Consider the following 139,125-nt stretch of genomic DNA (forward strand, 5'->3'; position numbering starts at 1 on the left):
AAGCGTCTGTAGGCTATATGACAGCACTGTGGAAGTAGGGGCTGAAATGTCTGTTATCATCTGCTCTTTAGTTTTAGTGTGATTGGTAGAAAGCTACCACCACATGTGCTCTTAAATGTTTTAATGTTGTCCTAAGAAGCGGGTAAAAACAGGCAGAGCCACTGTGACTGATACTGCATTAGGAAAAGAGCTGTTTGCACTGTAAACACCAGGATGTGCTAAACCACTGAAATATCAAACAGCTTGGAAGGTCGACAACATCGTGGCATTTCTGTTTCCTCCTCTTTCACAACTGTGATCCACATGATAAAGTGTCACTGGAAAAACATGTGTGTGTGTTCTTTGTATGTGAAATACACAGGAAAAAAGGGAACAAATCCAGACAATAAATCCCTTGCTTTGTTAGCTTTGTACAACCCTTAATTTAACATTTAAACACACTCTAAACACATAAAATGCTTATAACACTCTGGGTGCTGTAAGCACGTCTATGGACTTGTTTGATAATTAAATACATCTTTCATCATCTGAGGTGTTTAATGTTTTTTTTTAAAGGGCTAGGTCAAAGTGTAGCTTACACTCCCATCTCAGCCATTTTATTTTTTAATGACGAAAAATATGAATTATATGTAAAAAAATAAATTAACAACTCACAAGTTTCAAAAGACATACTTCTAATCTATAGTGATAAATAACATTAATTATTAATTAACTGCAAAAAAAATCAACCTGAAAGGTGTTTAATAAATAAATCACCACAATTTATTTAAAAAATATATTTAAAAAAAAACCTATAATAATAAAAACACAATAATATAATTTTTTAAAATCTCTATTGTTGTTAAAGGGAAGCCAAAGGTGCCACATCAGATTACTTCAGACATCGTTTCATGGAGTGAAACCAGTGTTGGTTTCACACTCAGCTTGGCCTCTCTCAACCTTTAGAAACGGTTGCTTTACAGCAATGGCTGCTTTACAGCATCAGTATCACGTTGCACCAGAGGCTTCTCTGCTGGAATCATAATTAACAGATGTTCCCTGTGAGACCAGTAATTAATGAAGCCACACAATCAGCCCTGAATATTTGATACTGCCCTCATAAAGGGAATGTGAGATAATGGGAGGAAGAATTAACTGGCTTCTCTGATGGCTGCACATGGCTCAATCCTTCTCCTTCAGCTGTTCATAAAACCTGCTTCTCTTCTTTTTAATTCTTTTCATTTAATACACTTGACTTGAAGTGAGCTTCTCTGCCATTCCTTGCTACGTTATGTTTTATTCTGTTGCTGGTGTCACAATTTCTGCTGTGTTACTCCTCAGTATATGTCAGACTCAGCACCATTTAACCAGGTCATATCCATTTTGTAGGCGTTGATGCACGGCCTGAAAATCTTAACTGCTAACGAGTTTTGCATATGTATCCTTTGCCTTATATGACTTTAGATGTACAAAAAATTTCAGTTGGCACTGTACTAGATGTACCAGATGCAAATCTTTAGTGTGCAGCTCAGAAACCAGAAACCACAAAGCGTTAATCATCAACCAACATGGCCAAGACCATTTCTTCCTGCTTTCCGTTGAGATTAACTGTGTGTGCAGGATGTAATCATGCTGAGGCAGCTCATTCTTAATGATCAAGACCTGCTTAACAACTTATTACAGCTCAGATGATGGGCCGTGCAGTGGGGCAGTCATTTCCTGATCTTTAGTGTGCACGCTCATTAATCATCATGGGTGGGTGGCTTGAAGTGGGGGGCGGATGTAAATTGCACAAATGCATTTAAAACACACTCAAAGAATACACAGACAAAAACATTTATTCAAAGAGATACACATGAAATACTATAAATATATGTTCAAGTATGGCTGTAACTGTCACCTCATACATGTCTGAGGCAGAAGGTGAAAGCTAGCAAACTGAGTTTAGATGACAAAGCCCTTTGTGTGTAACTGTAGAACAGTAAGATATGATTGTCGTCATGTTCCAGTTCTGCAAGCACAAAAAAAATCACAACAATGCTTTTATAAATATTGCATAGCTCGTAGTTTGCTCATGTATCTGTATGCCCTTGATATCTGTGCTGTGCTTTCATTCACTTACAAATACTGAATGTGTCACTGTAGGAAGACTTCACTAGGAATGATCTCATGTGCAGTATAGGTAGATAAGCTTTTTTATGCATTCTTAAATGTGCTCTTTTCAGATGTGTTTAATTTACACGTTAGCCTTTTTTCCCCTACACAGGTCAAGCCCTTTCATAGGTAGTGAAAGACAGTCATAACATTTTTTGGGAAATCATCTTCTCCCAGTGTGTAGCTGTTAAGCTTTGCATTGATGTTAGGACAGCTGAGGGAGGGACCATGTTTATAAATGTCAGACTGTGCTGTGGTCAGGATGTGGTTCAGATAAATGCCGAGATTCTGATCCTAGGAACTGTCCACGAGGCCCTCTCAGATCCGTATATGAAAGGTACTGGAATATAAAAAAAGGAAGAATATAAGGGAACAGCATTCAAACACACTGTATGCTGTAAACACACAAGAATCAGTAACATTTCAGTGTGTATATAAACTGTGGTGAGGCCCTTTAAATGGAAGTACAGCAACATACAGTTTAACCTTTGTCATCTTTTGTAACATGAAGTGCACCCACTTAAGCAAGTCAGATGTTTGAAGGTACAGTTCCTGAAAATAAATAAATAAATAAATACTGATATTTCGTGCACTTTGTCCATCTACCTGTAGATTGTATAAGTTGTATAAGTTATTGTATAAGTTTGGGGGATATCAATCATACAGATTTCTGCCTTCTCTTCAATGTCACTTGGCTTCTCAAGAAAATTTATATGAGCAAATACATGTAGGAGCTATTTTTGTCCATGTTTCACTGTGCAAAGGCAGCATGCTTCTACTAACAAGACAACAAGCTTGAGCTTGTAACTGGATGTAAACATGAATGGTGCCCTCCTCGGTTGAGACAGTGGATGAACACACAGTTAATTACCTTAAAAAATCTGGAGCTCTGGTTATCATGTTTTCAAAGTCTGCATACGACAGTTTGTTGTCTCCATCCAGGTCTGCCTCTTCAATGGTTTTCTCACACACCAACTCCACCTCCTCGGGAGTCAGCTCCTCCTTTGTCAGCTTATTTAGAGTCTTTTCCAGGTCCTCCTTGCACAGGTAATTATCCACATTATAATCTATGGGGAAAAAAAGGTTATAGCAAATAATGAATTAGAGTTTCCTTTTATTTAGATCAGGGTGGAGAAAAAAAACTCTTGCTTATAATTAGGGCCCGAGCACCGAATGGTGCAAGAGCCCTATTGAAACCCTTAGGATTATTATTTTTTTTCTTTCCCCCCCTTTGATCGCCTTTTTGGGGGCCTTAACATGCCCAAAAACTCACCAAACTGGGTAGAAAAATTCATTTGCCCGAAAAATTTTGAAATTTGCTGACTTTTGAAGCGCACATAGAAAAATGGCTCTATAGCGCCCCCAACGCGTAGCCCCTCTGGCCAGTTTGACACAGGATTATGAAAATTGGCACACATATGTATCACCTCAAGACGCACAAAAAAGTCTCTTGGACCCCCCCTCCAAACCCAACAGGAAGTCCGCCATTTGAGAGTTTGTGGCCATTTTTGGCGATGTGTGACCCTGCTGCAAAACTTTTCACGCCTCGCATACTTCATGGAATTGAGCTGAAACTCACTGTGTCCACTCAGGACACCATAGGGAATAGACGCATTCCAAAACTCTTACAAAAGTCTGACGGTGTGGCCGGGGCGTGGCCTCAAAGTTTGACCATTTCAGAGGAAACAGGAAGTCGCTATAACTTCTGTGTTTACTGTCCGATCTGTACCAAATGTCAGATGTATGATCATAGTCTGACCCTAAACACATCTATACAACAATATTGAGGCTTTGGCAGAGCGCCACCTACTGGCTACACAAAATGTTGTGTTTTCATAGGTTTTTCTGCCTGCCCCCCTGGCCTGTTTTGAGTAGGGTCATGAAAATTGGTACACATGTGTATCACCCCAAGACGCACAAAAAAGTCTCTTGGACCCCCCCTCCAAACCCAACAGGAAGTCCGCAATTTTGAAATTTCTGTTAATTTTTGGCGATTTGTGACCCTCCTACAAAACTTTTCACGCCTCGCATACTTCATCCAAATGAGCTAAAACTCACTGTGTCCACTTAGGACACCATAGGGAATAGACGCATTCCAAAACTCTTACAAAAGTCTGACGGTGTGGCGGGGGCGTGGCCTCGAAGTTGACCATTCGCCATTACAAAGGAACTCCCTGTATTTTTTGCCCTAACGCGTAGCCCCGCTGGCCAGTTTGACACAGGATCATGAAAATTAGCACACATGTGTATCACCCCAAGACGCACAAAAAAGTCTCTTGGACCCCCCCCCTCCAAACCCAACAGGAAGTCCGCCATTTTGACTTTTGTGGCCATTTTGTGCCTATTTGTGACCCTGCTTCAAAACTTTTCACGCCTCGCATACTTCATGCAATTGAGCTGAAATTCACTGTGTCCACTCAGGACACCATAGGGAATAGACGCATTCCAAAACTCTTTCAAAAGTATTACCGTGTGGTGGGGGAGTGGCCTCAAAGTTGACCATTCGCCATTACAAAGGAACTCGCTGTGTTTTATGCAGTACTACCCATATACTTTATGCAATGTGGACAAAATCTTACAGTACTGCCATGGAGCCGAGTCTAAACAGATATATATGCTAATAGGATGATACGGTCATAGCGCCACCTACTGGTAGCAGGAAAGTTTGGTTGTAAACATGTGTTTGTTGTATATCTGTGGAAATGAGAGGAGGAGAGCATAGCACAGGAGAGTATAGGAGACGAGAGCATAGGAGAGAAGACTGCGATGACCCCGCGGATCGCAAGGTGCGCGAGGGCCCGCAATGCTGCTTGCAGCTTTAATATGTTGTTGTTTTTACCATATATTTTAAAGGCATATATGGCCTTGAGTTCTCTGGGAGCCGTTTCACTGAGGACTGAAAACATGTCCACAAATTCATTGAAGCTGAGATTCCCCATCCCATCCTCTGAGAACGACTCCACAATCCGGCTCCGGAATGGGTTTTCCTGGAGGTGAAAAAAGCAGAAAAAGTGTGGTAATGCTGTTACGTAAAAAAATTCCTTTTCTAAAATGTCTTATTCAATTGGCAGAGGAAAAAAATAAAAATAGGGAGGAATAAATCTGTCAGGATAGAGAGGCAGAGCATTTCATGGCACATTAACCTTCATAAACTCCCAGAATGGGCTGTCATACAATCAGATCAGTGACGACGATGGTTAAAAATCCATTCTGTTCTCATAGGAGTGTGTATTGATTAGGTGTTGGTCAACATGAGCAGGCTGTGCTTTGTTTGTGTCCTTGCGGCACAAACTGAAGTAAGAAAACACAGACACAAGCGGTGATTCATTTGGAATAGAGGTGACTGAATGATATTTTACCTTTAATTCTGGCATGTTCACTATCAAGGCTAATGGCAGTTTACAGTCCGGATCGTTGGTGTAGTCCATCGGTACAAGATGTGGAGCCAACTCATGATACCTGCCATGCAATCTGGAATAAAAACAAAATAAAAACAAATTTACCTTAAAACCTTTAATTCATTGTTCAAAGAAAAGTGTCTATAACCTGTGAATAACACATAACACCTGGACAGAACATATCTACAGCTTCCATTTCTTCCTGTCTGCCAGAGCAGAGCCATTCATCAGCTGGGACACTGGCCTTAGAGGACAACTGCACTACAATTAAATTAGATAAACCGTACACGGCTGGAAATGAACAAATAAACCTGCAGACTCTGATCATTTGCATCGTTCGTGCAACTCATGAGGAAGAGATCTGAAACCAATGTTAATGAAGACACACACAAACAGTGAAATCAGGTAGTATTAGTGGATCTGACAGCTGCTGTGTGACCATGAGTGATAACCTCTTTCTCTAATGTTACATAACTGTTGCAGCTGCGGGCAGAAATGAGAGTGTTTTATGAAGGTCATAAAGTGAAGGACCCCATTACGCCCTCTGGCGATGGTCAAGCCACTGCCAGCCACAGAATCAAAGTCAATTCAATATCACAGAGGAGGAACAAGCAACATTCAGACGTCATTGAGAGAATGATGAGAGAACCATGATCCAATACTTCAAAGATGGTTAAAATGAGAAATATTAATAAGAAGTTTTTTAAAAAATAACATTTTTGCTGTTGTTTTCTTCTTTAAATTTTAGATAATTTCAGTAGAGGATACAAATTCCTGCATGTCCTGTCAGAGGGAAAAGAAATCAGACACTGCCGGCTGATGTTATAATGCAACATTTAATTTCTTTAAGTGGTTATTTATCTCATAACATTTAAAGCCACTGACAAAAGATACTGAAATGTGAGCATCACGGGTTCATGCAAATGCAAGTGTCATCAGCTTGTCAAGTGACAGGATAGGATAATGGGATTCCACGAGATGATGATGAATCCCATCCTTATAATGAACTATATTTTCTTCATTTCTTTTGTGTTGAATTTGCACATGTCAGTATAAAGAGAGAAATGTGACACATGTGGAAACAACACCTTGGTCTGAGGTTTCAAACCCTTCTGGATGTGCTGCATGCAGACGTTTCTTGGCTCTGCTCTTGATTGCATGTACATTTGACCCCTGGCATTGTTTTGTTGGTGCACATGTGATGGTTTTATATTTAATCCCAAGTAATATTGAAAATAAGATGTAATTAATACCAGAAAAACACATTTACATGACACACAGTACTGAAAGATATGTCTTACCGCAGAATTTCTTTGCGAGTGAAAAACGTACAGTCCTGCAGAGAGACAAAAAACAGCAACACAAACATGAGTAATATCATCTTGACAGGAGACTATGCTTTATGGAAAACTGTAAGGCACAATTAACAATAATTTGCATAAAATGGAAATGTCTGCAAGTGTGAGTCATATGAAAATATTACAGTTCCCCTGAAGTAACATGAGGAGCCATTACTGTAAAACAGCAGCTGAGGTGTCTGCTTTCTCCTAAATGATGGTGATGTGTGTGAGTACACGAGGGAACATGATCCGCTGTTGTCTGACATGCATGTGTTGGCACACGCATTATCCGACAGCCCCACCAGAGTCACCTCCATTTACTATTGTTGCTTTGTGTCCCAGTCCTGTCTGAGCTGTGCTCCTGGGTGTAAGAAGCAGAGCACAGTCAGCTGAGACGGTGTGTGATTAACCTTTTCTATAAACCAACCTCAGCTGATTGTACACCTTTAAATTTTTAATTCAAAAAATTCAATATGAACTCTATGGACACAGAACTACAAGACAAGCATTTTTGAGAGTACAGCTGGAGTAACCAGAGAGGCTCTTGAGAACCACACTGTTTCCTGAGAGTAGTGTTTCACAGCATATCACACTGGCTTAGCATTAATTATTAAGTCCACACCTCAATCACATGATAAACCTGTGCACACCAAGATGTCTGTCTTCATGGAGAAAACCTGGATTGTTGTTACAGGGAACAAAAGGTCACATCTTCTCAAATGATGAGAAGCCCCAGTTTGCAATGAAATCAAAACCCTGTGCTGCTCTCAGCTATCAAGACTGTGTCAATATTTAAACAGGGAAGTCATCAGTATATATCATAAAGGGATAAATGGATTAAGAAATAAAAAAATAACTAAGTTTGAACCTCTTCCAGCGGGTATAAACACAATAGAAAGCATGCAAGCTTACCTGATAAGCATCAAGTTGCTCGTCTGTAAAGATTGTTTGTTTATTACCCATCTCTATCAAGTAATTTGTTGCTTATACACATTTACAGCACTGAACGTCCGAAACCTTTCATCAGTGTTGAAAGGCATTTAGGGGCTCCGCGGGGTCCAAAGTGTCTCCGCACAAAGGATGAGCTGCTATGGATGCAAACTCCTAAAACATGTAGCTGATGTCCCTCCAGAAGGAGTCCGCCATGACTGGAAACCGTGCAGGATGCAATCGTAGAGGCAATCGTAGAGGAAAAAAAACACAGGAAAAAAAACAAATAAATATCCCAAACAGCAGGAGTTATATCGGAGCCAGCGGTTATTGTTGTTGTTGTCTGCACACTGCAAACTGATCTGCCGCTGCTCCTTAAGAGGCACCCAGGTGGTGTCCACAGGAGTCCAAGCAAACCAATGAGACTGCAGGGAAATAAATAAATAAATAAACACGGGCTACAACCTGCCTATGATGATGTAACTAGTCCAGAGTGTAATAAACCCAGATTATTCTTTTTAATGGCTCATTAGATCTGTAATGTAATGTAATGCACACAGATGTTTCCTTTAAATAATTTGTATTGCAGCTTATTCAAATTAAGGAGCTACAATATTTCACACAGAGAGTCTTCGCCTCCATAATGTGAAATTTAGTCACTATAATTTAGTCAATGGAATATCAATACAATAATGAATAGGTACAAATCAGTTTCAGTTCTTGTTTGAAAATAGACTTTTGCATAACAATGCAACCTTATAACATGTTTATAACAACACCCTTTTGATTCGCCCATCTCCTCTTTTTATTAAATCAGAAATACATAATAAATTATAATTGCATGAGCATGCTCATTGTCACTTTGAGTTTTAATTATCGAGTTGCACAAATTTACATAAATCCATTTCAAAATCACAGAAAAAATAAAAAACAAATGTTTTCCGGCGGTGCTGTAACGAGAATAAAACTTTTAATTGGGACAAAAAACCTGTTGCACCACAGATGCAACATCTAACGAAAACCGGAGCATTTTCCCCACAGTCACGTCCTCTTCTAACACCGTGCTGCCGCCTGTCTGCTTCGCCTCTGCTGCTGCTGCTGCTGCTGAGCTGCGGACATTGATGGTCCGTCTCATCCACCTGCGTGCTATTAACAGCACCGCAGCAGTACTGGGAGTGTGTCCTGTCTACACCCCAGGACAGAAGACAAATCCTCATTCTCTTTCTAAACAGCCCCCCACCTCGTCTTCACACTGCACTGGTAGAATTGGTGGCTCTGTGTTGTGGTAGGGAGCTTTGTGAGTAGCAAAGTTGCGCAGGATGGATTTAAAGCGAGAGAAAGACCAAGGTAAGTTGTGATGGGTAGCTTGTTGCTATGTCGCTATGCTAGCCACTAGCGGCTTATGCTAGCTAGCAGAACTAAAGATGCTGACAACCTATTGCCTGTTAAACAATAGTTATTTATATTTATATATATATCACAAGATAAAAACGAGGGGCAACTATTGTATCTTTAAATAACCCACCCACTTTCATCCAGATGAATCACTCTCATGAATACACGCAGCCTCTACGAAGGGCGCTTCTAGCTAGCATAAGGCAGCTGCCAACATTAGCTAACATTATTTATCGCCAGTACGAAGGAAACATCTTTATGTCAGCAGGTGCAGTGCAAGGTGCGTTTACTCATCCCACCCACTACAGTCATATGGAGCAGCGGTGTTATACACAGTGTCTGCTAGTCCCTGTGCGCTTAATTAAGTAGTGCAAATATATCAGAGGTAATGTAAAGGTTAAAAAGATAAAAGGATAAAATGGGAGTAAAATTAAAAAAAAGTCCAGCATCATTATCTCTGTTTAACCTCGTTTCCTCTCAGTGACGCTCTTCTCAGGGAGTGGGAAAGGTTTATTTGAGTCCTGATGCAGCCTTAGGAAATGAACCCAAATATAACTCCCTTAGTTTCAATGTGACTAGGGAAACAATACACACACAGAGCAGCACAGATGCCTCTGTGTGACCCTTTTCCTCCGTAACTGGCTCAACATGCTGCCAGATATTCAGTTCCTGCTCTGCTTGAGTTGGTTTTTCCATATTTAGAGGACTGCAGGAGTTATTTGCTTAGTGCACAGTAAACAGAACAGACATGAGGCTTCAGGCACTGTCTTCTGCAATGCTGACTCACAAATAAGGAGTTTGTTGGATTGTATTGCTTCTGTACACAATTGTTCTGCTGCAGTCTTGGGTCTCTTGTTTCTTTCAGATACAGATGTTGAGAAGATAACTGCTGTGCTGCTGAAGTCCCGTACAGGAGAATTTGATTTGGAGTCTATATTGTTTCTCAAATTGAGAGGTCTTGGTAAGGGGAACATAATATATTTGTATTTAATTGTGAGAATATTACAGTATTGTTTATTATTTTTTTTTACTGTGCATCAGGTATACACGATCTTGGATGCATTGGTGAATGTATGAATTTGGAGAGACTGGACCTTTCTGGAAATAATATTACTAATTTAGGTCCTCTAGCGTTTCTTCGGCTTCTTTCTGTGCTGAATTTGTCAGCCAACAGGATCTCTAATTTAGGTAAGGTTTCAGGGGCAGAAAAAAAGACTTTGTTTCTCTGCTGTATGATTTTAATCTCCCTTTGAAATATATTTCTGCTTTTGTATTCCCAGAGCCTTTGCGCAGTTGTGACAGTTTACAGAATTTAAACTTGGCTGGTAACGTCATATGCAGGTATATAAGCACAGACCTTTCTCTAATGTTGAGTCTATCAAAGACTGTGTGTGATGATATGCCCTGTGTTTTCTGCAGCACTGACAACCTGCACTGCATTGTTTCTTTGCGAAAGCTGGAAAATATACGACTTAAAGACAACACGTATAATTACTCTAATCCAGGTAATTCTCGTCGACTTTTATTTGATTCCAGTGGATAGAAAATGTTCATCAGTGAACTCACAATACGTGTCTTTATGTCAGTGTGCAGGAACTCATCATACAGAACTACAGTTCTTGAGATGTTCCCCCACATCAAGGTGCTGGATGGTAAGATGTATTACTTAACTGAACATTGTTTCTTGGGTAGTGGAGTTAGGATTTGGTGTGTTATGCATGTGTTTCTTTAATATGTTTGCATTTCAGGTGAAAGAGTTGTCGGACGTGGGAGTGACTTGTACCAGCTATGCAAAGACATAGATGATACCATCAAAGGTACATTTTTCAACAAATATTCCAGTCTAATATATTTAGCAGTATAACTGTCATCTGCCTGCAGTTGCATTTTTTTCCATTTGATTTATGTATTCTTCTTTTTTCTCTTTATACACGATTAGCTGGTTTATACAAGAATGGACAACTTACTGAACATCCGGATTGCAAGCCATGGGTGGAGGATAATTACTGGGAGATGAAGAGATCAAACAACGCCATTATTGAAGAAGCCTACAAACAGTTTAACGGTAACAGGTGTCTTGGATACATCCACCCGAACACATTTGTGTTTTGAATTAAAACCTAACCAACCCTGCTTTTTGGGACACGCCCACTTTTGAGGGTCACACACATTCACATAAAAGGATGCATCCTGGCTAAAACCAGGCCAGCATTTTCAGATGTCTCTTTGTAAAAGTTGTGAAGTTGTGTGGCAAAAAAAGAACAAATGTTGTGTAATTTAAACCAAAATGGATTTGTCTGAGTATTGCCTTCAAGAAAAGTGTTGCATGTGATGTAACCAGTTGTGCTGGATTTACTGTGATCTAACATTTATTTCTTCTTTTCTACAGACGTTCTTCATGAATGCAGACTCCTCAATAACCGGGCCACTCATGTCATTTCCCAAACTGAAAAATCTATGAGCCTGAAGAAGCAGCCAAAGCAATACGCCATCTGAATCGACATGTTTGTGGACACGCCTGTGCGCAATATTCAGCGACTTTTTTTGTTGTGACATACCATGAACTAATGTACTGTAGGTTTTTTCAAGTTACCATGCTATATATCCAAATGCTTGTTAACAGCTATTGCCAAACACATGCTCTGTGTTGCAGTGTGTGGCATTTGTTGAAACTGTATACATCCTATGCATTGGGTGCAGAAAGAAACATGTAGGTGGTTTGAAAATCTTTACCCATACTGATGCCTTTCAGTTAGGTTCAAAGATGTCTTTACTTGCACAATGTGCATTTTTTTTAAACCATGTAGCCTGCATTATGCTAAGAGCCATGCTGCTTAAAATTTCTATAACATTTCAGTGATTAAAAGCTTTTTCTCATTTTACATTGCTGGATGTCTGGGGAGGTAATATGTCCCATGCTGTATGCTTTTATTGTAAGTTAAATCTTTGCAAAAACAAGTGATTGAATGATTGTTGCAGCGGTTTTTACTTGTTTTATACCATAATGTTTACTATGTGTACAACCTACTTGCTGAAAACAAATGCTTACGAAAATAAATAATTTTGGACAACTGATAACATTGTTGTACATTGCACATACAAAGAGACTGTAAGTAGTCCACAAGCGCCACCTACTGGTATTAGTTTTCCTGCATTTGTCACGTTTCATATTTTAAAAAGTATTTTTCTTCCACGTCGTAAGGCTACTTCCGGAAGACTTCAGAGTAAGAGCTGAAAGAGTCCGGTCATTTATGTTGCATTTAATAGAAAATATCAAAAGACGAATACAATGTATGAGACGATAGTACGATGGGACTAAAACAATTAATTAAAGATGTTGTGAGCTCTTGTGTAATTGTATCGAATATAAATTTGTTTTGAAAAACAACGGAAATCCGCTTTGTAACGTTAGCTTGACAATTGCTGCGGCTCCGCTCCTGCTGAATCGACCTTGGCTAGCTCAGGATGGCAGGAAGTGCCTGGAGGTCAGCGGTATGTACGCCTAAAAACATGCAACATGTTTTTAACCAAATGCATGACATTTTGTTTCAATGCATCATCTAACGTATAAACATGAGACTGTGTCACACAGTCACACACTGTAGGCGTATAAGAGCCAGAGCACAATGCTACTACTTAGCTAGGTTCTAGCACATAAGCTACTTCCTGGTAGTTACTATAGTAACCTCACTATTAACTGCTATTTAGCTTGCGTAAAGTGCATGTTTTAACTCAGAAGATGCTGTATTTTAGAGTTGATTGCACAAGTAATACATTTTCTGTTAAAGCTAAGTCATGGCAACACATGTCTATCGTCTACAGATTCTTAATCTGCTAAGAAACTTGGGTTTTTCGATCAGTGGCAAGGATAAAATCAAAGTAAGTTATATATACGTAACTATTAAAATGTTGACTATCCTTGCTGCGCTGGCAAAAGAGCTAGTTGGCATCTCCCTCAGTAGTCATGTTATAGACTACAACCTTGGAACAGGGTCTTTTGCCACCCTTTTCAAGGCTCTCCTTGATGTTGCACATTGGCAGATGCTACCACCTGAGCCGAGACTACTTGTGTAGCCCATAGACCGTAGGTGTAGCCACGATGACAATGACACAGGCCCCGAAATCGTGATGATCAGCCAAAATTTGAATAATACTCTTATATTGTTCATGGTAAAAGTTAAAGCCTCCACACACTTTACTGTTTATCAAGGACTAGCAGTTCCTTTATTAACAACACCTACTACCTATCTTACTATCAAGGTTTACTGTCCATCCAGAGATTAACAACCCCTTGAGCTTTTCATGTGATTGCTATGCTTAACATACTGACAACTTCACTTGAGTGACCAGAGATTGGCATGGCAATACAATTGTGTGACATTCTGATCAAAGAAAACATTACAAAACAGTTGTAATTCACTGTGTTGTATTGCTATGAAGGACAGCCTGAAATTGTTTGGTCATTCTAGTAATGTTACATACTACAGTATGTTCTATTAATATCTATGTTTTTAATGTTTTTTTATTGTCAGAAATGCATATCAGAGGTCTATCTGGGGCTGTTTATTCTGTCAAAGTGAGAGATAATGTTAGGCAACAAGTGTGTGATGTGCATGGGCCCTTTTGATCGGCAGGTGTCACGAGCAGTTGGCGCTTTGAAGAATGATACTACACAAGCCAGGACTTTCGTCCGTGGGGTATGTATCCATTTTTTCCTCTTGAAAGATTTCTCCTGTAAGTACCTGCTAGAATTACATTTAAACTAACTGTTAGTGTGTCTTTCCTCATGCCTCACAGATGCAAACTGTAACTTTAATCCCTGGTGATGGAATTGGTCCAGAGATCTCCGCTGCCGTTATGAAGATATTTGAAGCAGCTAAGGTTAGTGCCTAAAATAATAAGTTTGTATTGATACTCCCAACACAAATCAGACCAAAATAGAGCTTCGATAAAATCTGCATAATAGTTAAGTTAATTTAATACTCTGGATCTAGGCACCTATTCAGTGGGAAGAGAGAAATGTTACAGCCATTCAAGGACCTGGTGGAAAGTGGATGATTCCTCCAGATGCCAAAGAGTCAATGGACAGAAACAAAATTGGCCTTAAAGGTAACATGCTCCTTGTACTTCTATTACATAAAAAATAGGCTGATATACTTGGATATGCCTAATGTTGATCATCATCATGACCAAATCTCTAACAAAGCTTCTCATTAATAACTTATTATGACATAACAATCTACAGGTCCTTTGAAGACACCAATAGCTGCGGGCCATCCCTCCATGAACCTGCTTCTGAGGAAAACCTTTGACCTGTATGCTAATGTGCGCCCCTGTGTGTCTATTGAGGGCTATAAAACCCCCTACACTGATGTAAACCTGGTTACCATCAGGGAAAACACTGAAGGAGAGTACAGTGGGATTGAGCATGTGGTAAGATCCTTCAACTACACAGTATTTTTCTTGTTGTCTAAGGTGTAACAATCAGATTTTTAGTCACATTTCCTGCTCTTACCTGTCATTGCAGATTGTTGATGGAGTTGTACAAAGTATTAAGCTTATTACAGAACAAGCAAGCCAGCGCATTGCAGAGTATGCTTTTGAATATGCAAGGAACAATCAAAGGGCCAGTGTTACTGCTGTTCATAAGGCAAATATCATGTAAGTTATATTCAGCAGAATCTGAAACCATTTTTTTTTTTTGAAAAACCATTTGAAACTATTTCCTGAAATTAACCACTGATCACATTTTTCAAAAGGCGTATGTCGGATGGGCTTTTTCTAAGAAAATGCAGAGAAGCTGCTGAAAAGCACAAAGATGTAAAGTTCACTGAGATGTACCTGGATACTGTGTGTCTTAACGTAAGTTCCAATAGCTTTAAATAGATAGAAAGCATTGTGTTTTTGCTTCTTTTACATCTCTCTGTCTATACACCCTTACAGATGGTACAGGATCCCACACAGTTTGACGTACTTGTAATGCCAAATTTGTATGGAGATATCTTGAGGTATGAAGGCATCACTAGTAAATCTTAAACGTAAATCTGGGCAAGACCTTTAACCCTAAGTTGCTATACGAAAGGATACATGTGAAGTAGTGTTAAGTACTTTAGGTAGGAAGAAAAGCACTATGGCAATGCAGACCATATATTTAAAAATGATGTGTAGTAACTATGAGAACTGTTCAAACTGTAATTAATCAAAGACAGATAAGCTGAAACATTAACAAAACACTGAAGATGATACATATCAGCAAATCATTTGCAAATCAATTTGATCACCAATGTCAATATATTCTCAAAAACATATCTGAAGCTAGCATGGTGTGTTTTTAATTACAGTGATCTTTGTGCTGGATTAATCGGAGGTCTTGGAGTGACTCCCAGTGGGAACATTGGCGCCAACGGTGTGGCCATATTTGAGTCGGTATGTCATCTGCCAGGCACACTTTTTTTCTATCAATCACGCTAATGAAAAAGTGAATAGATAAATTTGTACATCAGAATCACTATAGTTTGTGAAGGCTGGTGTGTAAATACTTTTCATTTTAGAACCTGAAATATTTTAGTATTCAATATTTTCAATTCATTTAGAATCAGCTTTTTGTAATCATGCATCACTAGTGTAGAGCAGTTAGTGATGGCATTTAAACCTGTGGTGTTTACAGAAGCATCCTCCACACTGATTGATTATTATTAATGTGTCCTGTCAGGTTCATGGGACTGCCCCAGATATAGCAGGAAAAGACATGGCAAACCCCACTGCCCTGCTGCTCAGTGCAGTCATGATGCTGCGGCACATGGGGCTGCATGCCCATGCCGAGAAGATCCAAACTGCCTGTTTTGACATCATTCGAGACAAAAAGGTAATCTATTTTTTTTAGAAATGCAATTGTAGGTATATAGCATGTTCTTGTTTTATACCAGATTTATAATGTTTTTTTTTAATCCATCTTCAAGGTTCTAACAAAAGACCTAGGAGGAAACTCCAAGTGCTCAGAGTTCACAGAAGCAATATGTCAAAGGGTTCGCGATATGGACTAAACAGATGCTACTGAGACCAGGAGTCAGGAAGTTAGGCTTTATCATATCTTGTTGTATCTGCAGATTTTAACCAAAACATGTATTTAAAGAAAAATGTTTTTTTTCTCTGCACACTCCAAAAGGTGGTCTTAACACATTGGACCAAGAGTTTCTGTGTACATATTCGATCTGTTGTGAAAATCATGTGTTTATTGCCGTTCATGTGTTGGACATTATTTATGAACATTCAGTCCCTGTGATCACTTGAGAAACAATTGTCTGTTACAAGTAAAATTCTTCAGTCATGTTCATGCATGTTTATGCTGTTACAAAACAGACAAATGAACATAATCAGCACATTTTGCACTAAACATGTTTTTCTTGCTGCAGATGAATGTATTACGGAAAACTGACAGAAATGCTACACTGTACTAAGGCCTCTCAGCTGCTGTGACTGATGCTGGAAAATGTTACATCCATGTTTTTATGGTACAGAACATATAATAGAATTCACTAGAAAATATACAATTGTCTGACACTGGTTTCATTTTAAAAAAAGTAAAGATAAAGTATTGGCTATGGAAAAGTCAAGAGTATTATAATACAACATATTATTCACTATTTAAAATATTATGAAATAAAAACATATTTAAACAAAAAGTATGGTCCTGCTATTAGTTTTGTATTTTGTAAACCAAATGAATTTAATTTCATTGCATATCCACAGGAGTGATCAGATGTGTGTAAGTGACATGTGATTTCATATACAGTAATAACTCATGACTTAACACTATTCCTGATAAAGGCTCTCTATGACTTTGTGGTACATCTCTAAGACGACAGGGCGACGAAGCTTCATTGTTGGACCTAGAATGAGAAAATGATGATGTACGTTACAGAACTGCTGTGCATTGAATCTACAAAGCATCTTTGTAGTATAAAATCTTCATTTGACCTAGCTCTCCTCCAGAAACAGAGAAATCCTTCTTCAGTATAGTCCACTTCTGTATGCACTGGGCATTGGAGGTGGCTGCAGAGTTGACCCTGTCGATTCCCTCTTGAATTGCCCGGTACACGTCTTTGTCACTTCCTCCCGTTATGTCAGACACTTTGGTTGCTTGGCTGCCTAGCTGTTTGCAAAACTCCACAGCCTCCGTACTCAGATCGTCTGTCAGCTCCATAGTTTCCATATTGCTGCAACACTGACACAAAGAATTAAATCTGAAACATCACATATTTTATTTATAAATCATGATAACAGGTTACAACAGGTTGTCTTGCTTGATTTATAGGTGAAGAAAAATACAGAAAAATACATAATTTAAGTGCTGTGGTCCCTGCTGCTGTGAAAATGATTACCTTTAATGTTAATAGAATGGACAAGAACTTCCTCTTGTCTCCAATCAGCATGGCATTGCTGATGATGGGTAGCTCCTTCTTTACAGCCTCCTCTATGGGAACAGGGGGAATATTCTCCCCTCCAGCTGTGATGATCAACTCTAAATGGAACAAAAGAGGGCACCCTGACATTTTAGCTGCCTCATATCAAGATAAAGGACCCATATCTCCTAACCAGAACAGCACGCTCTGTACTCAACACTTTATTTCCCTCAAATTATAAGACTTTTTTTTCTTTGTTAGCAATACCTTTGATTCGTCCTGTGATGTATAAGAAACCCTCTTCGTCAACCTTTCCCAAATCTCCAGAATGGAGCCATCCGTCTTCATCCAAAGCTTCTCTTGTTTTGTCCTCCATGTTCAGATAACCCATAAAAATGTTGCGTCCCCAAAAGCAAATTTCACCTGTCCCTTCAGAGTCTACATCAGCCATTTTGTAGCGACAGCCAGGCACCACCTTACCACAGCTACATGTCAGAAAAAGAATACTCAGAAGACTAAGAATTGCATTTGCACCACACCATGTATTTGAATTTGTACCTTGGTAGCTTGTAAGCTTTAGGACCTGACATGAAGTGAGGTCCCGAGCTCTCACTCATGCCATACGCCTCATACAAGCCGATGTTCAGGCTCAGGAAAAACTGCACCGTTTCACTACCGATTGGTGCAGCTCCAGAGAAGAACTTCTGACAGCAGGACAGGCCCAGCTCAGCCCGAAGCTTCTGCAGAACAAGGCTGTCTGCCACTGAGAAGAGGAACGGTTTCTCTCCATCCCTAAAAAATAAAACTGTATTATTTATCGAATCAAAACATACTGTTTAAAATCCATCATCCATGTTTTAGATTATGTTTTTTTATATAAACATACTTTTGCACACCCTTTTGATTGGTGTCTAGACTGACTGACATTGCCCACATCACCAGTTTCTTTTTCATGTATCCACACTGACTAATTGCCTGTTTTATCTTCTCCATCATTTTCTCCCACACCCGCGGGACACCCATGTGGGATGTAGGACAAACCTCTCTCAGTGTAGTTACCAGGCTTCCCTATAGAGAGAACAAGCTGGGACTTAAAACAAATTAAATAAATTTAAATGTAGATGGCAAAAGCATTTCAACTTTTCACCTTTAAGGCATCCGGCTGTGCAAAGTATACCAGCTCGCCCCACTGAATTCCTGCCCAAAGGTCATAAATCTGAGCAGCAATGTGGCTGAGAGGCAGGTAACTCACGAGGGACTCCTGTTTTGTGTCAGCCGGCTGCATGTCTCCAGCCCTGCTGGCATAATTGGCAGTCCACGTGATCTGTAGATTCAACACAAGAAAATAAAATCCTTGTTTTAACACGTGCCACCAAGCATAACGCTGTAAGTACGTATTAACAATAGTCCCATAGAAGCTTACATTGTCATGACTTAACATGACTCCTTTTGGCTTGCCAGTAGTGCCAGATGTGTAGATCAGGACGCAGCACTGGTTGGCTTTCTGACTGCTGATGATGTCTTCTAGTTGTTTATCAGGAACATCCAGACCTAGTTCCATGAACTCCTCCCACTAAACAGCAATACACACCTTAAAAACACAGCCTACAGATGTCGTGACCTGTACCATGTGAGGATGGACTTACAGAGTACAGATTTGAGATCTTCTGCTGGAGCTGACCACTGTACTGCACTACGGCTTTCAAATGGGGAAGTTTGTCCCATATCTATGGCAGCAAGTGGAGGAAACTAACCAGTGTGTTTTGACTGTGAATATAAATGTGCATATAACAATGAAAGCACCTGCAATATCTTATCCAGCTGCTTTTGGTTTTCTACCACCAGGATGTCAGCTTTGGAATCACTGGCCACATAGTGACAAGCCTCTGGTGAGTTGGTGGCATAAATCCCAGTCATTATCCCACTGTAAGAAACACAACAGGTTATTACAGCATTAGGACAAAGAGCACATTAGGAGCTACTGTGTTATTTGTTGCATGTAGGATGTGTATTTCTCACCCTGCCATGATAGCACCGACCGCAGAGAAGAACCACTCTGCTGAATTGAATCCTAGTATTGCCACTCCATGGAAACGCTGCAAACCAAGCTGCACACATCAACACAATTTTAGTCATTTCTTTTTTTAAACTATTATTGTATTACTTTTAATATACTAAAAAGGGCAGTTTTCTTCTTGGATAGTGCACCTTTATAAAGCTCTTAGCTGCTCTCCGGCAGAACTGATAATACTCTGAGAAAGTTATCTTTTCCCATTTGTTGTTCTTCTTGCTGCCAAGTGCGTACATGTTTCCATATTTTTCAACTGAAGCTTTGAACATCTGATGAACCGTGATCGCATCCTCTGCACATCCGTCTTCTATTCTCAGCCTGACTGCGCTTCTCACATCAGTGGTCCAAAGAGAATGAGCTGGAGCAAGAGAAGTGCCGGAAAACTCCTCCTCTGTACTTTTATTTCCTGGGATTAAAGAAAAACTAAAGTCAGGAAAAGTCTTACATCTGTGAAGCTCTTCTCATTCAGTGGTACCTTTGTGCTCTTTACTCACCTGCAGAACTAAGCCTGTCACTGTCTGTATGCACGCGTGCCATCGACTTCTGAGTTGACGACACCACACTGAATTACAAAGAGGAAACATGGGCTCATGTACGGTCCGCATGATGTTCTGGCACTGGTTTGTGTTGCTGTTTTCATTTCATCACATGGGTCTTATTTCCAGCTTCATTGTTGACCAAACACAAAGCTTTTGGCAGAGCTGAAGCCATTTTGTTTAGTTTGACAGTGTATATTCATTGAGAGCCAATACTGTGTTTGCTTTCACTCATTTAAATCCATACATACACAAACTGCACAATTAAGTGATTAGTTACATCAACTTTCTGTTTCCTTTCAATTTCATCCCACAGGCTCTCCCAAGTAAGGGTATCTGGGCAAATACTGATATATTGAACAGTACAGAAAAACAGAGAGGTACTTTTTAAATTGCTTACCCATCCTTAGGTTGACCAATGGCATTGCCTTCATCAGGAAACAGCATAGTTAGCTGTAGATCATGTACCAAAAGACACTTCAGACTGATAGGGAAAAGTCACCAGCTGAAGACATCCAGTCCAACGAATCTTATGAAGTCAAAACAGTAGTGAAAGAGATCGGAAAGACTCTGTGTACTGCAGTAGACCACTCCACAGGACCATGTGCTGAATTTAAAGTAGCTCAGTCTTTTCTTATGTTAAACAGTATTCTTACATAAAACTGTCACTGAGAGGCAGAAAGAAAGAAATTAAGTCATCACACTTTAAATGCTGATCATCACAAGACTGTTGCATAGTGCATTAGTAATTTTAAAGTGACTACACTGAAAGCAGGTAAACTAATCTTAGTCTTTTTGCAAGTAAAATCTCTGATTATTTTTGCACAACAGTGCCACCCAATGGGATTAAAGGGGGATGTTCTGCATAGACTTATCTATAAGAAATAACAAAAAAATACATTGAAATTGCAGGGTTACACCTTCATCTGTGCACGGTATGTCTTGCAACTGTTCATATTCAATGTTTCCTACAAAAGCAGGCGTGTGTTATTATTACAGCAAAAGTACCAAAGCGTACTGTATTACAGCACGGATTCTTCTTACAGATTCTTTGCCTCGCTGAAAGTAAATATGGATGCAGTAGAAGTTTCTGAGCACCAGAGAGTGCCAGACAATGAATGTCTAGGCAGCAAATGGACATGACAGCTCAGTATCAAACACAGCATGTTATCATGTTTGGTTATTATATGTTACATTAAACTTTGTGAGATACTGCACTGGGTCGAGGTCTCTGGAGGCCCACTCATGTTATTACAAAGACTCAAAATCAACTGTTTCAGTTTCAATATTTCGAAAGGTTTATCATAAATATGCTGCACAGTATTATGTTTAATGTTATTCTAAAAATGTGATGAATCATTGCATGATTGTATGACTCTACATTTAAAGCTCATAGCTAAATTACTTTAGCTAAGTAACCTACTCGACATTGAAACTACATCCGACTTGTTTTGTTGAGTTTCTAGTATATCACTCTTGTGTGTGATGATCAGTGTGTGTGGTGTCAATCAGAACAAGGCAGGACGAAGAAAGAGGGGATCGAACATTTATTTACCCTTATTAAAAGTCACAATAAAACCAACCATAACATCTTCAAACGATAGAAAAATAAAGAGAACCAAAAATATCGGCCAAAACATATTTACAGAGACAGTTTGCAGATAAAAAGCTCACATTTTGTACACAATTCCAACCCCTCATAAACTCTGAAATGTGAACACTGCAATACTTAGAAGCTAGAATGTGGTTTGAGCCAGAAAAGGAATCAAAATGCACGAAAAGAAAACATAGCTCTTTTGTCCACCTCCCCTCCTCGATTTGCACTTTTCTATACATGACAAAATACTTGAAATTTGGGGGTAAAACATATGTAGAATTCTAAAAATTAATAAGATCATTTGAAAGGTTTATGTGTCCATACAACAGTAACAGTCCTCCTCCACTGCCTTGGCTTCTCCCTCAGGTGCAGGAGCAGTGCAAGTAATATATTAAAATAAGGATTCAGAATTCAGAAATGTATAGATTAAAGCTTACTTCATTGTTCAGTGATCAAGAGATACTCTGATTTCTACTGGCAACAGTTTTCTAATTTAAGGCAAGGCAAGGCAAGCTTTATTTATATAGCACCATTCATACACAAGGCAATTCAGAGTGCTTTACATAAGATTAAATCACAGAATAAAAACATTTTAAAACATTAAATTAAGATGGAAATGAAAATCATAAAAAGAATGAAGTCATAAAAACATCAAACAAAATCAGGGTGATTAAATGAGAAGAGTGCAGTCAAGTAATTAGGAGAACGCTGCAGTAAACAAATGTGTTTTCAGGCCTGACTTAAATAGAGTGACTGTCTGAGCAGACCTCAGGTGTTCAGGAAAGCTGTTCCACAGGTGAGGGGCAGAATAACTGAATCCTGCTTCACTCTTTAAACACAATAAAAACAAAATAATACAGAAGATAGTGTGCTAACTGATTCAAGCTACTGAAACTTTACTAAAAATTAGGTTTGGAAATGATTTTCCGAATAAAACACATAATGTTTCATATACAATTTAAAAACAAACATGTTTATATTTGTTTTGGAATGTTGCCATGATGAAAAAGGATAGAGTGTTGTTCACCCCATTTCACCATAGAGAGACAGTATCTGCAAAGCTTCAGTCTTTTCAGACGCAACTCATCAACCTGAGTACTTAGCATCGTCTCTACATGTGAACAAGTTAGTTGCATTTTCCTGCAAGAGATTGATCACAAAGAATCAGCAAACACCTTTAAACAATCCTGGACATCCTGCTTCACTGCAGAAGTAAGTAACAAGCTCTTCTCATCTCTAACCCTCCTAATGTCCAAACTTCTTTTAAAGAAATAAATATGAATAATATACATTAAATCGCTAGATTAGGCAGATTATTTGAATTCTATATTTAACTCAAAAACAGCATATGAAATGTTGCATATGACGCAGAGAAGGACGATGTTTAAACGGATTTTATTCTTATTTCTGCCACCTCATGAACACGAACAGATTTCTCTGTCACGTCACTCCGCCTCCTCCATCTAGTCTGCGTTCACTCGAAGCCACGGGTGAAGCTGCGTATAACTTCTACCCCAGCCCCCCCCAAAAAAAAAAAAAATATTTGTAATTATTTTTAAAACAATAAAAATATTCGTTCTTTTCTTATTTTTCTCACATAAAACTGTCACTGAGAGGCAGAAAGAAAGAAATTAAGTCATCACACTTTAAATTCTGATCATCACAAGACTGTTGCATAGTGCATTAGTAATTTTAGAGTGACTTCACTGAAAGCAGGTAAACTAATCTTAGTCTTGTTGCAAGTAAAATCTCTGATTATTTTTGCACAACAGTGCCACCCAATGGGATTAAAGGGGGGTGTTCTGCATATCTATAAGAAATAACAAAAAAATGCATTGAAACTGGAGGGTTACACCTTCATCTGTGCACAGTATCGCAACTGTGCAAATATTATGTCAATGTTTTCTGCAAAAGCAGGCATGTGTTAATACAGCAATCTGCAGTGTGCCAAAGCCTAATGTACTGCACAGGAACCAATGTGGATTATTTGGGTTATTATCTTTTATATAGAGACATCTATAAGGCCGCTTGCTTTATTTGTTTCATAACACTCCATTTAATATTTATTCCGCTGTTTTATGTAACAAGCATTTAAACTTATGACCTACTTCCCTTTTATGAACTGAACTTCCCATCACGGTAATATAACCTTTGGAAAAAGTCAACATAAGAAGCTGAGCTTGTACCCTCCAGCCCCCCCCCCCCCCCCTCCTCCTCCTCCCCCCCCCCCCCTTCCCCTGCTCCTCCTCCTCCCTCCCTCCCCCCTCCTCCAGCTCGGGTCTTTTCTAGACTCTGCAGTCTCAGCCAACGACACATCCGGACTCCTCTGACAGAGCACTCCAGAAAGTTCTGCGCTGTGGAGCCGCTATAAGAGCCAGCCATCTTCGCTCTGATCCTCAGAATAAACTCGGACAAAGGCAGGAACAGCAAACACCCGGCGAGTAAGTTCCCAAAGACACACTTTCAATGAACATGTAGCTAGGTAGCTCGAAGGGGCTAACGACTTAATTTAGCCAAATATAAGCATCAAGGTAGCTGAATGTCGACCACATGCACGGCATGTGATAGCGTTTCGCAACGTTATCTGTGCGGAACATGCGTTAGCTTACTGTGTTTTAGCCGTGTTTAGCTACGCTTTACACTATATTGAATGTATTTAGGCTAAGCTAGGCGGACAGTCTTGCTAACTTTGTTAATAGCTAACGTTGTATTCTATATAACAGAAGGACGCTTAAGGACAAAGCGATGAGTCCTTAGCAATATACGTAATATGTGTGTGCTTGTTTCAGGTCCGTCACCATGGTTCATGAAACTGGCTACTATGATCTCCTGGGTGTCAGCCCCGATGCCTCAGCCGAGGAACTCAAGAAAGCATACAGAAAACTGGCATTAAAATACCACCCTGATAAGAACCCCAATGAAGGGGAGAAGGTGAGCGAAATGCTGGGATACATGTGGTGTCCCCTGCAGCTGGTTTACGGACCCCTGGAAATGCCACTTCTAATTTTAAACCGCACGCCGCTTCCACAGGAGAGGGAAGTTTCTGGAACGATCCAGGCGTCGCTTCGGTGTTTGGGTACAGGAAGATTAGATTAGCCCTGTGGCCACAACATCAGGAGGCAGTGGAATAAAATATTCTTTACACTTATCTTTACTCATAAAAACAACTCAGAGTTTATTAATAATGTAAATAATGACAAGACATATGAAACTAATGCCAGTTTCTACCACATACTGGACAGTATGTATGAAGAAGTGTAAAGAGTTTTTTTCAGTCTTTAAACTAAATGTGTTTTGTTTTTTTCTTACAGTTCAAGCATATATCTCAAGCCTATGAGGTGCTGTCAGATCCAAAGAAGAGAGATCTCTACGACCAAGGAGGAGAACAAGCTATCAAGGAGGGAGGCATGGGTGGAGGAAGTTCTCCAATGGATATTTTCAACATGTTCTTTGGAGGTGGAGGACGGATGCAGAGAGAGAGAAAGGGTAAGATACACTTTGATACCATTTATCATAACTGATGTTTTCCCATGTGTCTGTAACATGGATAATGATTTTTTTTTCTTTCTTGTAGGGAAGAATGTTGTCCACCAGCTTTCAGTTACGCTGGAGGAGATGTATAACGGCACAACTAGGAAGCTTGGACTCCAAAAGAATGTCATTTGTGAAAAATGTGAAGGTATGCACTATAAAGTAAAATCTCAGCAAGTCTGTGTAGCATGACCAAAAATAACATTTGATAACAATAACGCATCTTTTTTTTTTTTTTAAATCCATAGGTTATGGTGGCAAAAAAGGTGCTTTGGAGAAATGCTCAACTTGCAAAGGAAGAGGAGTTCAAGTTAAGGTGCAACAGATTGGGCCAGGCATGATTCAGCAGATCCAAAGCATGTGCTCAGACTGCCAGGGACAGGGGGAGAAATTTAGCTCCAAGGACCGCTGCAAGAACTGCAATGGACACAAAGTAGAACGCAAGAAGAAAATTCTTGAAGTTCACATTGACAAAGGTAATCTCCCTCACCCCCACAAAGTGAGACACCAATATTAAAAAGTGGTTAAATATGTTCTGTAACTGAAGTGATCCACTTTGTACAGGAATGAAAGATGGTCAGAAAATTACATTCAATGGAGAGGGTGACCAGGAACCTGGGCTAGAACCTGGGGATGTCGTCATTGTGCTGGATCAGAAGGATCACCCAGTTTTCCAGAGACAAAACAATGATTTAACAACAAAGATGAACATTAAGCTTGTTGAGGCCTTGTGTGGTTTCAGGAAGACTATTGAAACGTTAGACAACAGGACGCTTGTCATCAGCACACAGCCAGGTAATTACCTGACATTAACTGACCTATCTGGTGTTCTAGTTGTGAATGTCAGTAATATCAGATTTCTTTAACATCTATTTTTTTTCCAAACAGGTGAAGTCATCAAGAATGGCGACTATAAATGTGTTGAGAATGAGGGCATGCCACTTCACAGAGATCCTTATGACAAGGGGCAGCTTATTATTCACTTCCAGGTAAGACGCTGGGGAAAAAAAAACATTTCATCTCTTATGTATAGAGAAAACATGTTAACTTATCGTAATCTATTGTACAGGTGGAATTCCCAGAGAAACACTGGCTGCCAGAGCATCTCATGTACCAGCTGGAAAGACTACTTCCTCCCAGAGAGGATGTGATGGTTACAGATGACATGGAGGAGGTGGACCTCTGTGAGGTAGACTTGCAGTCACAACAGAAAAACTACAGCGGAGAAGCTTATGAGGAAGATGACGATAGTCCCAGAGGTGGAGTGCAATGTCAGACACAGTGATTGTAGTGTGTAGACGCATTGTAAAAGCATGTCAGGGTTTTTGTTGATGTTTTTTTGATGGACAAATGAAGACCCAGGCCTTTTAAGTCCCTGTTTCGTATAAAATACATTCTTAAATATGTGACATCAGGCTTACAACAGTTGCCAGTGCAAACTTTGTGTTATATTTTGGGGGACACAGATATGCAAGTGGAGCAATATGCACCCAAAGAGACTGTATTTTGGTGTTAGTGTCTTATGTTCTTTATTTAAGATCCATGTCTTTTATATGTATGTATTTCTCAAACATGTATGGCACAGAGAAGCTGAAAGGACTACTTGTGTGCTTTCTGTGAAGGTAATTCAATTCATTCACGACAAATTTAAGGTTATTTGTCAATAAAAGGTCCCAGAATGCTTCAACTTTAAAACAGCCTTCTTTATTGACTTTTAGAATTTTATTTTGAAATATTATCATTAGTAAATTTAAAATACATTTTAATCAATGAAAAATTAGGGGACTTTTGGAAAAACATGCCTTGATTACAGACATGATAAAAGTGTGGGATCCCCTTTTAATGTTGCTTTCTCCTGAAGGAACAGCCTGGGGAATAAAAAAAAGAGTTTCTGCTTTAGTCAGGTAAAAGTGGCAATGGCAAAAGTTTGTGGATGTCTTACCCTCTGTCAGTCTGGTCTTTCCTCCTTTTGGTTGGCACAACACTGTGGAACATCCCACACAGAGTACCACTGTCTGTGCATGACTGAACACAGTGGTGATCTTGTAGCAGCCTGAAAATGATTGTGTGTGTGTGTGTGTAAAAAGTCAGTATACTTGGGGTCAGTGTGACAATGTGGTCTACTGTGTGACTTTGACACACAATGCAAACTAACTGATAAAGGCAGCAGTACATCTGCCAGTCATGTGTTCTAAAAATGTGGCTGCTGACCCTCTTCAATGCAGTTCATTGCTTGATTTCAGTGTCAATACTCTTGGATATCTTAGTCATCTGATGTGGGTAATGCACCGATTATAGAACTACCATACAAGCATCCCAAACACCCTTATACAAACACAAGTAAATGGTATGATAGCCCGAACAGTTCACCAGTTTAAGTTTTAATGATTTTAATGTAATGATGGGTTAATGACTTTATGGGAGTCTAAATGCTAAGTATAAATTAACACACTTTAGTGGTTTAATGACATACCTGGGCACTTCACATCCATAAAGTAGGAATTGGGACTTTGAACAAGTCTCTTCTTTTTGTGTTGTCTTCTTTCATAGTCAATTGCAGGATGAAGGAGATCTTTGGCCAGCTAAAGAAAAAAAACAACAGAACTGAATCACAACCAGATTCCATCAGATAGGCCTGACCAATACTGTTTTCAGGAAGCCACTACACTACACCTAAGGTAAACGCACTGTAGTTTGTCTTGTGGTTAACAAAGATGGGCCCTATGAAGGCCGATGATGACTATTTGCTGGCCTGAGATCACTCCGCCACTGTTTTATATGGTACAGTCACTAGAAGTCCATTGCATACCAGCAAATAGTCGTCACCAGTAGCTACATTAGCTAACCTGGAGTGATGCTAACTTCACAACAACACAACTTCGAGTCTTTACACAGCGAGGACAACAGCTCATTATGACGGTAGGAAGTAGTCTGTATATAATATGGGTAAATGTAATGACACTACGCATCATATAAAATACAATAAAAGTGAAACTTACAGGCATTTTCGCCGTGCTGGACCCAACCTGCGCAAACGTGTGTTGAAACTGCAGACCGGAGGGGGGCTGGAAATTCTTGATTTCTTGGGAGAATTCAATGAAGCCGAATTTAAAAAAATTTAGACACTTAATTTTTCTTTTTAATTCCCCGTTAGCTGAAGACACTGCCTTTGTGGACGTGTGTCGTAGTTTAGAAAAACAAAAACAACTTATTTTCTTGAGCCTGTTTTACATGTTTTAGAGTTATCCATTTTTATGCACAAGAACAGCAACTTTATTACAAATAAGAACAAACTCAGTTTCAAACAGTTTCATTAAGTCGTAAGTGGAGGTATATGAGGCCATAACCAACAACTGTTTAGATGTTGTAGCGTAAAAATCCCCGTATCCCCTTTAAACTACCAATCCCATAATGCAAAGCGATACGTGACGCCACTCCTCCACCGGTCTACTGCTTGCCAGTCTGCCCGGCTCTGCAACAGACAGCTGAGGGTATCTAGACAGCGGTGGGGTCCCGGCTCAACACAACACAACACGGCCTTATTATATAGAGACGTCTGCATTGTGTTCAAATGGCCAAAACGTACGATTATCTATTTAAACTGCTGCTCATCGGAGACAGCGGCGTGGGCAAGACATGTCTGCTCTTCAGATTCAGCGAGGACTCCTTCAACACCACCTTCATATCCACAATAGGTGAGCACCCGGCAGACGCCCCTTCATAAATCTGAGTGTAATGAATGCCTACATCAGTATAATGCAGCCTTTTATGGCACTTCCAAGTGACAAACATGTAGCAGGCTTTATACCTTAAAAGCTGTTGATTTCTAATTCATATATGCAGAACTCTCTGTATCTAAATGGGCATAAGAGCAAGACAATAGAACAGAGAGATAAATAATATTGATGTTCTGTCCTTGAGGTGCCTCATTAAGGTTAAATCTAGAAGGAGACCAAAACTATAGTCAAGTATTCTGAAACCTTTAATCACTAGAAGCTTTTTGTTGATGTTGCTATAATATTCTCAATATTAATATTGATCATCTCCAGAAGCTGAACAGTGTTCTGTTGCAGCCAGTCTTGTCATTATATCAAATTATACTCTCCTTTTACCATGGTGTAGATGTTTTATTAAAAAAGTTTTTATTTTTTTTAATCTACAAAAACAATTTATTGCAGACATATTTGGTTCTCTGTGCATGTGAGGCAAATGTGATGATGTCATGTAGCAACTGAAGGCAGTAAGCCATGAGCTCATGCATGCTTTCTCTGTGCTTTTCAAAAATTGCAGGGATAGACTTCAAAATCAGGACAATAGAGCTGGAAGGAAAGAGAGTCAAGCTTCAGATTTGGTGAGGATTTGAACAGGTGTTTTTTTTAAAATCCCATTTTTAAATGTGAAAGTGAAATAATAAATTTTCACTTTGAAAGATTTATTTCACTTGTGTATAATTTACACAGGGACACTGCAGGCCAGGAGAGGTTTCGCACCATAACTACAGCTTACTACAGAGGGGCCATGGTAAGATTTTACTTTCTCACTTTGTCGCTATCAGTCTGCTTTACCCTTACATTTCAGAGTTTTCAGGTAAAATGTGTGTGTGTTTTTTCATCACAGGGCATTATGTTGGTTTATGACATCTGCAATGAGAAGTCCTTTGAAAACATAAAAAACTGGATTAGAAATATCGAAGAGGTGAGCTCTGAATTTATAGATATATTAATGCATTGTCTGTTTTCACCTACAGCTTTCCACCTCACTCAAAAAAAAATATTAACATTCAGTTGCACACTTGTATTTCACTTCCTAACACAAGTCAGCTTCAAAGTGAGGTGAAGTACTAACAGTGGATGAATGGGTCACCCAGTGGGCTGGGGTTCATTATTTTAATTGTTCAGTTGTCAGGCTCAGTAATACAGAAATAATTTGGTCATGACTCTTATAACATGTAACATGTCTGAAAGCTGTGTGCATAGTTATCTACTAACATGCTAATGTTATTCTTATTAACATGAATCTTTGCCATAGTATAAATTGATTGTAGAGCCCTTAGAGTATCATTCTTTAAATAACCTTGCTGTGTGTCTTGTTCCCCCCAGCATGCCTCATCTGATGTGGAGAAGATGATCCTCGGTAACAAATGTGACATGACTGACAGGAGACAGGTGTCTAAAGACAGAGGTGAAAAAGTAAGGCTCTGCAGCTTGTTGTGACAAAAATGTAGCTTTAAACAGACCGTGCAGTCCGTGACTGACATTTTATTATATGTTTTTTCCTACACAGCTGGCTATTGATTATGGAGTTAAGTTCTTGGAAACCAGTGCAAAATGTAGTGTAAACGTGGAAGAGGTAACCGTTTAAGCACGGAAACTACAACATCCATTATGACTTCTGTAAACTATGTGTGTATAACCTTTTGTTTTACTGTCACACAAGGCTTTTTACACCATGGGCAGAGACATATTACATAACCTGAGCTCAAAGACGGTAAGTCCCCTAGTGTATTTGTATTTCTTACTGATGACTTGTAACAAGCTTAATTTTGAGAATTTAAAACTAGCATTCATTTAATTTCAACTTTTAATTGTGAGTTTTGGGGTTCAGAGTGTTGAAAAAGATGCTACACTTTGTGTGATGCCTGACTTAGTTTAGTATTTAATACATCTTCACTGTTGTTTTTCCTAGACTGACAACAATGCGGGAGGATCCGGCAAACCAATCAAGATCACAGAGAAAAAGTCAAAGAGGATTAAATTCCTAAAGTGTTCACTTCTTTAGGCTGCTTGTCTCTACTGTTCACATTTCTAGTGTGACCTCGCTGTTTTTGGAAGGTTGTTGCCACCCGGGCTTCATCACGGGAGCAGCAGCGGCAGCACTGGTCTTAATCAGAGGGCCTTACTGCCAGCTGCCTTAATAGGTTTACTACCTTGAACTGTTGGCCTGAAGAGGCTCAATGAGGAGCACTGCCCGGGACTTTATATCTGCTCATGCATAAGACTTGAGCGTGACCATCAGCAGTGGTTTGTTGCTTGCCCTGCGCTGCCTGCACGCAGTGGGCACTTATAGCTCGTCAGTTGGATCTCATAAAAAATATCTCAGTAACACGCAGTTGTCTTATCAATGAAAAGATTCTTTCATATATTGTAGCATTTCTTTATACACTCTACCTATTGTCATATTTAAAATGATGATGCTGTGAGATATCAGCACCGATTGTATTTGTGTGAATCCATGTATAGTAATAAGCACATAGGCATCATTTCTGCCTAGAAGGAGCACAGTGTTGCAATCAAAAAAAGACAAAAGTATGTAAAAATACAACCTACTGTATTCTCTTATTTTTTTATTTATTCTTTTTTTTTAATGGAACCTTTATTTATACAGGTTTCTGTGTCAGAATGAAAATGTGAAAGGGTTGTTTGTTTCTTGAAAAGCTGTACTAACACATATTGTCAGTATTTGCATGAAAGCTGTAGGGAGACCTCTGGACATTATTAAGCACACAGTCATCTGGAAAGAAATGTTTACAGAGAGCATTTGAGAACCATATATGGGAAGTTTTTCAGCACAACAAACTGCCTCCATACTTCTGTTTTTATAAAAGCGACATCCAACAGATTCTCTTTACATTTCCAACATAACAACACAATGACTGGGGAAAGCTCTAATGTGAGTGATTGTCTGTGTAAGCTACTGTGTGTTAAACCATTTAAAAATAAAGAAAGTGGATCATATAAGAGTGTTAATCTGACTACTAACCATGACCGCTTGATTGAACATGTTGAGTTGTTGATTGTTTTTCATATATTTTTTTTTTTTTTACACCGGCTTTATATGCTCAGCCTCACTAATGAACTCTGATGGCAGTTCACAGTCTTGCTGGTATGTCTCACTGTTGTTCATCCTTCCACTTTCTGTTTTATTTGCCACTCTTGCCCCTCTCTAAGGATCTCAACTTTACTTCTGTCCATCATCTTCCGTCTTCCTGACCACCATCTTTCTCTTGTCGTCCTGTCCAGCAGCTGATGCTCTGGTAGCTTCAACGAGGTCTCTCTCACTGCTAGAGGCCCGCGGCTCCATGCTGACCACCAAGGGCTTTACTTTTCTATCACTTGCATTCCAGCTCTGTGACCTGTGAGATGGCAGATATTTTTCATCGACTACAGTCAGATACTCGGTTGTATCCGAGAGGTTTCTCTTCGCCTTTGTCTTTGTTTGGTCCTGCTCAGATGCTGCTTCTTGAGGGGCACCCTTACTTTCTGAAGGAATTGCATCAGTCCGGATTTGTTTTTTGAGCTCTGCTGGTGCAGCAGTTGTTTGAAACTGCTGGGCAAGTGCTCTCACTGTTGATACTTTTGGCATGTGACCCAAACCGCTGGAATGCACCTGATACTCCAGGTTTTCTGGCCATTGATTTGGGGCTTTGGTGACCTCATCTATCAATGACCTGTAGTCTGCAGTTTGCAGGCCTTCATCACCTGTCTCAGCCGGGTTGTAGATGATGCTGCTCATAGCCCTTTTCTTTGTGACAGGAGAAACCTGGGCTTGGCTTTCGAAAGGGACACATTTCAGAGATTTAGTCCGCTTGGGAGAAGAGGAGGTTCCTTGCAACAGCTCGGCCTTCACTGCAATATCAGCAGCTTCCTCTGGTTCGTCAGGGGGGTTGATAATAATGGTGCTCATGGCTCTTCTCTTTGTCAAAGGAGACGTGACCTGGTCTTCTACTGGGTAGTGCTTCAAGGACTTAGTCCTTTTTGGAGGGGACAAAGGTTTAAGTCTGTTTTTGTCTGTTAGTCTGTCTAGCACCAAGGTGCTGCCTTGTCTCATGTTGGATATGGTCTCTTGACTTGATGCTGCAGACGCTGGCTTTTGTTCACATGGAGATATTAGAATATTTACACATGAACTAGGTCGCGATCTGTCCAAACCACCAACCTCTAGGGTCTGACCTCCTTCCATTGTGTTGCAAATACCAGAGGCCTGCCGCAGACTCTGCTGCCTTTCTACGCCAGTTTTAGTCGGCTCCTCTATGTCCTTCTGCTTGGATGCAAACTCCTCCATGTCCATGTGGAAGCGGTAAAGACTGTAGCCATCAGCACTGTTAATACTGCCCTGGCGTAGGAGAGAGGAAGGATCACATACTGAGGAGTTTCGTGAATAAGTCCTGGTCAGCTCCAAACGGTCCACCCCTGCAAGCTTTTCCAGTGCGACTGCCATACGCCCATGGATTTCCTCCAGCTGCGCCAGACGTAGATCTACTGTCTGCAGGGAGGCCTTCATCGTGTTCTCCCTTTCATTTACCTCCTCCAGACGCATGAACATATTTTCAACTCTAAAAATATGAATGAGAATCAAGAAATGAAAACACAAACTGTAAATAATTTATCTACTACTGAAAAAGTGATTTACCTCTCTGATGTAACCTTAATGCGTTCATCACTAGAAGACTGCTGTGCATCCTCTTTTACTCTGAAGTATTCCTCCACACACTGCTCTTCGAACTCGTACAGATTTTTCAGTTCCTCTGGATTCAACCTGAGCTCTGAAAGAAATGGATGACATGTTAGATAGATAGATAGATAGATAGATAGATAGATAGATAGATAGATAGATAGATAGATAGATACTATCTAACCACGAAATCATTAGACTTTCAAAAAAAAATTCAATTCAATTCAGTTTTATTTATATAGCGCATATTACAATCAGACATTGTCTCAAAGCGCTTCACAGGAACCCCCCAAAGAGCACTGTGGCAAGGAAAAACTCCCTAAAAAAGGGGGGAGTTATATATTTTGTATTAATAGAACAAAAACTAACTGAGGCCCCGGTCCTTCTCATCCAGCTCTCCCTCCTGTCTCTTCCTGGCACACCTCCTAAACAGTCTGCTGAAGAGGATGTAGAGGTGGCTGAAGATGATGAGTGGTGGAGGCAGAATGGGACGGTCGTGGAATGTCATGATCAGCTGATATCTTTGAAATTTCCACACCTGGTTGGAAATGGACTTGACTTCAAAGAACGTGTTGCTGTGTGACAAGACGTGTAAACCAGTGAGTGAGTTAACTGTAATAATAGACTGTAATAATTTCCTTCAGAATAATAAGAACATATATTTACTTGAACACAGCAATGAGCAAGTTGACCAGGAGAATGTTTGCCACGAGAAGATAGCAGGCCATAATTGCAGGTGTGAGCCAAGCACCAGGAATACAAGGAGGAAGTTTCTTCCCATCCTCATCATATAAATGTTCACCACATGGAGCTGTGGGGAAGGAGGGTTATAGCTGTAGGTTTATTTTTAGAAATTAATTGGTAGAATTGTGTTTTTGTCTACTTACGGTTGATTTCCATTGCATAGACTTGTATAAATAATTCCAGAAAAGCGCAGTGCCACAGAAAGATGTAGAAAGTGTTAAAAACCAAAACATCTGGGATTTTTATGTCATATTTCTGTCAAGGTCAAGCTGATGTCCATGATATAATGGACTGATGTCATCCAAAAATTCTAGGATATTTTTTGTTTAAACACACAAGTGGGAATGAAATCAACTTATTCAAAATAAACAAATGTTGTAATGTAAATGTGTAATTGACTTTCCTAGAAAGTATTTTAATACTTAATACAATGTACAATACAATACTTCGAAATAGCTGCTTGTTGACTTCACCCTGACAGAAGAAATGATCACAGGAAAGAAAACTTGAAGGCAGATGATCACAACTGAGAAAATGACATGCAAATGTGCCAGCAGAGGGAGCCAAAGTGTTACAGTGTTACAGTGTAAGGTACTGTTAATAATCAACACACAATTTAAGACAGAGAAACCAATGTAACACTGATCATCTGCCCAGAATCAGGAAACAGAATCTTACTATGAATTCTAGTCTTACGGTCTATCGAGTCTGCAAAAACCTCTCCATAGATCATCCAGTATGGCATGTAGAAAATGTTTCTGGCCAGGCGCCATGTTGGCTCTTCGTCTGGGTGAAGTATGGCTTGCCGAGCCACCCCAAAGCTCATGAGCACCACCAGCATGATCACAACAAAGTACATCATGTCAATCATCTGCAAGAAGAGAAACATTTGGATTTGTCATTTTTGCATGTTGTCATGCCTGTCAGTTCACTTTCATGTTATTTATTTACCATCTTCCCTATCATCATCACATAGGGTCCCAGGTATTTGTTGACACCAAAGATGTCCAATACACGGATGTACCAGAAGATGATGTCTATACAGTAGATGACCCTGCCGTAGCCCATATACGGTTCATGCTGCAGCCGCAGCATGAGGCCCAGGAGGAATGTGGAAATGGCAGCCAGGTCTGTGATGTTCCAGTAGTCCTCCAGCCACACACTGATCTTCTGCTTCAGCTTTCCTGGCTCTGACATTAAAATCTGGACACCAGAATTTAAAAGGTCAAGCAGAATTCATTAGTATTTCTGACTCTGTCACTGTAGTTGTAGCTTTTACCTGTCTGACTTTTTCAGTGCCAAGCGTAAGGATGTAAGCTATGACAATCCACTCTTGTATAGATGGCCATCGCTCCATTTTCACTAGGATGATGTAGTTATACAGCATCAAATAGCCCAAATAGGAAATCTGTCAGGAGGGGAGACCCAGAAAATGATTGTATTGCAAGTATTCATTTTAAAATTTTTAAAAGTGCATAATTCTAAAAAAAGGAACTTACAGTGTTGAACCAGAATTTGGTGAAGGGTGCATCATAAAACCCAAAGACTCTTTTGCCTATAGGAGTCCGGCGAACTTTAGCGCTTCCTTCCTCTTCATCTCCCTTTCGTGAAGTGGCATCAGCGTTAGGCCCCTGAAACATCAGAGTAAAGTTTATAGCGTATCATCCTTTAAAGGAAATGAATCTGATGTGGTCAGCATGGATCAGGACCTTGCTCGATTTAGCATCATCTTCCTTCTCTTTTCCTTCTTCTTTGCCTCCAGATGTATGATAGGAAGCGTCATCTCCAAGACGGAATTCCATTAGAAGAATCAGAAGTGGAAACATGATTCCCAGTATAACCTAGGTGAGATATCACTGCAAATTAGTCAGTTGTTCATACTTGTTTTGAACCATTTGTTTAAAGGGATTTTTTTTTCATGTCAACCTTGATGCCTGGGTTTTTTCCAATCCTTAAGCAGCCCATCCACATGTCAGTGAGCAACATCTGGCTGCAGGTATGAGCGATGAAGTCACGTTGCTTAGCAGCCACAGCCAGCTTCAGACAGGTGGAATTACTCCAGTTAACCAGCTCATATGTTAAGAGTTTCATGGCCACCTGTTCGTCATGTTTGTAGGACTGGTCCAACAGCTCATAGGCCAACTGGCCAAATTCTCTGTGAAATGAAGAGTAGAAATACATTTTATTTCCATGTGGCACTTGACAAAAGAGTAATAAAAATACGCTGGAGCTCTTTATTAGTTTAACATGTACTCACTTGGAGTTGTTCTCCAGATCTTGGGAGATGTCGTCCACCAGCTCGCTCTCGGAGCACTCGTGGGCCATGGCCTTGTACAGTTTACAAGCCACTAAGGCCTTTGCCATAGCTTCTTCTCCGCGCTGCCAGAGGAACAGCGCCATCTTCTGGCGCTTCATCAGCACTGCCCACAGCATCAGCTCATGAAAGGGAAACTTGAATCGACAGACCTCTGGGTCATCCACATCTATCTCCACCTCTTCCTCTTTCTTCTTTTTTGGCTTTTTCTTGCCTTTTGTTCGGGGTTCATCATCCTAACAAAAACAAAAATGTATATATATATATTTCAAATGATTCTTGTGTATGTGTTCAGCTGATTGAAAGTGTTTTGTTGTAAAAATGACACCTCACCTCCATTCCTAGAAGCTTTAGTGCTTTTGGCTGTAAGAAGAAAACAAAACATTTGACTTCAGTTGCACCCTACATTGAACAAATTCATATTTGCTTCATTCCATACTTACCCTTTTTAGTCCATATAAATTATTGTAGAGATTGCGAAAAACCTTTCTGGTGTAATTGCTCCTGTATGCTCCTCCCATGAGGTACTCCAGCACCAGGCCAATATCAATCAGTGTGATCTGATAATCTGGAGGAAGGTTCCCCTGCAGAATCACCAGTCATGATTATTATAGCAAATCTATCTATTTAAATTATATTTAAAACTGAAATTGTCCACAATCATAAAAAGGTCATTTTACCTTTTTCACGTCTCTAACAACAGCATGCAGTGTATTTGCAGGCCCAAGTTTCTGATAAAAACCAAGTAAACGGAGAAGTAACAGAAAGAATTAGTGTTAAATCTTTTGTGCCATGCTTTATTTTCATTTGTAGTGGTGTCTCAGACTGACCGTGTTGTATAACTCTTCCAGCCTGGGAATGGTGAGAAAGTGGTGAATATTGACCCCATTCTCAAGGAGCAGTTTCACAAAGTCCACTCTGTCCAGAACCAGAGCATCCATCATAGCCTGCTCCAGGGAGTTCACCTGAGAGAAAGTAATACATGACAGAATGAATTGCTACTTTTTATTGTGCTCCTTGTTCACATAAACCACAGTGCTTACCCAGCGAATTAGCTCCAACTTTCTTGGATCAGTTTCTTCTGGAGGTTCTGGTTTTGCCTTTCCTTTCCCTTTCCCCTTTTTGGCCCGAGTCTTATTGCGAGGGGCACTAGCGGGACTCTGTTTCTCCTGGGTCGGGGCTACAGCGGTTGTAGTGTTGGCAATGGCACCAGCAGGCTGAGCAGGCAGGAATTAAAAAAAGAAAGCTGTAAATTCACCTTGGCAGATTATGTTTTGAGTTTTATTACTCTCATTTAATCACACTGTTATTGGTTTTTTTCTGTTTTAAAGAAAATCTGCTCTGTTCATAAAAGGATGTACTTTGAACTATTAGTACTATTGGCAGAGAACATGCTCTCTGCATTATCCTTACAGATATGCTTTAATATATATAAATATATATATATGTAATATATACTTTATATAGATTATTTTTCTAAGATTATAATCTGAATGGCATTTGTCTAATGTGTATCTCTTTCACTTCACATAAGTGCTAGATAATACAAAGTGTCTCCTAGTTTGTGCAGAAAAGTTCATTGTAAGCTGAGAAATCTGAAAATGGAATGATTAAAATTCGAACGTGAGCACCACTCACTGGTAAATTGTGTCCGTAAACAAAGATGTGATTACGAGCAATATCCACTCTGTTCCAGGCCAGAGCCAGACTGAGCTGATCTGCTGCTGAAGCATTGGTGCCTGATGCAGAAAAAGAAGCAGATGGGAGAAAATAAGTAAGTGTTGCTGTTTACGAGTGTGTGGAAGCTGTGATGCAGACTGATAATACCTTTTAACAATGCTGTGAGGATGGCCATTTCTATATCTTGTTGTCCCTCTGAGCCCATTCGAAAAACTGTGATCTACAAAGAAAAAACCACCAAAAAAACAGCAATTGCAGGAGTGACACCCTACTTAAATGAATGGATGAATGAATGAGTTCATTATTACAATGTATAGCTTTAACTGTAGCTGAAAACACGTGATATTAAGTGATTTTCAGTGGGTTTCTGACTGCAGCAGTCTGCAGCTGACCTTTCTGGCACTTACAGCTAATTTCCTCGTCAGGCAGAGTGATAGCACTTGCCTTGTTATAAACTCAACTATATCAAATTAAATTATGCTGACGGCCCTGTCACATGTGCAGCCATGGTGAATGGGATTAGATTGGCATGAAAATGTGGCGTGGCGCCAGGCTCAGTCTCGGGATGCGTTAATAATGAGCAGCCTGCATCAGTTTGAACACTGCAAAGTTGTGTTGCTCCGTCAGTTGCAAGGGGAACTGTGTGTTTCTTTTTTAACAAATGGGGAGCCTTTTTAATAGTATTCATAATTCAGTTAAATGTTTTATCCTATTGTTATGTATCGGTGAAATAAACCAGTATTTTAAATTTGTCTAACCCAGCTGTTCATGTTGAATGCACTTAGGATGAAAGGATTATGTGAGGACTAGACGGCCACACAGATTCACCTGTAGGTTAGTCATGGCACTTTAGTTTAAGAGCAGGCGATAGTGCAGTAGTCTGGCTGCTTTGTCACATTGTCTGGATTGGGAAACCTTGAAAACTAAATGGTATGAGACCAAGCTCAAAGTGGTATGATCTTTGAAAAAAAAGCAGTTTTAAGTTGCTTATCTGGGTTTGTTGGAGCATTAGGCAGTCTAATACGTGAGGGGATAGAGAATGCAGAGTCGCTGGTGAAGTGAGAGCACTCTGGGGACTGAAAGCCTGGGGAGTGGAGAGAGGAACCTGGTTGAGGATTAGGGAGATGGAGCCTCTTCTCCATCTGTGTGCTGCATGCTTACTGTGAATAGATGAAGCAAGAGCTAAGCAGGTGGTAGTGTGCACTGATCTTTCCCACCCAAATGTATGGAGTCCCCAGATTATATGGGCTGGGTATTACCAACTACTAATCACATCACTTATGCCTACGGAAATCTGCTATCACTGCTATTTATGCACCAAAGTCTCCACACTTTGGAGAAACAAGCTCTGCGATTAGACTCTTGCCAGGGTGAAGTGTACTGTTTACATGGAAGCAAGGAGTTGAACACTCTGGAATTAGATACCACCACCACTACACATATATGAGGGTTAATGATGGCCTGCAGTAAAGCCTCCAATCCCCTGGATTGCATGACATTACCACACATGACTACAAAAAGATGGAGAAATGACAAGTAGGTTGTGAGGATTATGTTTATTCAGTATGTTAATGGAAATAACACAGATGAGTGGTTGTGCAGGAATGACGATGGAGACCAGACGTTTCATGGATCAAATGTTTATTGATTGTCACAGACATGTTATGTCCAAGGTTGAGATGGTCTGATATATGAGGATTGTGACACATGTTTTACTTTATTTTTCTACTCACCAGTTCCCTTTTCTTCATGCACTCCATTACCATGAGCAGGATCTGCTGTGACTGGCTTTTGGTATAATTGAATGTCTTCTGAATAGTTACTAAAAGTTGGTCTCTGACGTCATCGTTAACCAGGCTGAAAATAGAAAAGGATGGTAAAATTTTCCTTCCAGCTTTTCATCCGAGAAATAAAATAAGAGGATTGTAAAGAACAAATCAAAAACCTCACCCTCCATCCTCTGAGAACTTGTGCGCGAAGGATATGATGTCAGAAGCACGTCCGCTGCCATCGCACACTACCACAGGGATGGGAGGCTCATCTCTCAGACTCTCCAGGGCAATGGAGATAACGTTGGGACCACCCTCCACTATCAGACACACCAGTGGCACCCCCTGACCTAAACCTGAAACATACAGGAACAAATACTCAGTCCCCCTATACATTAAAGTGTCATAACAGCAGACCGAAATAATGAAATGAGGGTGGAAATTATGTAGAGCATGTGAGCAGACAAACCAGAGGAAGGAGGGAGTGAAGTCAGTGGTGACAGCTGAGCATCCCTTTGCTGTCCCTGCCTTATCCGAGCTCCAGGCATAGGATGACAAAGGGAAGCCCACAGGTCACAGAGGAGCTCTCCATCCACTTGTCCAACACGATTCTCATTTACACACACCCACACACTATAGGATGGAGCATGATTATATGGCAGTCTTGAGAGGACTGTGTGACTTACGAGTGTTGATCTTCTGCAAGGAGATGTGTTTCTCCAGCATTCGACGGAGTTTGACCTCCGAGCCATACTTCCCACAGGTTCCATTGTCAGTGAGAATGAAGTGTGAATGGCTGTTGTTGAGCACTGCCAGCTTACTCAGTGGGTTTGCCATTGTCTGATAGGGCCTGGTTACCTAGAAAAGGGGGAAGAGATGGCAGTGAAATGCTTGAAGAAAAAATAGCATTACAAAGAGTTTTTTTTTTTAAACTAAATATAGTCATTCTTACATCTTTTCCAATCAGGTCCTCTTTGTTTTCCAAGATCCCCCATGGAGCAATTCCTATTGCACACACCTTTCCTCGTGACTTGGAGGAATGATCCTTTAAGGCATCTCCAACATGACGGATCACGCCTAAGTTGGAATTAAGAAAATAGAGCAATATAAATAATAACTCTGCCAGATGTGGAACATACTGTAGGAAACTGCACGCACAATCCACCCAGATTGCCATTTGTGATGAACTTTCCCACTAAAGCTCTAATTATAGAGCTTAAACCTGTGACAATGGGTTGGTCAAATCTCCCTTAGGAAATTGCAGAATAGGTATTATGTAATAACAATTTAGAGCAAAGGTAATCTTCTAATGTCACAAGCTGATATTTGTTAAGTGAACATTAAAAGCGTTTTCCTGATCTGTCAGTGTCCTACCCGTGTTGACTCCACCCGTGAAGATCCAAGCTCCAGTGGTAACGGCAGCTTTGATCAGACCTTTGCCGAACACTTGCTTGAGTTTAGGCTGAAGGTCAAAGTTCTGAAGACCTCCGTGTACAGAAATGAGCAAAGTGGGCAGCTCCAGTTGCCAGTCCTTCACCATCAAATGCAGGAGGTTGTCAGGCTTGGTGTCATATGAAACCCGGATGTACTAGAAGGAAAAATAATTGTGACGTATTACTGTGTTTGTTGTGAATTTTGCATGTCGTTACTATAGGCATAGTGTACAGTGGAAGAGCTGCATTGCATCGACTCACTCCTCTAATGTTGTAACACCTTATAGAGACTCACCATGGCTTTGTTGATGAATCCTCCTCCCTGGAACTCGATGATCCCAAAGGCGTCTGTTGGATACGTCCTTGTGTGCTTGATCACTGTCCATTTATCCCGTGGGGTGTCAATATGCACCAGCTGGTTCGCTTCCTCTATTGAGTTGGCACCAGGAGGGATGGCCACGTGCTGCGTTGTCAGCTGACCACAGGCACATCTAGACAGAACAGAAGGTATGAACCAAGGTGAATGAAATTAATTGAGACTGCCCATTAGGACACCGTCTTTTTTTTTTCCCTCAAAACATGCTGGCCTATTTTAATGGCTGGTTCCATTTCTGGGAAATGTGGACCTCAGAAAACAAAGGGATGCACTGCCTGGCTGGTCTCAGCCCATGACAATAATCATGTCCCACCAGACTCTAAAAAAAGATCTTAATCCTGATTAATGTCCTGTAACATGTCATCATACACTAGGTGTCACGATTTTGGGAAACGATTTGTATTCATATACTGAATATAGAGCTGAATGTCACCCCTAATCACTTGCATGAGTTACTTATTTTCTTAACAATGGGCCCAACTGACCAAAAATATTTGGCTATGTATGTGGCTATGTTGTCATGTTTCAGTTATACTTGTGTTTAAAATCAGTATGTGATATACAAGAATAATACAGCTAGAATTATATTGTCCTAACAAATAGGATTCAGTTAGAACATGATTACCTGGTCGGGTCCTTGCTTGGAAATATGTGAATACATTCTCTTTTATAAAAGGTCCTCTCAATCCAAGCCCTCTGTGCCTGTCAAGACAAAAAAAGACAGGAAAGTGTTAGTTCACATTATGTGCCGTCGTCCCTGTTGTCATGGAGAGATCATCCTTGCCGATATCTGAATCTAAGTATCACTACTGAAATCCTCTTAGTGGTAATCCTGGCTAAAAGATGAGGAGTGAATGCATCCTACAAAGAAAGCAAAAATTCGAAGAGAGGTGAAACTGTAGAAAAAAAATGTCTTGCAGTCTATATATAGCTTATAATGCAAAAATATTAATAATCAGACAGAAGAGTCAAGCTAAGTTATTATGCCAACAACCCAAAGGAATTGTCTGCTTTTATTATCTATTCAAGGTTGATAAGCAGCCAGCGAAAAGCATCACACAAAAGTACTATGCCCACACACTTGTCCTGATTGTCGTCTGATCTTTTTCCAGCGCTGAGCAAAAATAACCTGAGTTCAAAGCAGAGTTTCTCTGAGGCCTATTGTTGGCAGTGGAACCCCAATTAAAACTGAAGCCCTGGAAGCAAAGCTTTCCAAGAAAACACAGAACAGACCTGAATACTTTAATTGCACCATTATCTTAACACATTCAAAAAAATCTTTGTGTGAATTTAAACTATAATCCTAAAGTCATGTGAGTATAAATTAAAAAGATAAACTCTATTGGAGTCTTGTGACAGTCACAGGGGCTCTTAACACAGAGCAGTTACTGTGTGACTGCACTGCTAAACCACAAACTGTCTTCTTTAAGAAAATAGAGGTCAGTGATAAACCTCTGGATTCCTTTACTGTATAGGCAGCTTTTAGGTCCTTCCTTATAATAAGCACTAGTAATGAGCTTGTTTGATTTGAGATTTTATGCGTTCTTTGCATATTGGCTTTTCAACTACTTCTCACTCTTGCTTGTACTTTAAATCCAACACTACTTCTCTGTTGATTAAACACATATAGAAACTCACTTTACATAGAACTCCAATGACACGTTATTGAAGTCCTGAACAATGTCCGGTAAAGATTGAGCTGGTTAAAAATCAAAAAATTAGAAGCTTTTAAAATGTTTTTGCTGTTGCTGCTCTTTTCTATGTAACCTGTTGGTTTGTGCAGGAATATTTCTATCCTGTCATATATTGCTGTTCTTGTCTTGGCAATTTTCCGCCTCAGTGTAATCACGCATCATTAAGCACCCAGAACTCACGCAGTGCTGCCTGCTCACATTTAACACATCTGAGTTCACTCTCCATTCTCTAACATTCAGTAACATCAGGCAGATTCTCTGGTAAAAGCGATGAAGTTAAGTTTAAAAACAGTTGCAATAGACTCACACACAGTCCTCCTCGGAGTCCTGTCTCTCCCGCTGCTTAGAGGTAAAGGCTTGAGAGTGGAAGTCTAAACTCTGCTGCTCCATGACCAGAGCTTTCCTCTCCTGGTGCTGCACTCCCAGTCAAGTGGTCTCATTGAATCCCACAGGACATGAAACTTCTTCACTTTATGAGGGCTGGTTAATATGATGAGCATGTGAGCAGGGTCTTTGTTCACCCAAGTCTCATGACTCCAGTTCAAGGTAATCCTTTTGGGAGTCCCATGACCCCTTCTCCATGCCCACAGGGTATTTTCATCCTTCGCTTGAACAAGGCACAATAAATCTACTTTGATAACTGGCCCCTAATCTCCCAATTTGTTGAAACTCCTTTCTTTGTGTTCGCTTCACAGTGTGGAAGATCTTAGTTGGTGTGAGAAGACGGCACAACCTAACAGCACTGCAGTCTCGTTTCGGAGGCTCCCCAACTTATCACTTGAAAAAAAAAATTTCACCCCCTCCAACTACTTTGATTTCAGCCCAATTTGCATAATTGAGAGAATTGGATGCAGGCATTCTTTTGGAAGGCGCCTTGTTAAGACATGACTGGTCTCTAGTCGGGGGCAAGGTCAGTCAATGCTAATTGCAGTTAATCTCTATTTCCACCCACCATGTATTGTGTATGTGGAGCAAAGTAAAGCCCAGCAAATCAGCTATTCAATATTCTCCTAATCTTGCTTTTTAGTGTTGATAATGTTAGGGGGATTTGCATTTAAGAACATCATTGATTCTGTATAATAAATAGTCTCACACCAGGAAGCCTTTATATCGCACTGACTGGCGTCTGATAGGAGAAAATCTGTAGGGTTCTTTTTGTCAAATCAGACACATTTCAATATGGTTAATCTAAATAATGTTTAACATGAAAGGGGTTTCAGCTAAATTTCTAAATAACTAGAGGAAGACATTAGTTGAGCTAAGATGGATCACAAAGTAGTACACATACGTGCTTAAAACCTCCCTCATGTGAATAAGTACTCCTTTTATGGTCGAAGTGAGCAGTACGAGACTGACTGTAACTCTCAGTACAAAAGACAAGGGAGGTTAGCGGTTGATGACACAGAAAGACCAAGACACACACACACACACACACATAGTTTCCCAGTTTTGCGCTGGTAAAAAAAACGCACGTGGGTTGCTGTTAATTATAACTGAACAAAACAAAGCACATTTCCAGAAGGGTTTGGCCAGATATTTCAGCTTACTTAAACTCATTAACCACAGCAATTAAAACCGAAATCCAGTCAGCAACCAGCTGGCTCGTTAAGAGCTGCCTTTGAGCACTTAACAACAAAAACCTTGAAGAATTAGATACTGCAGGATCAGATTGTGTCACACCGAGCAAATTAACCAGACTTAAGACAAGCCTCGGAACAATAAACAACATTCATTCCAATGTGCAGATACTTTTTTTCTGAGGAAACGATCACTGAAAACAAAAGACATTTGTGTGAGATTGGAGTTATAATTGCTGAGTTACGAACCAAATAAACTGTTTTTCATTAGCTGCACCAATATAATAATGTTTTTGCCCTTAAAATTTAACAGTGCATTAGATCTCTGGTCTAAATCTCTCTAAGAATATGTTCCTTTGCTGGATCATAATGCAGTACAGGGCCACATCACACTGCCATACATTCATTCCTTTTTGTACTGGAATCACATGGTCCTGGTCTCCTGACCCACAGCTTAGCAACAACTAGATCACAGCTAATTTGTTCCAGTGAAGCTACAATTATACAGACTATTCAGGTCTAGCAGGCATACAGAGAAGGTTTAATACTAGCTGTATTTTTTCTTATGTTGACGTCTGACCAGGCTGATTTCAGTGTGTTTAGTTACTTACAATGGAAATGTGAAAAACTATATATGACAAAGAGACATGTATTTGTTCAGAATATTCTAGTAAAGATGGAATTCAGGCAACAAAAGCCTCATCAGCACAAGTGAAATGGATCAGAAAGGATTTGGGGGTCCTATAAGGAATGTGATGTCACCAAGTTTGAAAGCAACTAATTGCTCAGCTTTGGTGCTGAATGGCGATGAGGTTAGAGCTTGATGCACTGTGACAAGAAGGAAACCCACGTAGACTCCTTTTTACTGTCTAAAATGATTAAAAACAATATTTTGTACTCGTGGCTGATCCACATGCACTGCATATAAAGCTGCTTTTTAAGTGTTTTCACTTGAGGGGAAAAGATATTTCGACAAAGCGACATATTTTGGACTTCCAGGCTCTGGATAGGCAAATTTACATTTAACTGTGAAGCTAACTGTTTTCAGCCAGCCCTGTTTGTAAATGCACTCATTGTCCTCCTGAGGTTGGAAATCCAGTTAGCCATCACGAGTCCAACATGTCACTGATTATCCCTAAGAGTGGAGGGAGTCATAAGACATGTTTTAAAGCTGCTGTTTTCCTGTTTTTCCCCCCAGAGGAAAAGTCAGACAAAGATACCACATGAAATTTTATTTAAAGACAGCAACTAGCAACAGGTGTGTTTGTATTGAAAGTGAAATATTTGTTGGCAGAGAAATTAAAAAACTAAAACAAGAGTGCTTCTGGATTGGGTGTGATCTGGACTCATTTGTTTTAGGTTCACTATGCAGTGAAGGAAACAGCATTTCAATCTGTAATAAAATATCTATCTTACAAATCTAAAAACAGTGCAAGTAGTGTAAAATATATATATAAACTGTAAAGGTTAGGATATTTTCCTTTATGCACGAAAAGCATGCTAGAAACAGATTCTTTAGTTGTTAAGTTGAAAACATATGATCTTATCGTGAGTGAGAAACAAATAGTCATACCCTGTAGCAAAACTACATGATGAATGAGCCTTTCCTTTGGGGCCGTTGTTACCAAAAGTGTTGTGCTTCTTTAAGTAGTTGTGGTTACTGCGTGACATCTGTTGCAATGCAAAGCTCGATTTTATTTTTCCTAAATATACTTTTTCTGAACAAAAAGTTCCGTTCAGGTGTTATCTCCTAAAGATGAGGTTGTAGATGTTTTCCTTGGAGTCAGCTGATTAAACCCCAACTCCAGTACAGTCATATAGGATATTTGTTTCTTGCCTCTCTGATTTATTGATCTTTCATATCTGCCATTTTAAATGATAAAATTGCACACTTTGTCCACAGCGCGCTCCTATCTAAAGACTAATTTTTAATGTCTATTTTTGTGGATTGTAGACATATCGCTGAGATATTTGTCAGTAGCTGGATTTACCATGTGAGGATCTTTTATCTATTGTCTTCACACACAAAGGTATTTTCTCATGTACACAGACCCGAGCCATAAAGCTTTGAAAGTATTCTTTGCCCTCACCTGACCTGAGCCTGACACTTACATCACACAGTCATATGAGCCTGCAGACCCAGAATGAAAATGGGTTTGTTAATCACATTTGTACTGGTTTGGATGCCTGGGCTATTTTTATTGAAAGTGTCTAAGAACAAATTATTCTCACCCATCAGGTGACGAAACAGCAAAAGACAAACAGTAATGAATAATTTGCTATTTGATTTTTATTGGTGTTTTCTTTTTTCCTAAATGGCTGTAGTTCCTTTTCTATCCTGTATGTGGGCCTTAATCATTTAAAAAAAGAGATCCATGATTATAGACTATTAATGCAACATGGAAAATGTGAGTGACCAAGAAAAAATGGACAATGTTGTTCCTCTGATTGCATTTATATTCAGACACAGACATCAGAAATCCAGCACTATTCATAATCATTGCTGATTACTGGAGTAAAGCCTTATATAGAAAAGTAGTGGATTATAGCCGGCATGTATAAATTAAACAAAGGTTATAAATATCATCTAACAAAGTGTACACACTTATCACACTAGAGTCTTTTGATTATGTCAGGTAGCAGAAGGGCCACAGACCTAAGTATCCTTCTGTTCTTATATGTAACAATTATGATAATTATGCGTAGCAACTGCATACATTGTAATCTGTGTTTAAACACAAGAGGCTGTTAAATTTCTTAAAAGCTTACCCATTGATTGTAATTTACAAATATTTTCATTATTTGTCCACATTTCTGCACTTTTTGGCATCTAAGGCTCTACAGACACAAAGTTTCAGTCCATATTTCCAGGATCATTGGATTGTACACTTTTTTCTGCTTTCAAGGACAGGCTAACAGGAGTTTGTTAATCACGTGAAAGCAGACTGTAGGAAAATATAAAAGTCTTTAATCTGTCATGGCCGCGTTCGACCACATTGAGCCATTATGAGGGATTAAACTGCCATACTGGAGCGAGTGGTTGCTTAACTTTAAACCCCACTTAACAGTAACTTTCAAGAGTTGGGGGTGCAGACCATGTGCTCATATGAGAAGGAGTGCTGAATGGTATGTCTTTATGCCAAACAGAAAGGCTCTAAAATGATTGGTCAGTATGACTCTGGGCAGCTCATAGTATTGGTTCCATGTGATGCAGCACCAATTTGAAAAAAAAAAAACTGCTTCTGTATTTAAAACTCCACTAAAAAGAAACTAAGCATTTAATAGCAGTTGTTCTAACAGACATAGACATTAAATGTTAGTTTAGAAGAAATGTCATAAAAAGTAATTAAAAATTTAAACTTGTGAAAAAAAAACTTTTTGACAAAAAAAAATCAAAACACCAGGATGCAGACAAATCTAAAAAGTAGCACAAAGTCACCTGTTGAATGTAGCATTGCAGCCTGCAGGGTACAGCTTACCTTCTGTGATCCAGATGTGCTGCGTTTGAGTGAGGACCGTTTAGCGGGGCCACTCTGGCCCTTGGGGTCCATGTTGAACACTCAAGCTGAGACTGAGATCCTTACAGAGCGCCGGCAGGTCAGGGTTCAGCAGCAGTAGCAATGTCAACATTAGAAGCAGACAGAAACCCTCGAGAGCACCAAGGCATGACAGCACCCTCCGGATTTACACTTGAAAACGATTACTCTTCACCATCAATACAGGTTTCAGTGCCTCTCTCCTCTCTGCAGCTTACTTCCAACTGACAAGACAGAGATCCCAGCCAGGGGATATAAATCACTCGATGACACACTTGACACATAGACCGTTTTCCTCTACCGGGCATCCCATAATCAGGCTTAATGCAGCCGGCTCTTATGAAGCCTCAGAGTCTAATGGATAGAGATTTAATAAATGGTTATTGAAGGGAAATCTACTTTGGCACACCACAACCCCAAAAAAGGCTTAGAGAGAAACCATGCAAGCTGTGAGGCTAAAGTTAGCCAGCAGAAAGCCAAAGGTTGTCCCACCAGATGAGGCTCAGAGTTTATCAGACAGGGAAGTGCCCCATCAAGGTGCAGACAGACACAGCTGTGCACAGACAGTGAGAGGTACAGTGTTTTAAACTGCTCATTTTTTGCTTAAAGGTAATTTCACATATCTCATCTGGCTATTATACTTTGGTCATTGCGTCTAAAATAAACAGAATGTAATACATTTAATCTCTCATTCCCACTGACTGACACAATTTTACACTTTTTAAAGTAGTTGTGCAACACAGATGCAGAGCAGCTTGCAGCTAAGTGTGGTTAAGAGTTTGACCTCTTACATAACATATACAAAAATAATGGAAAATGACACTGTTACTTAGCCTACTTGTTAAGACAACGAATACCACAATGCATTTAGCAAAACCTAAAAAATGTCTTTATTCATTACCAGCAGAGATATGAAAGAAGACCTGAAAGCATTAGTACTAATGAAGTGTATTACCCTGATCCCAAATGTATCACCTCCTGACCAGTTTCACTGTTATACAATGTCATTAGGTTGATGGCATGTTCATCGTGTCTCTGTCTCTACAGAGACATCAGAGCATTATTACTGGTAGACATTGCAACAGCAGAGAAATCATCCACCAAACTACCAACATGATGAACTGTTGGCTGTGTGGTTTCCAGTCGCTCTGGGGACCAGGACTGGCCTCGGCTACACAACTGTGCTGTAGCTACAAAGCAGATTTGATGCAGAAGTCTCAGTTTCTGAGACTGGCAGCTTGGTGAGGGGACCTCGTGAGCAAGAGGTCTGCGCAGGCCAAAAAGTACCCAGTCATTCTCTTTTACATTTATTGACTTATTGATCTGTTCCACACGATTGACAGGAGGTTAGAATAAAAACACAAACTTATCTACAAATCAATTTAAAATCAATCAGACAGCTACACATGGGTTCAGAGCAGTGTGGATGGATCAAAAGGTGTACAGGAACTCCCTCTACTGGATAATAAATAGAATAATTTTAAGGGTGAAATGTTCGAAATCAACCGCTCGTCAACTGTGTCATTATGGCATTTTCTGTAGCAACAACTAAACTGGTCATGACAGCATGAAGCAGCATGACTCTACAGCGAAATGATCTGATCACATAACAAACCAAACTATCCCATGTTAATATTAATGCTTACAGTAACACACAAAACTCGTGCCACACAAAACCAACCAACTAATCAGCCGATCCAAATATTAAATCATTAATCTGTTGTACTATTATTATAATCTTTGGTGAACAAGTATACCTGGTCAGTGCAGAAACATGGATGATTCCATCAGGTCATGATCTCAAACAATAATCATGAATGGATGCTTTTTTTTCTCCTCCTCCACTCCAGCCATATGTGTAAGTGTCTTCCTCTAAGAATGGATAATGCTTAATTTCTCCTAGTAAGCAGACGCAAATGAGCTTTATCATGTGTGGGTGGCTTTGCATTGGTCAGAGGAGGAGATTATTGTCTCCATGAGAAGGTGCAGAGCATAGAGTCGAGCACAGGGAAGCGAGGATTACTGACTTAAAAAAAAAAAGCAAGAGGAAATAAAAACTATATAGATATTAATATGCATTCATTAAATCATATCAGCCAGATATACTTTAACTACATTTTGCAGCTAATACATGCACATCTTTTTATTTAAATGTGTGGTTGGCAGTTTGGATAGTTGTAGGATGCTCATATAATCTCTTTGCAGACACCGTGTGACATGTAAAAATATCCGATGTCATGATCAATACACCTTCCAGATATCATGTTAAATCAATTCAAGCTAGACTCTGCTAGAATGAATGTAACAGATGCACAGCAGCACCTTCAAGTACACAATGTACTACATAAAAAGATCTGTGGTGTCACAGGTATCGGTGCAGTAGTGAATCCACAGCCACAAGAGGGCGCTCTGATCTCTTTTTTTGTAGGGACTCCATGCATAGCTCAGACCTGTGGGTCACCGAGAGGTTAAAGGAAACTTTTTATAACTCTTTGTTCTTCTTCTAGTTGTTTCAGATGTTGTTTGTATATTAGGAAGCCAGACCAACACAGAGAAACTTAAAAAAAAAAAAACCTGATACTTGGCATTTTGCACAGAGCTGCTGCCTCCTGCTTTTCATCAAGCTCAGTTTACCCTCACTAGTTTTACTTGATAATTTGTAAATGTCTTGTGTGACTAATCTCATTACTTAAGCCAGGTGGCATAAAGCCAACAGCTGGAAAGCAGGTTAGGGTGAAACCACTTCCACATGTGATTTTCTGGAAGGGGACACCACTGTTGGATGAAGACATGTTTCACTTTGTGCAACAGCTCAAACTGTGCCATGTAAATCCTTCTTTGTTCCTGTGAAGTGATTGCAGTCATGCCCCCTGGCAAGGAAACCCAAACATTTAAATGTAGGGAACAAGCACACTGCAGGAACCTGAGGGTGAAAGACACCAAAACAAAAGGCGTTTGCGTGTTCTTTGAGTGTACACTGTTTTTTTATCAAGGTGATCTGCACTGACCTACAGTTGGAAATCATACACACAATAAAACTTGTGTGTTTTTGACTTGGTGATCAGCCAGTGTTTGTCCTGGTTGCTAAGGAAACAGACTACACCCACACCTGAGACCTGGGTGCTTCAGGTGTGTTCAGTCCCTCAGAGTACAGCTTATACTAACATGAACAAATAGGTAAAAGAGTATTGTGTGTATATGAGGAGATGGCTTAAAACATGGATGATGTATGTGTCTGTCATCTCTTTTGTCTCGACAGACCAAGCACCCCACCTGAACTGCAGGGCAGGAAATTGATCTTTATTGGTTTGTTACAAGCAGGTCATGTTATGACATGTTCCCTCCTTGCGTGCCCGTGGGTAGCACCGACAGCTCCCCACATAATAACCACTCATCAGGCATAACACAGTAAAAACACGATTTGTATGTCTTAACCTCAACATTATAAAAGGTGTGGAACAAGTCCTGAAACATATTTGTGAATTATAAGATTGTAACTTTTTATTAATACAATAAAAAATAATGTTACCATCCCACTTGTGTGCGGCGTGGTCAGTAGCTTATGGTGGCTAACTTTAAACAGATATTGCTTTATGACCCCATATGCTACTGTTACATGAGCATGTTCCCATAAGAATCCAGAGCTGCTTCAACCTGCAGTTGTAAAAATTGATACTGAAATGCAATGACAATAAAATCTAATCTGATCCCATTGTAAGTGGCCCCTCTGTACTCTGATGTCAGCACAAAATGGATTTTAGGGAAGTAGACAGGAAGGAGGCGTGGCAGACTGTAGGTCTGCTTGTGGCTACCAGCTTCACACATGAACACCAGGGCATGCTTGTGCATACACCCAGCTGTCTGCTTCTGCTCGCTCCTCATGCAGACTGCCTCACTGCATACCACTAGGGCAAAATAGTTCCTGGAAATCCTGTCCTCCAATTCGTTCCATGTATCCCCTATAGTATCGGCTACTCACTGAGCACATGCTGGCATAAGGAATTTCCAGGATTGACCTGGGGCCCACACAGAGGTTAACAGGGAATCCATATGCTGCAGTGGGGCTGTAAAACAGCAGCTCTCTCAACCTGTAGGAAGTTACTCCAACCGCTGACTTCATTTCACAATCTGTCACCTTGAAGCAAACAGTGGCTCCGTCCTTTGATCAAAGCAGATTCATAAACCTTCACTTTTGTGATTGTACTATTTGTGCTTTCTCAGGGAGCAGATCTTTCCCACTGGAACAGGGTGCGCTCAGCTGCATAAACTTCCAGAATCGGCTCGTCGGCCAACATCCAAACAACCAGATGTGGGATTCACACTGAAAATCCTTATTTCCCCCCACACACTCTCTCTGACCTTCTAAGGGAATGACATAGATGTGTTCAAATAAAGATCTGAACTGCAGTAACACTCTGGAGAGTCAGGATGGGAACAGACAGCCAGACTGCTGATCAACAAACTTTTTGCACCAGGAACTACAGCCACATGATACAACCGTCTTCGCGTCAGATCATGACCACAGTTACATAGATGTAAATGAATGTCAGAATTGGATTTAAACAACCAAAATCAATAATCATTGTTCTGCTTGTTTGATTACCCCCCAAAAAAGAGCTGGGATTACAGAGCATTACAAGCCAAAAAAGTCCATATTTTGAGTGCTACATCTGAGCTATGGAAATGTCACCTCTGTGGACTTATGTTGTGTTGTCCACAGTGCTAACCTAAAAGTTAGAGTCACTTTAAACACACTGGACTGGAAATGTTTGTAGCTTTTAGGTGTCACTTTAGGAAGAGGGCAACTTTAAAAGTACCTTTACTGAATATAATTTCTAACTAATCATCGTGTCTTTGTCTGACACAGAAAAAAACAAACACCTGTTTGTTAAAGGAAATTGCATTGTTTTTGTATCAGAGCCGGAGAAGGGTAAGTGTGGTTCTCATCTCCTCATTGATTGTCCAGGTTGTGTTACAGACCATAAAAAGCCTGAGTCAAAGCAAGTCGACAAGCACCTGTCTAATCCTGCTGATCATAGCAGCATTGTCATTATCTGTGGGCTCTTGCCTGTGACTGTAATTAGAACTGTCTTGGATGATCTGAAACACAGATGGTGGTGGGAGACTAAACAAATAGCAGTAAGGTAATCAGTCGGGCCTGTGGGAGCAGACAAATCTTTAAAGATCTGAGTTGAGAGGATAAACATTCATTGAACGGTCAGGACTAGCCAGACGTTACTGCACTACTACCACTTCTTCATTCAGAAAACCTTCTGCTACGTTAAAGCTTCTGAACCACCTGGATGTGTTTGTCCGATGGACCCAAATTAAATTCAGGGATGCACCTAATCGAATAAGACTACTGAATCACATGATGTTCTCATGGCATCCGTTAACCGTTTCAACTTCACCACACATACATGTTCTGTTTATTCCTGCAGAGGTTTCGTTGTCTGCGCAGATCAAACTATTTCCCATAAAAGATACGTTTCATCACACCCACTCTCAAGCATTGGTTAGCTTGAAACTATACGCTGATGCAACAGAGAAGCTCAATGCTGAAAAGTGTGCACCTTGATGTAGACCACAAAAACAAAAACAGGGATTTGTGATCTTCTCTTGAAGATGTGCAGCACTTGTTTTACGCTGGTGTATTCCTGACCTTGGAGTCTGCAGATGATAAATCAATGCTGGCTCTAGAACTGACTAGAGACTGATTCATTTTTGATTTTATCCAGAGAGTTAGCGATAATTCTTATGATCATGCAAAACTACCGACTTTTGAATTAAGCGATTAATTCAAAAGCTCCATAAGAAGCAACATTGTGATTTCAGATTGTTTATTTAAACTTGTCTTTGAGCTGAGCTTTTCCAATCCAACAGCTTCACTCCTCTGCATGGTTTTAAAGCTCCCTCTGGATGTTTTATTTGGCATCATCAAGAGGTGAAAGGCTCAACTGTTGCATTTGTGGATGCAGGTGTGTGCCTTGCAGGAAAGGATGAAATGGGGGAAAAAATGTTTAACTCAAGCACAACTGACATCAGAGTCTGTGAAGGTTTGAAGCAAAGATGTACAGTAGTGCACGAGCTGACATTTCTTCTTCTTCCAGTGAGCTTCTGGTCTGCTTAAGTTGTTTTACTGTTGCTGACCTACATACAACATGCCGTGTCAGCCCTCAAAGTCAGCCTGCCTCTCTGCCTGCTTGCTGCATAGATCCTCCAGACAGGAGGCTCCCAGTGAACATAGCAACAGAAACTCTCCTCCCACCTCCTCCCCCCTCTGCCTCCCTCCCTCCCTCCCTCTGGAGCGATGCGGGCCAGGCTCTGTAGCTCTCCAGCCTCATTTGGCTTTGCGATTGGGGGAAGGGACTAAGTTAACATATGGCTTATTGTGCATTGTAGGCTATGGCTTTCAATTCATCAACAGTGGCTCTCCTCCTGGCTGGATGTCATGTGCTGTTATCAGACTCCTTAGCTGTGTTGTTTATGTATAAACTCACAGTTAAACTCCCTGACTGCGCACTGATTTGAGTTGCTGTCATCCAGTCTCAGCTCTCACCACCTTAATAACAACGTGTGTAACACTTATAGGTGGTAATCACGCTGGCTGTTGCGCCCGCAGACAGCAGCTGGAGAGTGATGACTACCTGTTTTATAACCGTGTTTGCTTTGGAGCAGAATGTGTCGCTGGCACAATTTGTGGCTCCGTTGCGTGTCTAGCAAAGCGGTCGGTCACAGTTTGGTGACGCAAGGGGAACTATTAATATCGCAGGAACGGGATGTTCTCGCTTCAGCATCGGGGTCATTCGAGGATAAACTACGTGCGTCCCGTGTCGCTATGGCGAGCGCCACGAAACGACGCACGGTGAGAAGTTTTAAGGGAGACGCAGCAGCTTCTCACCACACTTCATTTCACCTCGACCACCCCTTCGCGGCTGGTTCATGCTCCTCCGAGCTGACTTGTGTGTGTGTGTTTGCGTGTGTGTGCGTGTGTGTGGAGCCTCGCCCACTCGTGAACCCGGTGACTTTAGAGCGCACTCTGGTCGAAGCGGTAAAAAACAACCATGTGATGTAACAGTACCTCTTTGGAAATGTTTTGAAATACAGCCTCGCTGTTTTCTTTTTGAACTCTCTCTACACCGCACAGAATTTTAAAGGAGGAGCAAAAACGCACAACTCCGTCCAAATTACAGGGCTGCGTGTGCATTATAACTGTGCACAGTTTCTCATTGAAATACAAATCAAAACCTAAAGAAGAGAGAGAGGAGGGGGAATGAATTTATAAAGGCACACTGCACATGAGACACTCAGTGCGAAAAGTTCAATCTGTGAGTGAATCAACACAAAAGTATCAGGCCATTATTTGATTTATTGTTTCAGTCCATTTTCATGCAAAACAGTGAAGCTGGTGCACGCTGCTCCCACGCTGCTGTAAAACTACATACTGACATGTTATTTACTAAATTACTACTGCAGAAACATATCTGCAGGTTTATTATTGTCTTTACTTCATTTGAGGGTCCACTACACAGAAACATAGATTAACAATAAAGGAGCCCGCATAATGTGAGAGAAAAAAACAATCCTCAAGAATTCATGGCAAACGTTCTTTTGCAATAAATAAATGGATCCTTTTTTATCAATACTTCTTACTACACATAGAGAGAAGGCACGTCTTAAAGTGTAAAGGAAAGTTCTTGTTTTGACTTTTGGAAGGCTGAACTTTGGAGTGTTTGACTTCAGTGGATACATCTACACTCAAATCAATATGATAATGTTTAGCTTGATGTTGTAACTATGATGAAGAGAGAAATCTTGATTCAACAGTGTTGTCATTTCAAGGTTAGTTTGTGGTAATGTTTAATGTACCATATTAGGGTGTTTCTTGTATTTTGTAAATGTAATTCATGATGGTAAACTGGAACAACACCTAAACACCATGCCCTTCCTCTTCTAGTGGACCACATGAGGACCTAAAGGTCAATGGCAGGAATCAAACATTCATTTTTGATCCCATCTTAATCGAGCTATGAATTATAAATATGATGTATAGTGTAATTTGTCATATGGCCACTTGAGCCTGGCTCCAAAAGTGAGTCAATCCCTGTAGACCTCTATGTTAAATTACAGCAGAAATAATCGTGTTTACAGTCTAACACACATGACTAAATGTATCTTTTAAATGTGTATGTGTTAGTGACTTTTGTAATGCCTTGTACAGTCTTACATAGACTCTGCAGGGTTAGGTCTATTCCTCGTGGATGCCATTTAAGTGCCTCTGTTGAATGGCCTTAGAAAAGAGTCAGTCATCTCTGTAGCATCAGCACAGCGAGTTAATGCAGTGCCTGCAGACTCACTACCTAGTTGAATGGTGTGTTTCAGAGTCGGGTCCCCCTCACCGGTGCCTGTGAGGCACATCCCTCTTCAGCCACTGCACCGATCAATGCATTTTGAATAGGTCCACCACTGACCAGTAAATGGATGCAAAAACAAAACTGTGTCCGCTTCACTTTGCCCTTTTGAGCTGTATTGTTTCCAGCGGACAAAGCTACCACGCTGTGATGTGTAGGAACAATGATGGCAGTACATAAGCATGGCTCAGCATCAGCCCGGAGGTCAAACGAGTGACGTAGACTCTAGCTCATGATTAGGAACCCAGCTCTACATACATGGCAGTCGTCACCCTCACATCATTGCTTAGAACTTGTTGTCTTCCAAATTATGCAGCATAATATCCAGCATGTTCTGTCAATGATGTTGGGCAGCACTCTGTTCTTTGTGGTGGTGTGCCGGGGAGGCAGCACAAAGGCGGGGGAGGCAAGCCGGATTAACATAGTGGTGAAGAAGGCTGCCTCTGTTGTGTGGCTGGACATTGACAGCCTGGAGGCAGAGGCAGAGGGAGGATGACAACCAAAGTGAACTCCATCTTAAACACCTCCCAGCCTTCTGTGGACTCATGTAGTGACCCCTTCCAGCCTCAGCTTCCAGTCCTGCAAAGGTGCCCCACATGAAACTTCAGCCCTCTTTTATGCCACCACAGTGCTTCATCATCTGCCTCAGCAAACTAGTTGTTGCTAGAAAAAGAGCACCTGAATGAAACCACCTACACAAGCTGCCCTGCGTTTGTAGGTCTATCTGCATGTCACTTTATCTGCACAGATCAATGCAGGTCATTGCATAGGGGCTTTTTGTCAGTTACAAACATTTAGTGTTCATTCGTGACAGTGGCGTCAATCCACACATGGTGGATGAACATCAGACAACTAGCACTGAAAACCAACTGTGGCATCTTCAAGTGCTGAGACAAGAAGACAAGGTGTGAATAAAACGCTTATCATCACCTGAGGCTGGCACCAAAAGTGAGTCAGTCTCCTCTACAATATCTGATTTCAGCCAAAGACAATCAAATCTTCTTGAAGTGAAACAAGAGAGTAGCAGGAAAATAGCAGAGAGGTCATCTGATTTGTACACGTGTCAACTTTATTCAGGTTTCCTTGTCTGTAGTCTTTGTTCCATTTCATGTTTGCACTGCCTGTGCCTAATGGTAATGTTATGACAGCGTATTCTTGATAAGGACCCATAAGGCTGTAACCAGTATATCCTGCTAGACAGCAAACTGGCTGCACTTTGTTACAATAACATGTAGTTTGGACTTGTTTACTCATTTCATCCCCGCCTGACTGACTCATTGGACCTTATGTATTCAGCATTCATGCATGCTGCACATAATCTGGTGTTCTTTTCCCTCCTGAGTTAAAGAGGGACGATATTTCACCTATTGAAACACGTGTAGTTCATTTGTTAACATGGACGCCTTGAGGGTGGGTGTGTCCTCCCTGTAGACTTACATGTGATACATTTAGTCTTTCACACCTGTGTGACTCATCCTCTTTTCTTTTATACAGGTGAAAATGTAGGCTGTTTTGTCAAAATTAGTCACAGGGTCCAACTGCTGGTGTGTAACTAAGGATGAGTAAGCTATGCTGAACAACAACACAAATGAGACACAGTATGGTACGGTACCCACACTATAGCACCTTATGCTGCAAAGCTGCCGTAGACACTCGAAAAAAACATTTGTGTCTGTCATTTACATAAAAGCGTATACTATTTTCCTATGAATCTGTAGCTGATAAGAAAACAGGACTTTACCAGAAACACTGAAATGATTTAGTCACTGCACTAAAACACCCTTAAGTGCTTTATTACTTCTGTTCTGATAAGAGTTCATTTTCATTTCAGGGAAGTTTAACAAGGAGTTGGAGTGTCCTTCCAACTGGAAGATATGCAACACAGAGAAAAGGTCTTAGTTAATAAATGATAAGGTTTATGAGGAAAGTTACGTGTTAAGGGAAAATAATGTGACAGTGGCTGGAGGTAATTCCTTAACTCTAGATCCATCAGTCGAAGTTTGATTTTGTCTGATTCTTTAGTTGTTTTACAATAATTGTGTACAGTTCTCAAAGACAAATGAGGTTTAGGATAATATTATCCTTAAGGATAAAGTCAAGAAAGTAGAATAGCCTTTATTGTCATTGTACACAGTACAGTGAAATTGGGTATATAAACAGAGGTAAAATTTCACAACAAACCTAACTGTTGACAGCAGCTATGTTAAAGGAGAAAGGATTATATTACTTTGCCGACCTGGCTAGTGTCAACAGACAACAGATACCACGATGTGCAGTTGTTAAAATTACTATCATGTCCACTGGGAGTTTGCTTTCCAGTGCCTGTACAGAATCATAAAATAAGCTACCATTTCTTCTCACAACCTCTTTTCAAAGCCAGCTGTAGTGGTCATGCAGACATTTGGAGGCAAAAAATATATATTGGGTTTAAAAACATTCTTGTAAAAACTCAAGTTCATCTGAAAAATGAAGGAAATGTGTTTTGCACAGACTCTGATCACGTATTTCATATTCTCATACTTTCCCGTTTTTCATTTCTTCTGTTGTTAGACTTCCTTGTTGGATAAATCTGTTGATACCTTCTGGCTAAAATCAGTATAGCAATTCATAGTGAAAAATACCAGTACCAGTGGTTACAGCTGTAGCCTCCCTGACCACCATTTTACATCTATCCATCCATCTATCCATCCTTTCATTTACTTAACCCGCTTGCCCTGTACAGGGTCATGGGGGGAGTGGATTTATCCCAGCTGTCAATGCACAAGACGCTGGGTACACCCTGGACAGGTTGCTAGTCAATCACAGGGACAACATTGACAAACAAACAAGCCAATATACAGTCCCCAATTAACCTAACATACACATCTTTGGAAGGTAGAAGCCGGAGTATCCAGAGAAAACCCCTGCAAGCACTTTACACTGAAAGGCCCCCGCAGGATTTGAACCAGAAACCTCCTTGCTATGATGCGTTAATCACTGCCACCCACCCCCATTTTCTAAGGATTAAAACGTGGTTGGTAATTCCTCCTCTTATAGCTACCTTGTTGTCAAGGGTGTAATTTGTAAAAATGAGACACAATGCAGAAGAACGCAATGTGGTATGAATGTAATTTTAGCATCTAAAGTCTGTTTTGCATAGCACATACAAGGGATTTGTTGTGAGCAGGAAAGGAGGTATGTGTATGTGTATTCATTGGAAGCTCTGCATACAGTTTAGGGCCGCTTGGTGTCCAGCAGTCAGACATTTGTGATCAAATTCAGAGAGCACCTTCTAAACATCACCACCTGCTGCAATAGACTAAAGTCACTTGTGTTTGATGCTTTTATAGCTTTTTCAGAGCCTCAACACAACAGCCCAGGCAGATTAGTGGCCAGGCCTGTCCAGTGCTTAAAGAGGATCTCTCCCATTACAAACAGAAGTGAAGAGGCCAATCAAAAGGCTTTTCCTGCCTGAGAACATTGTGTCACTACCAGACATGGACACAGTGCGCTGAGGGCTGGTGCTGGGATTTGGGAACGCACAAAAGGTCTCTTGAATCATCACATTGCTGCAGCCACACACAGATATTGCACCATTTCCCTGAGTTTTTTTTTTTTTTTAAAGACGCGATCACTTCTACAGCTGCACGTTACCTTTGGAGCACTTCAGCTGTAAAAAGCTGCAGCTGATTTCCTCACTGTCTCGTTTGGCACTCTTGTACTTGACGCCCAAAGGGAGTTGATAACACTTGCAGTTTCTACACAGCTCTGGGAAACAACCCTGTGAAAGAGGAACTATACCCTCTTGCTGTGCTCTCATTAGAAAAGATCACCAGAGCACCGCATGAAACACAAGAACACCACGTTTTTGTGGTGAAAGAATATGTAAAATAATACAGCCAGATGGCCTTCTGAATGCCACATCGCCTTGCTCGCACTGAACACTGGGAACCTTCTCGTGTGGGCTTTTGTGCACAATGCTGAAAGTGTGCATTCATTCTCACAGGAGAGCATCAGCTGCTGCAGGAAAGCACGTCCTAAAACTGTAGTGGCTGGAGTGCAAGTTACAACACTCTGCTGTCAATTAGTTTTTAATAAAAGTTCAAAAAAGAAGCTGATCACTTGGAACACTGTGTTCTAAACACAATTTTTCTTCTGTTCCAAATTTGAGCCGCACAGATCTTTAAAACTTATTTGATTTAACAGTCCGTTTCATTTGGGTGCACGGGAGGTTAACAGGGACATTCAAGTGTGTCCTTGCTGCTGTAATCAATAGCATCAGCTGGTGTGTTTTCTGCCAGGACTTTGTAACTAACTGACATGCAACACTCCAGTGTGTGTACATTTAAAAGGCTGGAAAATGATCTTTACATGCATTTAAATCTGTATGGATGAACCAAGCTGTAAAGCTGCTACTGTTTTGTATCTTGACTCCTTTCTCCCTGTAATGGTGTCACTTGTCTCTTGCCGGAGGATAAACTGAAGAAGACATTGCTTGTGGTCGCTGGCTAAATTTCAGCTGGCAGGGACAGCAGAACTGCTCAGAGTCAGGTTTTGAGGTAAATTGCTAGTTTGCTGAAAGAACGCCACCATCTTTCCAAAAAAACGTACAAGCTGTTCATTTAGATGAACAATTTCTGTCACCATACACTTTTAAATATTGTTAAATAACAAAACATAAAGACTACAAAATCAGATCATCGTATCTACACTGCTCATTCTCCTTTGATTAAAATGCAATTAAAAAGTGGAGATTAATTAATTTCTCTGCAAGGAGTCCCAGCAGGATACACCAATAATATGGCAGTTCCAGGTGGACAATGGTGTTTGCCAGGGCCACCAAAATGAGCAGATCGCTCCAAGAAGGTGACACAATAGAGTGTTGCTGTCCCCTCTTTTGCAGATGCGACAGATCAGCTGCTGTGGTTAAATTGACAAATAAGGAAAATAACGACTTTTTTTTTTTTAATATATTTGTTATTGAATAATATGAGGAAGTTACAGCTGTGGTGGTTTCACAGACACACCTCATCAAGTTACTTCATGAAAAATATGTTGCACTTTCAGTGAGTGTAAGGGGAAATAGCTCAAATGTAATACTTGAACAGTGATTTCTCATGAACTCATTTCAATAACAAGCAAACGATGACCCACCTAATGTGAGAGATGTCAGGGTATATTGAATATATATATATATATATATATATATGCCTTATGGCCTGTTAGGAAAGTGAAACACGTGACTTGAAACACTTGAGAGTTACACTGACAGAAAGGAACTTTTACATCTGTTACATTTAAGCTCCCATTTCAAACTAGCTCATCCGTGCCAAGTAAATCTCTGTTTCACTACATACTGGAGTCTTTGGCGATATTTCTGCTCTGGCATACTATTAGGGAAGCTGAGGAAGGAGGTAGCCACGGAGACGCTACAACATCTTGGAGTAAGCCAGAGCCAAAAACCTTATAGGAAGTGTCCAAGAAAAGATTCAGATGCACCAGATATAAATGAAATATCTGTGTTCAGATGAAGGAAAAAGAAAGCAGGGGACATACGTCGCTGCAAGGTACAAAAATACAGATTCAATTTATTTTTAAATAAATGAGTTAGCTACAAAGTGCCAGCCTGTCTGAAGGTCATCAATAAAATACATACTTCAAATTTTCCCAACACCAACACTAGGAGGACGGGTGCTCTTTCTCTTTTCGGTCAGAGCTTGCTTTGCTCACAGAACGAGGCACAGACAGTGTTAGTGTTCCACCATGTTCTGTGATCCATCAGAGGTGGAGTCCAGTGGCATGTCATAGAGTGAGTCATTACTATTACTGCCAGAAGGGGGCGATAAATGTTTCATACTGTATCTTTAATCACAAACATACAGCAAAAGCAGCAGTAATAGAGAGGAAGCATTAAAAACAATGTCAGGAACACATGCTATTTATGGAGCCCATAGAAATACAACTGATGTGAAGTAGATCGGATCAATACACATTGTTCTTGGCATACAAACACATACACAGGCTACCTCTGTGAGTTTTGGGGACTTTTACTATTTAATTTCTGTGATTTATGTTGTTATTGTGCATGTTGTGTCCCCTGTAGCAGAACTGTCTCTCTTTTTTTTACCTCCCTGACGCTGTGATGGATAAGTCTCCAAACACCTAAAGTGCATGGAGCTCATTTGTACAGTTCTGCGCACTGGTGTGTGTTTTTTTAAAAGGTCTCTGCGACACACTGTGAGATACATCATCTGAATGCGTGGAGGCAACCTGTGGTGAAACTTTCAAGTAACTCGTGCTGCCAGTGCATTCGGGGACAGACGGTGCCCAATGAATGAGCGGCTACTCTGACGATGCTGCCGAGCGCTGCCGGTCGACACGCCCCCAGCATGGATACAACGAGCAGGAACAGGCGCTCAGGAGACACACGCACTGTGCTGGAGATTGTCTGAAGCCGCGATGGGAGTTAACGCGTCCAAGTTTCTAGAGTTCCTGTTACCAGCGTCGTTGCACTAAACAAAGACTTTGGGTTCCTCTCTCTCTTTTCTCCCTCTCTCTCTCGGTCTCTCTCTCTCTGAGGGGGCTTGTCTGCATTTTTGTCCGAGGCGTTTCTCGCACAGGATGTTGATGATATTGGAAAGCCGGGTAAGATCATAAAGTCAGTTCTCTCTGATGAGAACGACCTCCTCCTCCTCCACCTCCTCTTCCTCACCACCACCACCTACTATCACACAAAGGGAACCACGGAAGTTTTTTTCACACGCCATCATTTTCTTTTTTTCTTTTTTATTTTGTGAATGTCATTATTAAGAAGCAGAGGGGGCTGTTTCAAAGACAAAATGGATCACTTTGCAGCAGAGTGCCTTGTTTCAATGTCCAGTCGTGCAGTTGTTCACGCTCCTAAAGGGAATAGGGAGATTAAACCAGAAATCCCGTCCTCCTCCAGGAACGGAGAGGAAATTAAAGAGCCTTTGGTGAAGGATAACTCCTCTCTTTTTGTGGTGGCGCGGATTCTGGCGGATTTTAACCAGCAGACTCCCAACAGTGTTGCCGAGCAGGCAAAATTAAAGGATGAGAGCATGCCGAACCTCATAGATGATGGAAACTCTGCCACACCTACCACCATCTCCGATCCTTCGCTCAAACAAAGAGGCAAAAGATCGAGAGGTCGAACTGAGCAGGAATCACCTCAGAAAAAGCACAAATGCCACTATTCAGGTTGTGAAAAAGTTTATGGCAAATCATCCCACCTCAAAGCCCATCTAAGGACACACACAGGTCAGTTTCCATGGATGCAAATGTTTGTTGCTGTGACTTTAACGTTGCTTATAATGATGGGATTATTAAAACAAAAACAAAGTGTGGATTCTTTTACATTATTTTTCACAGGAGGAGGCTGGCTGCTGTGTTTGGAGCAGTCAGCCTCCCAACACTGCTGTTTAGGTTCAACATTTACCAAAGGAATCAATGATAAGAGAAGATGAAGCACAACAAAACCTGTTTAGTTCAATAATTTAATGATTCCTTTAAGTTGTGTGAACTTTGCTAAATGTCCTTTTTTTAATGTCGGAGGGGGGAGGGAGTCGAAAACAGTGCCACTCCCACTCAAGTCTTCGAGCTTTGTCACGGCTTTCCTTTTGCGCCCCACCACCACCACCAACAAACACAAACCACCGCATAGGACAGCGTGAACCGAAACTGCAGTGAAAATGCAGAACAAAAGTACACAGATCCGATTCCTCTGTTCACATTAAAGTCACATTTGGCATTTGTTTCACATCATAGAATAATATACAGAGTGTGCAGCAACATGCAGAAAGTTTGCGAGATCAATTCAGTTAACTGCTGAGAGAGGAAAAAAGGCTACCAAACGCAGCAGCATTACGCATGACCTTCCTGAAGGACCATACCTCCATAATTGCGCTTTGCGTTCCGCAGCGTTGGCTACTGAGACGGGGGGTTAAAAAAAAAAATCAAGATGCAGATCGACTCAAATTGGGGGGTTTGATAAGAGCTGTGCAGTCGCCTGTCTGCCCAAAGCCCTTTGTTGTGATGTGCCACACCCCCGCTAGACAGACTGCCAGCTGATCTGGCCAGCAACAGACTCAGCTAGCTGAGCCTCGACTGTGCTTTGCACTCTGCAGCTCACACTTCCCACTGCTGTGCTCCTTTCCTCACACACACATACACGCACGCACGCGCACGCCCATACATACATCAACCTGACAGACCAGAAACAAAACAGAGCTGGAGAAAACGCCTAGTCTGAACTTGACCCATATTTAGCCATTTATAGTAAATATAAATATCATAAACATTAAAAAGCAAATCATCTCCATACAGTATATTAAATATTGTTCCCCCCCCCCCCTGCCCCCATCAGCTTTGTGGTGGTGTGTGTCCCTGTATCACTAGATTTATCATCCTTCTAATTAAATAACATGATTGTTATGTGATGTTTGCATTGTGCTGGGTGCTTAATCAGTTGTGTGTTCTTTAATGTGATTTATACAGCGTTACATTCATCAGCTGCATCTGCTGGCTGTTGAGCTGTGAGACCTTTGTTTGCAAAGATCAGATCTAACATACATTGAAAGGGATCTTTAATGTTCCAGTATTGGTTTGTTAACTGACTTCCTAAATGGATTAAACATTCCTGTACTTTGTGTTTCTGCCTGCCAGCCTTGGTCTCATTGTCTTTTGAGCCTACTAATGAGCCTTTTCCTTTCTTTTAAGGCACACTCCTCTCTCTGGTTTTGTGATTGGTTTGTAATTTTTCATAATGAGAACGGTTTCTGCCTGTTTGATTGGCTGGTAACAGAACGTGACTCATCTCAGTTCAGCTGCCTTGTCTGCAGCGCTTCAGCACTGAGCCAGCCTCCAGCACTCAGTGTGCTTCCCTTCAGCGCTGACCATGTGAGCTCAGTGCAGTTTTATTGCTCCGTATTAGACCTGCCCTTGTCTCTGAGCCTGTTAATCATTTCCTTTTGCCTGCCTCTATGTTTGGATACGCTCCGGTCGTCTGGCTTCACGATTGGTTTGTGTCCCATAAATTCAGATAATAATGACTCTCTCTGCCTACTTGATTGGATAGGCCCAGAATGTGGGTCGTCTGAGTTCAGCCGGGCTGCCTCAGCCAAACTTGCAGTGTTTTCACAGAGCTGGCAGTGAGCTTCCCTTCAGCAGCCCCTACTAGCTGAGGCAAGAGAGAATGGATCCTCATCACAGTCAGTTCCAGCCAAACGGCTTTGTCTAATTGAGGAGGGAAACACTGTTCTAAACACCAAACAAAGAGCCAGGGACAAGGCGTCCTTACTTGACTTCTGTGACGCCCAAGGCATCATCATCCTTGATTTTTTTAATCAGGTGAAACCTGAGCTATCATGTATTTCTGATGCAACATCTACAGCTCATTAAAATGAATCCCATTGCTGTCTGTAAATTAACCTCTCTAGTTGTAATGTTCTAGGCTTTTGCAGCTTGTTTTCACTAAAAGCCACAAAGAGACATTTTGAAAATGTGTTTTTTTAGAAAACAAAGTTACCGAGCCTCATTACAATCCTCTTACAATCCTCACAATGACTGGTTTTCATTAATGGCAGGAAAACTATGCACAATATGGCCATGGAGTCTGTTTAAATGAGTATAAAAGTTCCCGGTCAGATTTATTTTTCTTGTCAAACAGAGGCACCGGGATGTGGCAGACACAGGAGTACTCACTGAATTTAAATCACTCATTATACTGCATTGAGTTTGCTGGAATCCACCACAGTTTAGGGGTCTAAGGTTACCAGACAGCTTTTGTCTGACGACCAGGTGTGAGAGGTGGGGTTTTCTTTCTGCAACAGATATACTTAGCCTCCAGTATGAAAAATGCAGGCATGTAAACTCGTTAATTTGAAGGATGCATGATTTCAGATAGGTTCCATCTTTCTTGAGTCTTTGTCTTTGCCAAGTCCTACTTTTCCATCAGGTGTGTTATGTTCATGGAGTGCATGCCTCATTACTCAGATTCCCATCTTTAGAGAAGCGATGGGCCCTGACTCTTTTTTTCTTTAATAAGAAAAAGGAAAACCTTCCCCACCCCCTTCTCTCTCACACACACACACACACACACACACAGCCGGGATGTACAAAAGGCCGTCCTATCAGAAGACCTAAAAAACATAGGACTGAACAGGGTCAATATTCCTCAAAGACAAAGAGCCTAATGACATATTTTACAGCTGAGTTGTTGTTTTGTCTGATCCCCCCTTTGTGTTCCGCTGGGGCACCTCTAATGCTGTTAGGTTATGATAAAGCTCTTTACCGTCTCTACCACCTGGCACTAGTTCCACTGCCATGTAGACCCTGTTATGCATGCATGCCATATATTTTTGGCCAACTATCTGTGTTTAATACCTTTTTTATGAATGTGAAATTATAAATGCTGCATTTTTTGCCAGTGGTTTTATATTTGGCTGCACTGCAGCACAGAGGGCACAGTGTTCCTGTGTGGCTGGTGGCAGGGATGAGGTAGCTGGGTGGAGATGGGGTTTTCCTGCTTCTGCTTGGCGCATGAATGGGTATAAAAACTTCTTCTTGGGGTAGGAGCGGTCAAGCTCTGTACCTGCCACATGGCAGGATTTCCACCATCGCTCTCAGTGTTCTGATGTGTAAGAAAAAGATGCTGCCTCAGTTCAGATTAGGCTCCTTTTAGGTGACCTTACAAATGTTTTTAACCATGTGAGCAGAGTGGCTTGTCCACTTTTTTAAGACAGTCATGGTTCGTCGAAGATGTTTTCAAAAGATATCCAATCATTTTTCTTCTGTGGCAAAACTACCAGGGTGATATCTGTGGTTTTGCAACACTTTAGCACATCTAAAGTGCACAATTAAAAGATATGGTGGTGAGGTTCAAGTTTTCACGCTTGGTAAGGAGCACAGTGACAGCACTGGCTCAGTTTAGATATGATCTCTTTAATGTAACCTGAGCATTGTGAGCTGATATCATCCACCCCACTCCAGTGCTACAGTCACATTATAAATGTGCAGATGTACACATTCCCATTTTTTCCTGCTGTCAGATAAGATGTTTCCTTAATACCATCTCTTATGAATGAAATCTGATTGGCCCATGAATGCCACGTGTAGCTTTACAGTTTGTGTCCAATGGAAACAAGGCATTAGTTAAATCTACTTGATCCCTGAGTTGTAAATAAAACCAAAGTGGAGCCACCATCTTGCCTGTTAATCCTCTGGTACAGTGTTACTGCTCCATGGAAGACTCCTCCATGGCGTGTCTGGTGCACATGCTGTCCGTATGTTATCCTATCTCTGCACATGTAAAGCTGATAGCAGGATAGCTTCTTGAATGCATTGGAATAAAACCTGATTTTGATTGTGATTAAGCAGTGAAGCATGCATACTGGACAGTTATAGTACTCAAAGACTCCTGACAGGCAGTAGACCTGGCTGTGCTGCTTTCAATGGCCCACGGGGCTCATGTATTCTTTAGTTAGCTCTGGAGTAGCTCTATAAAAGCAGCTCTGTATATTCCCCCCACCAGCCCCTCCCACCCGTCTCCAGCCTGCAAAGCAAAATAGGTGCTGAAGTGTGTTGTGTTGCAAGGCCGAGCCCCGGCCACGTCTTGTGGTGTGGTGTTGATTACCAGCAGCAGGAAGAGATGGATACAGACCTGTGGAACACTGTTAATTTCTTTTCACCTCCACTGTTCAAAAAAACCACCAACTGCATATCGCATGTGAGGGAAGGACCTGCAGTACAACGACAGAATATACAGTGCAGCAGGGTGGGGGTAGGGTTAGAAACCAGGATATTCACTGTCAATGCCCTCCATTGATGTAGGTCATTTATTCAGCTGCATCTGCAGCTAATCTGATTAACGTTTGAAGGGCTGTGACCTCAGCGGTAGAACCCACTCCTGTCAGCCCAGCACTCACGGGGTCCCGTCTGAGACTCCACTGTGTTGTGCTGAGCTCAACTTGAATAAGGGGGGGATGACCAAAATTGCTGTGGAGTTAATGTCAGAGGGAGTGTTTTGTCTCCGGCTGTGGTGTTTGTGTTCTCTCCAGCGTGTAAGGTGTGTCCCCCTTTCTCTGCGTGATAAATCAGACTGTGGCAGACCACGACTCACTGGGGTGTGGCCCTCGGGACAAAATGAGGAGTATTTTGTGAAGTCTTGAAGGGCCAAAGTGAAAAAAAAGACTTAATCATTTTCTCTACATGACATGAAAATATTTCTCCCATAGTCACTGTCACAGCATCAGGCACAACACCGGGACACTATCTCCAGCCTGTATCTGTTCTTATCGCAGGGTTGTGAGGCCTCTCCAGGATCCAGCAGGGCTACAGCCCTTTGTTGGATGCTGGGTAAGGATGTGTATCTCATATCTATAGTCATAGTGTCAGACTCTCAGTGGAATGAACTAGCTTGTATGTGTGAGTGTCACAGATGATGGGGCTTCCACCTGCTTCTGTAGAATCAGCACCCTTTGATGACTGCAGCTGTTTGCATGCCATCAGTTAAACAAGACAAGTAGACAGTCTGTAACACATCAAGGCTGCAGGTTGTTTTAGCACTCAAGGCCAAAAGAGAGTGCCCATTCCAACTAATTGAAGCAAATGTGATGAGTGGGTCAATGCAGGGAAGCAAGCCTGGCTTTAAACAGTTAAGGGGATGATGTAATGTATGGCTAAGTGTGCGCAGGAATCAGATGGTCACACTCGACCCTGCTTCATGTCTCTGTTGTTTGAATGTCAATAGCCCTGCGCAGTGTAGACTAAGGGGAGTGAGTTACGGTTAGTACGCGCAGCCTGTCTGATTGAAATGCATTACAGGAGTGCCTCTCCTGCTGGGAGTGAGGCTGCTGCTTTTGTTCACAACGTGACAGCTATAGGCCCACAAGGGGCGGCAGGCTATTCAACCACAAGCAAGGTCCCTCTCTGTAGAAACAAAAGATGATAATACATTAAATACTCTCTGTTTTCTGTGCTTTCTTCTGAGCTTGGGCAGACTCTTATCATGAGCACTGACCCACCCAAGGGTCCTTTGTTAAGACTTACTCTTGTTTGCAGCCAGTTCTGAATGGAGCTCCTGTAAAGACATGTTTTGACTGGGTAATTTTCCCAGTATTTTGTCTCCCTCCCTCCTTTGCTGAGTTAATTTTACATCCACAAACAGCCACATAAACAGTTGTTCTGTTCTTAGAAGCAAAGTCTTTGTGCAGACCGCACAACTTTGGATTCCTTTTGTTGTTATTTTTCAATTCAGTGTTCAAAAACTATGTATTGTATGTGTTTGTTTTTTTTAGCTGATATGTTGTTCAAGTTAAATATACTAGCGCTACATAGAAGAACGACACAGGCAGTTGTTTGTCAGAGGGCCGGATGCCGTTCAGCATGCTGATCTGGATGGAGAGAGACCTGCAGAAAGATACAGAGAGAGATGGAGAGGGAGGGAGATAAAAAAAACTGAGGAAGATGGACACACAGTCAGTGACGTCAAATGATGGATCATAGGTCAGCCTGATGAGAGGAGAAGAGGGGAGAAGAAGAAGAGGAGAGGAGGTGGGGGAATAGCAATGGTGGTGGTGTTGAGGCGGTGGGAGAACTGCTCAGTGGATCATGGTGTGTGTTCCCCGGCAGCGTAGGCCTATTCTACCTGGGGCTATATGTCAAGAAGTGACTGTAACTATAGGCTACCTATCAGCCCTACACAGTTCGTTTGAGGCTAAACACACTTTGTTTGAGGATAAACAACCTTTGTTTATTTTTGCATAATCCAAACTTGTGTGTGAACCCTACAAGGAGAAGATGCAGCCTTAACGTATATTTGTTGTGTGTGTTCTGCACACATATGTTAGTGTTTATATCATCTTGGCATGTGATGGTGCGTGTAGCTGGAGAGGCGATTGGGTTAACCCTGTCTGCTCCAGTGGTTAATGCTGATGAAGGCCTTAGTCATTTAAGTATTACCAAAAATCCCATGAATGGTTGTCTGCTGGCAGTGAAGCTGGCTCCTGGCTGGTTACAGGTCATAGTCTGTTGTAAACAAGCAACTAAATTATAGGATTGTGCTCAGCCCTACTATTGAAGTTAGTGGTGTCCCTCTCATTTCATGAAGCCATGCTGACTGTGCCACTAAGCCAGAACTGAAGCGAGGTAGCTCCAACTCTAATGAGCTGTGATCTACAGTCTGTCTCCAGTTTTGCTTTCCCTTCACGAGTTGTTTGCTTCTAAAAGTCTGTGCACCTTGTTTTTCTGAAAAAAAATATATTTCCTGCTTTGGTTCTCACCGTGCAGACAGAGCAAAGTTAACTTCAAGGTGATCTCTGATGTGGCCACAGGAACTGTGTTTTTCCCCCTCTCGCCCTGCAGAGCTATTTACTCTATCTCAGGCTCACATGGAGGTTTCAGGTGTACAAATGTGTGCACATTTTGCCCGTGCCTAAGGACACACTAGGAATGTTATCTGCTCTTGGTTGATATGCTGGTAGCTGCTGTTGGAACGGGTCATGGAGTTGAGTTCCTGCACTGCTGCTCACGTCAAAAGTGGAGATTTGATCTTGCCTTTGCAGACAGCGTCTCTTACACCAGGGAGACAGATACCGTTCCTCTTAACCGTTTTTGCCAAAAATGAAGGGGAAAAACTTCTGAGATATGAATGAGACGAGGATGGAAGGGGAGGAGCAGAGATGAGCTGTTTATTTACTGACCCAGTGGTCTTGTAGAGAACAGTTATATAACAAGAGCACCTGTGACATAATCACATTGCCTTGGAGGGGGGACACTAGTGCTTAGCAGAGGTACAGTTTGCGTGCATGATGTAACTCACTTTATGGGTAACTGGGTCACTGTGTTCGTTAGGGAAAAGCTTCCCTCATTACCCCCCCTGCCCTCACACCCCTCCCCTCCCACCCGCCTTCGCCCTCTGCAACTGACACATTCTGAGAAAGACAAGCCACACCCTCAATGTGGCATTCTGCCAGAGATGGGATAACCAATCGGGGGGAGCTGACGTCACGGTCATCACGGTGTCCTACTGTGACAACTGTGGATCTAGAAGGGAAGAGAAGCTGTGTAAGGAGAGTAGCTCGTCTTTTTTTTTTTTGGCAGAGATGCTGAGTAATAGCTGCAGTATATTGAAATATCAGAGGGAGTGATGTCCTCCTACCACACAGGGTAATAGCCCCCTATCATCATTTCCGCTCAGGATCAAAGCATTTGTTCTCTAAGCCTCTTCAAAAAACTGTTTACTGCCTCCATAGAAATCCCAATCCTAATGTTATGAAACAAGGAAAAACAATTAATTGGGACATTGCATGCTTTTTGTTCATGCAAATAAATCTTTCAAAGCTGACATTTAAGCTGCGGTTTTAATGAATATTCATATTGTTGGCCTAAATGTCAGACGTTTGACGTGGGGTCAGAATGAGCAGTATATCTGTTAATTCTGCATTTTCTCAGAAGTCACGGAGCTCCAAATAATTTAACTGTTAGATACCTGATGCTTTCGCTATGGCTGTGTTACTGTATCAGGGCCGGTAAGCTGGATATCTCAGCCTAGCTCTCTTGTGTCTGGTTAAATATTAATGATGTTGGATCCGTTACACTGGTTACTGAGCCTTAAGCAGCCTGCAGAGCTTAGCTCCACTTTTTAGGCAATAACTCATCCTGCAGCGCCAGGTGGCTGCACGGGATCCTCCTGCTAATATAGTATGAATTCAGTTTATCATGAGTCACCTCAATGAGATGCTTCTAGAAAGGTGTAATCCAAGGTTTCTGGGCAGGGCCAACCAACCACAGCTGTCTGATCTTTATAAAGTGCAACTAGATATGTCTCTTATATAAATATTGGCTCAGTGAGAACAGAGATAGTTTGTATAAAAGAACACAATGCTGCGTGCAAAGTGCGTATATGCAAATTCACTGTCTGTCAGTTGCAGATTCTAAATACACTGATCCCCTCAGGAACTGTTTTGGGCAGGGCTGACTGAGTTTGTCTGGAGCTGAGGTGAGGCGTCAGAGGCAGAAACACAGACCGGACTGTCTAGACTTGCTCTGTCTGTCTAGATGTTTTGTAACCATGCAATATAGGGGAAGGGGGAGGGACAGTGGCTAGTACAAGTGCACAGAGTTCTTGTTTTTGAGACTCCCTGGCATCAGGTAGCATATTATGAGTGTTTGATAATGAACAGCACTGTTTTCATTGTGGCCAAGAGGAAAACCACACAACAGGGAAAGCAGGCTTTCTCTTGATATGCCACCTATAAACATTCACCTATCTCGCCATCTCTTTCCCTTTCATGTCACAAACCCTTGGCAAGGTCGTGCATGCGATGATGGATGATTCTAATTCACAAGAACCTACACATTATAAGAGTAACACTCCTGCTCTTTGCTATAGTTATGTGCAGTAATGTTGGTGTAATTAGGCTGCTATTATTAGTCAGAATCTCAATGAAATGGAACTAGTGATAGGAATATTGGCTGCAGACTGTTTCCACATTAGTATATAAGGTAATTCACAAGATGTATAGTGATATATGGTTCCATCTGGCTTTGAGTAGATGTGTGTCAGAGCCCACTTTTATTGCCCGATGGAGGGGAGGAGGAGGGTGTAATTTCCCATGTGCCGAGTCACAGATAGTTGCATGTTGGAAAACTGGGCTGGGTAACCATAGTGAGTGTGATTAGCATCTGGAGCTCAGATAATTAAAGTGTGTCTGCTGCTCCAGCACTGTGCCAATTTTTATGTGATTTACCCCACTTTTTTGTCCCATGTTTCTTATAAATTTTAAAGACTGCTGGTTTTTATGTCATTCTTCTTACTTACTTATAATACATAGGAATAAACCTGTGATCATTGTTGCAGGATGAGTCACATTTTTAAGAAGGGGAAGTCCTGTCTTACTATATAGCTGGTTTGTGGTCCACATGTTCACAATATATGTCTGGTGTGTGTCATTGAAGTGTTAAGATTGTTTTGCCCCATTTATCACACATACTTTCCACCCACCCACTTCTAACCCACCACTCTCTAAAGAATAGTTAAAAAAGTGCTGTTTATGTATTTAATTGCTTTTTTAATGTATTTTTTTAAACAATTCATGCAGCTTTAATTTCAATGTGTGGAAACTTGAAATGAGAGTCGTCTTTCTGCTGACAAGTCAAAGGGCTATAGGGATTGACTCATTGGTGGAAGCACTTCTTTGTCAGCACCAATGATTGGGCCTTGTAATAAAAGCCCATCTTTCTGTTGCAGATGATGTTGGATGAGTCAGGCATTGAGGTTTTCTTTAACCAAAATTATCCTGCAAGGCATCATAAAAGTACAGCACCGAAAGCTCTAGTAGGCGGCACCATGACTAATATTGACATTTTCAGGTTGGGACTCTTGACATGAATGAGAAAGAAATTTAATGCATCGTCATGGCAACATGGTTACACTTTTTAGGAACTTTAAATTGTAGATGATGAAATCTAAGCCCACTGTGGTTCAATCTGTGTGTGAACATTCAACAGCTAATGGCTAAAAATGGCACAGAAAATTCAAAAATCAACTGGGAAAACTAATGTCAGGACAAATGTTTGTATATAATAAAATCAAAACATGTTGTCCTTAATGACACGATATGTGTATGTACACTGACTTTATCTACTGACTCTGTTTGACTTACAGGAGAACGGCCTTTCCCATGTACCTGGCCCGACTGCAGTAAGAAGTTCGCCCGCTCTGATGAGCTGGCTCGCCACTATCGTACCCACACGGGGGAAAAGAAATTCGGCTGCCCCCTTTGCGACAAGCGCTTCATGCGCAGCGACCACCTGATGAAGCACGCCCGGCGCCACTCAGATTTCCAGCCCGGCATGCTGAAGAAACCCCACGGCGGCAGCACCACACGTCCCAGTTCTCTCAGCGACTACAGCCGCTCGGATGCCTCCAGCCCCACCCTCAGCCCCGCCCTCAGCCCAGCCAACTCGCCTTAAACTGAAACCCGGTCGCACTTTTTCTGCCTCCAGACTGCGAGGTTTTTCATCATAACACTTTTGTTGCACAGTTGTCAGCAACCTACCCCTTTTGCTATTCCTGCGCTTGCTGTGGTGTACCATACTGTACATAACTGCTTATTGTAGTGCAATTACTTGTGTGATCCTAAAAGAAGGTAATGCCTTTCCCAGATGGCAATATCTACATTCTTTACCACATGTCTGTATTTTTTAGCTTCTGATTATGGCTAGCTGTTTAATGTATGTCAGTCGAACAAGGGTTAGAAGAAGAAAAAAAAAACAGATGGACACCCTGACAAGTCTTATCAAAATGTTTTGTTTTATTTTGTTTAATGAACGGGTTAGGAGAAAGGGGTACACACACACACACACACACATATACACACACACACCTCAGGATTGAAGACAGTTGCTATTTCTGTAATACCACAGTACGTAACAGTACTCACATTGACTGCACAATATACTCATCACTTTATTCTGAAATTCAACAGGGGTTGAATTTACGCCCTGCTCAGGGATGGCCTTGTTAGCTTGAAAGAATGAACACGGTAAGGAGAAACATACAGTACATATATATATATATATATATATATATATATAGCAGCCTTACACTCACCACAGTTTGCACTCTGTTTTTTTTTCATTGTTGGTTTGGTGCAGTCATACACACATCTCCCTTGTGTTCGGGAAGGTGGGGTTTGTATGTAATTGCTGTGCATTAAGAAAACAATCAGCAACCCCCACCCCCCTTCTCCTCAGAAGACTAAATCCATCTGTTCCTTCACTGCTATATTAATACTCATTGACATTACACTGGGTTAAATATGTAGTTGTGTGCAGGGTAAACTGTGTGAATCTACACTGTGGGAGGATTATATTGGGTTTTTATAAATGTATAAAGAAACTTTCAAACCTTTAAATACAGACAGTTAAGTTTCAAAGCAGCTGTTGATGCGTAAGAAAGAACAACAATGCTTTCTTATCACACAAAAATGGACGCAAAGGGATGTAAGTTGAAACAAGGTTTATCCATCTCTCAAGCACACAGGAAAAAAAAGTACCAAAGACAAGAGTGAATGAAAGCTTTTTATTCAGTCCGGTAAGCCGCCCTTCTCTGAGGCCTGGGGGCCGGTGGTTGGCAGTATCGCAGGTAGAGCCAGACGCCGGCTCACTTCCCTCCTCCTAGCTCTGCCTTTTTGTGGCTTCCCTGGAGGAAACAGCTGCACCCAAAAGAAGCTATTCACAGCCTGCAGGAGGAGTGCTAACATGCTGTTCCCTCGAGGGGAGCCCTTTCCTCATCTGGCTCTACCTGTCCTGTCAGAAAGTGGTGAAGCGCAGAGCCTGCCAAATTGCAGAAGGTTGCCTAACTTTTTGTAGGAGGGGGGGCGGCGGCGGTCAAATGTAGGCCAGCATGTTAGGCAGATCTGGGAAGCAGGGCTGGGCTGCCACATCGTGGTGCGAACAAAAGCAGCTATCTGCAATAAACAGGCAGGAGAAGGCAGGTCCTGATAAAAGAAGGGAGGTTTATCATGAGCTGAACAGCACAAAGGAGGAGACATCCAGTCGCAGACACCCCCCATTTCCTCCTCCTCCTTCCCCAACTCCCCCTCCTCCCTCTTCCAACTGTTGAAACAGCCAGCAGAGAAATGGAAATGGCTGTAATTAGTGGGCTGATCCAAACTGTGGGATAAGAGCAAAAAAAAGAGAAGTTGTAAGAACAACAGTTACATCTACACGTCATCAGCGGTGTGGGTGGGAGGGGCCCAAATGCATCCTAAGCACAGACAGTCAGATTTCACAATGCCAAGGAAAAGCTGACTCCAAATTCTGATTGGAGCTCTCAAACAACTGCTTTCAAACTTCTCTCTCTCGCAACAAGGCGGGGGGGGGGGGGGGGGGGGGGGGGGGGGGCTTTTAAACTGTTGTAAAAACATTCAAACCAAAATCAACATATCAGCAAAGTGCAGCACTCACCAGCCTCACGTTGTCCTGCCTGTGAGCTCAGATGTCCCGTGAGAAAGCTGACTTGTGTTTCTAGACAGACATGCCTCAATAAGTCAGGCAAAAGGCACAGTAAACCTTCTGTGGAAACGGGCACCACTATCAAAACTGCTGCAGCCCCGCCAGTCTGTGTTATGCCTACATTTTCTTCTAATGCTTCAGCACTACAGTTGGAATATGGTGTCATCCATGTAGCTTGGTCCCTGTCAGAGTGTTCGGTCACCATGATTTGCATGTGCTGGCTTCATCCTATCAAAGTAGCCCACCAGCTCTCGCCCTGCAGTCAACACTATATGCATGTTAACTTCGCTCTGAAAGCGTGGATGGTTTTTGAGGCACTCTGGCAGGTGTACGTTCATGAATGGCAGGCCTTGTTCCCTCTGTTCTCTGCAGCAGCCATCTCTCTTTAAAGTTGTGATGAATCAGCTCTGTCACATTCTCCCCAAAAGACAACATCTCTTTAGATCCACTGCAGTACTTTCCACATTTGAAACAGTTTCCAGGCTACAACATGACGCTTTGATCAGTGGCTCTCGGCAACTCGACAACTGAGAGGGTTTAGATTTCTTAAAAACATTTTTTGTTATAGTCGATTTCTGACCTGGTTTTTAGTTTAACTTACTCTTGCAAAGAGAAAAAAAATCTGAGTAGCTCACCCTCAAGCAGGTTGCATTAATCAGTTCTTAATCCATAATCTGCACATTTTCCTCAGGGTCGACATCTGCCAGGCAGATATGGGACAGTTTGTGGATTTTTGTTGTAACATCAGTTGCTGAACACAGTCAGTCAACTTCTCCCCTTCCTCCTCCTCCTCCTCCTCCTCCTCCTCCTCTCCTTGGTGTTCCTGGGTGCTTAGTGCTCACTGCTGGTCAGTGTCCAGCCACACTGGAAACACAGGAACATACAGGTCCACACACATCACCAGAACTTCCTTACAGAGCTTCTTTTAGTGAAATGCCCCTTTAAACACCTTCCAGTGTCAGTGGAAGATCGTACCATCTGAAAATAAAGCGACTGTGTTAAACATCCCATCCATCCAGACTGCATTATGACATGTAGGTGTCCAACATGGCAGAGTGTCTCAAAATTATTTTTAATCTCACTGTACCAAATGTACTTGAATAATTCAATACAAAAGGCCATTGAACACAGTTTTGTAACTGTCCATTTTTATATTGTACTTGCTTTTGTTGTCAAATAATTACTAACGTCTCCACATGAAAGCTGTACAGTCTGCTCTTGTGTTTGGTTTGTTATTCTCCCTTTTGATTTTTCATTGTCTTCAGGTCATTTTTAGCAACTGTTTTGAATTTTTTATTTTTCAATTTTAGCTCCATAAATGGGGTTTGCCCCCTTTAATCAGGAACACTTACTACTCTGTTGATGTCAGGATGCAGGTTATTTCATTTAGCCTGTCATCCAAAAATTCTTAAGTCAGAAAATGTAAGGAAAGTTTGAGGTGATGATGATATATAAGGAAACTTTCTGACCTCTATGTCAATTTCAAACTGAGTGATTAATTTTCTTTGTTATTTAGATTATTTTCCACTAGTAGTAGTCATGATTTTTGTTACTGCTTTTTTGTCTCATATGAAATGTTTAAGGTTGTATATTTTTCAAAAACAAAAAAAATCATACCTCTTGAAATATTTGATTTTTTTTGTACCTTCATATCTGTTCAGAACATCCATCATGTAGCTTACTTTTGCTTGATAAGCAGCACAAATATTTGGTGTCCCTACTTGAATGAAGATGTAAAGAAAGAACGTTTTCTTTTCTGTAAAAAGCAAAAAAAACAACAAAAAAAACCTAAACAAAACACTGGGCTACATTTTGTATAATCATCCCATATTGCCAGGTCCTGCACGTCGCTGTAGATTCAAAAACTTTCCAGGATATATAAAAAAAAATTTATTTTCTATTGTTTTATGTTATGAGAATATTTTTTAAGAAAAAACATCCCTTCCCTGTTTAGCACCGCATTGTTTTCATGTTCTCTGAGGGAAGATGTCAGCTGTAAATTACTATGAAACTTCATTTTTAATGTCTGTGGATGCTCTCATTTTTAATCCAACTTTAATCCCATCAGATTACAGATTTCTTGTCAAAAGAGAGAGAAAAAAAGGACTTGGAAAAATGGCAAAATGGAAATGCAAATGTCTACATGATACTAACCAGTGTACCAGTTAATATTTTCTTCTTATTGTAAAAGAGAGTGAATTAATTCTTGCCTAGTGTGTAAACGACTAACGATTTTGAAGTTCATATTATCAATATATCACTGATCAGACTGTCTCAACAGAAATCTCAGCATGGTCGATGCAATTGTGTGCCAAATGGTAACTTCATACAGAGGGTAATAAATAAAATATAAACCTAGCTACTATCAGACATTGAACAGACTTGTACAGTTTTATAAAGTGTGACATGTCTCTATGTAATGTACAGGATTTAATGAAGCAACTCTGCATATTTGATATGCAAGTGTTCTAAGTTAAATATTTCATTTCTGATTCATGTAAACGTTTTGATTGTGTATCTTTGTTTTCATTTAGTTCTTATTTAATTTTTTCTTTTATTTTGCTGTTCAATATTCAAGCAGTGTATAATGGCTTATTGCAGGTATTATTATTATTATTATTTGTTGACAGTCTTAATGATAATAGACGCCAGACCATTCCAAAGGATTGAAAGTTGCATTTGCTGTAAATGTGCTGCTTACATGGACCCAATGCATTTTTTGTAGGTTAATGAATAGAAGTCTGTCTGTACTGTGAGGTTTTTTTACACATTGTGAGTTGTGCACAAGGTACGTTTCTCATCGTCACGGATACTTTAGGCTCTTTGTGTCAGCTAACACAATTTGAGTGAGTAAGTTACAGAGCATGTCTTCCCTCATGACAAAGGCCTGAGGCTTTTTTTAAGGGTAGGGGTATTTGTAAAGAGGCAGCCATAAAAGTATGGAGTGTATCTTGATAGTCGTTACCAAAGGCTTTGAAGGGAAAGATGAATGTTGCCATAACTTTGAATCCAGCACTGTTTGTACCGCTGGGTTCAATTTTATGTGCTGTTAGGTCGTCGATCAATGGATGTTGTGCTTGGTATGGACCTTTTTCTACATCTCAATTAAGCAACTTCTTTTATGACTTGAATGAACAAAATCCATGTAATCAGACTAAATCTGGTAAAAAGCAGCGTGGCAGAACTGTTGGTACCTGTCACTGCTCTGCCTGCTGTAGGAAAGCACACTAACATGAGTCTGGATATTTTTGCCCTTTAAAGGATTAGTGTGTTCCAGGTTATGCAGCATGCAGTGCTGTCAGTGACCTCACTTGCAATGAGAGAGAGAGAGAGAGAGAGAGAGAGAGAGCCTTTGGGTTCTGTTTCCTGTACCTGTTTGTCCTCAATGTACCTCCTCAGTGTAATGTTGCTCTCTTGATACCTCTGTGTGTGTGTTTCTCCGCTGCCCCTCACCATCAGTTGCCTGTTGTAGTGACTCCATGGTGCTGCTTCCCCTCTAAGCACCAGTATATATAAATATATATATATATAAATCTGTAAATAACTCTCAACTCAGCTATGGCCAGTACATTCTACAATGACCTCACTCTAACCTTCAGGTGTCATTTTAATTTTTGTTTTTTCTTTGTGTTTTCTTTCTTTTTTTTTTTTTCTTCAACTCAGCAAACCAAAATCACTACATTCAAGTATTACAGTTGTACAGTTCCTGGGAATTCACACACATTCAATGTGCTGGTCTTAGCTGCTCTGCTGTACCTTTTTATGGCATTATTTTTTACATGTTAGACAATATATTGTGACCATGTCCTATGCAAATATGAAAAATAACAGATTGTTGAATAATGTATGTTGTCATAACTTGTATGCATGAAATAGTGAAGTTTACATTTGGAAATAAATTCATAAAATAAGCAGCCATAATTTGTTGCGGCATACTTCTTTTTCTTTTTTTTTGTAACTGGATTTTGTTTAAACTAAAATTACAGAAAATTAACACCACATTAAAGTTACTATTACAGCAAAACCATAGCTTAGCATGAATTATAGTTTCTAAAATCACTAAGTACCTCAAGCATGCCCACCGTCTGTAATCTCACCAGAAGATGTTGATGAAGATTCTCAGTCATCCAGGTTATCACCATACATAGAGAAGATTGAAGCAAGGTGTCTGGACTTGTAGAGTTTTCTTGAAGATGTTTTGCTGCTCATCCAAGCAGCTTCATCAGTTCTAACTGTTTGGTTCAAACCAAAAAAAACATGGTTTATATGTGGTTGCAGACCACCAGTAGATGTCACAGTGAATTTTACACACTGGCCCTTTAATCTGTACAACAATAGCTCAGTTTCTGTCCCAGAAATAGTGTGGTGCATTATATAAAACCACAATTTATATAGCATGATAATCTTTGTCCATAACTGTAGATTTTGAAAATGCCATAAGCTTTAATCCCCTTTGTTTCCTAGCTTTATGGCAAGCTAAGCTAGTTGAGGCTAATACAGACTGTTAAGGCTGTTCCATACTCCGTGAGACAAAGAGCGGAGAATGTGCTCCACGGGTGGTAAGAGATTAAAAAAAAAGGTCTTTTCCGCACGGAGGTACCATACTCCGCGAGACGTGTGTGTGCAGAACTCCTCATACGGCCCACCCACTGCAGCGCACGTCAGACACCAAACAGGAACAACATCACACACAGCCCACCTCCAGTGTTTGCGAACAGAGGAAGGTACAGCAGCTGACGTTATGGATTTTGCAGCTTTGTTAAAGGAGATGGACGAGGAGACGAACATGAACAAAAAAGGGGGGGGGCATATACAGGGACACATGAATGATAACATTCTAAATTGCAGCATTGTCTTGTTCGACCTCTTGCTCAGTTTCGTACATGAGGTTCTGCAACTGCCTCTTGAATTTTCTGAGCGCATGTGGTGGTAGTGTCCTCATAAAATCGGCAACATGAAGCACATATCTGGCACAGGGATCCGTCAACTGCTGTGCAGCGTCCCTCCTCATCTGTCCCGCCTGCAGCATCACTTTCATCACGCCCACAATAAATTCCGACCAATCACAGCATGGTTGCCGCACTGCCTTGAAAGACAAAGTTCGGCCCGGACCCTGCGCACAAGAGTGCGGAACAGCGGGCGGTCCGAGACAAAAAATGACGTCATTTTGTGGGCGTAACGTCTGCACGGGGGAAAAAGTTCTTTGTCTCGCGGAGTATGGATCCAGCTTTATTGTACCACAAACCAGATATGAGAGCCCAAGAATCTTACAGTACATAATGCACAATATTACATTTAACTAAGCTCCTTTAATATTGTTTGTACATGTTTGTAAAAACAAAGACCTCCAAAACATTCTGAGGTCTCATCCTGTCAATCTGCCACTGCTGATGGTATATTTAGATTTATTGCATTCATCCACAGGTGAAGTCCCATACTATAATATAATAAACATTAAAGGTGGCGTTTAGATGTACTGCCCAGAACTGTAGAGATATTTTCTCAGCCTGCGCATGAGCTTCAGTATTATTCTCGCAACAGGAAGTACACCTTGTTCCCTCATTTCACACATGCAAATATTTACAGTAACTGCTGGGGTATCAACAATGGGTGGGGCACTGAATGCTGGGGACTCCTTCCTTCCTTATTGTATTTCAGCCCAAACAGGCTGATAAACTGTGTGAAGTTTCCTGTACATACACAGAAGCACTTGTTACTTCAGTTGAGTGGATGATTCACTTCAAACTGCCTCCCCCCTTGCACAGTGTGTTTTTTTTTTAATTCCACGTGACGCACAAAAAAGGAAAGTTCCTCACTCCATCTGCATTTTATGTTCTACAAATGTCTCTTGATCCCTCCTCTAAGCTGTGTTTGCCCACTGACACCAGCAGAGATCGCAGGCGTGGCCTTTTCCTGCTCACAGTGAATCATGAGATGTGGAGTGAGACAGGAAGGAAGAGAAAGAACACGGGCATCAAAATTCTTGATGAGGAGCCTGGTGTTCTCCCTGCTCAATCTGTACACCTCCTGTCTCTGGGCAGGTTGGAGCTACCAGCACACCACGCTACATGAACACAAGCTGCCACCCCTGGCACCAGCACACAATGGCGGGCCATCACAGCCTGCATGTTCTCAGAGCTTGTTTTTCTTGTGTGGCAGCAGGAGGGACTTCTGCATAATTTGATTTCACATGTTTATATTTATCTTATTTTATTTTTTTTGATTGCCTTAAATGTTGGCAGGAATCTACAGCTAATGAAAACTGAGCTCCTAGAAATACAAATCCTGCATCTTTTCTTGGCATAAATGTGTAACATCTGGTCATGCAACAGTTGAGTCTTAATGGAGTCCTTCTGCAAACCACTGACTGAGTTAATTCACACATATCTCTTAGTATCAGAGGAGAACTCTCAGGTTTGTTGCTCAGGTTGTGTGGGTGAGACATGTACACAAACCCTCACATGTCTTTCGGTCACATGCTTACTCCTAAGATGATGCAGTTTCTCCTTTATAGTGAGCGATATTGCTGCAGATGCAGGGCAAAGTACAGGCAGTTATATGAGCTGTGGTAGCACATCACTACTGGTATCACCCTGCAGACAGGATGTGGAGGTGGAGGAGGTGGTTTCGGTTTGACTGACTTATCTCTACAGTCGCACCTTTTTTTTCAGTCACACCAGCTCTCAGATTCCAGGTGAAATTCTGCGTGCAGGAAAAACTTGGTGTGGATACTTCAGTGCTTTATCTCAAAGTACAGTACAACGTGTGAGAGAACGAAGACAAGGATGAGGGGGTGGTTGGGAGGTGCTACCCAGCTCTGATTGGTGTACCCAATCCAGACACTCTCAAAGTCTGTATAGAGCGTAGGCGGGCTCTGCAGGCTGGAAAAGGGTCTATGCTCCTCTGAGGTGTGTGGGCATCCTGACTTTTGAAAATCACAGGGGGGAAAAAAGAGGAAGAGAAGTGGTCATCATCATCATCAGCAGCAGCAATGATCCTAATCACACACCTAAGTGTGTGCATGTGTGTGTGTGTGTGTGTGTGTGTAACTCCATGCCAACCCCCAGAAGGCAGACTGAAAGGCCATGTGATACCACCCACTCTCAAGTGCAGTGCATGGAAGGGCTGGCGCTAGATCTTGTGGAGCGGGTGGGATGAGCTCAGATATTGGAGGCTGGCACTGGCTGAGAACAAGGCTTAGCTATGGGAGGTGGGTGGGTGGGTGGGCTGGTGGTGGTGGTGGTGGTGGAGGAGGGGGTTGGCCTACTACTCAATGCAGCAGAGACATCAAAAGGCAGCAACCCTGCTTAACACAGAACTGTAAACAGCATCAGGTGGAGCTTGCCTCCAGTATTACTGAGGAGAATTGTGCTGAGAGGGTTTACATATTCAATTAATAAAACCATTTTAATTTCACCATCATCAAGAGACAACTGCTTACCATAAGAATCTATATTTATGAAGTATTGTGAGCCTCATAATGGCTTTTAATGTGAGGAAGGAAACATGCATGTACAAATAAAATGGTGTTTTCAGTATGAATGAATGACAACATGGAGGCTGTGTTTTGAGAGGAAAAAGGGGGCCCGTCAAACTGCAGCCTGATAAAGCTCTTTGTCGCTGTGAAAAGCACAGGGAGGTCCCTCATGCAAATTCAAAGGAAATTCTCAGAAGCTGAGATCCAAGAAAGAAGACAATGTGCTCTGTCTTATTCAGTGCTTGTTATGGAAGGCGTCTAATACAAGAGGCCGGAATACATCACAGTGAAGAAAGAGGCCCTAATGTGCCATTGTGTGACAAACACTGGACATCATGTGGCCATGTAATTCATCTTCAAAAACTTAACAAGTCATTCCATATTACTATCAGCCGCCGTCCAGAACTGTGAGGCGAGAGCTGGAGTCTAACCCACGTCGTCATCTCTGACGGCCCAGTCAGGAGACAGCATGCTCAGTAATGTGCGGTTCATCCCACACAGGTGCCCACAGAGCAGCCCTCTCCTCTCTCTCTTTCTCCTCTCACTCCACCAACACCAGCCTGCTGCCACTCTGCGGACTTTTAAAGGGAAATGCTGGTTTAACCTTGGACTCCTCTGCTTCAGCCTGTTTATTTCTAGTCAGACAGTGATTTGTTTACAGCATACACACCCGGGTCCATTATGGTGTCACCATGTAAGGTCGTACATGTTGCTTTAGACTCAAAGCTAAAACATCAGCCTGCTAATCTGCTCATATTTGAATGCTTTTGTTGACAAAAATGGCAGATTGATTGATGATCAATATGTTTTCATCATGACTGTGAAACCAGAGCATTTTTTCTCTCGCAATCAGCTCCTGTTCTCTGCATTTAAAGCTTAAATTAAGTTTAAATTAACTTCATCCCTGTTTGCTGTGATGATAAATAAAACTCAGAAAAGCCCTGATTGAACCATGAAGCAGGCAGGAGAGGACGCACATTTATGAATGCACTGTATGAAGCCTGGTTTGCTGCTTGCTGTCAGTCCTCCAGCCAATGTGGGAGTGTGTCTCTGAAGGAATAAGGCAGAGTTACAGCTTCCAGCCTGGAATGCTGCCCTACTTGGCAGTTCACTCACGAATCTCAACTCTGTAACCCCATTTTGATGCAATTTTCCCCTTTCATGCTAGTTTTGACTGGAGCAAGAAGCTGACTGAAGATTAATTTACCATTTTCCCTGCCAAAATGTCCTCATTTTAAGATTCTGTCAGGGGCTGTGTTGCATTGTGGGAAATGTAGGATATAAATATGTTTAGAGTTTGACTCATATTAGTGACTAAAAGCAGAATTTCAGATTTATGCATAGTAATCTATCTAATTTAAAGGTTTCATTTAAATACATATGTGTGAAGTCTCTATTGCCTAATGAGCATTTGACTCTATGGTGAAATTCTTCCAAAACCACAAGCTTTGGACAGTTAAGTGCATTTCACACTGGACAAGTAACCTAAGAACCACCAACTTCTGGTTTTTCTCTTGCATTTATCACTGGGTCAGATGACTCTGCAGTGATCATTGGTGTTTATCTGCTACAGCTCCTATCAGTAAGTGTATGATTGCTAATTGTTCAGCCCTCATCTGGCACGTCTGTCAGTAATTTTTTCCATTTTTATTTAGATTATTTCTAGTTGTTCGATGCATTCTTTTTGAACTCCAGGCCCCCTGTTGTAGCAGTGAAACAATTCAAAACAACCCTGATGAAACCACAAGGGATATTTTTCTCTGAAACTCCTCCAAAGCTACACTAAGCTACAGCATTACATGACTGTTTTAACAGGCGGATCTGGGCTCTCCATGTTTATGCATAAAATTGTGCTGATCTTCCCGTTTAAGGAAGTTATGTAACTCCCAGCACTGATCAACATTGCACGATGAACCAAGAAGGGTTCACACAGCAGTCATGGGTTTGAACCCTTCTCTGGTACATTAATAAAATAGTTTGAACCCAATATCATCAGCTGTAAGGCCTTGAATGTGGTGATCCATGGTGTTTTGTTGGACTTGCTCTTTTATTTTGAAAGTCTTGTTGTTAAGACCCTGTGTCCAGTGGTTATTAGTTCCTGGTTATCCTGAGTTGCCTGGTTGTTTCATGGTTGTTTTGATTCTTTCCTGTTTTATTTTGAAAGCCTTGTCCTTCTTGTGTATCTATGTCAGTTTTTCCTCCTTTGTGATTGCCTTGTTGTTTACACCTGTGTCTTGTTTCCCATTGTGTATTTGAGGCTCGTCCTCCCCTTGGTCTTTGTCTGTTTTACATCCGTCGTGTCCCTGTGTCTATGCTGTGTTAATTCCTGTGTTCACTTCTGTGTTGCCAGCCCATGTTGTTAGGTTAGTTTCTTTTATTTTTTTGTTAGTTGTATTTCTTTTGTGTATCCTGACAATGAAAAAAAATAAAGATTAACGCAAACGGATAGCAAAAAGTGTATTGTAGTGCATGTGGAGCAGATTTTTATAAAATAATGTATATAAATAACAGCTCCTGGTTAAAAATATACCATAAGCCTACAAATGTAATTTGTTATTTTACCTGATTACTCTTTGCAGAAAAACAAAAAATAACACACACACACACACACACCATGTTTGTAACAATAAACTATTTTTTTCATATTTACATCTGTACCTAATGTGCAAATCAATAATTTAAAGTTGTGTAAAACTCTTAAAGGAATACAAAATCATATCTTACAGTCCTAACATGGTGAGAGTCCATGAACTATAGTCACATAGAAACAAAGAGGAGCAACACTGCAGTGTGTACAGGAGAGAGACAGAAGCAAACTGAGGGAGCAGTGGACATCCTTGGCCAGGACACACTTAAGTTAAGGACAGCATGGTACATTATCCAAGCATCACCAGAACAAACAGCAACACAAACACTGCGTCTTTACAGTAGTCATGTCGAATGAGCAGAAAGCACTTGGAGGCCCGGGGTGTATATAAAAAAAAAACAAACAAACAACCCCACTGATTGGTTAAAGCACTGATGATCACAAAGGCTTGTGGTGCTCATAGCAGCAGGTGCTTCTTTTAACGGCCTCTAGATATGGAAGAAGAACAATCTCACACTGGACCGGTGACACGTCTATAACTGCAGGTCACCACATAGTGCTAATAGCATGATTGCACATTGTGTTCTGTGTCTGTGTGTGTGCAGGGGGGAATGAGACACGTAATAACACTTCAGACAAATACACATTGGCCTGCTCTCACTACCCACAGTTCTTCTCATCTAACACATTTACCAAGTAGCTAACAGGCAACTCAGAGAAACACACCATAAACACTGCATATTTGAGAAGCATTTTGTCTTATGCACATTGTTGTTTTTGGCACAAACAAAATTGTTAATTGTTAATTTCTCTTTTAACCAAGCCAGTCTGGCAGTGTTTGTGTACTTTAGGAGGTTAACTAACAGGCAAAAATGTGAAGTGATATCTTACACAATATTTTTGAGTCCCAATTCTGACACAGAAAACCTTTTGCACTGTGGAATAAACGTACACTTAACAAATGAGTTTTACATTGCAATCCTAATCCAACATTACAATCTATAATGCTTACACATTTTAATTTCTGTAATTCAAATTTGTTTACAAAAAGCACACTGTGACAATCTTTGACAATTTACAAGACACAGGTAACCTACAGTAACTATATTATTGGTGCATAGACAAAATTGGGAGAGAGTGTAGCAAAAAATCACCAATTTATTGCTTTAAAGTCTAATATTTTTACCCCCCTTTAAATTTCTTCTGATTGCAAAATAACTACAAATTTTCCACAGAGATTTTGAAGAACCAAGCAGAGGTATTGCATTCAAACTGATTAAAAGAGCTAAAATGTCCCTTCCTGATGAGATGCAAATCTTTTGTACTTGGAAAAATAAAGAACTTTCCTTCACATACAGAAAGTTACACCACAGAGAGATGACTTTTACTCTAAAACAAGTAAAAGACTAAATTCAATGAGACAGAAGTAAAACAAAAATAACATCTGGCCAAAGCTGCTCACTGTTTCAAGTTCTGCTTCCCCCATCATAAAGTAATAATCTTTACTAACAAGGGGAAGGGCGACAGGAATACACGAGCATTCTTCAAGAAAATAGGAAAATGTTTGCCATCATGTAAATTCTAAATGCAGAGTGCAGATGGTGTCATTCTATCAACTCTCCTGTGGCCATGTTGACAAGTGGCTGAAGTAGCGGTGATGGCTATACAGGCCTCTGCACTTTGCTCTCCCTCTCCCTGCGTTTCAGCTCCTCTCTGTAGCAGTAGGAGCAGTAGTTGTCCGTCTCTGGCCTGCCGTAGAAGGAGCAGTTCTCCCTCTTGCAGCGGCGCTGCTGAAAGCAGTACAAAGGGCTTCCAGAGCTCCGCCCTTTGGTTTTGTCTTGGTTGAGCCAGGTGTGAGACGAGTTGTCCTCATCAGCAAACTCAAGGCAGTCCTGAATGTCTCCCGCATCGAATCCATTGGTGTAGGTATGGGACTTGTGTTCGCCGGGCATGTTGTAGGATAGGGTCTCTATGGTGTTAACAGTGCGGACCCCTGACAGGCGTGCAGGGCTGTAACTCTGGGATGAGAGTGTGCGGTTCTGTTGGGGGTAGGTGGCGCATGTCTTTAGAGTGCCTACCACAGGCTTATAGGGGTCGTCGTGAAAGATGGAAGATTGCATGTTGACATCTTGTAAGTGAATCACACTGTGCCTCTGGATGGGTGGCGTATGGCTGTAGTGGGCAGACACAGGAACGGGCCCAGGTCTCTTAGCACCAATACTGGGGGAGGAGTAAGGCGCAGGGGCAGAGGGTGGGTGAGGGACATGGTGTGAGGCTATTGGTGGGGTGAGAGGAGGGACTGGGACAGAGACGAGAGGGGCTGCGGGAGTGGGACTGTTTCTGCCCTGCATCTTGAGACCCAGCGGGGGCTGCGAGTTGTTGTAGGTGTGGGTGTGGTGGGGCAGGATGGGAGAGCAGCTCTCTGGAGGTGAGCTGTCCGACCTCTCCCTATGGAAGACACTCTCATGCTCAGGCTTCTTTGCCACCACCTCATTTGTGGCAGGGGGCTTCTTTTCGGCTTCCTTCCTCTTCTGCTCCTGCTCCTGGCTGAAGCGCTCCTGGGCGTTTGTCAAGTAGTAGCTGATCATCTCTTCGTGGAACTGGTGTCGATGGCTGGTGAGCAGGAGTCCCGCGAAGATGAACTTGCGCTCTCCCTGCATAGCAGCCCGCAGGATATTGAGGCTGAGCTTGACATCGGTGCTGTACTTCCAGTTTTCCAAGGTCTTGTCCCCTGGGACTCTCCCTGCACTGTCCTGTCTCTCAGTCGGGGAGGAACTGGAGGGTCTGTCTCTGTCTGTAGGAGAGGGACTAGTGGCCTTCTCAGAAGAGGTGGAGCTGGCTGAATGGCCCGACTCCTCCTTGCTTCCCTTGGTTGACTTAGACTCCTTCTTCTTCGTCTTTTCCCCTCCGTTCTCCCCATTTCGTCCTGAGCCAGAATTAGATTTATTCATTTTGCCGTGCACAAGTCCACCAAGTCCTCCCATGTTCTTCTTCAGTTTGATCCCCAGTGTTTTGCTGAAGCTACCTAGTTTGTTGGCTACAGAGTCTGCCCGGCTCTTGTCTTTGTCTTTGCGCTGCTTGTCTTTGTCCTTCTCCTTGCAGGGCTTGCCGGTGTTGACATTAGAGTTGCTGCCAACAGACTCACGGTCAGAGTCCATGGACTCGGCCAGAGACTGGACATCCTCACCTGCAGAGGCTGTGGGAGACTCTGGCTGAGCCAGGGGAGCCTGAAGAAAACACAAATTCATGTTTATTTTAAAGAAATGTAAAGAATTCCAAAAAAATATCTTAATTGCCTGGTTTGATGATTCATAACCAGTCCACACATACGTGCCTGAGATTATTGCATTCTGACAGTAAATTAAACTGACTGAGTGGACTCAGGGGTTTTGAGAACATCTGGAATGGGGGAGTCTCTCCAGATCTAAATGAACCATGACAAACAAGACACACATGTGTGAGTAAAAGTTACCCTTGTTTCAGATGGAATTCGGATCCACGTTACATTCATGTAGTTGTGCAGCAGGTTGAGTTTGGCCTCCAGAGACAAGATGAGACTGTGGAAAGGCATGTATCCATGATTAAAAACAAACAGAGGGTTAACACAGTTGTGGTATTTACGACATGGGTGTGCAATGTGGAACCACTATTCCAGCAATGCATTGCGATGTGTATTAGGATGTGTTTTGAGCATCTCTTTCCATATGTATCTGCATTGTTCATACTGCAGCTTGATCAAGGATAAGCTAACAACCGGACTGGCAGGAATGTGAAACAGAACCCCTTACATAAACTCTTTGCTAAACTCAGAGAGGGTGTTGCTGCTTTAGTGAGGCCATTCCTGGGAAACCCTATGAATGACTGACGTGACTCACAATTTGTTCACTCTTTGAAGTGACCTGAGCCTGGAGCCCATAATCAGAGTTAAATCCCCCACACAGAGCCTTGTGGGTGGACTGACAGAACTGCGTTGGCCTGCAGTTTTTTACTCTCTCACTTTTTTTGTGGGGCTGCTTTCGTAGGCAGTGCCTTTGTGTGCTTTGTTGATAAGCATCACCCGGTGATACACAGTGTAGGACTTACTTGGCTAGCTTGGTATTATCATTGTCGTCCCTCCCCCACTCCCAGTCCCTGCCAGGGTCCACGGCAAAATGGAGTGCAAGCAGCTTGTGCTCCGAGTCAGTCAGAGGGATAACAGCTGGAAGAGAGGAGATTATCAGAACATTAGTTTGGTCCAGCTATACCATCAAAGAAACACAGCATGCCACCATCACAGTGTTAGAAATAAAGTGACACCACACTAGAATAAATGCCACGTTAATTTCCCAGATGCCTGTCAGCATGGGGTAAAGTATACTGAGGTGCATTCGATCTGTCATTCATTTTTTAGGCAGAGAAGTGACCGTGACCGGTGAGTGTCACTCAGAGAAGAGCTTCAGTCAAGCTTAATTGTTTCTCCTATAATGCAGACGGTCCTGTTTAGTCTGGTGTAACCAGTCATTTCAGGAAAAAAACATGAAGGAAAATCTGTTTTATTGCAATTTTGTGGTTTGGTGAAGTGACAGTATTTAGTCAAGTGCTATGGGCATTTGCATGAAAACATTTTACACAACATTTTCCCTACACATGAAAGTGGCTTGCAGAGGGAGCAGGATACATGTGGTGATTTTTCCAATGAGATGTGCAGAAGGGAATCAGCCAAGGCATCAGATGATGTGGATCAGATGCTCTCAGCTGATGTATTTGGATTTCTGGGCGGTCTGAGGTTGGGTTTGTGAGAACTAAGGCTATGCTCAATAAGCCAGCTATAAGGTCAGGCATTTTTAGGGTGAAATTTTAGGATGCTAGTTCAGGTGTAGACAACTAGCCACAAACAATCAATGGCAGCAGTGCTACTTTCTACTTGTCCCAGGTTTTGCACTACAGCAATGCCTCTGATTAATGAAACAACGTATGTATGACAATATGAATCATACACAGAGGGGCGGATAATCAACACATTTAGAAGAATATGTTAGCTTGTATTGATTCTCATTGCATTCGCACAGAAAACAGGACAGAAATGCCAAAAAGGTCAAGTAACCTATCTTTCTGACAAAGCACGCCCTCCCTGTTTTTTAAATCCTGGCTGCAGCCCTGATCATAGCTGCACATTACAATTTAGTTCAGTAATAGAGTGCAATCAGATGCAGCAGTACAGGATAGGAGCAGGAGTGCTGAAATAATTTCATTCATGCTCCTCTGATACGATCAGCTACTTACAAGCAGGAAGAGGTTTTCAACACTAATCACTGGACACAGAACATAAAACAGACACCTACCCTGGGTTTCCTCTCGTGGGAAGTGTGCTTACACTATGAGTGTGTGTACAGTATGTGTTTCTGTGCGAGTGCGTAGGTGCCTTTTTAAAACAACAGTATACTGTAAGAAGAACTAGCTAGACCTCACTGGCCCACATGACAGCTCTCCTCAGGCTACCTAGTGTGTGGGCTGGTGTCCACATGACAGCAGAGAGAGGCAGGCTGTTCAAGCTCAGGACATTCCAGCCTGCACTGTCGAGCCCAGATGGAAGACACAGTCTCCTCCCCGCCTCATCAATTCTTCCACTGCCAATAGGCTGCTATGCTCTGCAGGCTTCGAGGAGACACAGATACCAGCAGCTACTGTCTCCCTGATGACAGGACAGGTCAAATCCTCCCTCTGGCCCTGTGTGTGTTTCCTCTTGAGCTCCTCTGCTTAGGTGCAGTGTACATGATAGTTTATATAGTGATGATACTTGAATTATTAGCAGCCTCACCCATGTTGGTATATTTAAGATGTTAACACGATCCCTTGTGTCTATTAGTCACTATCCAGAGACACTTCATCAGCTGAAAAAGATTTATTATTAATAGTATTTACTGAAGGACTGGTCATATCCAGAAACGTGTCTTAATACTGTATGTGAAGGTTGCCTTTGCTCTACCAGTTAATTACATTGCATTTTACACCATCTACTTAAAAAAGAACAGCATGACTAATGCCTGCAGCCACACAGTCAAGCAGTAATGAGAACACTGGCATGGCAGCGACTGAGAGGAAAAATGGTTTTTCTTATAGACGGGTCCTTTCCTAGAGCAGCCATGCCCAGAAAAAATTCTGTCATAATCACATACAGAGAGACAGGCAAAAGACAGCACACCAGCTCCCACTCAGTTCCCACTCGGGTCATGCAGCAGGCAGCGGAGGTCTGTGAGGTGCTATCCTGGCTCCCACGATGCAGCTGTCCTCCTTTCTCACCCTTCCAAAGTGCAGTGTGTGCTGTTGTTCCCACTTGGGTCTAGTCCAAATTCTGAGATTCAACCCTGCCAATTTAGCTCTGGGGGACTAAAGTGTGCTGTAATGTATTTACTATCCTTGCTGGCAGTCTTGTTCTGCTGTCCTTGAATGACCGATTCCCATAACTTGTGCATGGATGACATCACAGCCTCCCGTGGTATGCAGGCTGTGTACTCAGCAACATACCGCTGCTGCTAAGCCGCCTTGATTTAGACTGAGGAAACGTGGGTGTAACGTGTGAGGAAACAGCTGCTGGACAAGAGGTAGATAACCTTTGGAAGCATTTATCCATCTGCCTTGATTGTAAACATGAAGACCTCAAGTACATCCTGTCTGCCTGACATTAGAGCCTTTTTTAAATTCACCTATGACATGGTATGGTTTGCAGCTGGGACACTGGGCCAGTGTTTCCTCTGTTTTGAGATTCAGAACAATTTGTACTGTCTGTCTGGAAAATGCACAATTCTGAATTCTTAACTTTGGTCACTCTGCACAGCTGCACATTTAAAGGGCCCAATTCACAAGAGTAAACAGCAGTCATGCATATAAACAAGCCTGAGACTTTTTCATCTGCCTCAGATGTTAACAGAAGAATCATGGAGCAAATTACAAATACGTCACATCTGAAGTAACACATCAAACCACAGCAAATAGAATTTCAGTGTTCATTGCCACGTTGATTTAATTACTCTGACAGCATGGCGAGTTATACGCCGCATGTATTTAATAGATAGATGTGAAACCTGACCACAGCTGGATTGTTCACAGCGCACTGATATGTAGGTGGTCTTTGTGTAAAAGACGGCCATTTACCTAATACAGATGAGTGTAGATTGGATGCCAAAGAAAACCTGGAAGTGTTTTGGTATTGGGACCAGAGCTTGAAATAGCTTCAGAGTTTTCCAGAGGGTCAGTTCTTCTCATACACCGTTTAACCACAGGAGCACAAACAAACTGATGAAAGACAGTCAGCAGCATCTACTGAGGAGCCAATCATTATTGCACAGCAGGTGGGCTGATAGAAAACACCCCCATATGCACAGGACTCTGCTTACCCGATTACCTTTCTCAATATTTTTTGGGCTGTACTTGTTAAAAAAAAAGAAAAGAAAAAGGTTTGATCTTTAGCAATAACTCTGGCCTCAGTCACTCCTCCCGTGTTGTTTTTTTTCACCTCCACCATCAATGCAGCCCCAGAAGCCATGCAAGCCGACCATAAAAGGAACAGTAGCATGATCTGTCAGTGTAAGTTAGAGTCAGGTTACTAGGAGGGACTCCAACTATAATCTTCCATACAGTAGGCTAAAGAAAGAGCCAGTATTCTAACCCAGCCTCTGACACCTGAACACACACACAGGGCCGGCAGCCCCTCTGATGCTCTTCGCTGTGCTGGGGGAAACTGAGAGCGACCGTCCACCTGAGACGCCCACACAGTGCCCTGACTGTCAGGAGAGAGGGGTGGTTTGTCGGGGCCCCGGGACCCTGCCCATATGTGGTGATGTGGTGAGGGCTTAGGGGCTGACTGGGGCTACTCTGCCCTAATTGGCAGTGGAAGATTAGGTCTGTCAGTCTGATTCTGTATCTCTGCCTGTCTGGCTGCCATTTGTTCAGAGATATGAGCCAGTACAGCGATGCAGTTCTGCTTCCTATAATTCACAAATAACATTCAAATATAGACACAGTTCTAATAATACTGCACAGAAGCATATAAAAATCCCTGATACATTTGCAGAGGCAGACAATCCTAATGAGAGCACCACAAATCTGTATCGTTGCTGTGTAATATGAGTCATCACATGACATACAAATGCACCAAGTGTTTTCATAACATCCTGGAGAGACACTGCAGACAAAACGCTTTCTGATCCTCACACAGGACACGGTGTACCAGAATGAAAAAGTACAGCCATGCAGTGGTGTTTTGATGGAGCTGCAGAGAGTTCTTTGGACATATACACCCTCTGGTGGACAAGAGGAGACACTGAAACACAAGTAGAATGGGCTGTGGGGTTGGAGCTGGTTTTAATGTGCTGCTCAGGCACTAAACGGAATGACTTCAGGGCAGGGATGGCAGGTTAGTAATCATGTCTGTCTGCTAGTCTGCAGCGGTTGTACCTCGACTTAATAAGTAGGTTGGTGTTTATAGGCTGAGAATAGGACCTTACATATTCAGCAAAGCACAAGAGAAAGAGAAAGAAGAGGAAGGAGTAAGACAAAGAGGAAGAAAGAAAACATTTGTGTGAGTGCATCTGTACTTGAGAGAGAGAGAGAGAGAGAGAGAGAGAGAGAGAGAGAGAGAAAAAGAGACTTAGTTGGATGGCTGCCCACGCAAATGACAAGTGAATTCCACCCACTGAGCCAGATACAGACGAGTGCCGTGACTACTAAGACTCGTTGTCAAGGAGATCCACTCTATTTGTCAATTAAAGAAAACTCCATGTGAGAAACACTCTGACCTCAAGAGTAAGCAATGCATCCGGAGTGGGAGCACTGGCATCTGAATGGGCAAAACAAGGCAAAAACAATAGCCCTCAATGCAACAGAAAATGTACACCGTCTCGCCACATCGTAACACAATCAACATGCTGTAGAAGAGCACCGCATCATAAATTCCTGTGAGGGAAGCGACCACGTACACAGTGACTAAACTAAACTAAACTCACAGCAGTGAGTTCAGATGTGAATTACTTGGTCAGAAGTCAGATGAGGGAGCATGCTGTCCACTTTCCACCCTGTTGGACACTCTCTGGTTCCTGCTGCCAACTGGCCTATTTTAATAATGGATCACAGGTAATTAGACTGCTGTCTCATACATTATTCACCTCCAGCAGGACAGGCAGACCACTCGCCTTCACTTATGCAATGTACCTACTTACTTAAAGAAAAAACTAGTGCAGACTATGGCAGATGCAACTTGGGATTTTTTTTTAAAAACAGGAGATCAACAAACTTTTTCATGGTAGATTACTATGGGTATGTAAGTGATGCTCTACCTTGCTCTCGCTGCTGGTCTCTCTGCTCCATGGACACCAGGGCGGAGAAGTGCGCCTGATCGTAGGCCAGGACCAGAGGGGAGCAGTGACAGCGGCTCGGAGGGACCTCCAGGGGCAGATAGAGCCCTCCGAATGGGATGGGAGCGAACGCTAAAATTCAGTTATAGCATTTAGTGACACTCTATTGTTTATATAGTGTTGTGTTGCAGAAGTGACGCTGCAGTGAGTTTACCTTCTCCTCCTGAATCTCTGAGCATCGTGTCAGCCACCACTACAATCGGCCTGCGTAGTACGTGGGCCAGCACAAACACATGGAATTCCTCCAGACTCTCATAGACTGGATCCTCAGAGTTATCCACCCTGAAGTAAAAAAAAAACACAAACATTACATTGAGGGATGCTGTGCAAAGGTATCGACTAATGTGAAAACATCAGCACATTGTCATGCTAAATACGGATCTATGTGTCATCTACTCTGATCTTCCTGGATCTGTTTTGTCCAAATTTGGCTACCTTTAGCAGAGAGAGAATAAAAACATCCATCTTTTTTTACAACAGACGCACAGGAAGAGGGAGGGATGGACAGACAAAAGAGAGAAGAAACACAGGCAGAGCTCTCCGGCATGCAACCACCAGGGTACCAGGGGAAGTACAATTAAGTTGTCAGCACCACAAACAGCCGCACTGCCAAATTCACTCTAATAAAGAGGCTCTTAATATGTGAATCCCACTCATCCTATTTAGGGGCTCATCTCAACACTAGGACCATCAAACATCCCTAACCTGATTACTGTGTTACAGTCAAACTCAATGAGAGGTTAAAACCACCAGACTAAATGAGTAAATTATTGTCCTTTTAAAGGGATATTTGCACTGATGGAGGGGTTTTGTACTAGATGAATCTACAGTGGGAATTATACGTAGTCTTGGTGCAGTTTGTTATTAACTGATAAAAAAAGGGGACTGTGACATTTTTATAGTCAAATAACAACTAAAGCAATCGGTTGTTTTTTCGCTCTAACAGCTGCGTATAGCACCATAAGATGGTCTGTATGTGAATATGGAAACAAACCGCAAGGTTTCTCTGCGTAGGTGGAGGAAACCAGAGTTACTTTCCAATCTGCCTCTGTAGCCTGAAATAAACCACGTCTTACGCTTATTTGTGCAACTTGCTGCAGCTAAAAGTAACCCACAGCTCAGGGGAGGCACTCACAGCAGAGAGAAGCAGAGTAGCACTGACTGCAGCCAGTAGAGGGCGCAGTCTCTCACACGTTAGCTTCAACAATGTTGTTAAATCAAAGCAGCAGTTTGAAAGAGCAACAGTCTTGAGTGGAAACAATGACAAATTGATCTTAGTGAGAAGTTGACTTTTGTTTTAACTGTGGGCCTCCTGCAGTGTTTCAGCACACAAGGCTATGGAGCGCAGCAGGAGGGCTGTAATGTGTGATGTGGGAAGAAAACTGCTGCCCTGTTTCATTCTGTTCATCATGATTCAACAGCTGAATTGTGGACACAGAATTGTAATGTGCACTGTGTCTTTGCAGTTTAATGTGTTTGTTTTTTTGGGGGATGAATGCAGATATGTGAGTCAAAGATCTTACCCTCCACTGGTGTTCCCATTTTTGCTGAGGTGAGTGCGAGGTTCGCTGGAGGCCAACTTTAGCAGCTCGTTCCACTCTCTCTCCCATTCTTCCTCAGTGTACACCAGCCCTGACTGTACCGCACACACACAACCAAAAATTTAAACTCTGATTAGTACGTGCACCCCTCGCCCAAACAATCCTTCTTATTTGTTGTTAATTCTTTGCATTTCAGGCAACTTTATCTCCTGGGAGCTTTTATAGACATTTTAATAGATTTTAACACGTTGATGAAGAAGCCAGCCAGGAAACATGGTTGATTAGAGAGAGACGTGGCTGACATGCAACAATGGTCTCTGCCCAGACACTAACCAGGACACGGCATTATGTGAAATGCGCCTTAGATCACTGGGCCAACAGGACGCCTTAGGCGTTTTTAAAACATAAGCATCTGGACTACTTTTTTGCTGGAGCTATCTTTGGTGACACCATTTTCCTAATAGATTTGAAAATACTTTAATCCATTAACATCAAGAGAAGGGAGAGGAAGTGCAGAGGATTTGACAGTATTACCAGCAGTGCTGCTAATGCACACTTGGTATCATAGAAAGACAATTTCCCTCACAGCGAAAATCCAAATGTGCAGCTCAGCAAGAAAGCTAAAAATCCACGCTTATTAACAGAGTGGTTTATCCATTCACTTGCTCATAAGGATGTGTTAATCTGTCATCAGTGGAAGCGAGTGTGATGCATTTAGGAGGTGCTGTGTGTGAAGATGGACTCATCCCCAACCTCCTTGTTCTGTTGGGTTTGCTGCCACCTCCACCTCCTCTTCAGGGCGTCTCTCTCTGCTCCACTCTTCATCATGGTGTACAGGGATTTCCTCAGCATCAGGTCTCTGTCATGGAAGCCCCACATCCCTGATCAAAACACAAACACACGTTACAACTGAGGACACGGTCACAAATGAAATATAAATAGGGTGTTGTAGTTCTTTACTGCACCAGGTTGTGCAGTTATATTACATTGATAAATCACTCAGCAATGACCTCAGCTCTTTAACTAAAAATGTCTTTCATCACTCATCAAACAGCCTTAGCTGTCTGACTGTCAGTGCAGATTATATTAACTCCGGTGCCTCTAACCTTCTGCTGCTCTGGCAGTACTCACACTAGGGAGTCAGCCCTCTCCTTCAGCACATACCTGAATATGCTGTCATCTCAAAACCCTACAGCTGACTGCCTGCTGCAATGTATAGGTCAGTTATCTCCCTCCCCTCCTAGCTCTACTCTCTGGATTCAGCAGCTGTGACGCAGCTCTGACACAGATGGCTGTGACGTCAACTTGCAGACCAAGCTTGATGATAAAAGCTAATAGAGGTTACGGTCAGAGAGTGGTATAATGTAAACAGCTCACCTAAAGAGGCTGCATGCAGAAGGCAGTTTCCATCCCCTGTGGTAGCCAGAGGAAGCAGCTTCTTACAGCTGGTGCACATGGTAGACCACCAGTTCAGACGACCTGCACACACAACACAACACATCATGTCTGTGAACATTTTGTATGAAACAGTTAGACAACGCAGTGTCTACAAAAATACTGGTTCCAAAATAATCTAAAAGACAGAAGCATATTGAGAAGAAATAGCCAACAAGAATTTCTGAGGAAATGCAGGACATTGCCATTACCCACATTGTGTGGGATGTGGACATTGGACAATGTGGGATGTGGACAATGTGGACATTGCCACATTACCCAGCAGCTTTTCCCCAAAATAAAAACCCTCTGAATGTCTTCCTCCTTAGCTTTAACTTTTACAGTATCTTCAGTTCCCACTCCATCCCTACCCTGCCTGCATCCCTGTGGGAGAGACGACTGTTTCACAGCCCTGGGCACTGCACACTGCTTTACTGCAGGCTGCCTCCCTGCTCTGAGCCCGAGGTGCTCTGACTGCATCACTTATTTAACAACAGTAAACACAGAAGCGCCTCTGAATGATTTACCCCTCTGTGAAGATGAGATCAAAATGCAGATGTTTTCCTCACTTTTGAACCTCTTTATTTTTGTTACATTTCTAGAAAGTTGAACTACTATTACTCTGCACAGATATTCTGTGTGTTAGATTAAAGAGTGATATATGCAGCGCACATAGACTATTACAGCTGAGGTTTAGCCAGATATAAAGAAAGACTGTTGTACTTTTTTCTTTCTGTAGAAATACACATTTTAAAAGATTGGGTGATACCAGCAGTTTAGATTAGATGTTAAAAAAGGTGCTATCATTTTTCATATCATCTTGTGGTGGATGATTAGGTGGTTCATACGTCTGCTAAGGCACATGACGAAAACTTCTCATTTTGAACCTTTAGTTGCAGCCAGGAGATATCCAGGTAAGACTGCTGTGGACGTCTTACAAAAACTTACTTCAGATTCTGAAACAAACACGTCTTACTTCCGATTCTGTGTATTCATATGATCTTTTAATACACTGTTCCTTGACCTTAAGTAGAATTAGGCGAGACAGACTTTGCATTCTCTGCAGATTCAGTGTGGGAAAGACTGCGGCAGATTTGAAACTTCACTAACTAGATTCTCTCCTCTAGTCAAAAGTGTCAGCTGGGATATGAATCCTGTGGGATCCCGGATGCTTTGAAATAGTTGTTGTCGTCTTCCTTCCAGATGATGCTGCTACTCTGATCTGCTCTGTGTTAATCTCAGTCTCACCTTCTGCATCTGTCTGCCACACTGACTCCTGATATCATTATTGCCACTGCTTTATGAGGCTTCAGCATTCCAGCAGTGTAGTCTAAACAAGGATGCAGGGAAATGCGCAGGATCCTGTTACGTTTCTCAAATGACATAGTAGAAATACGATAAATGAATATATTATATTATACCCCATAGTACTCACCAGCCTGCTCCAGAGCCATCATGGTGGACTGCTCTATCAGATCTCTCTCAATGAAGCTCCTGAAGTCCTCGCTGTACACACTGAGGTCTGGTAGCTGGAATGTGTAAATGGGCATCTCGAGAGGGAACTGCTCGCTGGTACACTCACTGGCCACCTGCAACCGTGCCAGGGAGACGATAGCGGAGCTGGCATGGGAAATCCCACGGGACAGACGCTTTTCTAAAAGGGAGAGTTGAATGGATGAGCCGGAAGCAAGCGCAGAAGGATAAAACGGCTGCCGTTGTTGATCATGTGGAGCTACCTTGTGCATTGTCCTCCTGCTTCTGTGCACACGTCCTGTCGATCTTGCTGACATGGGTGGGCGTGTCACGTGTCTCTGGCTGTTTGTAGTAGCGGCCCTCGTTAAAGACCTGTGGCAGGTTGGCAGTGTGGACCTGCCTGAGCTCCTCGTAGTCATTTAGAGCAGCACTGAGGTCCCAGTTTTTACCTGCAGGGCACAAAGAAAGATGTGGCTGATTGTACAATGTCACCTATTATGAACATCAAGAATGAATACTACCCATATAGTGTATATTTGATACTCTGATCTAATAATAATAGTTTATAGATTTTTTTTCTATATTGTCACAGCAACTATCCTTTTACATACATACATAATTATAGAGGTACAATTCCCGATTTGAACTGTATATGTAGTGCCTATGTTGCAGTGTAGCTGTGCAAAAAAAAAGAAAAAAAAGAAGATATTGAGAGTGTGCAGATACTTTTACATCAGGACAGCAATATTTTGATGTGCATGACACATGCAGAGACACAGTTGTCTCCTCTGGGTGCTGTCTCTCCAACAGAAATCCCCTTAAGCTTTAGGAAACACGAGTCGGGTCTCAGTCTTATTATATCTCAGTGTGATTTCTTGCCGTGCCACAGGAGCTGATCAGGTCATCACATTAAGGGCCTCAAACATTCAGAGGAAGGGGGGGGTGCATGTGTGTAATCTGAAGCAGATTCGTGACACATGGTTCATAAATGGACTCCTCGTGTAAGAGATTTGAAGGAAGTTGTCCTCTTCTACCCAGACTTCCAGACATGATGATTGTTAACAGTTTGAACATGAAACCTGACACCACTAATCACCGTCTCTCATGCCAATCGATGCTAAACTGATTCCATTCTATATAATAGATCTCTGCAGCTTCACCTACAGAAATCCAGGAACACAACATGAGGTCAAGCTGCACAGACACTCAGCACCTAATGCATCCTCTGTAAAAGCCTGCCAAAAGCCTGCTATTACTTTGGCAACTGCTGTATAAATGTACACTATCATCCATTAGAACTATTGAAGCTTCACTGGTTTCTCACTATAGGTTTTAGAACCAGGAAAATATAAACATTATTACCCAATAACTCATGGGAAGTAAATAACTGTTGTAGATTCAGTACATAAAGCAGCCTGCAGGGGGAAGCACCTCATGCTTCTCTGTCTCAACTCAATCCACAGGGTCACAGAGCAGCTGTTTGTTGCAGGTCTAAAAAGCTAAGCTAACATCAGAGCAGAGCAGCAGGCATAATACTCAAACAGGACATCCTGGCTCATGTCTGTCTTGTCTGAGTGCACTGTCTTGTGTTAGTGTCACACGTATTCCACTGTGGCTTTGTGCCAAAGTAGAATCAGAGAAAAATGGCAGTGGGAGGGAGCGAGTGAGGGACGGAGAGACAGATGCCCAACACTTTTTATCTAGACTAGACACTGGCCGCATTTTTATACACACAGACAAAAAAAAGATTTCCAGGTTCTGCACACACTCAACGAGAGCTTCATCCCCTAGTAGAAGTCCGATTACTACGGTGCATGCTTTCATTCCTGAAAAGTTCTTCCTTCGTACATCCAGTCAAAGTGAAATTAGCTGAACAACTGACCGTCACCTAGCTTTCTGTTGCTGTGTGCACTTTTGCTCTCCTGTTTTCAAAGTGGCACTATATCTAAGCTATGCAAGTGCCAGCAGCACTCTGCTCCTCAATGAGTTCCAATGAATGGGCACAAAGCTCTCCCAGGGGAGTGCACTCGTAAAGCCGTCACACTGGCCTCTAAATCAGCTGGCTCTCTGTATCAGGCCCCTCTGCTCATCTCCCAACCTTTGTTTCTATTATTTCCCCTTTCCTTTCTTTTCCTGTTTCCGCCTCTTGTCTTGCTCCGCAGCACAAATGGGAGCAGAAACAGAAATTCCTAAATACTGAGTCTGGTTTGTTGATCTCTTACCTTCCAGCAGGTCTCTTGCCAGACCCGGTTCTGCCCCTGTGGACCGAACAAAGTCTGACAGGACCGCGTCCATGTCCAGAGTCATGTGATCATGTGTGTGTGCTGCCCAAGGTGCAGCGGTGGCCTTGGTGGACGCCAGCCTTCACGTTCTCATCTGAAAAGGATAAAAAAAAAAAACACTTTACAATAATCTGCCACACCTACAAAACTCTCACCAACCCCCCGAGAGAAAACATTCAGTGGACTGCCTCCGTCTCAAATTCTAATCTCAGCTAGTAGCCTCAGCCTGCTTACGCTGCTGTGTAATGCTTCGTAGAGCTGACAGCACTGTGAACAGTGTTCCACCCTCAGCACTCCTCCCTGCCCTTGCTAATAGTCACATCATAATATCCAGCATCACACATACAACAACACAGCCAATGGCCAGATCCAGGACACACCTGCCTAACTCCAAAGCCTTTGGCTCAATGCCCATGATTATAACACTAAAACCCTTCCTGCCAGTGTCATCCAGGGGTCTCTGGGTACGATCCAATGTGTAAACAGTGAGCTGGACAGCAAAGAAGGACGCCTGCCTGGTGCCTCTTTTAGGAGCTGAGAAAGTGATGTTGTCCAGCATGATCCCAGCTAAAGATCAGGTTCACATCTTGGCTCTACAGCACCAGGGTTCTAATGATCAACAAGCACAGCCTTGTTAGGTCATAAATAATAATACTACTATGATGCACACGTTCACTCCCTCAGATTATGGAATTAATGAGCACATGCATAGCGGTCATTCCACTTGTAGCTGTGTGGGTGAAAGAGGAACTGAGCTCAGAGCACAGACAGTAAGGAAACAAACACCCACAGATGGGAGCTGTCTCTGTTCAGACCAGAGGTTTGAAAGCTGCTCACACTTGTGGCTTTGATCAAACAATGACCATGCTGGAGAAACATTCATATTCCCCATCAACAGTAAGCAGGAGCGGCTCCATATTTGTGTGCCACATGAGATGACTGTCCATCAAATTCTGGCTCGGTGTGGCAAACTGACAGACACACAGTTAACTCTGCAAATGGAGCCAATGCATAACAAATGCTTTCCTTCTTCTGAAGAGGAATAGCAGTGGATTACTCTAACAAGATGTCATGTTTTTATTGTTTTTAAACTGACCATGACAGAGAAAATGGGATGTCCTCTCTGTCAGAATTATCATCACATGAAAATTAAAGGCTTGTGACATGAAGAAAAAACACGGCTGAGTGCTTTTCGATTGTTGGCGTCAGAGAGAGAAATATCTTTGTTCAGCTTTAACATATGTATTATTAATGAGCCAAAGCTGCACTTAGTAGTTTAGCTGACCCAGTTACTGTCAACCATTTCGCTTTGTGATGCATGTGCATTTATTGTTCTGAGAGTCTAATGCAGAGGACATACATGGTGTGTGGCACACACCATGAGCTTGTGATTGATGTCTTATAAGTTATCAGGTCAAAAGTGAACCCAGAGTCCTAATGTTGTTCTTTAATGTTTTTGTTTTGCAGGAAATCTAAAAGGCCAAAATACAGCCTGTGAAGTTTATATAATTACACTCTAGGGGACAACACTTAAGTGTGTGCGCGAAATAATAGGCTGCCTATCAAGAGGAACCCACGGTAAAGCTTTGCAGAGGGAAAAAAAGCAGTGATTTGGAAGCAGACACAGAAATAGCTGAATATTATGAGCCATGACCTCATCTTTTCTCTTAAGAAAAGAACTGTTCAGATCGGTCCCCCTGTAGGAGGTAATTATGACTCGGAAATAACACCACACTGCATGTTTTTCTTAATCTGTGACATAAAAACATGTGGGCCAAAAAAAAACCCTCGGACCAGCCAGCTTCCTGTTAATCATAGTAATTATTAGCATATTTGTCACACACATAAGCACACACACACACACACACACACAGCAACATGCTTCTGGAAACAGTTACTGGAAAGTTTAAAACTTTACTGTAATATGAGCAATTTGTATTGGTATTATTTGAATTTATTTAACAGCTTTACATACTAGTTAATTTGCTAAATATTTAATAATTTTCTGACATATGGTAACATGTATATATCACATTGTATATAATGACTTTTAAACTTCCAACAAACAGTAAATGACACAACTAGATATACATTATGTAGTTGTATCAGTAATTTAACACTATATACTGTATAAGTCATTATCAATAATGAGGTATATGTACTGTGGTGTTGCATTGCTTTTCCTTTTTGAGAAATAAAACATCTGGAAACAAAACACAGACACACACACACACACACACACACACACACACACACAAGGAGAAGTACAGCAACAGCACCTGTGCCCTTTATAAAACGGGAACATCTTCCCCAGTGCTGATCACAGATGTGTTTCCAAAAGTCTTAAGGGCACAGTTTTGAACCAGGCCTGCAGGGCTACACACTCACCACTTGATGATAAGATCTATTTATAACTGGATCTTGTTTTGTCATATTTAAAAATATCAAATATGTCCAGTCTAGTTATATATAATGTCATCCAGCAGCTTAACTTACATTCTGTATTTTTGCTGAGGGTTGTTGAGGAGCCATCTGATGACCACAGGACTTTCAGGACCAGATGCAGCTCTAGTCCATGGCTTCAGAGGCAGTGGAGAAAAGGAAGACAGTGGGGATGCAAAGAACCCTGAAACACGCAAACACACACACAGTCTGAAAGTTATCAACCTGAAACAGGAAGTTGTGGCTTTCGGTTCTTCTGATTGGCTGATTTTAGTCTGAATCTGCAGTGAAACAATCGAAACACATCTGCAAAAGCATAATTATGCTTATTTCACAACTACTTTTAAAGCAACTAAAACTCTGTAATGGTGATAATTATCATCTCCTTACCAATTTCTAATCACAGCCTCTTTTTAATGTAATTGTTTAATGTGTTTTATGACAATAAAATAATTTGATGTCACGCCTGAATTCTTTCTGATGTTCTCTGTTATGCCAGCTGTATCAGACAATGTTCTATTTTTTAATGATGTCAAGAGTATTTGACTTTCTCACTATGTAAATGAGACCATAAGTGTATTGAGGTCAGGTGTAAAAGTGCAGAAAACCCCAATACAGTGAGCACTCGGTCTCTCAGTTCTGTTTAGTCTTGTTCATCTGCTGCAGCAGGTTAATGATGCAAAACTAGTGAGGGTGGCCATGTCTGGAGCTGCCAAACACATGCAGGTATAAAATCTTGCAATAGCAAGTCTGTATCAGATGAAGTAGCTTTTCTATCTCTCAGTGAGCAAAGCTTGCTGTATTGATCTATCTTGATGGTGTGGTCGGCCTGAAACTGGATCACTTTCCACAAAGCGGTTTAGAGTACCTTGCTATGCTCCCTTAGAAAGCTTCTGGCAAGTCACGATTTGATGGAGCCCCTCCTAATCTCTTAATGCTGATGCCATGTCTCCTACTATCACCACGCTATAGTTAATGAGCGATTTCCTGATGGAAACCATACCACATAAAGACTGATACTCGACTGATATCCACTTTTACATAACATGCTCAAACTAGAAATTGAAGCTTGTTGTTGTTTGGACTGCTGCTGTCCGCTGGGATGATCTCCCTGCATGACACAGCAGTCAGAGGTGTGATTATGTACTGCAGAGTGTGTGTGTGTGTGTGTGAGATAGAAGAGTAAGCGGAAAGCCACAGTGGAAATACAGCAGTGGATATTCTACCATCCTCCAGTGGATCACACCAGCCGACGCCTCTCTCCACCCTTTCAGCAGAACACTGTCAAGTGCTGAGGAGTTAGTGTCAAACCTCTCCTAAGTGGTACTGAAATATCCTTCTGTGTCATGCATAATTCACACGAACAGATAAAGGGTACATATCCTGTATGTATCTTGTTTATTTGTACAAACTCTCACAGCAACAATAGCCAGAGCACTACTGCATGTGTTAGAGAAGGGTTCTCTAACAAGCCAGCAGCACATCACTTCTGTGTGATGACGTGATGCATAGGTCTATGCTGATTGGTCCAAGGTTTTCTTGAAACAAACTCAGAGATGAACAATGGCTCCTGCAGGCTGTATCTTTGATCTTGTGGCGTGAACGCATAAAACATGTGGCCTTGCAACTGCTAATGTCTCAATTTCATCTTACTGCTTCTGTTCTTTCACAACCTGCTTATTACATTATACCAGAGAGCAGACACACCATATATCAACAAGATGTGTACTTTGACTGTAATCACAAAGGGCTCAGGCACAGATACAAACTCCATTGTTTATCTCTAAGGGGCCAGTGACCTGTTAGCATTCTGCCAGCGGGCCCTCATGCCTTTAAGACAGTAAAGTCTTAAAGGCATGAGACTTATTTTAAATTATCTGGTTGCAAAAATACTGCAGGAAAGTCAACAGCATTCTCCTACACAAAATGTAATATATAGAGTACTATTTTAATTAGTTAAAATTGTGATTTAAATCACTGCAACACTAGATATGATATAAATGTAACTCCTGCTTAACATATAAATTAAATGCAGGCAAACCAAGTCGTCAACAAACCTGGATACAAAAATATAATGATGCACACTGTATGACATGACATACCTTAGATGAGGGTGTTTTATAACTTATGCTTCACATGTTACTACCTTACACACAGAGAAACATCACATAAACACTATAAAGCTGGCACCCACCCACTACTTCCTCTGTTATGTTTAGAGGCTTTACTACCAAAATATTAAAATAAATAGGCTGCCTGATTTAAAAGTGTATTATTATTAAGTGTGTGTGAGTTCATTTTGTTCCCCTTAGACAGGAGCTCGTGTGGCTATTTTTCCATGATGTACATGCACGTTACCATTTTACAGTTACAGGATGAGTTATCGCTGAGATAATTGTCTCCAGAGTGAGCAGTGATCGCCCACACGCACGGCTGATACACAGCAGGTGGGAGGTGAACATACTGTACAAACACTTACACTCTGCACTGCATCTCCTCCATAACTGGAAAATGGACGGGCAGCCAATCCTGAACACGCTTGCTGAGGTCAACGGTAGCATATATATATATATATATATATATATATATATATATGTTTTTGGTAAAGCTCTTGAATAAGCTTTTAAAAGCCGGCTTCAATTTAGGTTTTTATGTTGCACAAATGAGACTTTATATACAAAGTCAGAGTGCACACGTGTGCACAAAGTGTGTCTGTAGACCGTACGCTACTACATGAAATACTGATGCTGTTAAGGGGAAAAAAAAAACATGCTTTGCAGACTGTTAGCGCTCATTAATTTATGTCCATTGCTTGTATAGCCATAAACCTGTCTTGTCTAGTTTCTGCTTTCCTCCTTTTTACAGAGCTTTTCCATTACTACCCCCCCCCCCCCCCCCCCACAAAAAAAGTTCTTAATCAAAGAGGAGGAAAAAATATATTATGCTGTGAGACGAAAGAAAAAAATAAGAGAAGCACCTCGCAGCATTAAGCAATTAAAGGCCCACTCTGTAGAGTTTATGTGTCTCTATTAGCATGAATAAGGTTTTAATCAGTGTACAACCACCTGTGACTATGACTCATGGTGTGAGCTTTGTGAGCCCACAATCAGCCCTACATATCTACACAGAGAGCAGCTCCTCTTCCACTGAGAATGCCATCATGTTGTACTACCATGTTTCTATGTGGTCCTACATGCTGGGAATGCAGAGTGTTCTGTTGATTGTGTAGAGAAACTGGAATGTCTGATATAGAATGTGTGTTTTTATGGTGACAGTCCTGCACAAATAATAACAATTTGTAACATATGAGTCTCTAACTGTAGTCAGCTGGTTCATATACACAGATAATGAACGTTTAAACTAACCAATAGTAGAACAGTAGAACTCTTGCAGAAAGACATTTTAAAAAGTTATATTACATAAACTTCTGAAAACAAACACAATGTCACAGATGTCCAAAGCAGCCTACAAAGTAAATCCCCTCATGCAAAAAGTGTCTCATCATGCCCTCCCCTGCTGCAACACCATCTTGACTTGACAGAGTGTAAAATTGTTTAGTCTGATGATGGCGGATGAAACCTTTTTATAAAGACTGGATGTCACACGGTGACAAGCTGCCGCTGAACTTGCCAGTGGCAGAACATCTGGTGTCAGCCTCCAAACACCAGCCAGAAGAGGAGAGGAGAAGGTTTTCTCATCTATTGTCTAATATTTCTAAAACCTTTTTTTTCTTTCCTTTTTATTCTTTGTTAATCAATCAGTGGGATTGACAAAGTAGAAATGTAATAATTTTATATTTAATGCATTGATAGTGAAGTTATTATATTCCAAAGCTGAAGCAGATTATTTCAAAGCCAGGAGACAGAAGAAGAGAAGAGCTGGTGGCGAAGGAAAGCCAAAAGAATCATGAAAGTCAGTGAGGGGGAAAAAAAGTATTACAGCTCGCACAGTACCTGTAGTTGCAGTATGACCAGAAAGCTCTCTTGTGAGTATAAAAAGTCGACAAATCTAAACATTCAAGAATAAGATGATCTCAAGTCAGAGCATCTTGTATGCTGACATCTCACTCCATGGCTCCAGTATACCAGGAAGTACCACTCTAAAGTGTCAACAACCTCTGAAATCTAAAACCTGTGCCTGGTTTACAAAATAGTGGCAGGGGACCTGTTCAGCAAGGGTTTAACACAAGACACCGGCTCATTGGTTAAACACAAATTAAGTTACACAATCTTCAAAAAAGTCTGATCCCTCCTCTGCTGGAGAGAATATACATGTTTCTTCAAGGCAAGAAGAATAAAATCCTATATTCTGGCTCAGGCAAACAGCTTGGTCAAGCCAACTGTGGCTTCATCACCAGTGTGTGTGTGTGTGTGTGTGAGCTGCGCTGCAGTTAGCAGGGCCAAGTACCAACAGGCTGAAACTGCTGTGTTCAACAGTACTAGATAAACACCCTGCGATGCCATTCTCTGGAGTGAATGAGGGTGTGAGAACACAAACACGAATGTATGCGTGTGTGTGTGTGTGTGTGTGTGTACGCTCCAAAACAACTACTGCACGTTCAGTACCCAGCATGCCTTCAGTGCATTTAGCAATCGCAAAACGAACAGAGCAAGTGTTTCCATAAAGGGCTTCCAAAACACTGAGGACAGCTAATAAAAGATGGCATTCATTCTTACCCTGATTCATATGTTCGTGCACAGCGAAATGTCAAGCCACCCTCTCAGTTATGGTCAGAGGAAAAAAAAAAAAAAAACACGCCTGTTTTTCCTGCAACAATGGATATAGCTCTTATATTTTACTACAACAGTTTTAAAACAGTAAGGGCATGAACTGGAAAATTACTGCAATGGAAAAATTGGGTGTTGGAGAAACATGTTAGCACAATTTCCAGGAAACAGGTCATTTCTACCTCAGTACTACATAATAAAGACAATGCATTAGTGTGCTTTAAAACACAGCTCACTTCAGCAGCATAGGAAATTCATGTAACAAGATAATATAATGTCTCACCAAACTACAAACTAAGCACTTCCACTGTTTTAAAGTCCTTGCTTGAGAGCACAAGATTCAATCAGTGAATTTCAATGCAGAGCTGAAAGCACCACTTGCTATTCAGCCATCATATCAGGTAGTCAGCCTCCATCTCTGTCCCTCCTCCTCCTCCTCCTGCAGTCACAATGGAAAGCTTGTTGATTGCGTATGCACCTCACCAGTGAACAGTGTATAGGAGGCATATGCCATCACCTAGACAATATCCTTGGCAGTCAGTGGAATGTACTGTATGGTCTATTTAAATCAGTGCGTAATGATGACGTATTCCGCTCCTCCTGACCTGGCATCAACTCATCAAGCTAAACCATTTTTGATTTTCGAGAGGTCTGCCTGTCTCTGACACCTGGGAGTAGACTGCTGAGTTCCTCCTTATGTCTCCTTTGTAATTCACTAATGGGACTTCCCTTGTCATCAGGACTCACTGACTGCATGTGAATTCCCTATAGCCTGACAGATCAACAAAACCAAGAATGTGGAAGGATGGACGCTGTCAGCAGTCATACACAAATCACTAATTACAAGTCAATAAACATGATACGTGTTGTGCGAGGATGACACTGAGGAAAAACAAATGCAGGATGTCGAGGAAGACTTGACTCTTTGTTTACAGTCTATAGATTTTAGCTCATCCTACCCAACCACCAAAACCAAAGTGCCAAGTCTACCCTGATTGGTCAGCTGACTCACTTTCTTGTTTGGACGTGGCAGACTTTAACAGAAGGGAAAAAGTCCAAATCATAATTAAAAAACAGACTGCTATGCAGATGTGAGAAAGATGCTGCTCGAAGCAGTGATGTCACTTTGCATCTCATTGCTGCACTGCACACTGCCAGCAAAGCATATTCTCGGACTGGAGAGTTGTTGTTAATTGGCACTAAAATGTATCATCACATTAATATTTGAAGTAAATTCTGACTGAAGCCACAGTGGACAGCATGAGCACTGTGCTGTGTATGGTGCTTGGCTGAGGTTAAAATCCCTTTCACCCTGTGGGTCTCTGTACCAGGATCAGGCTATAACTGACACAACAATTAAACCAGCAGCCCATGACACATTGTTACTAATGATTTAGTTGGGTGTAGTGTGGAGTTATGGAATTATGTCCATATTTTTTTCAGTTTCATCTCTGGTGTGGTGGTCAAGATAAGAATGATTGTATTTCAAAATACTCCCTAATCTACAAACCAGTTTTCCTGTCTGACCTTATGGTCAAGTCAAATCTGTGGTTCTACCAGAGCTGCAGACACCGCTCAGCTGTGTCTGCAGCATGCACCCAAACAAAGAGCTGGTTGCTGAGGGGCACAGAACGAGATCATAACCCCTTAAAATGTCAGTCCCTTCAGTCCTCTAACTGCAGCCAATACCTCTTTTCCTGACTGGTCCCTTTTCAACAGAGTGCCATGAGCAGACAGCTGTGACTGTAGACTGATGCCCTTCCGAAGCAGAAGGTTCTTGACTTTTGAAAGAAAGAGAAAACAGTATTCTGTGGACATATACTTAAGATGTACAGTACAGCTGCACAGAAGCATTGTTTCTCTATTCAAATATGATGAGTGTGTATCTGCTGACCCCATGTGAGATAACTGGACAGACTAGCTGATGCCAGCTGGTGTTCCTTATTCGAGTTTGTGCTGAGGGAGAGTGTCTCCAGACGTTTGTGCTTTGTTTCGCTTTTTTAAAGACCAACATGTAACAAAACAGAACATTACTTCTGTAAATAATACACTGTTACTGTACACATCCATTCACAGTACATTCTAATGTCCTGATGTATTTTATTATTATTATTTCCACAGTAGCTCCAGTGAGAAAAGGAACGTTTTGACACCTGTTATCTCACCAGTATATCATCGCTGTTGGATTGGCTGTGTGGGTGGCTGTGTGCATAGCTGTGCAGGTACACTCAAGTAGGTGGGGAGGTCAATATCACATAACCTTATTCTTAATTTAGTATATGCAAGAAAAAACATAAACACACAAGTTTTCTCAACACTATAGTGCAGATATGGGTGTAGTCATCTTATTATTGTAAATGTTTTAAAATTCCATTTCACATTGCTGTAAAATGAAACAGTTAAACTGTAGCAGAGGTTAGGCCAAGTTAAGGTCTACCTCTCCTCAGAGTTGCATCCCTGTGCAGCCCCCTGCATAAGAACTATAACACATTTCAATAAAAACCATGATCAATGTACAGTAATATAATTTCATTACACAAACATTCTCAAGCTGTGGTCTTCTTGCACTTCAGTGAGGTCAGTTTGGCAAAGTAACAATGACTTTGCTATCCAAAAATGAGCTAATGGTAACTACAACAACAACAAATCTACACACAAACAGCCCCTACAGTGAATGCTGAACCAGAATCAATACGTACCACAAGAAGACAAAAACTGTCCGAAACTGAAGTGCTGGACCCTGCAACCAGTTCCTGGACTAGATCACTTTTTCTGATGAATGTATTCCTAATCAGCCCCCCTGCACACAGAACATTCAGTGAGTGCACAGAAAACATGTGTCATACCCAGTTACCGATATTTACCTAATTATGTAGAAATGACTGATGACGCATCCTGATAATCTTTCACTTTTATGTGTCAGAAAATGTTGAGTGAAATGGGCCATCAGAGGAAGTAAGTGGTTCACCTGCCTGGTAAAAAGCACACGTTCATTTATTTTTCATGTAGTCATTCAGAATGTCTCAATTTTGATGGTTAATGATGGCGTTAATCAAGGATGGTTTCCATAATCTACTACAGCAGCTTTTGGTCCACACCATCAAATGAAAAGATGCTCACATACTGGCTGCTCTCTCTCACACACACACCTGTCCAGTGTCAGGGAATGTTTGGCTGCCCTGACATGAGTACTGCTAAATCTACCTGGAAACCTCACTGATGTCAAATGTTACAGAGCCACCAGAACCACCGAAACCATCCTGTAAACTAAATACATAATTATTAAATGTATGGTAATATGATATAACCAGGAAACATCACATGATCCAACCTACACACAAAGTGACCTTACATGGGCTCCAGAGCACATCGCTGAGAAGGTATATATGTAAAAGAGGCAGTAGGAGGTAAGTAGCTGCAGGCTAAATAATCAGAGCAGACCTCCACCACATATTCTCCTGACATTCACACAACTCTGACTGAAAACTGCTGTGTGACTGGTATGAGGATATCAAAACAAGTGGCTTGGAAACCTTCATGAGACAAAAAAAAACAGCCCTCTCGAGTGATCTCTGATGAGGGCAGAGAGGAAGAGAGTAGTACACAAGGAAAATGTGTTCTGTAACTTTCCATCTGTTGATACGTGTGTCATGGACAAACGATGAGAAATGAGGGAAACAAAGTGACAGAATTGTTTTTCAAATAAAGAATTGAGGTAAAATATAATTAAAGAGAAAAACAGCACTACTGCTGCTGTTTTTTTCAGGACTGTAACTAACTTGTGTTTCCTTTTTAATACTTCCTTCAACAGTGTGACAAAATGGAGATACACCGAGTTTCCAACAAATGCAGCTGGGTTTAGCAGAGAAAACGAGGCCTGACCTATTTTTCTGAATGAATGAAAATGACCTACGCTGTGGGCCTGCATGAATCTAAATTGAGTCACCAAGGGTATCCTGTGCAACAGTGTTCTGTTTGATTTAGCAACTGCTCCCTTGCTGATTTGTGGCAGGACAGGGGATGGCTGTGCCCACTAGGCCTTGTGGCGAGAATGTCACAATGGCAGACGTCTCCAGGAGCCACCCTGCTCCGAGACTCAGCACCAGACAAGAGAAGCCACACAAATGCCATTAGATGCAGGAGGCACGTGAGTACACATGCATATGTCGCCTGTCATCTAGCTCCTGTGGACACAGAGTCTGATAAAGGGCTTAGAAAGTGGCTACATCTTCAGGTGAAGATGAACAGGTTTCAGAATATTCCCACAATGCCGAGCAAACTAATCTGTCATCTCGCCTGGTGTAATTTTGTTCAGCGTTACAGTTTCCACACACTGTGCTAGAAGCTAGCCTGCTAGCTGCTGCATCTTCTTTTCGAGACAAACACACAGAAGCTTGAGTCATTTTAATGAAATAAAATACAGAATGCAGAACTTTATCTTTGCTTAACTGTATGCAGACTGTTAGATGTTGCAGGGAAAGCCCCCAAGTTCCTCTTTAATCTCTAAATATATATTTGACTCAAACGAAGACTGAGTCATCATCTTCTTCTGTTGTGAACTGGATAATAAATTCACACAATAAGTCAACATTATGGGTAAAGGAGAGCTGTTTGCTTACAGACAAACATCACACTTTCTACGCACATCCAGGTGTCCTATTGGCTTAAAATAAGGATTTTCTTGCTCATGTAATTTACAAAAATGACACGGCTGAAGTCAAGGCTTTAAAACAGCCCTGTGAGTCTCTTTAGGCTGTGTTTAGACGCGCCAGACACAAACACACCTCTCACCACTGATAAATCAAGCCTCATTTAAAGAAAAGATTATGTGTGTAACACAGTTTCTGCAGTGACTTCTCAGTGGTCACCTCACCACAGCACAAAAAGTGAACATTGGCATAATGCTTACAACTGAGTGTGTCTCTAGTTGGGAGGAGACCCAAATCCCAACATGAGCCATGTTTATTCAAGATAAAGACCTTGCAGTGGCTTTGAAAGGGCCTCCTCCTCCACCCTTCCATATTTTTGATGACTCTCTGGCTGTCTCCATGGCCTCTAGCTGACCTCCCTCTGCCTGTAGACAGAACACTTAACATTGCGTTCCCACCTGTAGAGATGTCTGAACAGGGCCCACTTCAGAGCCGTGCAGTGATTGGGCCATGATTACCATAGGCACTTGACTCATTTCATCTCCTCCGAGGAAGAACTAAACCTGGGGAATCGGGCATGGAGATGGAGAAGCTTTTTTTTTTTTAATGATTGTAATACTAAAAAAATGTTTTTAACAATGATTTCTTATGAGGGGTTATTCCTCTGCTGAGCTTTTTGAAGTCTAGGTAGTGGGCAGTTGGCACAGATGTTTGCAGAGAGATGTCATTTTGTATCAGCGGAAGAGCCGTTTGATAAAGCCGCACTGCCTTGGTGACATGAAAGCCCAGCTGAATTCAACAACAACCGTCATCTCTGCTCTGCTTTTCTACAGCTAAATGCCAGTGACAGGAACAGAATTCCCTGTGGTAACTGATCAGGTGCCAAGCGCCCTCTCCCCAGTGCCCGGCTGCTGCACTGAAGCCCTCTGTGGAGCTGGCATGGCCTGGCTTGGCTCTGCCCGGCCTTGTAGCTCACCATTTGAGCCATATCTCCAAATCACGTATACCTGTGTAAAGGATTTAGCTGTAAAGTTAAGATGGCAAAGTCGATTTAATGTGAATCACCGTCTTTAAATTGAAGTGGGTTAAAGTTTATTAAGTCAGCACTCATAAATCTGGTTTCAAAATTCCAGAGCAATGAATCAGTGGCCTCACTATCCTCTCACAGGCAGCCATAGTTAGGTAGAGAACCAGGCCAACAATAAAGGAAACATATCTCCAGAATGAAAGCAGCACATTGTTAGGCTTTAACATTAAAGTGAGGCTGCTCTGATTTACAATACCTGCCCTAAAACACACTGTGGTGATGGATGTCCACCACCTTCACAGCTCCACAGCCTCAATGGGATATTTTCCATACCCTGCTGTCTCACATGTAGCCTATATTGCTTCTGTCTCTTCCTACATCACAAAGGTCTGTGACCAAGCACACACATCCATGTTTACAGCATCTTACTCCAAGACTCTGGTTCCTGTCTCATCCCCCCCTCTGAAACCGTCGATGAGGGTTTGTGGCCTCGGTGTGTTTGCCTTCGACCTAAATTAAAGGTATTTGAGGAGCTCAAGTTAAATGCATCGAGGCACGTACTCGCATAAAGGCAGGTGCACCTGTCTGCAGTGGCAGCCTTTTGTGTTCACTACCAAATGATCCCCACGAATCGCCGTGTCGCCCCTGGAAAAGCAGTGGAACAGAATGAGGTCTGTGTCTTACCGTGCTGCTTTCAGTCATTGCTCCCCCATCATCGTAACGTTTGCAGTCCAGACCTCTGACGAACCGTTTATTCCTATCAGGCTGTCTCACTCTCTCCCTCTCTCTCTCACTCGCTCATCCCCATGTCATGTTTCTCCGCTGCAGCAGAACGAGACCACGCCTCCTCCGCCGGCCCTGCTACGTCAGCCGCACGGCACGCACACGCTTACGACGCACGTCCAGCAAGGCGCCACCAGATGGCGCTGTGCCTGAGCGCAAACACAAGTAGTCACACAAACTGTTCAATCACAGCTTATTACAGCAAATACCAACGTTAATAGAGTAGAGATATCATATGAGTTTTAATAGAAAACTTTACGGTGATAAATTTAGTGTTTGCTTTTTAATGTAATTGACATTATATGACAAATATTGATAATAAATATATTTTTTTTAATTGTAAGACTAACTCATTTTTTGGTGATCAATAAGCACTTTCCCTGTGGAATAAATGAATAAATGCAACAATAAACCTGAACAAAATATTTGTTTGAAAGAAAAGATGAGAAATGTATGAAGTCTATGACTATTTAAGTTTTTACCTTATCCTGAAAAAAAAAAGAAATTCTTCAAAAACATATAGGCCGCTGTTAACAACAAGTCCGAAGAAACACGTCATAGTGTTAAAGATTTGTGGAACAGATCTATGTGTTGAGGGGCACGGACGCTGGGTATTAAATGATTTATCAGGATCGTTGTTGTGCTCACCGCAGTCCATCCTTCTCATTGTCCCGTGCTTCACTTGAACGAACTGGTCCTGCAAGTTATCTCTGGGCTGGTCACAGAGCCCCATATCGATCCGCCAGTGTACCTGCTGCACGGACGCGCTGCGCCTTTGGAGACAGTGTCCTTCCTTCCTTCCTTTCAGTGCTGTTCACTTTCAGTGAAAGTCCTGAGGTACAGCCATGAGGTCTCTCGCCGCGTTTCTCGTCGCCCTCGCTTTCTCGGTGGGATTTATTAGAAGCAAACCCTCGTCGTCCTGTCCGAGTGGGCAGTTTTTGCTGAAAAACCAGTGCGTCCTGTGTCATCCCACCTGCTCCGAGTGCCACGGACATGAGCTGTTTGACTGTACTACCTGTGGAGTTTGTAAGTATGATTTGCTCATTTTGGAAAAGTCCTATTTTTCTATAGCTCGTACAGTATGATTATGTTGGTCACAAAAATCACTGCATGAGACCTTCACATTATTGTGTCGCCAATGGCCAGACTGTATCTTCCTCTTCTTTCTTTTTGTCAATTGCGGCCCCACAGATGCCTAATTGAAACAAAGCCATGTCACAGACTCATTAATCCAGGTTACCAAAGCTGTGTGTGTGTGTTTGTGTTTTTTACAAGGCTTTTGTACTCAACGCCCAGCCCTGGTTCACCATTTACCCAGTCAGAGATTGACTTCATCACTTGTTGATTTTTCTGTCACAGGGCCACCTTTGAAATGAAGGTGTGACCATTTTTCTCTCCAGTTTTCACAGTGTAATCTGATCATGTCAGAATGGAGCTATTGTTAATCAAAGAGGGAAAAAAATATCCCCTCAGGCTAGAAGTAGACCTATTGCTGTTGCAGTTCACTGGGTTTGACCAGGAGGTCTCTGTTTCAGACACACACCTTCCTTTGACTACATTTTGCAATCAGGAATGTGTCTTGAAGAACAGTATTGTAAATATTGCTTCAGTCATGTCTCAGCTTTTTTTTGTCTGTGCGTGCTTTGGAAAGTGAAGGGGTAAGAAAAGCAGCAGCTTGCAGCACCTCTCCTCCCTGTCTCACACATCTTCTGTGCAGCGCTGAGCAGATGAGACAGTGCTGTAACGCTGATGCCTCAGGTGCCACAGCTCGGCTAGGCTAGTGGCAGGTGGCAGAGTATTAATCATTAGGGCCGACACGATACCCTGCGTGAACTCTCCTCTTGCCCTTGTTTATATTAGTTGGAGCATTACGGTGAGGAAGTGATCTGACACTGTAATCTGTCAGTATGGTGAGCTGCAATAAGCTTTACCATCCACCTGTTGCCAGTTCATTTAATATGCATTCGTAAAATGCATGACTCTTTGAATAATGACCAGCAATTTACTTTCTAAGCCACATGATACCGCCAGCCTTTCAGTCAGTGTTAGCGTATGCACTGAACTTTCACAGGTGGTGTCCTTTCATCTTTCGTGGTAACGGCCTTACATCTGCATTTATGATGAGAAGCTCGTGGATTTAGAAGATGGTTAATGACACCTTCAAAGAACAGAGCAGGCTTTATGTTAACAAGTCCTCTGTGTCCTCCTCCTCTTCCTCCTCAGATGAAGACGGACAGGAACGCTTCCTCTACCAAGGTCGCTGTCGAACGCACTGCCCCCGGGGATTCTATCCTGACAGGGGCCACTATGCCTGCCTGCCCTGCATAGCCAATTGTGAACTCTGCACAGATGGCTACATATGTGCCAAATGTCGGGAAAACTACAAACTCAAAAACGGTGTCTGCCAGGCAGCACTGTGTGACATCGGTAAAATGAAGAACAGAGTTTCTCAGCAGGCTGTGAGTTAGGAGGAGGCCATTTATTAACATAAGTCTGTGTTATTGCAGGACAGGTGCAGGACCCTGATACAAGAGAGTGCATTGACTGTCAGGTGGGCTGCAAAACATGTTCCACAGGTAAACATGCTTTTTCTGTATGATCAGCCCCCAACTGTTGTCTCACTGTAGTGTAATGAAGACCAGTGGTGTATATTAAAAGCCTGATGGTCATGGTGCACAATGCCTCCCCATATGAATTCTAATTAATCACCTTTTCTTCTTTGTACCCAGAAGACCCTGAGATCTGCAACAGCTGTTTTGGAGGTTACTTCCTGTGAGTTTGTTTTTCTTGCTTTAAATAAGCTCGCTTGTTTTCCTTACTTTGTCAAAAGTAATATCAGTTATCAGTTTATCACTGTAATGGTACAATAGACTGCTATTGGTGACTAATAAATGACAAATAGGTTTTGCTTTCAGCTCTATTTAGCTATTTATTTATTGTTGTCGTAGACATGCTGTAATGTAATTGTACACAATAGGCAGGTTTCAAATGAGGGACATTACATGTTAATATGCTGCCAAGAAATGATTAACCTCAAAATCACCTCATTTTCATTGCATTGCATTGTTTTTGTAGATAAAGACTTGGTTAAATCAATAAGGAGCATGAGTCACTCCGGTCGTCTCTGCAAGAAATTTCACCTGTATTTCTGTTTACAGCAGCTTATCAGTTGAAGCCAGTGTGCGACATAGGTTACAGAGCCAGAACAGACCTCTAATTGTGCACGTCTCTCCTGAGTTTAGGCCTCCTGGTATTGTGTGAGTCAGGTTACTTCCCATTCCAAGTCATACTCTGTTACCTGAGCTTTGGACTGAGCACAGTAGAGACTTAACAAAGTGTTTGTTGTTGTGTGTGAGGGATAAGAGAGTGAAAGGCGGTTGTATAGCACATGGCCATCATGAATTGCAGAGGAAGCCTCACTGTGATAGATGGTGATTTCCAGCCATAAAAAATTAAGTATTTTCAGTTGTGGCATGTATGGTTATGTGTTATTGTGCGTTATTGTATTTATTTTCTTTAAAAAAAACAAACAAAAGAAAAACAAAGAAATGCTATGGTTTAAATCATTAACTTTACCTAATATACAGCTGATTTTTACCTTTAAATTCACAAGATCTAAACTAAAGTTGCCTGGAAATACAGATACGCTCTTCTGGAATGGACAATCTAATATTTGCTCAGAGGGCTTCTTAAACATGCCACATTCTTAAAGTAGACTACTGTTTCCTGGCAAGACACGGGGTCTGCTCTGCACCAGCTGCTATTGTGAGCGAGTTGATGGATGCAGTGTGGCGCCTCCAGCTGTTCCTTCTCAAACAGCCGCTGCATCTTAGCACAAAACCCACGGCAACTCAGCAGGAAGTCCAGCTCGCGCTGTCATTGGTCAGGTTCTTACCATCAAGGAAGGTGGCAGCATAGGCAGCAGAGGACGTAGTATTTCATTAGTTGCTTATAGCAGATAATTAGAGTGAGTTCTCTTCTAATGAGTTATTGTTACTTTAATGTTTTACACCTGACATCTTTGCGACTCTGTTTTAGAATATTTTAGGTCAGCCATTTCATATTTAATAACGACGTTAGGTCCCAAAGGGTTGGTAGAGGATAGGTTAATGACAAAAATCACCCCATACCTCTGAGCCACAAATAAAACACCAATTAACTCTCTGCCTCAAGAAGAGAATAGAACTACAATGAGCTTGTAGAATGACCAGTGGTTTACCGCTCTTACTGTTGTTTTATTGAATGGCAGAGGAGTGCCTTTAAGTCCACAATACAGCTGCAGGTGTGCTGTGGGCCGACACAGTGTGTGCTAGGATTACCTCTTGCATGTGGTGGTTTTTTTTTTATTATTTTCCCCAGGTTTCTCTTCATCACAGCGTCTGAGTCATTCATGTGGACAGAGGCAATATCCATCTTCTTTCACTGCAAAGCTTTGAAAGTGCCTTTAAATCACAATAGTGTTGTCGAGAGCTTTCTTTGTTCGTCATTGTGTGCTTGTGAAACAAAGACAGCCTTCCTTTGTGACAGCCAGTTTATGCCACACAGACCAAGACTTGACCTAGAAAAATCTTTACTAATTGTTAGGGATTTAATTTTGTGAACAATATTCAAATACAGTTGTTCATTTGACCTTCTCCACACAGGTGGAGACACCAGTGTCACAGACATTGCCCCCAGAGCACCTATGAGGACCAGGATAGAGGTGTTTGCTTGTCCTGTCCAGCACCATGTGAAGACTGCAGGAGTAACACACACTGCCTTGCCTGCCACCCTGGTTACTTCCTCAATGGTATATTTTTGTATAAATTTAGTTTTTAAGCATAATAAAGGAGTCGTTTCGTCCTGCACTGATTTAATATAGTCACATATCTTTAGAGCGTTTGTGAGGAGTCATCAGTCATTCTTGCTAAAGACAAATGATGGCACTCTGAGTCCTCATTTGGATTGCAAATGATGTTCACGTCAGCAAATCTGTAACATAAGATATGCAAATGTAGGCCTATGTTTTATGCAAACAAGGAAATAAGGCTGTGATGTTGTTCTCTATCAGAGAAAAACAAAGCCTGCTAATAAACACCTTAAAATAACACAACAAAGCAACGTAGCAAAATTATACACAGGTGTATTTCTTATGGACATTTGGAACCAACATGCATAATCAGCCTCTACCTTCTCTATAATCACAAGGTCCAGTTTCAAAAGATCTAGGTCACTGTTTTGTGCCTGGGCAGTCAGATGGAATTTGAAGTGGGAGGGATCCTGGAAGGGCAGACAGAGGAGAAAGGTTTAGAAACTGCTGTGCTCGAAGAAATAAAAAAATTATTTCTTACCACCATTTAAATAAAGATGTCAGTTTACTTTCTATGATGATATGTGTCCTCCTGAACCTCATGTTCTAAAGATATTAACAGTGTTACCTATACTACTTATAGTTACACCAGCTGTACACATAATTTCTGCCATCGCTTCACTAAACTGTCTAAAAACTACAACATAAATAGATAACAGTGAAATAGATAACATATACTGTTGTCTATATGTGAAGTTTCATTGTCATAATAATAATAATGTTTCTTCCTCTCTGCACCGCTTTGCTGTGTCAGGAGGTGATTGTATCAAACAGTGTCCGCAGCAAACCTACAGTGACTCCAGTGGGTGGCGCTGTCAGCCATGCCACACCTCGTGCCAGACGTGCCACGGCCCTCGATCAACAGACTGCGACCTTTGTCTAGGTGGAAATCTTCCTCTACATGGACAGTGCCCACAGGTTAACTGTCCGCTGGGGCAGTATTATGACGGTAGGTGCTGCCTTTTTATTATTTACTGTAAAACGGCAAAACAAAGTAAGCAAGAGGCAGGATGATATATCAGCTCACAGTTGAGTCATAGTTTGTATGTAGCTGTTTGATTCCCTGATGGAAATAAATGGCTCTTCTCCTTGGGGAGCTGACAGCAGAGGTCAGTGCACTATCCCAGGAATTCTGAGGGTTTCAATATCCGCTCAAGGACACTTTAGCAAGGTGGCTGCTCGCTGCTGAGACTGAGGCTTGAACCCTGCTGAAGGACCTCTGTGTTGAAGGACAGCCTCCTACACACTGTGCTGCCATCTCACCTTTCATCCAAGAGCCATATAAATGGAGGCAAAGGCTCCTCTGCTTCAAGCATCTGACTCTCTTGCTGGTGTCCTTTTTAGAACAACACTTACACATCACTGCATGATACAGATACTCTGTATCATTGGGATATTATTTACATCCTTGTAGTATCCAAAAGGTTCCAATTTATCATCATCATCATCTGAGCCATTGAAGCAATAGGCTTATAACTGACTATGCTTCCCTCTAGTGGTGAGGTAGGGTCAAACGTACTGTTTGTTTGTTTTTTTTATTTCAGGGAAATCTAGTGGATGTCACTCATGTGATGCATCATGTAAGACTTGCTTTGGCCCACAGGCACTGGACTGTTCTTCTTGTTTCAAAGGTAAAATATACTGTTTCTGTTCTTTGCAATAAGAGTGCACAATTGTTATTGTGTGTGGTGCGTGTTGCAGGATATTTTCTGGACCAGGAGAGTTCCTGTGTAACGCAGTGTCCCTCCGGCACCTTTGCAAACTCTGCCACACAGCTGTGTGAGAACTGCTCACCGAACTGCGAAGCCTGTGAGGACTCCAGTGACAACTGCATCAGCTGTTCCAAAGGCTCCTATAAACTTTTTCTTCACCGGGGGAGGTGTTGGTCAAATTGTCCAGAGTAAGCGGGTGATGGATAAATACTTTTGTGTCTTCTTTATGTGTTCTGGTTTGATGTCTTATTAATTTTCTCCTTGGCATACTTTCAGAGGCTTCTTTGAGAATGCAGAGGGCATGTGCGAGGCTTGTGACAGCTCCTGTCTGACTTGTGATCAGATTAAAACCCAGTGTCTGTCCTGTGCTGATGGCCACTACTTGGAGAATGGTATGTGTAGACTCAACTGCTCCCTGCGGACATACCCAGCAGATGATGGCACCTGCAGACGCTGCCCTCCCCACTGTGACGTTTGCTCAGACGACAGGACGTGTTTCAGTGAGTTATTAGCTCAGAGTGGTGCTAAGCTTCTGATTATATATTTAACAATCAGTCAGACTTTGTACTACATCCTGAAATCGCATGGTTTGTGTTGACAGAATGCAATTTCCTCTACTTGATGCTGAATGGTGAGTGTCGTGCTAGTTGTCCCACGGGATATTACGAGGATATGGAGGAGGGGCGGTGTGGTCAGTGCCATCCTACCTGCAGCAGCTGTTCGGGCCCTCTGTCAGATGACTGTGAGACCTGCTCAGCTTTTAGCCCCAAACTCTATAAAGGCTCATGCTCCAAAGACTGCCCCACTGGTACTTACTATGAGACTACAGCTATGGAGTGTCAAGGTGAGGACAGGGCAGGATTGTTTCTGTGAATAAGGTAGAATGAATATACGTTCAATATACGTTCAATATATCATTCAAATAAATTTGAAACGAAGAAAGGAAAGAGAAAAAGAAAGAAAGAAAGGAAGAGAAATACCTTTTAAAACACAACTTACATGTGTTAACCCTAGAATACACATTGTGACTTCTCTGGTATCACTAACAAAATCAAAAGGTGTGGATACAATGTAATTTTATCCACAACAAATGAACTTGGTAAGGACATTTACATTGTAAACATTTGCAGCTGTGTAAATATTTGTGAATCATGCCAAAGTACTTGTATCTGCAGCACTTTGAATGCTGTGATCCTTTAGGCTGTTTTAGCCTAGTGGCAATGCAGATAACACAGCATTTACTTATACTGATATCCATGTAGCTTTTAAAGATTTTTTTAAGTGTAAAATTATATGACCATCTAATCTTGTTTGCCATTATTATAATTACGTGCAGAGTGCCACCAGACTTGTATGAGCTGCAGCGGCCCAGCCCCAAACCAGTGCACACAGTGTGAGAAAGGCCTCGTCTTGGACCCAAACACGTTGCTGTGTGGCGTAACGGGCGATACAGACTGCCCGCCCAGAACCTACCTGCACGACGACCAGTTCACCTGCATGGGTTGTCACCGTCACTGTTACTCTTGTGAGGGGCCAGGCAGCAATAATTGCCAGACCTGTGTCGTCCCCAAATACCTTCACAGTGAGCATTTTCTACTAACAGCACACACAATGGGATTCAGAATGTACATGATGATCTAATTATAAAATTTAAAAATATATTTATATCAAACTAAATTTTGTTCTGGGTTTCTATAAGTCACAGTTCCAACAGTTAATAACTGAACTGAAATAGTGTTTTAACAGTTGGGTAGATTGAAAGTAAACCCACATGTGCATGCCCATAAAAATGAAATAAAAATAATAATGAGTGTTTCTGTATGCTGTTTTACAGATAGCACCTGTGTCAATGAGTGTCCAGCTGGTACGTACGCCACAAGGCAGGAAGCAGATGGGAAGGAGCTGGGCTTTTGTTTGCCCTGTGACGAAGTCTGTTCCACCTGCACTGGTGCATCACCTAGAGATTGTCTTACCTGTTCATCAGGATACCTGCGTCTCCTTCAGCTCTGTGTCACCCATTGTCCCACCGGGTACAAAGCTCAAGTGTGCCATAGTGTTAAAAATGTTTGCTTTGTGTTTGACACACAGATCCTGGTGGAGCAGATTATTCCTGAGAAAGAAAGTGTATATTTGAACAGCTGGCAGACTATGAGGACATATTAGCATACATTTTATAGGTGTATTGCAGTGGAATGGTGACTCATTGGATCATGTTGATTGATTGCATTTTCTCAGATATTACAGAGAGGACACCCATTGTAAGAACTGTGACCACTCCTGTGAGCTCTGTACGGGACCCGGGCCTGAGTCCTGCAGGGTCTGTCCACCTCCTCTTCTGGAGCTGCAAGGCACCAAGCTGTGTGTTGAGCGATGCCCACACCGCTTCTATCAGGTCAACGACATCTGCAAACAGTGCCACACTAGTTGTCAGACCTGCACAGGTACAGACTAATTACTTTTAACTACATACTCTGCATGAGCATCAATCCTTTAGTTCTGTTTGTGCAGCTTTGATCACATTGATATTGTGAAGAAACACATAACAAAACATACCAGGACCAGATGGTGAAAAGGGGATAGTGTGAGTGTATATATGATTGTCAGAGCACAGCTTTCATGTAATAGTAAGATGATTTAACAAACCAAACAGTAAATTAATCAAAATGCTAAAGTTTCAAGTAATGAAAATAATAATGTGAAATGTTATATGAAAGGAACATTTTAACTTGTCAGATAATTTTATAAAAATTGGAGAGAAAAAAAAAAGGAAAAATATGACAATAGATAGATAATAGCAGACAACCTGTTGGGTGTCTGCTGGATATATCTTTGCAACATTGTGTCAACACTGGACTATCACTTTTCACTATTGTGCAACGTGTCAGATCATATTTTCTGTACACGGGTTTGCAGATGCATCGCCTCAGGGCTGCGTGACATGCGACTGGGGCAGCACACTGAAGGACAAAGTCTGCTATCCACGCTGTGAAGAGGGGCGATACTTTTCAGAAGAGGTGCGCTATAATTCATTGATCATGTTATAATATCAATAACTGCAGCAATGTCCTCAAAATGAATTTGTATAGTGAATAATAATTATTTGCAATAAATGATGTCAGACTGATGACATTTTGGCCAAAGGTCAAAGGTCACAATGGGTATAAATTAAGAAGTCATCGCTAATTAATAAAGGTTCACATGTTTGATAGCATAAAATGATTTTGAAACTTTTCATAGCTAAAATGTCAAGGGTCAGCTTTACTGTGACATTATTTTAAACTGTGCAACAGTCAAACTTTAACTTGGATCACAAGGTTAAACAAATAACAACTACTTCCTGAAACACATAAAAACAATGACTGACTGTTTCAGTCAACATGCATTCCTTATTATGCATAATAATTAGTAAAACTGTTGGATTGCAGGAACACTGTGAGCCTTGTGACAGCTCATGCAGGCACTGTACGGGCCCCAGACCTGACCAGTGTCTGACATGTCACCGTGACTTTGCTCTTCATGCTGTTGAAAACCGATGCGCCCGCTGCTGTCAGTCGGGAGGGAATCACACAAATTGCTGTGTCTGTGACAGCCGCTCAGGTAGAGATGCCAGCTCTTATTATTAGGAATATTAATCATTTTTTTGGATGCAACAGCCCACTAACAGCATCTCTGTTGTGTTTAGCACTGTGCGTGGAGGCCCCCCAACCCAAGTCAGGAGGCAGTCAGGATACAGACATGAACATGTCCTCCAGAGCTCTGAAACACACCTCTGCTGCCTTGCCTATTGCCTTGCTGCTGGCAGTGGGATTGGCTCTGGCTGTGTTTGCCTTGGTTAAGGCCCATGCAAGGAAGAGGCTTTGCTGGAACCAGAGCTACGAAAAACTGACCGGCAGCGCCAGCGTTAACATGCCGCATGGCGTGCCGGAGCCGGATAGCGGAGATGAGGTGGACGTGGTGTACACCACAAGAGGTGGATCGGTATATCGACGGTACAGCTTCATCCATGAGCAGGACACAGATGCAGACCAGGACGTGGATGAGAACACTTGTCTCAGTCATTCTTAAAATGCTCCAAACCAGAGCTTACAGAAATGTATTATAGATGTTTGGACTGAATTCAGTGTAGTCTAGCCTGTGTTTAGAAGAGAATGCTGTTGTATCTGTTTAGTTCAGGTGTATATTTTATTCCAAAAAGTGCCTGTATCTGTATAATGCACATTCTTAGAAAATGAGTGAGTAAAGACTGAGAAAAAAACACATATTTGTGTAAATGTATGTATATTCTTTTATATTAAGGTGGTATTTGTGAAGCAGTGGTGATGTATAATAGGTGAAATCTACATGATTTGTTATAAAATAGAAGCAAAATAAAATCTTTTCTAATTGATTCCCTTAGAATCTGCCTGTGTTATAATTTCAATATGTGCGGGTGTATCCTCTCACTGGTAAATACACTGGTATTTAATGTCAGCAATGATATTGTAACACTCACCAGGATGTGAAAAAAGTCAGATCCTCGAGGAACTACTCCTCCTACTACTCCTTGCTCCTTTAAAAAAATCCTCCACACCTATAATTACCACACCTCCTGAGGGAGAAATTTGGAGTGTGTTCCTTCATTAAATGAAACACTTCCTGCATCAGGTCAAACTGTAACAGGGCTGTGGTCACATCCAGTAAGGAAAATGGCTTTTGCAAGATACATGAATGGCCAAATGTCGTCGGGGACCCTCACCCTCATCCTTGTGGCTATGTTTTTTTGTGTCGCTTTTTGGGAAACTGGATCTAGGAGGAATTTGTCTGACGACCTCAAGATACCACAGCAGTTCTCCGTTGACCTGCCTGGCTGCTTGGCTATTATCAGTGGGGGCACAGTGAACAGAAGTGAGTTACAAATGCTTCTGGCATCCAGGACAAAGAAGAATCTTCTATCTGAGGACTTCTACCTTAATGCAACTAAGGACTGCTATGCTTACATTGAAAAAAGAGGATTTATTACAGAGACTCTCAGCGAGGAGGAGAATAATTTCCCCATTGCGTACACCATGGTGATCCATGAGAAGATTGAAATGTTTGAGCGACTTCTACGAGCTATTTATGCACCTCAGAATATCTACTGTGTCCATGTGGACCAGAAATCCACTGCAGATTTTCAGAAGGCTGTGGTGGCCATTGTTTCATGCCTTCCCAATGTGTTTATAGCCAGTAAATTAGAAAGTGTAATTTATGCCTCATGGTCTCGCGTACAGGCAGATTTGAACTGCATGAAAGATCTGCTAAACTCTCACATCAACTGGAAGTACCTGCTCAACACCTGTGGGACAGACTTCCCTATCAAAACAAACAGAGAAATAGTGAAGGTGCTGAAGGTCCTCAATGGGAGGAACAGCATGGAGTCAGAAGCCACCAATGACTACAAGAAACTCCGGTGGCAGTACCATTACAATGTCACTGACACAGTCATTAAGACAAATGAGAAGAAAAGTCCCCCACCCATCAGCAGCCCCATGTTCTCAGGAAATGCCTATTTTGTGGTCACAAGAGCTTTTGTGAAGCACGTCCTGGAGAACAGTGTGGTTCAGAAGTTTCTGGCGTGGGAGGAGGACACATACAGCCCTGATGAGCACTTGTGGGCCACGCTGCAGAGGATGCCCTCTGTCCCCGGATCAGCGCCTGCCAACAGCAAGTACGACATGTCAGACATGCAAGGGCTTGCACGTGTGGTGAAGTGGAGCTATTTAGCAGGAGATGTGGAAAAGGGGGCCCCATACTATCCGTGCACTGGAGAGTACAGGAGGGCGGTTTGTGTGTATGGAGCAGGAGACCTCCAGTGGCTCCTGATGCAACACCACCTGTTTGCAAATAAGTTTGATCCTAAGATTGATGATGTAGCCATAAGGTGTATGGAGTCCATTCTGCGTTTTAAAGCTTTGGGCCATGAGATACTGTAATCTCAGCAATATTAAGCCAGTTTGCAAAGCTTATATGAGAGTACTTGGGATAGGTACATTTTATGTTATTCAAGAGGTTGAAGTGTGGCAGCTTGAATTGTAAATGTAGTTTATCAAACTTGCTAATGAAATACTCTGCACTGCAACAGCATTTCAGTCTGTTGATGCTGTGGATTGTAGGTAGGTTCTTAAATTTGAGCCATTTATTTTTTCAAAATGTTTATATTTTGTCATATAGATAGATAGAATCCATTTGTTTAGGATTTAAAATCTGTATTAGTAGTGCCATCTAGTGGAGTCTAACTAGAATGGACGTACAAAATAGTTGTGTATAACCCTAGCTGAGATAATGTAGTTCTATGCATTATTTTTTGGCTATGTAGCCTGTGACTACATCCAGTATTCCAAAATTGCCATAACACCTGCAGAAGTTAATAAAAAAACATAAATACAATTTAATTGCAGGATTAGTCATTTATCCGGGCACCACTGCATGACTGACATTAGATGTTTTGAAACAATGAAAACAACATATGGATCCATGGCTTTACTTATTGAAGAGTAATAAGGCCTACATTTTGTTTCAGATTTCTGCTTTCAACAATGTCTACCCTCCACAAGTCAGAGGGTACATTCAAGGGAGGGGCAAAAATAAAACTTTGTTTTCCCCAGGCAGGATATCAAACTGAGAACATCAGCAGTGAACAGTGAAAAAAAGGTGCCGTCTCATCAAACTTGTATGAAATGTCACTCGGGTCAGAGACCTAAAATGCAGTTTAAAATCAGACCATAAAAATATATTAATTTATCTCCTTTGACACCTTTTGAATATAAATATACATATATATATTTAAATGTAATAAAGCAGAACATGCATCAACCACTTGTAACAGAGTGCCTTAAATAATGTGTAGATACAACAGTAACTAGGAGACCGCACTAAACAAAGTTTGACATGATATAACAGGAGTAAATAAAACAGATTAAAAATATTTCAGACAGCATGTGGACAAAATGATGAAGATCAAGCTGCTTGACGCAAAATACAGCAAAAAGTTCCATGACCATAACCAGACGCATAGTTTCAAAAAGGCACTTTCCTGATACAAGTCTCCAGTCACATTGCCCAGAAACATAAACATAAGAGTGGCTGTAGTTCTAAACATTCTTCATCACTCTCCTCCACATCTTGCAGTGCGAACAGGGTCACTCTGGAACAGCAGCAGCTGCAATCTCCATTTTGCCATGCATGTCCTGGTCGATTCTGCAGATAAATTCAGCAGTAATCAAACATCTGTGTGACCAGGATGGCACACCATCTAATATAGCATGTCACTACCAGGTTACTGCACTGCAACACATTTATATATAATCAAAGCCAGACAAGTAGCACAAACACAAAGGGTGGCAATACTTATGTCAACAGAATTTGTGAAAATTTGTGAACTTTCCAAACACAAATAATTAAACTGTGACTATACATACTGATTTATACAAGCTCTTGGAATAGCTGGTCAATACAGAAATCAAAAGCAGCTTAGCACAGCAAGATTCCTTTTGAAACTTGTGAGATAAATGCACTCATTCCTGCTTTTAAACATACCGGTAGTTAAAAGGGCTAAATACTATTATCTGCTTTCTCTACCAGCACAGCTCAAATAGCAATAGATGTAATAGTAATAGGCATACTACAGCATAGTATGACAAGCATTTGTGCTGACAATGCACATCTGTGTTTTGAAAATATGCCTTTTAGATGGGTATGTAGTCTGCATTGGCATCTCTACAATATATCGGTACCTGCATACATGTTTTCTGGTGTGTGCCAGCATAATAAAGCATTGTTAAAAACTGTTTGACAGTCTCATGTCATTGTTTGTTGTGCAAAGCACGCTGTAACTCATCACAGCTAATCAACTGGTGCAAGCTCTAACAAAGACTCATAATGTAACACATGCATATCAAGCCTCTGTTATGTTAGCAACTTACCTAACCAGCTACAGATTGTGAGTATGTACACAGACCTTACAATGACATGATTATACTTTTCTAATGTTTTAAAATCTCACAACATATCTACAGGATTAACTTCAGCAAATGATCTCAATCCTTGTCAACAGGCACAATATTTCAGTGTGCAAGACTAAGGCTGACAAAGGTCTGTGGCAATTACCAAAACAACAGCAGGAGGGAGTGGGTATGTGTGGTGAGTCATGCAAAGAGCTGTGAGGAACAAGCTGGGTGTTCAGCAAGAGCCAGTTACTGAGGAGAACCATGTGAGGACATGGTTACAGTGCAACCACACACCACAGTGACTAAGACAAACTACTTCTTCATAGTTCCACCCCATTCAGTTCAAGAGACATGAGCAAACTTACCAAACACCAACCACATCAAACTCTAAACCTGGTTTTTACAAACACACATGTGAGTGAATATGACTTGAAGAACTTTTACAGAAAAAAAGCAATGTATTTTAGATATATGAAGAAAAAGTACTACAGTATTTGGTTTGACATTACTATAAAGCAAATTTAACATGGAATTGTGATGACTGTCTCAGCATTGGCTCAAAAAAGTAATTTATTGGGTTAAGCAATCACCAAGCCACCTACTTTAGTAAATCAAACAGCTATGTAGTATGTTTATTGAGAACACTGGGGAGGAACGTTGTTTATTTTGGCTGGGAGATAAGAGGATGTCATCTAACTACAAAAATGCAGGGCAGAAATAGGTGTCTTGGTGTGTTTCTGAAGGCCAACTGATCAATTTATTGTTAGTTCAAAGCAATGCAAAAGCGGAGACTGACCCTGGGTGAAAGTGCATATATACCTTTTATGGCTTTTCCTATTTTTTTCGTCATCAAACCTTAAAAAGGGGGGCAGGAAAAGGGGGTTAAGAAAAGGAAGATACACAGCCAACAGCGACAGAACGAAATATTGTTTCTGCCACGAGTTGAACCACACCAAGGAAGAAGACATAAGCAATTTTACAGCTGTGCCTGGCAGCTATGCCCATTAGTTAGGGTTCACAGTCAGACTGCTGTTCCATAAACTGTGGTCTAATCAATGATAGTGACCCCTGGGATATACTATGTATAATAGTTCCAAATAGGCGGTATCAACTTTCCATCATTACCTTCTAAGCTTAAGAAAAAAAGTTTAGAAGTTAAATATTAAAGAAAAATCTGATCTGAGGGCTTAAACCAAAAATCTGTCTTACATGCTGTTTAAAAGTAAAAGTGCCTAATGCATAATATACTTACTGTTTAATACAATCTGGTATGGACACATACTCCATTGGAACCAGTTCAGCAAGGTCTGTCAAGCTGTACACATACTTGATTTTCTGACTAAATTTGGAGCTGTAAAGTAGAAAAAGGTAGAGAAGGTTACACTTATCTTTATGCATTTAATTTTATGTTAATAACAGTGACTTTAAACATCACAGTTACCTTATGAAAGGTTTTGTGAGTGCCAGCAGAGTGCGAATAAACCAAGAGGGGTGCACAATTATCAAAGACTTCAAGTTCTTCCGTAACCTGTGCAGAAAAAGTGAAAAGGAATGTAGAAATTTTAATGCACATGTGCCATATCATGGTGCTGTTATGTGATCACTCACACTCACCTCCTATCAATCTGCTGATAACACTTTCTGAGCCAGCCGATGCTTGGCATCTTTTTCCGAGAAGTTGCCCCATTTAAATAAACAATCATATAGTTCTCAGCAACCAAAAGCTCCAGTGTGCCAATGACATACCTGCAACAGTAATATCCCATTAGCGATAAATCTAATCTGTGTGCTCAGAGGATCGGTGGAATTGAAAGAAACACTCACTTGAATAAATTGTCCATGATGTATCTGTAATTTGGTTGATTGCTTTCAGGCATAAAGCACACAGCAAACACAATTATGGCATTCAAACCATCTCCATAGTATCCTGCAGTCAAAAATTCAAGAATCAATGTTGCCAAACACATAAATAAAGCATGGTTAGAGGGTAAAAAATATAATTGCTACATTTCAGTAGGGGTGTGTGTCAACATAATATAATGCCAACTGACCTCCGTGGCTGATAACTTTCTTGTAAGGTTCAATGGCCTTCATGTCTACTCTGTGCTCCTGGTCTCCGATACGAAACACCCTCCAGCGTCGACCCTCCTCCCTCTCATCCATGGCTGAATACTCCTGAACTGACTCCACACCTTTCTGTAGTAGATCTGTAGTTTTTGGCTTAGGAAGGTCATCTAAAGAAAAAGAGACACTTTAAACCAGGTTGAATATTGTAACACTGGAACATGGTTAGAATCAGAATCATTCCATCAGAAATGTCATTTAAGTGTTTAAATCAGTCTGTTATTTTAACTTTTTAATCACATGCACTCAACATTTGTATCTTAATAGCATGCTTTCACTTGGAATTAACATCAACAATCAGATCTTTAATTGAGTGTCTCCCTTTCACTTTTTTTTTACAATAGCCAGAAACACAGCAAAACACTGTTGTACTATTTCTGAGAGACTTCTATGCAACCTTTTTATAGACAGCTGCATAATGTGTAGAATGTCTCATTCTGTATAATGAATTAGCAAGCAAATTACTCAAATGATCGTGTATACTGAGCATGCAACAAACACAATCAAACATAACTCAGAACAGAACAGCAAAATCACACCAACACACTGTAATGAGGATCGGTCTGTGAGCAGCCCGTTTACATATGCAGTTTAAGACTCTAGTTTCCTTTACTTTTTTCATTAATAAAATGATCAACAACATTAACAATAATCACATAACATACCACTAAGTAGAATGCTAAAATGCCAAATGCAACAAAATTATACCATAATGTACAGTATTGCTTCCTTCAATATGTATATTAATTAGACTAGAACAAAGCCTTTGCATACTGAAGGATAACATAATTTTATAGAGCTATTTATTGTGGTCTGTAATCTTGTAAAATATGAAACATTGAGTGACTAATAATCCAACAACACCAATGGCTGACATCTGATAACTGCAGTGATACAGTGCCTATTAATTCCAGTCTTAAGTGACAAGCTGCTATTGTTTGCCCAAACAAAAAAATGACACAATCAAAATCATGAAGTGACAGCAAAAGGGAATAAAAAGTGAAAACACATGATTTGTTTGAAATAAATTTGTGATCGGGACAATAGGGGTTGATTGTTTAATGGTTTGCATTTTAAAAAATACAAGAAGGCTGTCTAAGAGACCTTACCACAGGGAAGACAGAAACCTGTTGCTGGCCTGCAGCCTGTTTCCAGGCAGAGAACGGAAACAATTCTTCCGAGAGAAAAAAAGAGGAAGGCAGCAGTGTGGAAACACAAAAACAACAGGCATATTTTAACTACACATCAGGCAGTAACCTGCCCAAGCAAACTTGTATAATTAAGAAAGAAAATGCCAGTGCAACCAGGAACCAGCTTCTTTCCAACAGGCTGGCCTCTTGAGAAAACATTTTTTCATAAACATGGACATGACCCAGGTCTTTCCACCTCCCCTACTTTAAGGTTTAAATCCTCTGACAGCTAAATTGGAAAAAGGGGGTTGTAAGACACAGAGTACTGAAGCGACGATGTATTTTTAAATTCAAACCCTTACCTTCCCATTCAAACTCATTGCTGTTGTCAGAGGGTGTGTCTATGTCATCGAGGTCCAGCTCTGTGCTTTCATCCAGCTCATCAGAGAGAAGGGAACCTTCACTGCGGTCAAGTGTAAGACTAATCTCTGGAGCAGCAAGTTTTTTCTTAGCCTTCTTGCCATGGTTCACTGCATAGCCTAGGATAGGATGCCAGTGATAATGTTAACACGCATCAGGTCATTTATGTGGTGTGTTCCTAAAAATATACTATTCCTACTAAGCTGCTGAAACAGCTAATGATGATAAATGTTTCCCCATTATACAGTCGTTTTCTATTCTTCTATTACCGGGGTCTTGCTCTTCTAAGGTTCCTGCAAAAAGCTCATCTTCAAGTTCCTCTTCCTCTGGGAGGGGCCTAGTTTTCAAACAGAAGGTAATCTGACTTTCAGCATGTCTATAGTTAATGTGACTTTCAAAACACCAGCATGTGATACATCTGATTAATGCAGTACCGTGGAAAGTCCTCATCCTGCCACTCTTCTTTCAGTTCGACCCCTTCCATTCTTAGGCGAGCCTCTGTTGTGGCGACTGACTCTTGACGCTCTAGGCTGGAAAAGAAAACACAAAAAGGTTACACAATCATTTTTGGTTAATAGCTCTAACTGCTAAAAGGTCCTCTTGTTCTACAGCGGTATTAAGATCAGGAGCGGGGCCAGCAGAGATTAACATTTAATTGTTTATCTTTCAACAGTGACTTGTACAACAATCATCAAAGGATTATGGGGGAAATGTTGAAGTTAAAGTCAAAGGAAATTTGTGTTCTTTGTTTAATACCTTGGCAACATAAAGCCTTCATAAAGTTAGTCGATGATCGATGATATGTATGCTTAACTGCACAAAGGATGTGGTGAAAATCCTATTTTTTGGTTATATAAACTATTCTTCCTTTACTTTATAAAGGGGTAAAAAATAAATGATTCTTCACTTCTTTAATATATCATTTATATATGCCACTGATGTGTAAGATACATCCCTCCAGTAGAACCACAGCAGCCTCTACTGATAGTTTCAAATAACATTCACCAGTTTGTAGATCAACATTTTATATCTCAGCTTTAACATATATGAAGTGGTGCTTTTCAGAACAATTCTTTTGTAAACAGACTGATTTCTTATCTAAAAGTGTAACATGAACTGTTGTATGAAACAGTGTGTCCTATGTTACCAGGATATGTATGATACCTGTTGCACCAGTTACTGGACAGATGCTGAGTGTCACATGCATCATTCCACGATACACAGCAGTCCCATGTTTGAGAATCTTATCAAGCGTTTCAGCTTGCAACTGGCCACATAATCAGATCAATGGCTTCTTGAAAAGCTTACAAGCTTGTGTTAGGGGCTTAGCTTATACACCATAAGCTTGCTGACCCTGGTATATGCATCGTTGCTGTACAGAGCTCCCTTTGATGCACTAATCATACGCACGACTGTAATTTGCCAGACAAAAACATTGTGGGCATTTAGCGCTCAGCGTTTCACAACGTATCAGTTCAGCCGTCTACTTAAACATACTGCTAATCCCAACATTACATTTAAAATCCAGCGCCTACAGGAATGCAGGCGCCTGAAAGGACAAATGATACATAACAATAATTATGTCATTCTGGTATAGCTAAATAAAGATGGAGATCTGACTGGATGATTTGACTTTAATGATACTTCCTCTCTAACACTTTCATCAGACTACTGCAAGTATTGTGTGATAAGGGGGTGGTGTATCAATTGATACATTCATCATTTACTTCCTTTATAAGAGTAGAATGCAATATGATTAGAACTGCTGCAGGAAGTTTAGTTCCCCAAAAACATCTGACATGTCAGAAACAAAGTGGCCTATTAGAGAGTTAGTAAAACTCTCTTCAAATCTAAATGTATACTTATGTCATTAAAACTGCTGGTTGTTGCATTTAAGTGTGTTTACACAGGTATTCATAGATAACATATCAGCCTAGTGTGGTCTGCTATGTCTTTTCTGATCAGGCTACAGATGACAGACAGACCAGATAAAGGGTTTTCACAGAATATGTTCTCTTTTATTAATTTCAGATTTTAGGTCAAGGTGTAACTCAATAGCTGTATACTTTCTTAGGCAAGCCTAGCTATAATCTGATATGGAGTCACTAGAAAAAGGTGAGAAGTTTAAGCCAACAATGCTTACAAGCAATGATGCCTGTCAACTTGTCAACTAAAAGGATAGACAATAAACTAAAGGATTGACAGAGCAGTGATCTGCCTCAGGGGCTGAAATCTTGAGACATGAAACCAGATCCCTGCAAATAACACCAAGAAGCCAGCAAGTAGGCCAAACATCAAATTGTATAAATACAGACCTTCCAATGGGTCCAGATGGCGAGCGTGGCTGGGGGAGGCTCACGGGGGTAGAGCTTCTTCCTCCCGATTGTTCCTGCGCATTGTCTGGAGTTGTCCTTTCCTGTGGCGTACCTCTTGTTTTGGTTTGACTGTCTTGAAATGCCTCTTCGCCATTTTCAATCGTGGAAGCTGTGCTACTTTGCAATTCGTTTAAATCCTCGTCATCACCTTCTCCCGACACTCCGGAAGAAGACGGGCTAGAAGTTTGTCTGATTCCCAAATCCTCATGAGTCCTCCTGGGTGTGACAAAATCTGGGTTGCTATTGTTCACATTCATATCACTTATTAGCACCGCTTCGCCCTCAATCACATCCGATGCCATAAGTGTCTCCTGTCGCCCTGGTGCTGGACAGTGAAAGAGTCCACCCGAGAAATATCCTGTTTTCCTAAAACAGTCAGACAGCTAAATCGGACTTACACAACTTCTTTCAAAAGTTTGACGCTAGCAGGCTAGCCCACGTCAGGGAGACCAGCTAGCCGTGCTTGCTAAAAGCTAACTGTCCCAACTAACCGCATATCTCACTGACCAAAAAGTGTCAAATGTCACACTGGGTGCACAGATAGTCACCTTTTCTAAATGCGTCACAGTGTGAACCCGGGAGTCCAAAAGTGAGCTAGCGCTGCATGAGCAGAGGTGCGCAGTGATCCTACTTATCAGTTTCCTTCCTTCCTCCAAGTCAGAATGCTCTCCTGCGGACGTAACAAATGTTAGTCACGTTAGCTTTTAGGCTACGGTTAGCTAAGGTAGCCAGTAGCCACAGCAAATCACATGCCGGGTGTAACTTGAAGATAAATCCAGTTGTCAACTACGACACGACGTTAGCAAAGTTGTTCTATGGAACCATGATAAATACAAAGTCACTGTCCGCTTATTAAACTGGAGTTTTCCCAAGTCAATCACAGCTACGTAACAGCAGAAAGTTGTTGTTTGCTAACAACGTTAGCAAGCGGTGCCGAGACATCTGTGGAGTTGCCAGTTGTGTTTCCCAAGGTTTGTATGCAACCCCTCTAAACCTGTTCTTTTTAACATAGAGTACTTGAAAATCTGACCAGGTTCAAACAAGTTGTTATTTTTTAATTCACTGCTTAATCGTTTAAATATTTTCCACTGCTCCAACGTATGTTAGGACATGTGATTGTTTAATCAAAACCATCACGTATTTTTAGTGTTTCATGGGTTAAAACATTAAAAAAAGTTTATAAATCGAGTATAGGACTGTCTGAAGATAATTTAAAATACGTCATATGACTGGAGAGATTGCTTTTGTAAATGACATGAACAGAAGACTAATCTTTTGACCACCATACGGGAAATAAGCGAACCTGGCAACCCGGACCATGCTGCTTCTTCCGTAAACTGTACGGTCTATGGGCGCTCCTTAAGGTTTCACTGCCCTCTGCTGATAATGGAAAATAACATGTTTAA

At 41.5% G+C, this 139,125-nt stretch overlaps 13 protein-coding genes across 25 annotated transcripts; 7 read left to right on the forward strand and 6 right to left on the reverse strand.

Moving 5' to 3' along the window:
* Window positions 1–1,896: 1,896 nt before the first annotated feature.
* Window positions 1,897–7,884, reverse strand: cib2 (calcium and integrin binding family member 2). Of its 2 annotated transcripts, XM_028431590.1 has the most exons (6): window positions 7,784–7,884; window positions 6,833–6,867; window positions 5,493–5,604; window positions 4,973–5,120; window positions 3,005–3,200; window positions 1,897–2,473 (listed from the first exon to the last, which is right to left on the reverse strand). In XM_028431590.1, exons 1-6 carry the CDS (start codon window positions 7,832–7,834, stop codon window positions 2,452–2,454), a joined length of 564 nt encoding a protein of 187 aa, XP_028287391.1. In that variant the 5' UTR covers window positions 7,835–7,884; the 3' UTR covers window positions 1,897–2,451. The 2 variants fall into 2 exon arrangements, with proteins under 2 accessions (XP_028287391.1, XP_028287392.1); XM_028431591.1 differs by lacking the exons at window positions 5,493–5,604; window positions 6,833–6,867 and having other exon boundaries at window positions 7,784–7,834.
* Window positions 7,885–8,967: 1,083 nt separating this feature from the next.
* Window positions 8,968–12,015, forward strand: lrrc61 (leucine rich repeat containing 61). Its single transcript, XM_028431584.1, has 9 exons — window positions 8,968–9,148; window positions 10,062–10,157; window positions 10,238–10,384; window positions 10,477–10,537; window positions 10,616–10,701; window positions 10,783–10,848; window positions 10,945–11,013; window positions 11,136–11,261; window positions 11,586–12,015. The coding sequence occupies exons 1-9, from the start codon at window positions 9,121–9,123 to the stop codon at window positions 11,690–11,692; spliced, it is 786 nt and encodes a 261-aa protein (XP_028287385.1). The 5' UTR covers window positions 8,968–9,120; the 3' UTR covers window positions 11,693–12,015.
* Window positions 12,016–12,602: 587 nt separating this feature from the next.
* On the forward strand, window positions 12,603–16,872 carry idh3a (isocitrate dehydrogenase (NAD(+)) 3 catalytic subunit alpha). 2 transcript variants are annotated; one of them, XM_028431669.1, is made up of 12 exons: window positions 12,603–12,688; window positions 13,019–13,075; window positions 13,831–13,893; window positions 13,994–14,077; window positions 14,191–14,305; window positions 14,442–14,629; window positions 14,724–14,857; window positions 14,956–15,058; window positions 15,140–15,204; window positions 15,538–15,622; window positions 15,909–16,061; window positions 16,156–16,872. In XM_028431669.1, the coding sequence occupies exons 1-12, from the start codon at window positions 12,662–12,664 to the stop codon at window positions 16,237–16,239; spliced, it is 1,158 nt and encodes a 385-aa protein (XP_028287470.1). In that variant the 5' UTR covers window positions 12,603–12,661; the 3' UTR covers window positions 16,240–16,872. The 2 variants fall into 2 exon arrangements, with proteins under 2 accessions (XP_028287470.1, XP_028287471.1); XM_028431670.1 differs by lacking the exon at window positions 13,019–13,075 and having other exon boundaries at window positions 12,604–12,688.
* acsbg1 (acyl-CoA synthetase bubblegum family member 1) lies at window positions 16,755–20,743 on the reverse strand. The gene is made up of 14 exons (XM_028431668.1): window positions 20,606–20,743; window positions 20,164–20,231; window positions 19,807–20,075; window positions 19,618–19,706; window positions 19,402–19,522; window positions 19,245–19,325; window positions 19,022–19,171; window positions 18,746–18,922; window positions 18,485–18,666; window positions 18,157–18,390; window positions 17,866–18,083; window positions 17,578–17,717; window positions 17,174–17,420; window positions 16,755–17,085 (listed from the first exon to the last, which is right to left on the reverse strand). The coding sequence occupies exons 1-14, from the start codon at window positions 20,650–20,652 to the stop codon at window positions 17,009–17,011; spliced, it is 2,100 nt and encodes a 699-aa protein (XP_028287469.1). The 5' UTR covers window positions 20,653–20,743; the 3' UTR covers window positions 16,755–17,008.
* A 3,339-nt stretch (window positions 20,744–24,082) lies between these two features.
* On the forward strand, window positions 24,083–27,028 carry dnaja (DnaJ heat shock protein family (Hsp40) member A). The gene is made up of 8 exons (XM_028431393.1): window positions 24,083–24,243; window positions 24,592–24,733; window positions 25,114–25,288; window positions 25,377–25,481; window positions 25,582–25,809; window positions 25,898–26,128; window positions 26,222–26,322; window positions 26,403–27,028. The coding sequence occupies exons 2-8, from the start codon at window positions 24,602–24,604 to the stop codon at window positions 26,616–26,618; spliced, it is 1,188 nt and encodes a 395-aa protein (XP_028287194.1). The 5' UTR covers window positions 24,083–24,243; window positions 24,592–24,601; the 3' UTR covers window positions 26,619–27,028.
* rps27l (ribosomal protein S27 like) lies at window positions 27,019–28,463 on the reverse strand. Its single transcript, XM_028431397.1, has 4 exons — window positions 28,333–28,463; window positions 27,807–27,915; window positions 27,276–27,386; window positions 27,019–27,201 (listed from the first exon to the last, which is right to left on the reverse strand). The coding sequence occupies exons 1-4, from the start codon at window positions 28,336–28,338 to the stop codon at window positions 27,173–27,175; spliced, it is 255 nt and encodes an 84-aa protein (XP_028287198.1). The 5' UTR covers window positions 28,339–28,463; the 3' UTR covers window positions 27,019–27,172.
* On the forward strand, window positions 28,002–32,067 carry LOC114452208 (ras-related protein Rab-8B). 2 transcript variants are annotated; one of them, XM_028431395.1, is made up of 9 exons: window positions 28,002–28,252; window positions 28,795–29,028; window positions 29,624–29,684; window positions 29,794–29,854; window positions 29,951–30,028; window positions 30,433–30,522; window positions 30,617–30,682; window positions 30,770–30,820; window positions 31,019–32,067. In XM_028431395.1, exons 2-9 carry the CDS (start codon window positions 28,905–28,907, stop codon window positions 31,109–31,111), a joined length of 624 nt encoding a protein of 207 aa, XP_028287196.1. In that variant the 5' UTR covers window positions 28,002–28,252; window positions 28,795–28,904; the 3' UTR covers window positions 31,112–32,067. The 2 variants fall into 2 exon arrangements, with proteins under 2 accessions (XP_028287196.1, XP_028287195.1); XM_028431394.1 differs by lacking the exon at window positions 28,002–28,252 and having other exon boundaries at window positions 28,716–29,028.
* Window positions 32,068–32,078: 11 nt separating this feature from the next.
* Window positions 32,079–48,922, reverse strand: trpm1b (transient receptor potential cation channel, subfamily M, member 1b). Its single transcript, XM_028430462.1, has 28 exons — window positions 48,851–48,922; window positions 42,726–42,802; window positions 42,020–42,215; window positions 41,666–41,879; window positions 41,244–41,368; window positions 40,978–41,149; window positions 40,473–40,647; window positions 40,256–40,379; window positions 38,670–38,742; window positions 38,481–38,581; window positions 37,886–38,059; window positions 37,673–37,807; window positions 37,523–37,573; window positions 37,286–37,426; window positions 37,176–37,205; window positions 36,786–37,078; window positions 36,455–36,683; window positions 36,238–36,369; window positions 36,028–36,159; window positions 35,808–35,936; window positions 35,480–35,731; window positions 35,225–35,399; window positions 34,672–34,692; window positions 34,451–34,595; window positions 34,154–34,359; window positions 33,743–33,875; window positions 32,781–33,665; window positions 32,079–32,672 (listed from the first exon to the last, which is right to left on the reverse strand). Exons 1-28 carry the CDS (start codon window positions 48,920–48,922, stop codon window positions 32,291–32,293), a joined length of 4,974 nt encoding a protein of 1,657 aa, XP_028286263.1. The 3' UTR covers window positions 32,079–32,290.
* Window positions 48,923–63,618: 14,696 nt separating this feature from the next.
* On the forward strand, window positions 63,619–79,524 carry klf13 (Kruppel like factor 13). The gene is made up of 2 exons (XM_028430584.1): window positions 63,619–64,575; window positions 74,981–79,524. Exons 1-2 carry the CDS (start codon window positions 64,095–64,097, stop codon window positions 75,286–75,288), a joined length of 789 nt encoding a protein of 262 aa, XP_028286385.1. The 5' UTR covers window positions 63,619–64,094; the 3' UTR covers window positions 75,289–79,524.
* Window positions 79,525–87,428: 7,904 nt separating this feature from the next.
* Window positions 87,429–117,899, reverse strand: otud7a (OTU deubiquitinase 7A). 6 transcript variants are annotated; one of them, XM_028430737.1, is made up of 13 exons: window positions 117,794–117,899; window positions 106,014–106,143; window positions 103,458–103,611; window positions 101,499–101,684; window positions 101,198–101,416; window positions 99,706–99,807; window positions 99,082–99,209; window positions 98,311–98,423; window positions 96,942–97,069; window positions 96,710–96,859; window positions 91,482–91,596; window positions 90,871–90,955; window positions 87,429–90,625 (listed from the first exon to the last, which is right to left on the reverse strand). In XM_028430737.1, the coding sequence occupies exons 3-13, from the start codon at window positions 103,540–103,542 to the stop codon at window positions 89,060–89,062; spliced, it is 2,877 nt and encodes a 958-aa protein (XP_028286538.1). In that variant the 5' UTR covers window positions 103,543–103,611; window positions 106,014–106,143; window positions 117,794–117,899; the 3' UTR covers window positions 87,429–89,059. The 6 variants fall into 6 exon arrangements, with proteins under 6 accessions (XP_028286538.1, XP_028286535.1, XP_028286536.1 ...); XM_028430734.1 differs by lacking the exon at window positions 117,794–117,899 and adding an exon at window positions 117,047–117,259; XM_028430735.1 differs by lacking the exon at window positions 117,794–117,899 and adding an exon at window positions 116,924–117,009.
* A 64-nt stretch (window positions 117,900–117,963) lies between these two features.
* On the forward strand, window positions 117,964–128,093 carry LOC114451822 (proprotein convertase subtilisin/kexin type 5). 2 transcript variants are annotated; one of them, XM_028430732.1, is made up of 16 exons: window positions 117,964–118,171; window positions 119,369–119,572; window positions 119,653–119,721; window positions 119,875–119,917; window positions 121,789–121,934; window positions 122,749–122,943; window positions 123,539–123,625; window positions 123,696–123,894; window positions 123,983–124,206; window positions 124,308–124,550; window positions 125,043–125,288; window positions 125,541–125,736; window positions 125,942–126,147; window positions 126,620–126,720; window positions 127,132–127,303; window positions 127,389–128,093. In XM_028430732.1, the coding sequence occupies exons 1-16, from the start codon at window positions 117,991–117,993 to the stop codon at window positions 127,769–127,771; spliced, it is 2,895 nt and encodes a 964-aa protein (XP_028286533.1). In that variant the 5' UTR covers window positions 117,964–117,990; the 3' UTR covers window positions 127,772–128,093. The 2 variants fall into 2 exon arrangements, with proteins under 2 accessions (XP_028286533.1, XP_028286534.1); XM_028430733.1 differs by having other exon boundaries at window positions 119,878–119,917.
* Window positions 128,094–128,304: 211 nt separating this feature from the next.
* gcnt3 (glucosaminyl (N-acetyl) transferase 3, mucin type) lies at window positions 128,305–129,657 on the forward strand. The gene has a single exon (XM_028430471.1). The coding sequence runs from the start codon at window positions 128,392–128,394 to the stop codon at window positions 129,655–129,657; it is 1,266 nt and encodes a 421-aa protein (XP_028286272.1). The 5' UTR covers window positions 128,305–128,391.
* Window positions 129,658–130,189: 532 nt separating this feature from the next.
* bnip2 (BCL2 interacting protein 2) lies at window positions 130,190–138,668 on the reverse strand. Of its 4 annotated transcripts, XM_028430896.1 has the most exons (12): window positions 137,660–138,668; window positions 135,779–135,874; window positions 135,614–135,681; window positions 135,287–135,463; window positions 133,722–133,904; window positions 133,495–133,597; window positions 133,285–133,416; window positions 133,112–133,198; window positions 132,923–133,021; window positions 132,490–132,525; window positions 132,036–132,063; window positions 130,190–130,921 (listed from the first exon to the last, which is right to left on the reverse strand). In XM_028430896.1, the coding sequence occupies exons 1-11, from the start codon at window positions 138,019–138,021 to the stop codon at window positions 132,051–132,053; spliced, it is 1,356 nt and encodes a 451-aa protein (XP_028286697.1). In that variant the 5' UTR covers window positions 138,022–138,668; the 3' UTR covers window positions 130,190–130,921; window positions 132,036–132,050. The 4 variants fall into 4 exon arrangements, with proteins under 4 accessions (XP_028286697.1, XP_028286695.1, XP_028286696.1 ...); XM_028430894.1 differs by lacking the exon at window positions 132,036–132,063; XM_028430895.1 differs by lacking the exons at window positions 132,036–132,063; window positions 132,490–132,525.
* Between the last annotated feature and the right edge of the window lie 457 nt (window positions 138,669–139,125).

The sequence above is a fragment of the Parambassis ranga genome, chromosome 19, assembly GCF_900634625.1.
Source record: "Parambassis ranga chromosome 19, fParRan2.1, whole genome shotgun sequence".
NCBI lineage: Eukaryota > Metazoa > Chordata > Actinopteri > Ambassidae > Parambassis > Parambassis ranga.

Bases quoted from the DNA above. Each gene is read 5' to 3' on its own strand.
- otud7a (XM_028430737.1), bottom strand. From the start codon at position 103,542: ATGACTCTGGACATGGACGCGGTCCTGTCAGACTTTGTTCGGTCCACA. The intron at 99,210-99,705 runs GTGAGCTGTTTA...TGTTTTGATCAG, and splicing joins TCTGCATGCAGCCTCTTTAG to GGATGTGGGGCTTCCATGAC. The intron at 90,956-91,481 runs GTAAGTCCTACA...GCCTTTCCACAG, and splicing joins GATAATACCAAGCTAGCCAA to TCTCATCTTGTCTCTGGAGG.
- LOC114451822 (XM_028430732.1), top strand. From the start codon at position 117,991: ATGAGGTCTCTCGCCGCGTTTCTCGTCGCCCTCGCTTTCTCGGTGGGA. The intron at 124,551-125,042 runs GTGAGGACAGGG...AATTACGTGCAG, and splicing joins TACAGCTATGGAGTGTCAAG to AGTGCCACCAGACTTGTATG. The intron at 126,148-126,619 runs GTACAGACTAAT...ACGGGTTTGCAG, and splicing joins TAGTTGTCAGACCTGCACAG to ATGCATCGCCTCAGGGCTGC.
- cib2 (XM_028431590.1), bottom strand. From the start codon at position 7,834: ATGGGTAATAAACAAACAATCTTTACAGACGAGCAACTTGATGCTTAT. The intron at 6,868-7,783 runs GTAAGCTTGCAT...GTCTCTCTGCAG, and splicing joins AGCAACTTGATGCTTATCAG to GACTGTACGTTTTTCACTCG. The intron at 2,474-3,004 runs GTAATTAACTGT...TTTATATTCCAG, and splicing joins AGAGCTCCAGATTTTTTAAG to TACCTTTCATATACGGATCT.
- dnaja (XM_028431393.1), top strand. From the start codon at position 24,602: ATGGTTCATGAAACTGGCTACTATGATCTCCTGGGTGTCAGCCCCGAT. The intron at 25,482-25,581 runs GTATGCACTATA...TTAAATCCATAG, and splicing joins CATTTGTGAAAAATGTGAAG to GTTATGGTGGCAAAAAAGGT. The intron at 25,810-25,897 runs GTAATCTCCCTC...CACTTTGTACAG, and splicing joins TGAAGTTCACATTGACAAAG to GAATGAAAGATGGTCAGAAA.
- rps27l (XM_028431397.1), bottom strand. The intron at 27,387-27,806 runs GTATGTCATTAA...AATCATTTTCAG, and splicing joins TATGGATGTGAAGTGCCCAG to GCTGCTACAAGATCACCACT. The intron at 27,202-27,275 runs GTAAGACATCCA...TTTATTCCCCAG, and splicing joins AAAGACCAGACTGACAGAGG to GCTGTTCCTTCAGGAGAAAG.
- klf13 (XM_028430584.1), top strand. From the start codon at position 64,095: ATGTCATTATTAAGAAGCAGAGGGGGCTGTTTCAAAGACAAAATGGAT. The intron at 64,576-74,980 runs GTCAGTTTCCAT...TTTGACTTACAG, and splicing joins CCATCTAAGGACACACACAG to GAGAACGGCCTTTCCCATGT.
- idh3a (XM_028431669.1), top strand. From the start codon at position 12,662: ATGGCAGGAAGTGCCTGGAGGTCAGCG. The intron at 12,689-13,018 runs GTATGTACGCCT...TATCGTCTACAG, and splicing joins GAAGTGCCTGGAGGTCAGCG to ATTCTTAATCTGCTAAGAAA. The intron at 15,623-15,908 runs GTATGTCATCTG...GTGTCCTGTCAG, and splicing joins GTGTGGCCATATTTGAGTCG to GTTCATGGGACTGCCCCAGA.
- trpm1b (XM_028430462.1), bottom strand. From the start codon at position 48,922: ATGGACCCCAAGGGCCAGAGTGGCCCCGCTAAACGGTCCTCACTCAAA. The intron at 38,582-38,669 runs GTATTATCAGTC...TTTCTGCATCAG, and splicing joins CCTCACAGCATTGTTAAAAG to GCACCAATGCTTCAGCAGCA. The intron at 35,400-35,479 runs GTAAATAAATAA...CTCTTCTTGCAG, and splicing joins TGATGATGATAGGGAAGATG to ATGATTGACATGATGTACTT.
- lrrc61 (XM_028431584.1), top strand. From the start codon at position 9,121: ATGGATTTAAAGCGAGAGAAAGACCAAG. The intron at 10,158-10,237 runs GTAAGGGGAACA...ACTGTGCATCAG, and splicing joins TCTCAAATTGAGAGGTCTTG to GTATACACGATCTTGGATGC. The intron at 11,014-11,135 runs GTACATTTTTCA...ATACACGATTAG, and splicing joins CATAGATGATACCATCAAAG to CTGGTTTATACAAGAATGGA.
- bnip2 (XM_028430893.1), bottom strand. From the start codon at position 138,021: ATGGCATCGGATGTGATTGAGGGCGAAGCGGTGCTAATAAGTGATATG. The intron at 133,905-135,286 runs GTAAGGGTTTGA...CTTTTTCTTTAG, and splicing joins CAATGAGTTTGAATGGGAAG to ATGACCTTCCTAAGCCAAAA. The intron at 133,022-133,111 runs GTAACTGTGATG...TCTACTTTACAG, and splicing joins CTCACAAAACCTTTCATAAG to CTCCAAATTTAGTCAGAAAA.
- acsbg1 (XM_028431668.1), bottom strand. From the start codon at position 20,652: ATGCTGTTTCCTGATGAAGGCAATGCCATTGGTCAACCTAAGGATGG. The intron at 17,718-17,865 runs GTATTGCTAACA...TGTTCCATTTAG, and splicing joins CATCACAGGACGAATCAAAG to AGTTGATCATCACAGCTGGA. The intron at 17,086-17,173 runs GTCAAATGAAGA...TTCTCATTCTAG, and splicing joins TGTTTCTGGAGGAGAGCTAG to GTCCAACAATGAAGCTTCGT.
- gcnt3 (XM_028430471.1), top strand. From the start codon at position 128,392: ATGGCTTTTGCAAGATACATGAATGGCCAAATGTCGTCGGGGACCCTC.
- LOC114452208 (XM_028431395.1), top strand. From the start codon at position 28,905: ATGGCCAAAACGTACGATTATCTATTTAAACTGCTGCTCATCGGAGAC. The intron at 30,523-30,616 runs GTAAGGCTCTGC...TTTCCTACACAG, and splicing joins CTAAAGACAGAGGTGAAAAA to CTGGCTATTGATTATGGAGT. The intron at 30,683-30,769 runs GTAACCGTTTAA...CTGTCACACAAG, and splicing joins GTAGTGTAAACGTGGAAGAG to GCTTTTTACACCATGGGCAG.